Source organism: Lutra lutra, chromosome 11 (genome assembly GCF_902655055.1).
Source record: "Lutra lutra chromosome 11, mLutLut1.2, whole genome shotgun sequence".
Classification (NCBI taxonomy): Eukaryota; Metazoa; Chordata; class Mammalia; order Carnivora; family Mustelidae; genus Lutra; species Lutra lutra.
In genome coordinates, this window is record NC_062288.1 from 92,969,200 (window position 1) to 93,097,013 (window position 127,814).

Below are 127,814 nucleotides of genomic sequence, written 5' to 3' on the forward strand. Positions count from 1 at the left end.
GAAAAAAAAAAAGGTACTTTTGTAGGTAAGCGCAGTCCATGGCCTTCATCTCTTAACATCATGGGTACTCTTTTTGAGGCTAAATGAAGCCCCACTCTCTCTGAGTGGAGAAAATTAAATTAGAACGCTGAAACTGCAATGGAATCATGATGATTCTGCTTGAGTGTGTTGACCTTTATCAACCATTTCATTAGAATTTCTGGAGCACGACGCTGGGCTAGGCATTCCCTGTGACTGTCCATCTGAAGAAAAAGCCTTCTCTCCTGGCTCCAGCCCAGACCATCATTCCCAGCATCCCAAGATGGGGATAGCAGTATCAAATCGGAAGAATTCCGTAATCTAGTTAGCGCAGAGTTGTAGTAGACAGCGAACTCAGCAGTCAGGCGGCAAAAATCTCCAGAGAACGCTGTTTTTCTTCCTGGGACTGACTGAGAAAACAATTCCATGTCTCCATCTTCCTCCAATGGAGGCTTGGATTTCAGTCCTACATATCAGACAAATTGCCGTTGGAGGCCCTTCTGTCAGCTAGATAATCAGAAAAGAATGGTTAGGCGCACACAGACGAAAGCCACGCTCCTCCGAAAAGCAAAATGCTTTCAAAACCAGATGAGCAGGATTTGAAAGACGGGACAACGTGTTACTAATTAAGAAAAAATATTTTTATTCGCAAGAAATGGAAATACAAAAGCGTAACAATTTTTCAGTTCATCTCCCCCCCCCCCAAACTAAGTATAAGTATCCTACAAAGCTTTTTTTAATACTTGGTATTTACTTAGCTATGATAAAGACTAAAAAGCCATTAAAAAAAAAAAACAGCACAATAAGACAGATAATAGACCCACAATCTGTTTAGACTTAAACACTGCTGGTCTACAGAACTATTACAAGAGAGAGTAGAAAGTTCAGCCTGTCAGCATGGCCATTAAAGCTCACGGGAGAGGACAGTCTAGGGTCTGCTTAGCATTGTTTCAGTAGGGTCCCTCGCGATTCGTCAAGGTGCTGGTGTTTTCCATAGACTCATAAAGCATTTTCTCTGCAAGGGCGAGGCTCTAAGCAGGGCAGGCCTTTGGTCCGTGGTGCAAAAATTTTATGTTCTCACTTAGCTGGTGAGCAAAGGACAGGAGCAGAGGAATGGAGCGAAAATCCCTGGTTTTTCTTTCCCAGGATGCAAAGCCTGTCAGCTGGAATTCACAGACGACCAGATGAACAAGACAGGACATGAGCGTCGGGTGGGTACCTCCAGCAGGAAGCAAAGAACTGAATGCTACACGGTGGCCCCAGCACAGGGACCGGACAACCTTACAGGTTCCCAGGAAGGAATCTGCCCAACCAAATCCACAAACTGTACTTTCCACATCTCTTAGTGGTCTACCTGTCTCCTGGTAAAGAGTTGCTCTGTTTTCTCTATAAAATGGAAAACCTCAATGTATTAAGCACTGTACCCAGTACTTAAAAGGTGCTCAAGAAATAGTATTTCTCTTCCTTCTGCAAACCAAGACAAAAATAAAGCATTCCTGAATTACGATGCCCAAAGTGAAAACTTGAAACAACACCTAGATTTTTCCTGTGCTAAGCGTGGGCTCTTTGGCCACAGAGAGGCGGAACATTAATCCTCGAATGGGCCAGGTTCCTTGGCCCTGAGAAAATGTTCTGCTGTGAGGATTGATGATAACTTTAATCCAGGCTGGCTGGTTTTTGATGTGACTGCAGCTCTACAAAATGGGATTTTCCTAATGGACAAAACTGCGTCTCTTTTCTCCTGATGTGCAAATCTGATCGTGGTTCATTTTTAGGAAACCACTTTTGAGCCTCTGGAAGAAGGCTCCTTCCTCACACTCGCTTCAGCCTAATACCACGAGCCTATCTGTAACATCCCCCAGGGACCAAGGAGTCTTCAGTCATCCCGGTGGATGTATATAAGGCACATTTAAGGCAGATGAGTGCTGGAGACAAGGGGGACATTTGTGCATGTGTCAGAAAGGAGAGAGAGAGCGGCCTAGCGTTTTTGTCTTTTGAATAGCTGTTGATTAATGAAACCTCCTCAGACCCCTGACTCCCCAACAATCCCTAGGGCTCCATGCAGAACTCTGCCTCTGTAAAACTGAAAAGCCTGAGGACTGACTGATGGACTGATGGACTGATGGACTGACTGACTGGGAAACCTGAAATCCATCTCTGGCTCCCTCACAGCCTCCCACTGGCTTCTATAACTGGCCTCCCAGAGGGGCTCACACTATCACATGTCCCCTAATTGTCTCAACATTCCATTGAAATGGCTCTCACTAGAGCGCTACCTGCTAATGGTTTCACAGGTCCTGTCAGCACTTCAAGCAGGAGAGCCGGGGTCTTTAATAAAGGTTTTGCAAAGGTTACATTCGACGGAACCCAAGTTGTGACTCATGCAGACCAGGGGAGGCCAAAAGCCTCCTTCATCTCCAGTCTCCCCCACGTGAGCAAGACCAGCACAGAGGGTCCATTTCCTCTGCCTAGAGTGGGATGTCTCCATTTGGTGAGTCAGGCTCGAGGATGTGCCCCATAGGATGAGTGCTCGAGAGCTGGCCCCAAGATGCCCCTGATGCTCGCTTTGTGGTTTTGCTTGGTCTGAGGCCGTGCAAGAAAGAGGCCATGAAATGTTGAAAAATTTTAATGACACACATGTGACCAAAATTCTGGACAGGGTCTCACTGCTGTCATGAAGCTGAATCACTTCAACACTCCCCCTTTCTATGGGCATGTGACATTCACCGCCCTCTTTTGGCATTCAGGCTAAACGGAGAGATTGAGAGGAAGGAAAAAAACATGGGAATGATAGTTGGTTTGTAAATAAGTTGAGCTAAAAGCTGCTCTCACAACCCACAGATTAGTTCTCCAAATCAAAATCATTTTTATTAACGAAAAGGTGATCTCATTTTGCCTAAGCTGATGTCAAATCTCTCCCTACCCCACCAAAAGAAGCAACCTAGTTCAGCAGTCAGATTTTTACATAACACTCTCTTTATGTGACCAAGGCTCCAGAGTCCAAACACTTCACAGGAAATCTTTCTTAAATGGGCACCGAGGCCTTTCATCTCCAGTATCCTTTTCTAAGCACAGAGTTAAGAGCTGTGGAAAGGGCCAAGCTAGGGGGTCACTCGGGGTCACTCGGGGCTCAGCCAGTGAGAAAGCGCTTGTTCTCGGAATGTTTGCAAAACATCTCCTACACCCAGGTAATCAAGGAGAAGGAAGAGGAAATGCGGTTTACCTGATGAAAAACAGAATTAATGTACTTATGAGTAGCCTATTTATTATTTATGGTTTATGGGGACGCTACAGTCTCACAGTTTTCAAAACTCAAGTTCGGAAGCCAACGTCTGCCTCTCTTTGAAATCTTCAGGGTTAACCAGGCATTACCGACAGGGGTATGGGACTGCTCTCCGGAGGGAGCAAAACCATGGATACCGGGGCTTAACCCCAGAACAGCAAAGGAGCACACATCCCTTCATCACTTGGCATTATCCGACTCTTTTGTGTCTTCTCGACCCCCTGGCATCCTCCTAAAGGGATAAGTGTTTCATTCCCTTGACGTGTCCAAGTAGGGAGCGGAGGGCAAAGGCTGTGCTCAAAACAGTGGCAAGGTTGGTTCTTGGAACCCCCTTTCACGTGGCCATTGGAGCTCCCAGGCCGATGTCTCCTGTTTCCAGATACAGCTTCAGTTCTGGAAGAACAGCTTCCCAGAGAAAACAGACTGCTGTTTGGAGGTCTGGAGAGGGGGATGACAAGCAAGGGTAGCTAGGGAGAAAAAAAAATCCTTAAGGTACTAAGGGGAGGTACCAGACATTTGCTGGCCTGTCCCTTTTCCTGCCTCACTCAGGAGAGCGGGTTTCCCCCCTGGCTAATTCAGAAGGCTTCAAAACCTGATCTGGTTCCACTGCAACAGGTCACTTAGCTGACCCATGCTCACTTCTGCCCCAAATATAAGACCTTTCCTTTCTCGTTGATCGAATACTACTTGAGTTCCTTCTTTTTACCTTTTTAGGCCCCCAGGGGTGCCCTTGCCTGATAATTACAAGGCATTTTAAAGAGAGGGATGGGTCAGCAGTGGCCCATGACTACCTGATGCCAGCCAGGCCCAGGAAGATCTAGAGCCGGAAGGGAAGGAGGGAATGGAGAGCAGAGAAGCAAGGGGACGGGGCACATTAGTAAGCCCTCTTCCATAGCTCATGCAGCCTCTGCTCTCCCTCCCCAATGCAGGGGACCCTGAGACTGTGGACAGCAGCCCCAATCCAGCTTTACACATGGCTGAGAAGACACCCTTGACATCTCCTGGTCCGGAACTTTCCACCACAGCAGAGAGAGAGAGAGAGAGAGAGGAATCACTCACAGGGAGCCCCAGATGTACGTAGGCAGACAAAGCCGGGATCTGCTTATGAGGTACGATGGAAAAATGCTAATGACGCCAAATCCTGCATCCAATATGGAATGGAAGGCCCAGGTATGGGCTTAATCCCTTGTAAGTGCAGGTTTCAATTGATAGTGTAGACCACAAAGAGAGAGAGACAGAGACAGACAGAGAGGAGTTAAAGCTAAAGGTCCTTCAGCTACTACTAAAAATAAAATACAAAACGCAAGCAGATTTCTTAAACAAAATCTCTCCCAAGCTAGGGAAAAACACTTAAAGGGGATCTTCTACATTATACAATAAAAAGGCAATTTCCATTTCTTATTTGTATGAAAGAGGAAAGAATTTTTTAAACTACAAAAGTTACTTTTAATCATTAAACAAACAGACAAAAAAAAAAAAGTAGGTCGGGGGGGTTTAGGTTGTATCTCTTTGGGTAAGCTGCAAAGTAGCCAAACCTGACTATAAAAGGTAAGACTATGGATACAAAAATGTCACCTACTCCGACCCCAGGCCTCAGGCCCACCCCCTGTGTTGAGGCAGAAGAGGAGGGTAAAGCAGAAGTGGGTGGTGGGGGTTGGGCGGGGGGGGGCGCTAGGAACAGGCGTGGAGAGGCAAGCCAGCAAGGTTGTCTGAAACGCCTGTTGTCAGGGACAAGGACTCCCTTCTCTTATGGGAACAGGACAGAAAAAGCCTCTGACCACAGAGCCACAGACCTGATTAAGGCATTACTCCATCTTTCCCTCCAACTTCATTCTGCAGGAGGACACAAGCTTAAGGGGATTTCCCGATTATAATTAGAGGCCTCCAGTGGAAGAAGGAGGAAGAGGAAGAAGAAGCAGAAGAACACGGGAAAAAGCAAAAAACAAAAAACGCCATCTGGAGGATTGGGGAATCCCAGAGCTCGGGTGCCCTCCTAGCCAGCTCCAAAGACCAGTTTGGAGGGAGACAGTGGATCTTTTCAGTGTGGTTGCTAGCAGGGAAGCCTCAGCGAGCTAATAAATACTATTTACAAATGGGGAGGAGAAGCCGGGGAGGCAGGCCTAGGGGTATGCGGGGACGCCAGTTGTGAGGATGCCCTACAAGCAACAGGACGGGGCAGGTTCGCCTGGAGTAGAAAAGCCTGATTCTTTCAGGCATTGCACTTGCGGCCTGAGAATGGGGACGGGAGAGCCCTCGCTCCAGTGCGGGAGGACGATCTGCGAGGGCTCTGATGGGGCAGAGTGGCTGGGGTGCTCACTGAAGGCGCTGGAACTTCCGGGGCTGTCGGGGTGCAGACACACCAGAGACCAAGGCTGAGGAAGGCAGGACGTCAGTCAGAGCTTTGCCAGATCCCAACGGGCATCCTGGAATTTTCAAGGCTAGAGTCTGGGGTCTCACGTGAACAAGAGTCATCTCTTCTCCAAAGAGATGGTCACAGCCCATAGTGAAAAGCAGGCAGTATCTTTTTGGCACTATTGGTAGAAACGGGCCTGTTTGTTCCAGCCTCAACCCTAAAACAATTTCCTATGGCAGTAAATAGGAGGGAGGGAGGGATGCCGGGCTCCCTCCTTCGCGGGGGCATGGCATGGAGGGAAGGTGGTTTCTCACCACAGATGGAAATCCCAGGCTGTCCTCCCATCCAAAGCCATGATCGCTCGCCCATGTCTTCGTCCAGATCAAAGGCAAAAAAGGAAAAGCTTATGACAAAGGTGGTTTGGGGACAGGAAAGCAGAGTGAAGAGAAAGAGGGAGGTGGACAGCCTCTTTAGAAAGTGGCGTTCACTCTTCTGTCGAGTTCTACAACTTTTAGTGTCTCGTTCCCCTCCAGTTTGGCGTTGACCCTGGAAAGATACCAAAAGGGAAGAGTCTTAGCTGACTGACAACTACAATTCTTGTGCTTGGGAGTATGATATAATCATCCCATGACTGCAACTTCGTCAACTTTGAGGGCAGGCCCAAACGGGTTCTCATTCTTTGCCCACCTACTAGAAATCCTCTGTTCCCAAAGTCTCCAGCTGCCAGCCCATCGGCTCGTTCACATTCCTTCCTTTATCCCTGCCCAAGAGGAGATATCCCAACCCAGAGAATAAGCATGGTTTGATGCTGATTTGTTATAAATTGCTTTAAGCAAATGTATCATCAGAGGATGCGTAACCCTATGCTACACTCTGGAAAGAAGAGAATAAAAGGAAAAAGTCTGATCCCTGGTTTAGAATACTAATCATTCAGATAAATTTTAAAAAATTAAGTTGAAATAACACTAAACATATAATAGAAAATAAACATGTTATTAAATTATATAACAGTCTAGAAAGTCTCTAGGCTCTCAGAGGAGGGCGGAGGGCTTTGGTGTCAGGGAGACATCCTAGAACAAGTGAGAGTTTCAATGGGGCCCTGAATAGTGGAGCCAAGAGGGGAGAGGACTTGGGGCAGAGCCAGGTAACCAAGCAGTGGAGTGTCCCATAGCTCCCAGTGGCACCTCTACAAGTTTCTCTATAATGGAAATCATAACACCTAGCCTCTTAAAGTATTCAAAGGATTTATAGATCACATTTGCATAGTACTTACGGGAGTAGGTGCAGTAACATTCAATATGCATGTATCATGTAAATATATACAAGTACATGTAATTGTGAACCTTTCCCACAGCTTTAGGGGGGAAAAGCTGCAGAATTTGCAGTTGAATCTTCAAGTGGGAGCCCTTGCATTGGAAGAGCATCATTTCTGGGAAGCACAGGGGTTAGTTCAGCTAGATCACCAACCACACCATGCATAACCAGGAGTGCACACGCAGACCCTCCTTCTTGTGCTATCTGGCATTTTCAGGAACCTCCCGCAGCACAATAACACTATCTGACCATTCTTTATGCCTTTAAGTTTCCCAAAAGACTTTCCCCCCTAATGTCCTAAAAGAAACAAAATACGGAGAATTGGAGCCCAGTTTATTTTCCATATGGAAACCCATCTGGGCAAAGTGCCTTTCAAATGATGTCCCTCAATATAAATCTATAACTAAAATTAATACACATTTATTTGTATATAAATCATAAAACTCTATGCTGACATCTAGTAGAACATACACACATCTCTAGTGGGGGGAAGGAAGGGAATGGGTCCTGAGGCTGCGTCTGCTTGGTAAGCGCGCTGCTTCGGCTGGGCTGTATTTTTTCTGTATGAGGTTCTGAGGGGAGGAAGGAGGGAGTCAAACCACCATGGCCAGCTCCCCAGTGACAAAGCAGACACAGAGGCAGCTCATTCTAGGTCCTCCACCACCACGCTCCCCCGACAACCCCATCTCTGCTAAGGGCAGCTATTGGCAAGTAGTAGCCACTCCAGAGTCCCAGGTCCCAGAGAGACGTCCTGAAAGAGCAGAAGACCTGGACTGGGCCCATGGGAAAGTCGACACCCCACATTCCAGGTTGCTGACCCACAACCCATCATGCGCGCCTCAGGGGAGCCGGATCTACGTGTACTTGACTCACAAGTGTTGCTGTAGCTCCAACAGCATGGATTTCTCCAGGCTGGTCTCATTGGAGATAATGAAATGGGGAAGATCCACATCAGGCCTGGCCTCCAGGCCTGATGCCCTGAGCAGAGAGGATCCTCGGTCCCAGTGCCCAAGCTCCCCAGCCGAGGCTGGGCTGGACGGCTCTTCCAGCGGGGAATGTTCCTCGTAGATCAGCAGATTCCTGGATCTCACTGAGGACAGAGCAAAGGAATAGGTGTTAGGGAAAGACCACAGGGTTTATCCTATCCCCTCATTCAAATGCCCAGGGCCAGAAACAGATGACAACTTGTGGGTTCTTTTGCCCAGAATGGAGGGTGCCCGCTGGCACTGGCTTTCCATAAAGGCTTCAGGGTTTCAGAGTTTTGTGCAGTGAAACATTATACCAATTATCCAGTGCTGGAAGAACAACAGAAAAGCAAATAGACATGAAGCAAACAGCCATCCCCACCGCTTTGAAAACAAAACTCCCCTCCTTGCCCACCCATAACCATCTGAGGGAAACAAGTCATGAAGAATGGGAGTCAAATACTTGGAAATGTCCAGACCAGCTAAAATAAGAAACATTTCCAATGAGCTGATCTTGCATGGAGAGAAGGCACAAGGGCAGAAAACTGCATTTTCATCTGGAAACCAGAGAGAAGCCCCAAAGCCGAAGCTATAAATCAAACGACAGAGACAGTTTCTTTGTTTTATAGGACAGTTACAGAGCTGGATGGCTCTGTAGCAATTTTCTACAACATAGAAACTCTTTTCTCATTGGCTTCCATTAAAATTTACAGATACATTCCCTTGGGGGGGGGGGAGAATTTCCCAAGAGATCACTGAAATTATGTGGTTGAAATGCTAGCATTTCTGTCATAAACCTGGCAGAGATATAACCACCCGGTGAAGATCAGAGATGTTTCAGAACAGCAAGACTGTGCCTGCTGCCAATCTAGCACCCAATTCCACACTTGTTCTTATTAGTGTGTGCTGGTATCTGTGTATATGTTGTGATCCCCACAGGACACTTCATTATTTCCTACATACTTAAAAGGGATCACTGAGCTAGGTGAAGTTATCACACTTCTAACACCTGAGTCTCTAAATTCTCTAAATCTTGGTCATAATGTGTTGTAAGACAGACCGATTCATTTCACAAACTCTTACTATGGCAACATACAATTCCAATGAGTAGAAGTAGAAACACAGGGAAGTCCTTTAAAATGTCAGGGGAAGCTTAATGTCCCCCCTCCACCTACTACTCCCCCCCGCCAAATCTATTTCCCTCCTCCTTACCAGGGCTCAAAAAGGAGACCTCAGAATTTGCCTAGAGCAAGAATTTGCAAACTGTACTCTGCCATACTCTGCTCTAGAGAATTCCCAGTTGAGCCTCAGGCCGGGGGAGGAGGGGTACAAGAAGGGAGCCAGTTGCCTGGGCGCCAGACCCGCCGCGTCCCTCTTCCATCCCTTCAAGAGAGAAGCTATGCTTCTACCAGTTTTTAAAGATAAGACTTTCTCATAAGACTTCCCTCAGAAAGTTGAGCTTTCAGAAAGCTCCAGACAAATGAAACAAGACACTTTATAAGTTGCCTAGTGCCATCTTACCGACAGAGGCTGTATACGGCTCCTGCAGAGAATGCTGGCTGGGCAGAGCCATCTTGGTGGCAGAAGGATAGGGCCCGTAGCCCTGAAGGAAGCTGCCGAATGCGACAGCAAAGCATAGCACGACCACCTGCAGGGGGAAGAGAGAGCACGGGGAGCTGTCAGTAACCGATCCCAGAGCAAACCTCAAGCCTGGCAACAGCTGGGAAAGTGTAGGGACTCGGACTCCCCTTTCCCAGGCCGGACTGGGCCAACAGGTCAACACTGGGAATATCAGAGAGAGCCACACAGCTCCTCCAACCCCACGTGGATGTGGATGTGGCAAGTTGGGGATAGATGGTGACTGGGGTGGGGGGTGGGCAGGGCACTTGTGGCACTGTCCCTTTGGGAAACTCACCATGAGGCACGTGCCCGTCTGTGTGCCCGCCAACTTGCAGGTGCGCGAAACCTTGCCCATCACCAAAGTCTGAAGTTTTTGTAGTTGCTGCAGGAGAGTTCTGCAAACACAGCAAACCAAAGCATGAAGAGTCTAAGACAGAGGAGAGTGTTTTCCGGTGACCTCTGTCCCCAGGCTCCGGGGAAGCTGCCAGAGCTTCGCATCTGAATTTGAATGCAGTGCCTAGGGAAAGTCTCATTTGGAGGGAGATACAGACACCAGTGCCTTTGAGCACCCGTGCGGCAAGACTCCCCAGAGTTTGGAACGAGCCCCTCACTTTGGCAGCCTGTCCAGTTCTTGTGCTGTTTTGTGTAAGAGCTGAATGTCCCAAGTTATCCCCTACAATGCTGGGACTTGTCTATCAGCCCCTGAGACAAAACAAAAAAACAAAAAGAACAATTCGATGGGTGGGTGATGGTGGTACAAGTGGATCTCATTTACCTACGAGAAGGGAAACGCTGAAGAGGACATAAGAAAGGAGAAACACAGAGACCTGAAGGAGTGGCCAGAGGTTGTGGCTGTCACTGGAAATGGCGGCAGGATCCGTCAGCCACGGTCACTCAGATGGCAAACTTGAGGAGGAAGAGAGGAAAACCAGGAATGACAGGGAGGCAAACAGCCTGGGACACCTCATACCTATGATCCTTGCAGGCTCACGGCATCTCTACGGTCAGAAACAAAGCCAAACTATGACAGAGCAAAGAAGTCTGCCCGACTGGACGCATGCTCAGAGCCAGGGCTCTTGGGAACCATCCCCCCCATACAGACTCTGCTCCTTCTCCAGGAAGAAACAGGGAGCAGAAGCAAAAAAGAGTTGTTCTCTCCCTAAAATTGGACAACTGTGCATACCCTTAAAAGGGAAAGTTTGGGATGAGAATCCTATATTCTGGTCTGTGTGACATCAGGTCACAGAGAGAGCAGATGGTGACATTCTTTGCAAATTCTGAACACTGCAAGCCACAGAAAAGGATCTCACAACACAGCCTCCTGAATCAGAGCCTCTGGGATAAACCCGTGTGAGCAGCCGAGAGCTGAAGCTCCTCTTTGCTTCACTCCTTCCCCAAACCCCGTGCACATGGCAAAGTGGAACCATTTTATAAGCAGATGCTTTTTCTCGAGTCTCAGAAATTTTCAACAAATTCATGCTGTGATGTCACATCAGAAAGCCAGACAAGCTCATTTGGAAACATCAGCAAATCACTCGTTTGCAGAATTCTGGGCTCTCCCGGGGAACCTGCCTCTAGACACAATCTACCTCCTGAAGAGCCTTCAAGTACTGGAAGGACAGGCTAGTCTTCTCAGAGTTTGCAACCTCCACCCTGACAAGCGCCAATGACATGAGTTTCTCCCAGGGTTAAGCCAATCAGGGACAGGGTGGCCACAGGATGACACTGCTGTCAAAAGCTAGCTGGCTAAGATCTGGGGCAGAACTGGGGCAGTGCACAGCACACACACACACACACACAAACCCCAAAAACCAAAACAATAACAACAACAACAAAAAAACAATGCTGTGTGGTCCTGATGAATTTAATTTAAGCAAAACAAAATCATTCATTCCATGAATCAGTACCATTAATTTAAATTTTATTAACATGGACGTCTTTTTAGTACCTTGTGGTACATTTTGTTGTTGTTGTTCATTGTTACCTAGAAGTATAATCAAACCATTCGGACCTGGTTTCTGTATATTCAGGCAACATTTTCTTTAAAAGTGTTCTGTTCCTCAAAAAGTTGAAAACAGCTATCCTATGACCCAGCAATTGCACTACTGGGTATTTACCCTAAAGATACAAACATAGTGGGCACCTGGGTGGCTCAGTGGGTTAAGCCGCTGCCTTCGGCTCAGGTCATGATCTCAGGGTCCTGGGATCGAGTCCTGCATCGGGCTCTCTGCTCTTCAGGGAGCCTGCTTCCCTTCCTCTCTCTCTGCCTGCCTCTCTGCCTACTTGTGATCTCTCTCTGTCAAATAAATAAATAAAATCTTTAAAAACAAACAAACAAACAAACATAGTGATCCAAAGGGGCACATGCACAGGAATGTTTATAGCAGCAATGTCCACAATAGCCAAACCATGGAAAGAACCTAGATGTCCTTCAACAGATGAATGGATAAGGAAGATGTATACATATACAATGGAATACTATGCAGCCATGAAAAGAAATGAAATCTTGTCATTTGCAATGACAATGATGGAACTAGAGGGTATTATGCTGAGCAAAATAAGTCAATCAGAGAAAGACAATTATCATACGATCTCACTGATATGAGGAATTTGACAGGCAGGGCAGGGGGTTGTGGGGGGAAGGAGGGAAAAAAATGAAACAAGATGGGATCGGGGAGGGAGGCAAACCATAAGAGACTCTTAAATCTTACAAAACAAACTGAGGGTTGCTGGGGGGAGGGGGTTAAGGGAGGGTGGTTGGGTCATGGACATTGGGGAGGGTATGTGCTATGGTGAGTGCTGTGAATTGTGTAAGCCTGACAATTCATAGACCTGTACCCCTGGGACTAATAATACATTATATGTTAATAAAATATAAATTAAATAAATAAATAGCTAGATAGCTGGACAGAGAGATAAAAAGTGTCTGTATGTTACTCAAGGCTGAGAAATACTGATAGTATGATTATATCAAATTCCTCCTACAGAGAGCCTGTCATTTGTGACAATATGGATGATGAACCTGGAGGGCATTACACTAAGTGAAATAAGCCAAAGAGAGAAAGAAAAACACCGTATGGTGTCACTTATATATGGAACCTTTAAAGAAAAATCTTTTTTTTTTTTAAGTTGAACTCAGAAGCAGAGTAGAAAAGCAGTTGCCAAGGGGTGGGGGTTGGGAGGCATAGGGAGAGGTTGGTAAAAGCCATAAGAGGATCTAACATACAAAAGAATAACCATACTCTGTCGCGCTGCATTGGATGACCAAAATTTGCAAAGAGAGTGAAATTAAAATGTACTCACTAGAAAATTCAAAACAAAAAACGGTAAACATGTGAGGTGAAGGATGCGTTAATTAACTCGATGTCAGGAATACTTTCACAAAGTATGCGTATTTCAAATCATGTCTACTTTGAATATCTAATAATTTTGTCAATTATACCTCTAGAAAGCTGAGGAAAAAGGGAAAAATAGAGCTTGCAATGAAATGATCAGATAATGCAGCAAGTTTTTCTCCTCACGCATTTTTCCTCTTCTCCCAGCACTCTGGACAAGCACCCTGTTCTTAGCCGCTGGCATAGCTGCCTTTCCCAAACAGGGTGCTAAGTGACCTAATGCACACCCACTTCCTGGGGGAGCTTTCGTTCTCCCAGCGCTAGGATGTGGCAGGCAGTAGCTTCCATTTTCTTGACCACCTCAGTGGCGCTGGCCCCAAAACCTTCCCTGGGTTCTTCCTGCTGTATTTTGGAATTCTAAGACCTGCATTTGGCCATAGGGCACAACGCTTCTCTCTCATATTCTGGCCTCCTTCTGTGGTACTGAGTCATGTGTTTGTTGCCCGCTAGACTCTGGAGAGGGGTATCACGGTTTCCTCACTTGCTTCTGAGGAGCCATCTTGAAGCAATGGCTACCTTGGTGGGGGGGGGGGCACCTCAACTCCCACGGGGCACCTCTGTTGCCTGAGCTGGCAGCCTGAGGTACTCAAGTTCAGCTGTGCTCTGTGCAGCTTTCCAGATGTTTCCAAAGACATTGCCTTTTGCTCCAAAGTCTTAAGGTGATTTTAAAGTGAAACCAATTCCCTATTTTACCAACCAAACTTATTCGCCCACAATCATCCCACACTTCTTTCCTGCCTGTCCCCAGCTCCGTGCCCCATCTTCAGAGTGTGAAACACCAAGAAAACCAAATCCATCAATTACTCGGAATCACTCCTCCCTTCAAATTTCTGGTTGTGCTCACTACCCCCTGCCCTAGACTGAAGAGTCTCCCAGGAGGCTCCACTGTGGCCCCTGAAAGCAGACCCTTCACAGATCTGCCTAAGCATATCTACCAGTAGAAGGATGTCCTTGCCTCAAGCTGGGACCCCTAAGGACAGAGGCAAAGCGCTACAAGTGTGGAAGAAGGACCATCTAAGTCTGGCTGGGTGGGCAGGGAAGGCTTGATGTTTTCCAGTTGGGTGGAAGTTTACTTGGCATTCAGCAGCGCATCTCCTCCAAACTCAAGATAATTATATTCTGAATCCACTGCAAACGAAAATAGTTGTTTAATGGTCCCTGATTTCTAACAGTCTATAATCCTTCTCTTTGAGATGAGCAAACATGTAGTTTTAAAGCAGATTTTTTTTTTTTTAAAGCTTGAGATGGTGGTGGAAAGCAACGGCGATCGATCATGTACTATTTCCTGCTGCTGCTTCTCCTGCTCGGATCAGTGGAGGTGAACTGAGCTGATGGTGGAAATGATGACATTCTGAAGCCCATCAGTCAGCAACTCAGAGTGATTTCACCCAAGGAAAGTGATGGAGGTCATCCATCCCCAAATCTAAACAGATTCCAGTGATCCAATCAAGTCTGAGAAACTCATATATATTCATTCCTACAACAGAAACACTCATCTTTGTCATAAGGAAAGGAAACTAACAGGAAGCACCCACTGATTGAGTTCTAGGAACCCCATATACTGAGAGATACCAAACAACTGTCTCAAAGACATGTAACTCCTAAGTTGAAGCCCTCATATGTAAAAGCTGATTCTGTAGTTCATGGACTTTCCAATGTGCTATGACACATACCCTTGTTGATAACCTAATAAAATCAAGAACCAAAATACCTCTCAGTTAGGTAGATTTTTCTTAAACCCAGTGACATTAACGTCATATCAACAATAGCCCAATGAAGAGATACGTCCATCCTTAGATAAGACAAGGTTACTGTAAGGGCACCTGGGTGGCTCAGTCAGTTAAGAGTCTGATTCTTGACTTCAACTCAGGTCATGATCTCAGGGACATGAGATTGAGCCCATTAGACTCCATGCTGAGTATGGAGCCTGCTTAAGATTTTCTCTCTCTGCCTCTCCCTCTGCCCTTCTCCCCCAACACTCACTCTCAAGCTCGCTCTCTAAAAGAAAAAAAAAAAGAAAAGGTTACTGTCAACAGGGGTCAAGCCACAGATGGCAGAGCCACAGTAAAAATCAGAGATCCATACTAACAAGGTTTCTATGACAACAACACAAATAAAAACAATGACATGACATTGTTTGTCATGTGGCACATCTCAGGCTATACCAAAGATAAAATGCCAAGTGAGAGGTTAAAGATCAAGGGTGCTCCTTGACCTACGTCAGGTGTCTGGAAGTCAAACCTGGGCCCTGATTAGGAAAATGGAAACTACAAGATGTGTCCCTTCATGAGACACTGCAAGAATGGACAGGATGGCTTTAGAATTGGAGCATCTGCACTGGAACAGAGGATTGGCTGAGTTTAGATCTTGGTACCACTGCTGTGTAGCTTTAATCAAGTTATCTCAGTCCCGAGTTTAGGTAGCCAGTCAAAGTGAATCCCTTTGACCTCCTCAGCTAACAAAAGGAGGAGAGAATTCCCCTTCCTGGAGTACTCTTGGTTTCTTGAAGCAAAGATACCCTTCCAGAGTGCCTGCTACCCCTTTCCATGGGTGACAGATGAAGCCAGCCCTTTATAGGGAAGCTTGGGGCCTCCTAACTGAAGCACAGATCTGAGATGATGTGGGATTCTTCCTGATGCCCCTGAGACAGATGCCATGGCCTGTGACATCGGGAGTGTGGATGACAGCCATCACCCTGCTTGCATGAAGGGCTGGCTGAAGGAAAGGCAGCCATCAGGGGAAATGGAAGATTTATTTTAAACCTAAAGCTATAAAAACCCAACCATAGGACAGACCCAATAGTGCATGCACAGCCCAGAATAAACTTTACCTTTATTAATGTATTTTAAATCATCAGTGACCATGGCTAATTATGGCTTAATGAATTCTTGGGCTTCCGGGAGCAAGGTCTCAATTTAGAGAAAGGAGTACTCGTAGCAAACATTTATCTGGGCCAAGAGATTTTTTCACAACTTGTTAAATTGGAGTATCCAACTCTTGATTGAAAATGCAGATTTTGTCCTGTGATGAGATGTAAAAATAAACTTAGTGACTGTCCTCACGCAGCTCCTTGCAAAAGAGCAGTCCAAGGCAGCAGCAGCCAGCCTCACCCAAAATATATCATCACTTTGTATCTTGGGAGAGGATGAAGGGAAATTGGACAAAGCGTTCAGAAGTCGCCAGGAGGGCGAGACATACTCTTATCACAACTGGGAATACATCAACAGCCTCGTGGTTTTCTTTGTCTTTCATTTAATTTAGTATTCTACTGTTTCCTTTATTTATGAGACACAGAGAGGAAGAGAGAGAGAGAGAAAGAGGAAATGGTCATATAGTTATTACTGCCTTTTGTACTTGGAACATTCAGCTACCTGATTGCCCACCAGAGTAACAAACCAGAACCAGGGAAAAAGAATAAACTGGGGGTTTCCGATAACTTGCTGTGCCAGGAACTCGGGATAGATGTACTTTCCAACACATCTTCTAACACACCCGTGAGTGTAGGCACACGAACCACTCTCTGGATAAGTCAGCCTCCTACAAAGATGCGGGAACTTTTTTCCCCTCCTTCAAGAACTATCAGAACAGTGTTGTTCTCCAAATTCCCCATCATGAACCATTAGTGGGTTGTGGAAACACTCGGGTTGTCAGTGGTGAATTTTTTTTTTTAAAGATCTTATTTATTTCTTTGATGGAAAGAGAGAGATCACAAGTAGGCAGAGCAGCAGGCAGAGAGAGAGGGGGAAGCAGGCTCCCCGCTGAGCAGAGAGCCTGATGCAGAGCTTGATCCCAGGACTCTGGGATCATGACCTGAGCCGAAGGCAGAGGCTTTAACCCACTGAGCCACCCAGGCCCCCCAAATTGTGAATTTTTTAATGAAACAATCAGCTGGAACACACGGGATTGGGGGCTATCATGCATAGTAAATAAGCATCCATTTGTGAAGCCCTCCTACTAGTTATGCGTGTGGGGTAGACATTCCCATGGGATGCCTGGGTCACTACATAAAATGCAAAAGGATCACAACTGAAACGTCTAAGTGCCACTCAGCTGGCGCACCCAAGCACAATGATTATATATGGCTGCATATCAGGTTGCTTTATGACAGAAGAGCCAAGCGTCTGTGTCCTTCTGGAAAAAAAAAAAAAAAAAATCCCACCTGAATCCTTCCCCAACCCCATGCCCACCCTGGTCTTTTAGAGTTATTGGCTCAGAATTTCTGAGGGTTAGGAGGAGGGTGTTCAAAAGCTAAACCATCTACTTCCAAGTCCTGGGGTGGAGAAGGCTAGGACCTGGAGTACAGTGGACCATGATTTAAAGTTCCACACACTGCATAACGAGATGTAAGGAGACTCATGAACCATCTCCAAGACTTCTAAATACTGAAGTGTGACATATGCAAATAAATAACAGTCACAGGGTGCTAAAACCCTAACCTTTGCATAATATTTACGTATGATCTTTTACTTAAGCTTTGAGGGCTGTTCGTGGGGTTTTGGCCTCAATAGGAAAAAAAAAAGGATGCATTTTTTCCTTCCTCTTTCTGTGTAATCGCTGTATCAGGGGTTTGCTGTGCCGGGACCAGAGGACACTTATGAGATATTCCATTACCTACTTGTGCAGGACCAGGAACAAGAGAGCTCTAGAATGTTCTCTGGGGCTGTGGAATGGCTGACTTCACCACAAAATTATACTGACATGTCCTTCCAGTCTCTCCAGGGAACTCGGATTGGTACCCAAAGGGAGGTTTGAAATATTAGAAAGCTTATACTCTTCCCACAACCAGAAGTCATAAATACCAGAGAAATGAAAGTGAATTAAAGCAAGGTGAAGGTCTGTAGAGTGGTAAGTCGCATCATTCATCACTCCAGTGGCCTCCCCGAGTAGGACAGCAGGGGGGACTGGCAGTGACGGTCAATCTACAGAGAACAGGGGAGCCTGGGGAAGAGGGTAACAGTGTGTCATGCAAATGGGCACAGGCATAGGGGCCAAGCAGACAAATGAGGAGAGGTGGAACACGGCGAAAGCCCTGTGCACATAGCTGGAAAGAGCTGTATCAGGAACCACAGCAAGACAAGTGGAGGTAGACAGAGAGGGTTATAGCTGAGAGGACATGATACACCATGCAGGACTCCAGGCACACAGCAGCCAGGGTTCAAACTCCTGACGCACCAGCTTCGGGGGTGGCCCCCTGGTGGCTTGGTCTACCCTTCGGAGAAGAGACTTGGGGTAGGGATCCACGCAGGCCCCGGAGATAACCCAAGGCCCCTGGGGCAGGGAATTCCAGAATCCCAGGTTACCAGGGTGAGGACTGAGGGGGTAGAGTAAGAACTCCACATGCAAACATCGCCTTGGGCCTGCTGACTATCTTCCCAGGGACAGACGTGTGGCTAGAGGTGAGCCAGAGCAGGGTCCCCAAAGACACAAGTCCAAAGCAAGGCCCTCTTATTCAGGTTTAAGTTAGCCCTGTGCTGGGCGAAGGCAGTGGTCCTTGAAAGAGAAAGGGGGACAGCAGAAGAAAAATGAAGATATGCATCAAAAAACTTGAGTGGCTGAGGTCTACCGTTCTACCTTTAGACATTTGGATGACCTGACCCTCACGGTGCCTCAGTTTCCCCTTCTACAAAATGAAGTGAGTAGAAGTCAAATTAGGTAGTCTGTGCTAACATGGAATCCAGGCCTAAGCTCCCATGCATGGCTCCACACATCGGGGTGGAAGGAGAGGGCCTGTGGCTCATAGCCTGACAGAGGCAAGGGGCAAAATATGAAACCAGAGGGCCAACAGAACCACCAACACCTGAAACTGCTGGGCTGAGCGGTGTGGGTCACCTGCACAGGATTCCTCTGGAATGGGACAAGGGTAGGGCTGTCCAGAGGACCTGCAGCTTAGAGGGGTGAGGGATGAGCATGGGAAAGCCAGCATGATCGTCCAGCAGCCACACACACACACACACACACACACACACACACACACACGCCTCACCCGGACCTTGTAAGTGAAAATGTATTTCCTGATTGAGCGCAGGAAGACAGGCCCCCTGGGAAGCTGTCTCTCTCTCATCTCACACATCTCCTGATGGCATGCAATTAGGGGCTCGCCTCAGCAGAGCAAGTGTGAAGGTGCTTTCGCACGGCTTGGCTCTGCTCCAAGAGACTCCGGGTAAGGCTGCAGAAGTGTTAAGAGCATTTCTTCATTTTCTCTCCCATCCTCACCCCCTTCCAGCTTCCTGAGCTCAGATAAAAGGGTCTTTACACCTAGAAACCAACAATGCGCTCTACTAGGTGGCCATTGCTAAGTCCAGCATTAATCAAAAGATTCAGGATTGACTCTGAATTGGAGTGCTCACTTTTATCCAGAGAGATGGAAAAGTCCCTCTTGGGGTGTAACACAGAAGTAGGAAAATGAAAAAATCATCTTCCTTTAATGTGGTCAACAAGGAAATAGCCACTCACTTTCCCCACCATGCCAGGTCCCATGACATCATGGCGCCCACGATCTCCCAGCCCACACCAGAGATGTAGGATCCGGTTCAAGCCCAGCTCTTCTATGTCTATCCAGCTACCTCCAAAGGATGATAATCCAAGAAACACGGCCAGGAACACAAACACAGGTGTGTGTTCATTAGGCCCAGCCCTGTACTTAGTTCAAACACCGTGTCACCGACGCAATGTTGTGTGAGCAAAGGGACCAAAAGTCTCCCTTGCCAAATGCCCAAACCACCACCTCCTCATGACAGATGGATGGCAGGAGACTGTCAAGGTTACATCAGAGTCACTGTGGTTGGTGCTATGTCCTCAGAGCAAGGCGAGGCCCTTGAGGAGGGGAAGACGCCAAAGGGATGCAGACCCACTTTCCTTGTCTCAATAAGAATAGCCCTGCTTTAATTTCTTGACCTCTCAGGCTAACACATTAAAAATTACTTAGAAATTATAACCCCAGGAGTCCCCTGATAAGATTATCTATGGGAAGACTACAGGTCAGCCAACTGTCAGACACAAAAAAAGGGTTGTCTGCCCGCAAGGTGAGTTTTGAAGGCAGAGAACAGATACAGGGCCGCCAAGAGACAGAGCAGGCCTGGGGCACGTTGTTTTTTCAGTGGGGGTTCCAATAGGCTAAATGCTGGGAAGAATTTCCACACAGTCCATGAAGAAGAAAAGACGAAACTCATCATTGACTCCCAGGGAAGAACATGAGATAGGCTGACCCCACGCTCAAATACACCATATGTTCCCATAACTCCTGTTCTAGAATAACTAATATTATTGAAATCGCCATGGCCATTATTTAAAAAGATAAAAGTAATTGGCAAAACACAGATTGTGTTACACAGAATCAGATGTACTTTATGTCAGTGTTCCTCACACGATAGCTCTTTATCAGCTTCTGACAGAAATAAGGACTCTGAGAAAATACACTAATACGAAAATATGTCCACTGCATTCTGTTAAATGGAAAAGCTCTTAATGAAAGAGGATGTGTATATGTATAAATACGTATGTATAAAATATTACAAAATATAAATATCTCTGGGTGAAAAGATTGCAATTTTTTCTTTTTTAACTATAGTTTCTGATTTTTTTCTGTGATGAGGAATATATTACATGTGTAAGTTTGTTTTTTTTTTTTTTTGAGACAGAGAGAGAGAGAGAGAGCGAGCGAGCACAAGTGAGGGGGTGGCGCAGAGGGAGAAGCAGAGTCCCATAGGGAGCCCTATGCAGCGTTTGATCCCAGAACCTGGGGAGCATGACCCAAGCCTAAAGGCAGACATTCAACCCAATAAGCCACCCAGGCACCCGGGTTGTTTTTTTAAGTTTAAAAAATATGGGGGCGTCTGGGTAGCTCAGTCATTTAAGCCTCTGCCTTTGGCTCAGGTGGTGATCTCAGGGTCCTGGGATCCAGCCCCACGTATGGCTCCCTTCTCAGCGGGGAATCAGCTTCTCCCACTCCCTCCCTCCCTGCTCGTGCACACACTCTCTCTCTCAAATAAATAAATAAAATCTTTTTTAAAAAATATGATACAGCACGGTCAGCCGGGAGAGGGGAGGAGAGGCCTTTCGCAGGAGAAGCTGGGCAACAGAGCACTTCTAATCACAAGCACCCCGCTCCCCAAAGCTGAGCCCGTACTGCACCTCTGCTGCCCCCGTGTGGCTGCGAGAAGACCTGGCACCTGGAGCCCTTCGACAAGGACGAACCCGGATCCAACTCCAGGATTATCTTGGATACATTCTTCTTTCTCTTTCACCAGTTCATAATGTGGATTTGTCCCACTCGTGAACATGGAGCATTATAAGTGCTAGGACGGGCGTTCAGGACACTAACAAGTGGACACAGACTCTGGTAGGGGTTCAGGACCCAGAGATCTACTACGGCAGGAGTGAAGTTGGAGGTAAGAAGGGGCAAAGCCTCAGGAGACTACTTGACCACAGGGAACCATGAAAACAGAACCCTAAAGCGGTACTGGAAACTGTCTCCTTTGCTGAGAGCACCTGGAGCAGGGGGTGTTTATTTACTTCTGCCATCATCTGTGGAGCACCTGAGGTGACTGCCCTTGACCTGCTGTTTGAGGACATACGTTCCCAGAAACGCAGAGGGAAGTCCAGTGGGTTACAATGTCCGATGTTCCCACTGATGGCAGTTTAAACTTAGGAGTAGAAAAGCCTGCTGCCTAAGCATCACACCATGAAGATGGGAGCCAAATTGAGTGTTATCAAATGACAGGCAAATAGATTTAACCTGATCCCTTAATGATTGCAAAATCATTATTAGACATTAATGCTAAGCCTTGAAATGATTAAGTAATATTCTTCTTACCTAAAATGCTATTTTTCTTGGCTTACATTGTCAGATCTGTAACAACTAAGGGCAACAGGATCCCCTAACGAATATTTTAATTTTTAAAGTGTAGTAGGCACTGCGTACACATACACACATTCTAGATAAACTCCCCAACTCTTAACCGTATACCTTTTTCTTAATCCTATACCTCAACCTCTTTCTCTTGCATATGACCCAGGATAACACTCAATACACTTCTCCTACATTTAGGCTCCAGAACCAGATTGCCTGCATTCAAATGCAGCTCTATCATTTATTGTGTGACTTTGGGCATATCACCTACCCGTTTGAGTCTCAGTGATCTCCTCTATATAATGGGGATATGAATAGAACCACCTCATAGGGCTGCTGGAAGGTTAAGGAGTTGACATCTGTGAAGTGCTAAAAACAACACCTGACAAGAAAGGGCTAGAAGAGCCCGTTAACTCACTCTGTCCTACAGATATTTTTTTAAATGGGTTTGAAATGTCATTAATTTTTATAAACTGTAACTTAAAAAACAAACCTGGTGTCCTCTTTTCTTTTCACGAATAAACACCTTCTGTTACTAAGATTGGGTGATGATGAAAAGGCCAGTCCCTCCCATCCACCTCTAAAGCTGAATGTCTTTTTCAGGAGAAACCAACTTACCATCTTTATTCTCCTCCAAGCTTCCTGCCATGTATTTTAGGAAAAGTAAAGAGTGTGTGTGTGTGTGTGTGTGTGTGTGTGTGTGTGTGCAAGTGTACATGTGTGGAATATGGCCATCCTGAGTGCCTTCACACCTTCCTCCTATTCTGGTCCTGGACCTGCCCTCCCCCCCTTCCCCCACTTTCCATTAGGCAGTTTCAACAGCTCTTCACTCCAGCGACACTCACCTATTGGTGTTCTCTAGAACCTCTACCTTCTTCCGAAGCTCCAAGTTCTCAGTTGAACAAGACTCCACCCTACAGAGGAGCAAAAGAGAAGACAATTAGTTGTTTATCAGTTGAGCAAATGCAGGTGGGGTTTGGAGAAGGAGGACTGGGCATCAGCTACTCTAGGGAAGTGAGGGAGAGAGCCTAGCCAACCTCAATTGGGAAGAAAGGTAAGAAGACAAAAGAAAAAGAGAGAGAGAGGTGAGTAATACGTGCCTCAGAACAAGAAAATGAATAAGGGGGGGCCTGGGTGGCTTAGTGGGTTAAGCCTCTGCCTTTGGCTCAGGTCATGATCTCAGGGTCCTGGGATCAAGCCCCGCATGGGGCTCTCTGCTCAGCAGGGAGCCTGCTTCCCCCTCTCTCTCTGCCTGCCCCTCTGCCTACTTGTGATCTCTCTCTATGTCAAATAAAAAAAAAAAAAAAGAAAAGAAAATGAATAAGGATGGTACAAACTGTAAAGTCCTAAAGTGTTCCAACCTCGATTTCTTTTATTTCATCCCTATTGCTCTCAATGTCCATCATTCATCTCCCTCATCTACAGGAGCCTGGATGTTGCTGGCTGTAGTCTTGGCCAGAAGGGCTGATAGGGAGCCAAAGGGCTCAGGATAGACAAGAGGGGAGGACAAATATGCAGCGCCTCAAGACAAGGAATCCAGCTGCAGGAATATGCCTCCCAGAGGCACTAAAGACCATCTTGACCCTGAAGCCTACAGAAAATAATGGAACGGCATGGGACTACTTCATGCTCAATTACCAACACCTAACCTAGGAATGTAGACACACTAACTTTCAGTAGGAAGGTCAAGAATTGGCCAGGATCTGCTCTTCTCCCCAGACACACAGGAAGATTCACTTCCGGGTCAGGGGCCTCATTTCCGGGTCAGGGGCCTCATTTCCATCTTAAACGATATTTGTTGGTCAAGTGGAGAACTGTATTTCTAAGGCTAATACAAAATTGCATCTCATTCGTGTTTTTCTACAGCCCTCCTGATATTTTGGACCACTCAGAAGAACAAAGGGTATCTTCGAGTGTTTTTGTGGGTAGTAGCTAGCTAGAAGCATGAATTACAGTGGACGGAAAGTAATGAACGCCGGCCGCACTCGCTGCACTGCCCACGCGCCTTCTCTAGGGCGTGAGGGATGAATTAGCACTGTTCCTTTCGGCGGGAACAGTGCCTCTCCTCTGAGGAGAGTTCCAGGATCGGGAATGAGTGTTAATATTTGCACTTGTTTGAAAGGAAGCCTTCGAGGACTTACTCTGGTTAGAAATGCTGTGGTACCAACCCCTGCTAAGATTGAGTGCATTTTTTAACTTAAGGCCGTCCTTGTAAAGCCTCCCCCCTCTCAAATCCACTAGGTGGCAGGCAAGACCTAGGGGATGGACCAACGGGCTTTGATGGCGGCCAGAATGAACTTTATCCACTTTCCCTGAAAACAGAAGCTTGGCACACTCCCATTTTCCCTCGCAGATCACCCAGTAACACACCCAGTTTCGGCAGGAGGCTTACTTTTTCTCCAAGCTGTCCATGTATTCTTTCTTCTTTCTCCTACTTTCCTGGGCAGAAATCTGACACAGAAGGGGAGAAGAAAGGATTAACTTCCTGCCGGCTCTGGAAGTCAGTTGTGTGTAAATGGAAGAGAGGAGTCTGTTCTCACAGAAATCCCCAGAGTCCTGCTCATTTCTGTGGCCGTTCTTCATTGAGATACCCTGCTGGCTCATCTGTGAGTCATCTCTTCTGACCTCCCTGGTTTCAACCAGCCTGTGTGGTCACTAGTTCCCACCAAAGTGGGCCCCTCGTGGGAAGCCTGGCAGGCCTGAGTCAGAACAGAACATGTGGGTCACAAACCATCTGGGTCATCTTCAATAAATGATTTCAACTCCATGGGCCTCAGTTGGCTCAACTAGAACATGTACACCGAGACAGTTGGGCTTGGTCAGACATAACCCCCTTCCTGGTTCTGCACAGGGACGAAGAGTGGTAACTGAACTCTTTTTCTTTCTTTCTCTGTCTTTTGCCATCTGGCCTGTCTGTACCCTAGCCATGCCCCCTGACCTCACCAGTCCTGATTTGCCCTGTAGGGACCTAGGGCTAGGAGACTACTAAATCCAGGCATAGAACAGCAGACTACAGGATTTTTTTTTTAATAAAAAACCTAGTAAAGAAAAAAATTAAACACAATTTATATGAATTTATTTATAAATTATATACATGCCCACGAGAAGGAAATGTTGTGTACATTATAAAACAGAAACTTAAAAGTCTGATGTAAAAAATATTAATGGGAGTTCTAATGTTTTCCTCTTAGCCTCGAATGGATCCCCATGGGCACCAAGGAGTAGGCACACCCAATTTGGGATCCACTGACCCAGAGGATGGGTGGAGGGACTGGAGGAACACAGGGGTCAGTGGGGACTGTGTTCCTGCTCCCCACTGAGGGAAAGGGCAAGACTGAGCCTTGTCCCTCTTGTCGTCCCTCCACGAGATGGGCCAGTGTTGGCCACTGGGAAGAGGGGGAGTGTGGGTACCCAGGCTTAATTCTTGTCATGGTCTCTGATCATAGAAGCACCTCGATTTAAAGGGCTCACCTTGTTCTTGATTTTCCTCCGAATCTTCTTCAAAGCTTTCTCCTCTGATTTTGTTAGAGGCAATTTGGTGGGGATGGGATAGCCCTCGGCGATCAGGGTCCTCTTCTCCTCTTCTGTCAGGACCAGTGGACCTGACCCTTGCAGTTTCTGTGCAGATTAAGGGGCAGAAAAAGGGTCAAAGCAGAACAACTGGGCAACACGCAAGAAACTTGCAAAATTCAGGGGCACTTGGGTGGCTCAGTGGGTTAATAAGCCTCTGCCTTTGGCTTAGGTCATGATCCCAGGGTCCTGGGATCGGGCTCTCTGCTCAGCAGGGAGCCTGCTTCCTCCTCTCTCTCTGCCTGCCTCTCTGCCTACTTGTGATCTCTCTCTCTCATGTCAAATAAATAAATAAAATCGTTAAAAAAAAAAAAGAAACTTAACAAAATTCTGAGAGAAAAGGATGCTCATATGCTTCAGGTGAGAGATGAGTAGTCTGAAGTGGAAGCAAAGATGGAGAACACAACCAAGGATTATCACTCAAGGGAAAGGGTGAAGAAACCTCCACCCATCAATTTCCGGAAGGTACCCCAATGGGTAAAACATCAAAAGAAACATTACAGGATTCATTTCCCACATCTCGAGATTTCATGGCCTTGGAGTGATGGGGGATTCACTTGGAGCTCTTGGTGAAAGAGTGTCCTTATTCTCCTGAAAACACAATTTTGCAAGATGCTCTCCACATACCAGGGGTCACTTCTTGTCCCCCACTAAGAGCTAAGGGGCCAGGGCTCCCAAAAATACACCTGCAGGTACATCTCATGGAAGTCTCTGGCTTTGGACAGTCCCAGATTGTTCATCAGCAGTGAAGACAAGGACTATAGTTCATCTCATGTGGCCCATCATAGAATGATGAAGCTGAGCGCCAACAACGTCTGAGCCCCACATTCAGTGTCATGGAACAGTCCAAAGAAAAGGCATCTCTCAAGTCATAGCTTGTGATCAAGACTGAGACTGAATTAAACACATGGAAGGCTGAGGGAAGTAAATGCTATGCTGTAATACAACTCAAGGTGCATTCCGAATCTGGGGAGAGAGACACATGAGTGTGTGTGATAAGGAAAGGCTTAAGGGTAGGTGGGAAGACTGACATTGGGTTAAAAGGAAGGGGATGATTTACATAGAGAGAGAAGGGCATTCCAAGCAAAAGGCAGTATTCCAAAAAGCACTTGAAGATGCTATCCTGTCTAGAATGGATAGGAAGTTTTTGAAACAGCAAAGGGTCAAGGTGCCCAGTATAAAGTAGAAGTACTGGGGTTTGATACCAAGAGCTAATTGAAAAGCACAAACAAGACACTGTAGGGGTGTGACACCGGGAGGACTTCCTAACACGGCCACAGATCCAGAACTCTGTGGGGCATGCTGACTGAGAGATGATTCTTACAAAATTTTTAAATATCTCATCTCATTCAAATGTTCTGTATATATGACATAAATTCAATAAGGTTAACAATAATTTTATCATTTTTCAGATTTCATAGAAATCAATGAATTCTTCAGAATAGTAAAATGTTAATTCTCAAAAAAAAAAAATGTTAATTCTCTGTCTCCATTTTTATCTGGGACAAGGTGCCCTTATACACATTAGGGATGAATGATGACTTGTGCTTTCCAACACGAGTCTCTGGGTTGGGAGTCATACCATAGGCAAGAAAGGGTTAAACTATACTTTTGAGCGTTCAGCAACAAAACATTTCATCTCGGACAAAGTTTTAGGTTCATCAAAGACTGTTTATTTGAAAAACAAGTTATTTCCTATCGTAGGCCACAGGATTACCGAAAGTGATAGTAAGTATTTGGGACGTGATTTTGAGGAGGAAGGCAACACAACAGTGTGACCCCTTCTGCTCTGGCTGTGTCCAATGAAACAAACAAGCAGTAAGGGGCATGTGCACAGGGAAAGGGAGAGGATGGTGTTAGCATGGCGAGATCAATAGGCAGGTCTTTAAAAGTGTTCTTCAAGGTGGCTATCACCCCACTTTAGCAACTAAACCTAAGACTTCCTTACAAGAACAAAAGTCAAGTGGCCTTGAAGGACACCGGCTCCCAGCGAAGCTCCAAGGGACCAAAGGGTAAGGGCTGCGGGCGAAATACTCACGTGAGGGGCCGTGAGGAGAGGGGAGCTGGACAGGGCCGAAGGGGCCCGCGCCACGGCTCTGGCAGGGCTGTGGGTCTGTGGCAGGCCGAAGGGGTGCAGGCAGGGGTTGGGGCTCAGGCTGCCCTCTGAGTCGCTGCTGTGGCTGCTGGGAGGGGTGGGGGGTAAGTGCAGGTGTTCCACGGAGGCTGAGGGAAAGAAAGCGGGTTTCATCCATCAGACAGCAACGAAACAGGACTCGGAGGCGGTCAATCAGCTGCACTTCCACACAGCTGAATGCGGGTCAGCCGAACAAAGGGATGGAGATTCTACATGTGGGGATAGGGAAAGATCTCCAGTGTATTTTGTTAGGGGGGAGGGGGTAACATCAAGGTGCAGAATGGTATATCAAGGAGCCCTCCTTTTGTATGAAAGAGGAGAGCAGGTGAATACAGACTCCTATTTGTTCGTCTCTGCATAAAGAAACATAGGAAAAACATACGAAATTAATAAAATTATGACCTCTTGGGGGCTGGGGGAAATTAGGGTAAGCCGTGGCAGGGCGCATAACTTCTCACTGTATTCGCTTCTTATCATTTATATCGTTTGACTTGTGAACCATGTTAATGGATCAGGTGCTTAAAAAAAAAAATTAACAAAACCTGGAGCCTGAGAGCATTCAAAAAGGCTGTTTTGAGAAAAGTTCATTTGTTTCTGAAGGAATGTGCATGGCAGGGCCCCCAGGCAAGACGCCTGACATTCTTCCTTCAGAAAATCCTAAATCCATCTTGTAGCTAGGTAGGTAGGCATTGGAAAAAGGGTGTGTGTGTGTGTGCGCGCGCGTGCGCGCCTGTGCGCGTGCATGTGTGTGCTGGGGGGGCCTTGCTGCTCCACAGTCCCTTGGCCTCCCCTTAGGGAGTCACAGACAGGCTGTTTGCTGGAACGTGTGAGCCACAGTCGGTGTCATCAATCACACATCTCCAGGGCAGCGGGGATGGGCTCCAGAAGGCAGAATCCACTCTGAGTTCAAACTTATGGACAAAAGAGCTCTCCTTTTTCTGGTCTCCTTTCTATTCCAGCTAAGCCGAAGTGCCTTGAGAGGCAGCCACTGTTTCTGAGCCAAGGGGCACAAACTTGGATAAGCCTTTCACCCCACACTGCTTCGGGGTCCCCAAGACAACCGAGCCCTTTAGTACCAAAGGTGCAGCTTGGCCGGAGGAGAGCTTGGGGTCACGTAAAGGCTTCAGCCTCCTCTTCTCTCCTGTAACCAGAGACCGCCTGAGGTGGGAAGGGCCTTCTGAGACACAACTGACCCACCAGATCCCACCCAGAGCCAGTCATGTGCCTCCCAGACATCCCTCCTGCTGCCCTCCCTGCTATTCACAGTGCACAGCTCTTTCTCTGCGTCTTCCTCTCTTTGTCTTTTTCTAACATAGTACCTTCACTAGATCCTTCCCCTTTTCTCTGACAAAGTCTTGCCAAAGAGCCCCCTGGGCTTTGTAGAGTCTGCGGGCACTTTGAAAGCTAAGGAATATTCTAAAATAATCCTAATGCCAACATCCCTGCCAACGGTTCCAGGGGCCTTAAATATGCTTCCCCCTCTCCCATCCCTGCCCAGAAGAGTCCAGAGAGTGTCAACCAAGGTGTCCAATGGCTTCCACAAAGAGGCCATTGGACCGAGGTGTCTTTCAAGCCATGGTCTATGTGAGCAAACCAAGATCGATGCCTGTAGACACATCAAGGTTACCAAATTGAAACCCAAGGACAACCAGTCACAGAGAACCAACTAGGCTTTAAACAACAGCCACTCAAGAATCTCCTGACTTTGCTTCCGCAAAGTATCGAAGTCTCTCCTGAGCGCCCAATGGTGGAAGGCTCCCAACACCTTCTGGTTTGGCGCTGCCAATTTGAATACACTTTTTCTCCAATAAACTCCTAAAAATTTTAATATGCCTCAGTTTATCTTTTAACAATGGTGGGAAAAACCACCACCACCACAACAACAACCAAACCCAAGAGCAAAACCTATCAGGGGCTCCTGCTGCCTGCCACACCATGCTGTTACATTCAGGAAAACTAGCCAACTGCACCTAGAGCTTACTTGCCCCTCTCCCTTAGCACAGTCTAAATTATTCTAACATTTTTTTTCTTTTCCAGGCAGAAGGTGCTCTACAAAAAAACAGAAATGGCGTATCAGGAAAAGTGAGAGAAACTCAAATTTCCTTGTTCCTGCTTATTAAGAGCTTCTGACCTGGCTCTAGGTGCCTCGGTATCAGATTTCTAAATATCACTTGAAATACCAGTCTCAGATTACTTGAAAGGTCTGGGGACAGCAAGCTACTTTGCCTAGAAGCTCCACTGCTTCTAAGATATTGAATTTCCTCCTCTCTGTTTATCTAGGATAATGAGGAAGGACAGCCCGCCACTTACTTTACTTTCAAAATGTTTCTTCTCTAGTGATCCCTGAGTCTGAAGCCTGAACCATCATTGTTACAGTTAGGACACTTTCTGAAGCATATGGCAACATAAACTAAAAGAGCAAGATGTATTGGATAGTCTTCATGAAAAAGAAAGGAATTACTTTAGAACAGTAAGTAAGCGGAAAGCACTAATGGATAACACTCCGTGGAAAGATATATTGTTTCTAAATGGATTCTAGTCGATACTGTTAATTTCAAAAATGTAATCGTTTCTTACTGATAACAAAGGCGAACACAGCCCTGATTAAACTGTCACAGATAAAATCCCGAGTTCCTAGCGGAATGAAGGACGTTATGCTTTCATGAGAACTGCTCATTTGTCACACCCACACATTTTCTATGACAAACACATACATGACTTTCTTATTTGTTGACCACACTAACGAACTGTCCTAACCTCGTCCAGAAGACATCAATAAAAAGATGACAGTAGGTCTGAAGGCACAAAATTTAAAGCATAGGGCCCAAGCAGGGGTATCTCCATTTTTAAAAAGGCCAAAAAAAGCCTCCTTAGACTTTATGACACTTGTTGCGGGGGCGGGGGGAGGGAGGCGGTGGTCAGTGTTCAGGATTCCCCAGTATGGGCTTCGTCTGAGAACGAGAGGGAGAAGTCAGAAAGAAACTGACGCAAAGAAAGAAAAAGTGAAAAGCATGACAGCTTAGAATACGACATTGGGATGCATGAACTAATTTGTAACTAGGAAAGAGGCTCCTTGCAACTACTGTCCTCCAAAGTCAGCATCTAAGCACAGTGAATGATCAAATCATGGATTCACTTGACAAAGGGTTTAAACTGAGTTGTTTTAAACAGGCCAGGTGCCTTCGTGGCTATGCGTCTAGTGGCCTCCACTGCGCACGCCCTCAGAACAGAGAACGGGGCGTGATTCACACATTCACACCCAGAAAGCTAACTTACTTTGTTCACCAACGCTCAAGTCACAGCTGACCATAAAAGTTCGGGGAAAAAACGCCTCTGCTAGGAGTAAAAGTAAAATACAAGGCTTAGCATAAAAGCCTTAAGCATATACACATATTTAGATAAACGATTTAAGCATGTAACGCAGAGGGGAAATTAAAATTTAGCTTTCAACATTTGTACTTAGAACCAAGGTTTTCGAGAGCAGAGCTATTTCAGAGAGCAGGCGATGCCTGCGCTACACATTAACGCCAGCACTCTCTCCCACACCCCCTTTCTCCACACACCGACATCCGGGGCCCCAAAGAAGCCAGGGAGAGCAGACGGACCTTCTTTCGGAGAGAAGTTGAGGAACTGATCCACTTCATGGGGCTCCAGCTTGATTTTAGGTATAATGGTCTGGCACGAGGAATCAACCTAGAGGAGGAATTTCAAACAGTTTTTAAAAACCAGGAACAAACCTAGAGGGACACCAGGGGAGCGACTTGTCATTCAACTATGTGTCTCCCTCTCTGGGCAGCCCCGCTTCTCCGGGCTGAGCGCAAGCAGGTTCTTTCTCTGACAGGCAGGAGGCTTCCTTTACTTAGACTTTCTTTCACCGCCTAACCTGGCACTTCAGCTGACCAAGCCCTCGGGATTCCAAAGTTAAAAAACCAAGCCTCCTCTTTCTATTGTTTTTATCATAACATAAACACCATAAAATAGTTTGGCAACTTTGAAAAGGGTCACAGGCCTCCAATAGTTTGTCCTACAGCAGGAGCTGCCTGAACCAAGGGGCCTGTGATCCCCTCCAGGCTCCCTCGGGACTGACAGTGTCAAACCATGAACACGCGGTACAGAAAGAAGAAAAGGTCTCTGGCCTATGCATGGAGCGAGGCCAAGACCCTGTCCTTGCTTAGTTACACACTAAAAAATCAACCGAATTGACATCTCATGGTTTGAGAAGACTGAGAGACGTTCTAGAAGCCCAATGTAATGAACAGACACAGGCCGCCCATGAGAAAGGAATTCTAGAGCGCAGCTGTAGTGGGGCTCTGTCCACAGTCTCCCACTTTTCCCAGAGGGGTTGTAGAGAGCGCTAAGAACAAGTGTGCACCAAAGCTTTCTACTGCTTCTGTGTGACCTCTTCCTAAAAAGGCATAGGTAGATAGGACGCCTTGCTCAGAGAAGTTCTGACTTAACATCAGTGGAGCGATTGTTTATAAACCTTTGGTTTTGAACTTTAGGAAACTCAGGACTGTCTTTCAACATCTGGAAGAAGATATCCACGTATGATTCTGGTCCACCACTGCACACTGGAAATGCCTGGAGAGAAGGTGGGGTAGGCATGTAGGCATGGAATCGAACAAGAAAGAAATGCCCAATTTAGTATGTTTTCCATGTGTAATACATTAAAAGTTGGCAGGTGGGAGATCCCCAAATTGGGTTGGAGCAACTCCACATTGCACAAAGAGAGGAAAACATAACACAGGAAACAACACTTCCCTCAGCGCCGGCATACAAGCCAAGGATTGCATCATCATTTAGCCCCTCTTTCCACTGGCCTAAAAATCAATCCCATGAGGAGTTTGGTTTTTTGTTTTTTCTTTTTTTTTAAACCATGGATATCGGTCTATTTATCTTAATTTTGTAACAGCAGTCATCGGAAAAATGAAATCAGACTTGCTACCAGTTTTCTGAACAATGCCTTCAAAGGAAGTGGCATAATCAATGCTGATCCCAAATCAACACAGCCTTGATATATACATACACACATACGCAATTACGTACCCTGAAACATCTAGAACCCTTAACTCCAAAAATGGTTAAATGCCTTATTGGAGAATGAGGATCCATGTCTTTTGATCCAATGTGTGTGTAGGGAAGAAAAGTGAGCATACCCCAGTATTCATTTCCAGCGGAGGTTCCTCCTTCTCAAAAGGGGTGGAGATGGCTGTGATGGTCAGAGTGACGGAGGGAACAAGTCCTGGGGGCGGCTCCTCTGTAATCGGCTCTGTCTTGATGGTGGTTGATGGAAAGTCCGTAGACAGGTACCATTTCTCACTTTCCACTTCATCTGTGGGGAAAAGACAAGCACATGTACGAATCTGGTCGGGGGTATCAGACGTAAGTAAAACAAGTGACCACTGACCCTGCTCCTCAGAAAAGAGTTCCAACCATAGGTTACTGAGAGTAGAATAAGAGGAAATAAAGTGAGGATGTGAGAGAGGAGATAAATGGACAACGAAATGAATGGTGGAAGTAAGAATCTATACTTGCATTCGTTTGAGTGTAAGTACGCCTAAAGGAACCTCAAGGATCCACGTCAAAGAAACCTGCCTTCCTGGCCAGGGCAGGAAGGAGGCTGGGTGGACGGGAAGCAGGACAGGAGGGAGAATCTCCATGTGTGATGTTGTATACCTTTTGGTTTTCAAATTGAGTGACTATGTTATCTATTTAAAAGTAAATAAGCACATTTTAAAAAGATTTATTTAGGGACGCCTGGGTGGCTCAGTTGGTTAAGCAGCTGCCTTCGGCTCAGGTCATGATCCCGGCGTCCTGGGATGGAGTCCCACATCGGGCTCCTTGCTCATCAGGGAGCCTGCTTCTCCCTCTGCCTCTGCCTGCCATTCTGTCTGCCTGTGCTTGCTCTCTCTCCCTCTCTCTCTCTGACAAATAAATAAATAAAATCTTAAAAAAAAAAAAAAGATTTATTTATTTGCGTGGTGAGGGGAGGGGCAGAGGGAGGAGAGAGACTCTCAAGCAGATTCCCCGCTGAACACAGAGCCCGACAGGGGGCTCGATCTCAGGACCCTGACACCAGGACCCAAGCTGAAATCATGAGTTGGATACTTAACCAACTGAGCCATGCAGGTGCCCCAATAAGTACACTTAAAATTAAGAAACAAATGGTGTATAACCAGAGTCTCAGGAGAGAGGTCTGGGGACCACGGTGAGGTGGGCTCTGTTCTTCTCCCAGTGGACAGTTACTTGTTTTCTTTTCTTATTATTTTTTTTTTTTTCTTCTCACCCCCTATTGTTGTCCTCTGGTTTCCCTACAATCCCAGTTATGCCTTAAGCCTGACCTAGACCTCTGGAACTTTACTTAGCCCTCTGTGAAACTTCAGAGTTTGTAACAAACTTCTGCCTTTACTGAAATGGACCAAATATCTAGAGAAAAGAGCTGGATCTTGACAAGCGTGGATCTTGGCTTGCTACTGGCTTTCATGATGATGACAGGCCTAGAGATCAGGACAAAGGAATAAGAACAGACAGAAGCACCTCTACAGTAAACATGCATTCTTTTAGGAGCTCACGTTCACCTGTTTCTTACCAAATTACTTCTGAGCCACTAGCCAAGCACAGCCCTGGAAAAGGAGGGAGACGGGCAGAAAAGACAAGACAAGGGGATTGCAAACAGGTGCAGAACAAGAAAAAACAAGTCAGAAATTCCCAAAGTCAGCATTCCTCACCTGAAACCATGTTTACTAAAATGAGGCTAAAATAAAGCAAAGATACATTCCTTGCTTCATGAAAATGTTTAAACACACACACATAGTTAGTGAATGATTACGATACAGAAGAGCAAAGTTGTTCCCATTAGGAAATAATTCTACACTCAAGAATTGGACTCAGTGGGAAATCAAGCTTTCTTAAGGAAAGGTATGTGAAGATCGTTTAAGAACTGCTAGACCTGGGAAAAGAGTGGGCACAGAAGCAAAAAACGAAAAGTTCACAATTATTAAAATTGCGCTTCCTAAGCAACTTCCTTGAAACTCAAGAAAACATTAGATTCACATGTACAAAGGAGAATGATGTGCCCCCCTAAATCGAATTTGTATCTGACTTGATTAATTATCCCAGCCCTGTATTTCCTGAGGCAAAGTAAAGATGGGCAAGACTTCTGTGGGTAGAAGATATTTTCCTTTTGGAACTGGTTCTAAAAAGCTGCTGATTGCTATGGTGTGATGGGAGAATTTCCATCATTTGCAGGGGGCTCACCACGTCCTGGCCGAGGGGGAGGGGGAAGGAAACAAAGGGCCTTTTGATGGCAGCCAGAGGAGAGAGACCACGTTGGACTTGACACAAAATTCTGCTGGCCACATGGACTCCCTGAACAACTTAGAGAAGCAACTGGATGAAGAGCCAAAAGAAGATTCTAATGCCTCTTCCAAAATGAGCTTAAGAACTAGAAAATTCTGTCACCAGCAAGGAAGACACACTCAGGACAGACAGATCTGGGGAAGGGCTGGAGAGACAGAGGACACAGATTCCACTTGCTCTACTTGGCAATGACATATGGATGCCTCTTCCTTTGTGAAGTCAACACTTACAGCCTGTCCGCACGAGCAGCATTTATCCCTGCCAGAGACTGGGAGGGAGATAGCAAGATGCAATACGGCCTCAGAGTATATTAAAATTAACAGTAAGGAGCCATCGCTGAGAAAAGGTCCCACCAGGAAATTGTGAGATAAGGCCAGATCCTCAGGCTGTGCACTTATGACTACTATAATGAAGCTTAATTCACGGGGGTGGGGGGAGAAAAGGCAAAAATAAAAACAAAAGGCAATATAGAACTATAAGACAAAATAAAGACAGGTAAATGCAATCAGTTCTTCCCGTGTAGCTAAGTCATCCTCAAACATGGGACAAGATGGTTGATATTCCTAATGCTCAATGTCCTGCGAGCCTATTTTAAAATTATATATAATTTAATTTTAAACACACACACACACAGTTAGTGAATGATTACTATATTCTATTATATATACTATATACTATATTCTATATGATTATTTTAAATTTTAAAATAATCATTATATATTATATTATATATAATATTTATACATATAATTTATATACATATATAAATATATGTATATTTGTATATATGTATAAAATTATTGCTATATCAGCAATGGAGACTGAAGGACAAACAATGATACTTGAACTACGAAGCAAAACCTCTCTCAAAGACACTGAACTCTTCCAAGTGAGAAGCCCAGGGAAGTGGCCTCTCTTCCCATGAGCTTTGTTGAGGACAAAACACTGGTGTTGCCTTTGTGCTTCCACTTCAATAAAGTAATTTATTACTCTAACTTGAAGATGGTGTTTGAATTAGAAAGGAGTTTAGGCCATCGAGCTCAAATACATCATTTTCTAATGAGGAAGTGGACACATAGATCCAGATTGCATGGTAAAATAGTGACCGTCCCAGATCCCTGCATTTCCAACCAGTAGTCCTTCCATCCAAGAAACAACTAAAAATGTAAATAAAGATTTGTGCACAGATATGCTTACTGTAACATTATTTTAATCACAAAACAATGAAAAGAACCAAAACAGTAAAGAGCAAGGGCAAGGTGAACAAATTATGATGCACCCATACATGAAACATTTATGTGGATAATAATATTACACATGCCAAGTCTTTTTAATAACAAGGCAAAGAAAGATTTATTATAGAATATTAAGAAAAAATCTAGATATACATTTATATATTATTAATGAAAAACTGAAAGGAAGCATATCAAAATGGTAAAAATATCTCTAAAGAATAATCCAGAACATGAATGACCTTTTTTCCCCCCCCTTTAGATTTTATATGATTTCTAGATTTTCTGTAGCAGGATATACTGTTCCTGGATAATCATACATGGACATGGCCTGCTTTCTCTGCCTGCTCTATTTTATGACGCCTTATGATGGTAATTATTAGATAGAGGCCCCAGTGGCTCAAGGGGGGCCCACTCAGAGTCCCTTGACTCAACAAGAGTCAATGAGTACTTTCATGTTTGTTATAAATTGCATAATTGGCTTCAGGTCTATACTCACCTCTCTATCCATGTCCACTGCCATGCAGTTTTGCAGTGCCTTCCCACTGTGGACTAATCCCCACCTCGGACTGGCCACGTGACTTGCTTTGGCCAAAGGGATGTTAGCTTCCTAACACAAGTAAGTCTTAAAATGCACTTGCACAACAGGACTTACATACTTGTGCTTTTGACATCCTAATGAAAAGGATGTGCCAGGACAATCTACTGACCCCAGGAGAAGGAGGACAGACACGTAAAACAGAATTTGGCCCACAAAGGAGCCTGATCAAGATCAGCCAATTCCCAGCCTTCCACAGGTGAGTGAATCTGGTTGAACCTAGGAAAATCACTCAACTGTCTTCTAGCTAAAGCAGCTGACCTCCAGCCAAGGCACAGATATATGAGCTATAATAACAAATGATTGTGGCTGAAGCTAGAGTCTTGGGGTGGTTTGTTACACAGTGACCTAGCTGGCTTATACAATCTAGCTGAATGTGTATACAAGAAATTAAATCCATTACATCAGAACCCATTGCAACAAAAGAGCTGCACTTACTTGCCATAATTCTTCTAAACCATCATTTGTGAACCATACCAATAAATTTGTAGAGTGACTGATTAGATCTACCTACCAGTCCCATCATAAAATAAATGTCTGCATATAGAACAAAGTCAGCCAGTATGAAGTTTGGTGAGAACAGCATTTCATTGGCAGTTGACATTAGAGAGAAGAGTGTTCATCCTAAACTACAAAGTGTTGGCTTGTTCTCTGTTTCTCCCTAAAAATAAATATCAAATCAGAGAAAACAAAATGACAAATGTAACCTATGAGGCAGGGTGTTAACAAAGGGCAGAGTGAAAGGAAGTGAGCAGAACACATATTACAATTTTCCACATGACCTTATTCTTGTAGTTTGATTTTATGGGCAAAAAGATCAGTAGTGCCACCATGGCTTAGAACTGGAATTATCCTTAGATGTTCGAGTTATTGGCTAAACTACAAAAACAAGAGTCAATACACTCTACACCCCCTAATTTCTAAAACCTGAAGCTCAGATATTGAGTGGAAAAAAATTTTTTTTCCCCTAAATTGTGTTTACATTGCTTTAAAGTTTCACTTTGGAAGGAAAACATTACCCAATAACTAAGGTCAGTAGCGCATACTGCGGGAAAGAAGAACAACCCCCATATCATCCGACTTTATTTATAAACAGCTTCCTGTCAAAGGTCAAGCTCAACTGGCATGTTTCCTCAGCATCACAACTTAGCTATCAGCAAGGAAATAAAAACAAGCCACTGTCTCCTGGTGGTGAGCAAGTCCTTCCCGTCCAAGGACAAAATGGCACCTCTGTGAGAAATGGCGCTAGGCTCTGAGACTATTCCCACAGCAGGGTGCCTGGAGGGGCTAGAAAAGACAAGGAGGGAAACCTGTGTGGAGGCAACACCCTATTGCCCATCCTCAATCATTTCCATATGTACTGTATAAATAACCGTATTGAACAGACCCTCATTCCTCAGGAAGAGGGGGAAGAAAAAAGATCAAACTCTAAATTAGGAGTAGGCAGTATCTTTACAAATATGTTACCTATTTTATGTCTATATACATATACACACATGTGTATATACAGTGTGTGTGTATGTGTGTGTGTGTGTGTGTGTGTGTGTGTATTCTTAAAAAAGCGAAATCCTATGGGGCCAATACCCCTTATAGGATATATACGGCTAGATATCCACTGGCTATTTATAGAACAGGGCTAATGTGAAAAGGAAATTTTGTCAAGCCTGCCTCATCTAAATCCCTCAGCGTTTGATAACCGTGTTTGCTCTTTGACATTTTCAAAGGAGTTGGGAAATCTTGACGGATTTTTGATGCAGAAAGCTCTTAAAGGAAGAAATGCTAAGGCTGGGTTCTGGAGTTTGGGAGAAGGGCAAGCATTGAGTTGAATGTGTCGGAATCCTATTAAACAGCAGCCCGCCACATGTTGGAATGAAAGTTAGAGGCCTGGCTGTCCATGGTCCTCTCCCTGAGAGCCTTGACCCTGAAACAACTTTCAGTCATGAGTGATCGGATGAAGTAGTGAAAACAGTAAAAACAGCAAACACTCCTCTGTGAGTGTTTACTATGTGTGTAAGTATTGGTCTAAGAGCTTTACATATTTTAATGTAATTCTAAGAGCAGCCAGGTAAGGCAGGCGCTTCTAATTACACATACTTGCTAGACACGGAACCGAAGAGATTAAGTGACTCACCCCAAGTCACCTAGTTGGTATGGGGCAGACCTGGGATTCTCATCCTCTTCTCTTTGCCCCTCTAGTATATTGCTAATCAGTGATTTTAATCTCTAGCAAAAGTGAGTGTAGTCAATTAATGTGTTTGGAGCCCATAATTAGCCACTACAAAAAATGCAATATTGGTTCTTGCTATCTTCTCACCTTGGTTTGTATAGAATTCGAATCCCAGTGTTCCTGAGGTAGATTCCCAGGCTAAGACCAATGTTTTCAGTGTTCACTATGTGCCAGGCACTGTTCTCAGTGTTTTCGTGTATTAGACGGACCTCTGTGATCAGCACGATTTCTCTCGAGCACTTCCCTAACTCCATGTCCTTTCTGCGCCTAAGGATGGAGAACCCCTTTCCCTTACTGCAGTCATTCCTACAGCAGCCAGCTGGCACGGTATATATTTAATCATGCAGTCACCTGCTTAAAGGTAATAATATTTATTTGGTGGTTACTAACTGCCAGGCCCTGTTGTAAATATTTAATACACGTTAATTCATGCAAGCCCCACCACAGCAGTATGAGGCATGTACTAGTATCATTATTTTCATTTTACAGATCAGGAAAGTGACATGAGACTTGAGCAACGAGCCTAAGCTCACCCCACTAGTAAGTGGCAGGGTCCAAGTTCAAAATTAGACAGTTTGACTCTAGAGATTAGCAGGCGTTCTGCGTTGAGCAGCTCTGGTCCTCCTCTCAGCTACCATGTTTAGAGTATGATATAAATACATACCCGTGGAAGGCATGGTTGACTTCAAAATATTTGAGACACAAGACAACCTCTCCTGTGCACTTCTTTTCCCTAAGCAAAGTTATGACTCTCATGTGTGAATATCGAAAGTCATCTCAATTGCTAGATGGATGTACACATTGTTTTCTGTCGCTATTCTAGCATTGCAGGGATTAGGCAAAGAAGTCACGCATTCATTCATTCTTTCTTTTCTTTTTAAAGGGGAAGCCTCATTATTCTTCCTGCCTATTAGGAAAAGAAAGCATCACCAAGATACAAGATCACCATCACCAAGAAGGCTGATAAATAGCAAAAGAGCTTCTGTCATAAGCCCAGGTGCTGGACTCCAAGAGGACAAAGGCTCCTCTGCTTGTCCAACCCTACCTGAGTCTCAGCCCACCCATGTCAGAGGACTCAGTTGCCCTCTGTGGGGAGATGAGCAACACAACTTCTTTTCTTACCCCTGAATCCACACGTGCTACGATGGCTCTGATTGACTGAGGCTCTCGTCAGTAGCTCGAACAAAATGTAATGAAGATAGAGCTTGTTTGGTGTCTTTCTGGGACTTTCTTTGAGGTCCCACCTCCTTGGAACATTGCAACATCAAGATGTCTTCAACATTGCATGCTGCAAACCCCAGTCACTTATGACTCATCTCTCCCCTTTATCCCGAATACAAGATCCTGTGCTAATCCTGCCATGGGTTTCAGCCCAGTTAGTCCAAAACCCATTACTTCTCTGCCATCCATGTTACACACCTTCCCTTTCCTCCCTGTATTACGGACCCATGTCCAGGCACACCTTCCGTGCTGTGGCCTCATCAGCCATGCGACATCATTTTCTTCTACTCTTCCCCAAAACACCATCCTGCTTTCCTAAAAATCTGTTTTCCCCAAAACCCCAAGTCTCGGCTTCCACCAGGCTTCACATTTACCAGCAGCACTGCTCCTCTTTAGCTCACACACTAGAATTTTCATTCCCACCTGTGAAAACAGCTCCATAAATTCAGGGTCTCCACTCTAAGCCTCCCTACTCAGCCATCCTTGCCATTGCTAGTGCGAAAAGCCCAACTGGTTTAATGAGAAGGAAGATAATTATCATGTCCCTGGTCCCACCCTCTCTAGAACCTGGAACAGCCACAGTTACAGTTCCTTATTCCACCCCAAATAAAGTCCCCTTGGCTTGTGTGTGGTAGAAATATTGTATTCCATCACTTTGGTGCATGTATATTTTTTTTTTTTGCTGAGTCTGTTGGTATTTTATGTACATTCTAATTTTGTTCTAATGTCATCTGGGAGGCTAGTGGCCATATCTAGCTCTCTCTAAACAGACTTCCTCCAGCTCTACTAAGTTTTTTCTTTAGGAAGAAGACTGAAATTGAAGAACAAAGCAAATGAGTACCTAGCATCCCAACTTAATTACAAAGGAAGATGACTAAAATAGAATAACCCATGAAGATGCCTTCCACATGGTAAGGCACAAGACTTGGTCATTCAAATATAAGCTTTTTTTCCCCTTTCAATCAGAGTATAAAAATATCCACAGACATTTTACTTGGATGTTTAACCTTCTCTCTCTGTTTTTGTAGAACAGAAAACCCTGCCTGGCATGTGGTTAACAGCCTTAATCATGGAGAGAAATGAATGAGCTCAATGCAGGATGTCTTTCTGGTGGTTTTGAAGGCTGAGCCCACATTCTAAGGGCTGGCAATTGCGGTTGGCAAGCCCACATGAAGTTCTTTAGCTCTAGTCTATCGTCAAATTCGGTCCTGAGGATAGATGATTCCTATGTAATCTTAGATCAGTGTTTCTCAACCTCTTGGCGGGGAGGGGGGTCACAGACTCTTTTGAGGATCTAAAAAAAGGTATAAATGCTCTCAGCAGAAAAAATGACAAAAGTAGATAGAGCCCCAAATGTTGTATACCATTTTAGGGATCTACAGTTAACAAGAAGAATAGCACTCACTACATATGCCCCATGTAACTGGCCTGGGGTTCAAGGAGGGAGGGATGGGGGAGAAGAGAGAATAAGCAGGAAGAAAACAAGGAAGGACAAAGAAGAAGGAAGAAGTGGGAGACAGAAGAAGAGAGGGTAAAGGGGAGAAAGAGGGAGAAAAATCCTAATAAACTAGGACAGGGCACTCAAACTGTGTGTCACTTTCTTTTAGGTTTAGAGGCTACTATAGAAGAATTCCAGTTCATCTAAGGAAAACTGAAGAAGGAGCTCTGAATCACTGGCTTTCCCAGGTACAACGAAGTAACGGCCTCACTATCCGTCACTAGAAATAAGGACTCCTAGTTCTGCTTATCCTGTTTTCCCAATGCAAGAGAAAAAGAGTATTAAATTTAATGTGAACAGCAATTTTTTAAAGGCTGCCTCGTGATTCACTGCCTTAAACAGCTACCGCCCTTCTCCAATAGGGAGAAGGACAGAACACATGGTACAAGGTGTGTGTGTGGGGCGGGGGGTCCTTGGGATTGCTCCTCCCTCGAGGCAGATGCAAACTGGGGTTCAAATGAATAAAACAATGCTGTTCCCAAACATTTGCCCCTTCACATAAAACTCAGAAAAATACTGGAAGCTAAGACCTAGACAAAGCTTTCCTGGGCAAGTTCCCCGTCTACTCAAGTACGGTGTTTAACTGTGATTTCGCAGTCCAAATAGTTACTCTCCTTGTTCACTATTCCCTACTGATACAAGGGCTTTTGCCGGCTGAGAAAGGTGGCTTTAACTCAGAGAAATATCAATATTTGAACATGAACTGTGGGTCAGAAACCCTTTGCAAAATATATTTGACTCACTATTAACTGTTCTCAGCAAATTACTAGCACAGGTCTACTGCAGCTCAGGATCTATACATAGAACAAGGCAGGAGGTGAGGGCACTGAAAGGTGTGTGCTTTGGCCTAATGATAAGAAAGGCTTCCTGGAAAAGACTCCCTGAATCTTTTTCCCCAATATGATTGGCATAGATGGCACTCCTACGCGGAGTTCCCCTACGTTGCATTTCTATCAATCACAATTAAAATACAAAGAAATCGTTTCATCATAGAAGAGAAGGAAACCTGCTTACTTGCAGTCATTTCGCTAGAGATCTTGCTTCAGAAGAATCAATGTCCTAGCCCTCAGGCCTCCCTCCGTTTCCCTCCAGTCACTCGCACTGTTTCAACTCTCCTCAACACATCCAGGCCCCCGGAAGCTCTGTCTCATTCATGCATCCTTTCCTATGACATTCCGTGCGCGCGTGCTCCCTCTGCCCTGAACTCCTCCAGTTTCATTTCCCCTTGGGACGTTGCTTATATTCTGTCTGGTAAAGTACAGGGGGTACGTGGCATTTTCACTAGACCCTGAGTTACTTAGCGGTAGGATCTAAATTTCACTGCCGTGTCCTTTAAGTCTGTAGGACGGTGTCTGACACACAGCAGGTGTTCAGCAAACATCTGCGGAACTGAGGGGAAAGTCAGTCTGCTTCGATCATTGAGAGGCCTTCTCTAGCCTGCGTATTCTAGAACAGCGAAGCCACAGAGGGGCTGACAACCCCACAGACACTAATGGTCTCACTCTAAGTGTGGCTTTGTGGTTAGGACTCAAGTCACACGGCCTCTGCCCTCTGTTCTTGCTGTTTCCTCTGCCTGGAAGCCTCTTCCTGACACATCTAGTTCTTTCTCTCATCTCCTGCTGATCTTTGCTCGGACCTTACCTTCCAAGAAGGCTCTGTTTCTCCTATTTAAGATTTCAGTTCCCCCTCACCTGTTATGGTGTGAATGTTTGTGCTCCCCGCAGATGCTTCTGTTGAAACCCTAATGTCCCGTGTGATGGTATCAGGTGGAGGGCCTTTTGAAAGTGCTTAAGTCATGGTGGAGCCCACACAAATGGAAACCATGCCCTTATTAAAGAGACCCCAGTGAGCTCCCTTGTCCCTTTCACCATGCAAGAAAAGCACAGGAAATCAGCGACCAGAGAGGGCTCTCCCCCAAACCTGCTGGCACCCTAATCTGGGACGTCCAGCCTCTAGAACTGTAAGGAAGGAATTTCTGTTGTTTATAAGCTATCTAGTCTTTGGGATTTTTGTTAAAGCTGACTGAATGGACTAAGACACCTGCCCACCTCCTCCAGCAATGCCCTACCCCTCTTCCTGGTTTATTTTTCTGTATATCGCTCATCATCATCTAATAAACCATATATTTTACTTCGTTCCTTTTCTCATTTTCTACTCCACCCTTATCTCCTAGAGCGTAAACTCTACAAGGGCAGAGATCTTTGTTCACTGTGTTTACTCTTTTACCCTCAATGCTTTGGACAGTCCCTGGCAGGTGAAGTACAAAGTAGTTACTCGACAGATCGCTATGACGTGAGTTTGAAGAGTGAATCATAAAGCATCTATAAAATATCTACTTTTTCTTCCAATGTTTGCTTCTACACAAGACAGCTGCTAGAAGCCAAGAAATACCACCTGATCAAATGCACCCAGCCTAGTGTACCAGCATCATTAGAGACCTAGCAATGCCTGGAAGAGGAGAGCAGGTGTCTTCCCTGACGCCATCACCAGAGATGAGGAATGTGCTTCGTTTTCCACACCTTCTCCCTTAACAACTGACTGCACAATTCATTCAATGAAGTAACTGCTCATCGGATACCTTCCGAGTACCAAGCAAGTACCAGGAACACATAATCACACTTGCTCACAGCCAGCTCCAAGTAGAGAACAGAAAAATAAATAATGGCTGAAATATAAGGGCAAGTGTGACAGTCTCTATAAAAATGGCAAAAAATGAAATAAACAAACAAACAAAAACGGTGCTATGAAAACATAAAGGCTGACAACGTCCAGGGGGGAGAGTCTGGATGACACTGGGTTGCGTCTTGAGGGATCAGTGGGAATGTGACCAGTGGGGTTGACAAGAGGGTGAGAGAAGGCAATGGAAACTCCGAGTAGGGAAGGCAGTGTCAGGCGTGGCGTGGAGAAGTCACTGCCAGAGCCACACAGACAGGGAGCAATGGGACAAGGTGGAGGAGGGAGGGAGGATGAGCCCAGCCCACAAAGGACCTCAAAAGCCACACTCAAAGGCTGGTTTCATTCTACAGAACAATGAGGGACTGTTTGAGATTTTGTAATAGGGAATGAATCTGAACAGAAGTGAATATTCTTCTTGAATCTTTTAATACCTTCATCCCATCTAACTCCTTGGAGTCCTGACTTTATGAGTACCCTAATTACCCTCCAGAGAAATACTTCCACTCATTAGTCCCAGAAACCAGCTGCATTAGATTTGTAGTTTGTCCCTGCACTCTTAAAGATTATAATCTCAAGCACATTTGCTGAGTGTAACAGACGTATGAAGAATAAACGAACAAAAAGAAAATAATCCCCCAGTAAGTTCGACGGGTAGGAACCCACTATCATACGTCATAGGAGCACACAGCCTAGGAAGTTGAGAAATCCTCCCCCAAAACTTCCTGATCACTTAAGGTCCTGCCAGCCTCTTACAGCTCCTGGTTTGGAATCATAGAATTGCAACAGCAGCTAAGAACAATATCTTACTATGAGTCAGGTCCCGGGTTAGGCGCTGGTGCAGAGTCTCATGTTTAATCTTCACAACAAGACATGGAGTCAACGCTGACTTGTCCTACTTTTACGCACAAGGAACCTAGGGTTTGACCACATTAAGTAGCCTGCCTCTAACTGGTCCCTGACATAGATCTTAAAGTGAGGTCTGACTGCAGAATACATCACCTTCACCCCACCCTTAGCATATGTTCAACAATTTTATTGTCGGTTGTATACATTTCTCATGTTCCCCAGAGGTTAGGTTCTAGGAGAGCAAGGTGTACATTTTTTTTTAAACTTTTTAAAAAATATTTTATTTATTTGACAGACAGAGATCACAAGTAGGCAGAGAGGCAGGCAGAGAGAGTGAGGAGGAAGCAGGCTCCCTGCGGAGCAGACAGCCCGATGCGGGATTCGATCCCAGAACCCTGAGATCATGACCTGAGCCGAAGGCAGAGGCTTAACCCACTGAGCCACCCAGGCACCCTACATTTTTTTTTTCTATTTCCTTCATTGCCTCACCTGTGAACTCAAGAACCACTAGGTGAATGAATGGCTACACTTTCAGGCACTGATCATATGTGATATAGGAGTTGAGCCACGGAAGACAGTCACTCTCCAGACAAATGGGCAAACAGCTTAAGACTCTAAAGCCAAGAAAACTAGATCTTGAACAAATATCACACAGATGGCATTGGCGATCGGCAAGAAAGGGTCACCCAGAAGGCTCAGTGCCCTGGGAACGCTCACCAAAATCTCATATGCATGTGGTCAAGGGACTGGACTGAATGTGGGTTGACAGGGTGCCCAAGAAGGATCTGAGGAGAAGAGCGGTCAGAAAAATTCTTCCTCAGAAAAAAAAAATGACATGACCTCTTAAAACAACGGGTTTCCTGGAATTATCAACCAGAGAAGCCCACCTGATTTGCAAAAAGATGCCCTGCTGCCCCATCCACAGGGTCAAAGAAAGCAACGACTACCACTCAGTGACAGCAAGTTCCCAGACCACCTGGCCAGGGGTAAAGAAATGTGCCCCCCGCCCCTTTGCATTTCCCCACAGCCCCAGCCCCAGGCTTTACGTGGAGCATGTATGGGACTAAAGTGGGGGCCGACAAGAGTGTGACACACACTCCGCACCCCCAAGGAGCCCAGAGCCATGGTCCCCGGTGCCGCTCTTGCTCTGGATTTACCGTCATTGACGCTGTCACCGGAGGTAACGTGGGTGAATGGTGACTGGGCCCGAGGCTCCTCACACAGGGAGTAGCTGTGCTCAGCCTGGATGAGAGGCGCGGGGGATGTCGGGCACGGCTCCACCTCCATTGACACGCTCTTCTCTGAGAGGAAAGGGTCATTCAGGAGCTGACCCAGCACGTTCTGGGAAAACTCATCCAGGAGTTCTGAGAAGTGCTACGAGACACAAAAGAGGAAGAAGTCTTAACCATGACCTGAGAGTTACCCAACATCCTCGGGCAGATCCGTCATCTGTTGCTTCCGATGAAGTCACTTACATACAACGTCCAGTCACCTGTGGCTGGGGAGCAAACTACCCCAAAGTTTAGAGGCTTCGAATAACTACAATTTATTATTCTGCACTACCCTGTGGATTGGCTAGGCACACAAGCTCATCTCATGTGAGCTCCTTGAGCTGGAAGGTTGGCTGGGAGCTACGTGGGGCCGGGCCAGCCGAACACCTGGATCCTTCCTTCGGAGACTGCGGCAGGCTGACATTCTTCCCAGGATGCCAGAAAGACGCTAACAGGGAGGAAAACCAAAGCTGAATGGCCTCAGAAGTCGCACATCAACACTCCCTCCCATTCTTTTGGTCAAGGCAAGTGACAAGGCCAGCCCAGAGGCATGGGCTGGAAAAATGGACTCTACCTCCTGACGAGAGGAATGGCAAAATCACAGCAGACAAATGTGGGTGGAGGTCAGTGCAGATCACTAGAGGCCATCACTGGAACTATCTACCACATTTTTCATCGGGAATATTTTTAAACACACTATCCTGTATTTCTACAGCATGAGGGTACTATTTATAGCAAGGTGCCAAGTTCAAAGGCATCAGAGGCCGCTTCCCTCTGCTCTCCCCACCACTTAGACTGTTCCTCTTCAGTTTTCCCTTAATCTCTTCTCATCCTCCATCTCCACTGAGTCTCCACTGAGTCCAACACCACTGAGTCTCTAGCCCACACCATGCAGTGAACATGATACAAGAATGGTCTACACACACATTCACAGGGACTCCTGGATCCCCTGTTCCACGGTCCCACAGGTACAGCCCCAACCTCTCTCCTTCACGGATAGGGGGATGTTCATGGTATGAGGGTATGTAGAACAGGGTTTTTTCAATCTCGGCACTATGGACATTTGGGACCAGATAATTCTTTGTTATGCGGGGGAGGGGGGCAGTTTCCTGTGTTTTAAAGGATGTTTAGTGCCTACTCAATGCTAGTAGCACTTCCCTAGTTTTGGAAACTGGAAATGTCTCTAGATTGCCAAATGTCCCTGGGTTGGGGGAATGGAGGAGGGAATCATCCTTGGTTTAGAACTACCACTACCGACTACATTAAAAAATAATAACAACAATGTGATATGGTGAGTGCTGTGAAGTGTGTAAGCCTCCCGATTCACAGAACTATTACCCTGGGGCTAATAATACATTATATGTTAATAAAAATAATTAATACAAAATAATAACAACAAAATTAAATTAAATATGAAAGTCCCCTTTGGCACCAGCTGCTAGAACCATTTCATCTTTCTTAAGCTTCCTGAGTCACAGACTAATAGTGTCATCTTTATTGATTAAATTTTAGGGACACTTCTGGTATAGAAAGAAAGTTACAAAAGCAGATAAAACAACTGGAGAATTGATTGCAAAAGGTGATGCCTAGGGTAGGCAAAGAAAACTCTTGAGATCCACAAGCATACTAAGCCCTGCGACTGTAGGTCAGGGAAGGTGTTCTGAAAATGAACACACCTTGGGGATGGGAAGGAAGGAGGTTAGAGCTCTAAGATTATGGAAGTTCTAGGATACAACTTCCCCTTTAATAAAGGAGAGACAACACGGAAGAGGTCCTTGTAGGCGAGGTCCTCAGAGTCGACATGCCAACATCACCAACATACGTGGCTGCATCTCATTGGGACAGAATACAGGAAAGCCACAGGCTTGAGCACAGCCTGACAGATATCAGCCATGTACAAGAATAAGAGAGGCACTTGGGGACGAATTCTCTGCACACAAACACATTTAGAACTGAAAAGCCCCTAGAAACATCTAAGGCAAGAATTCCCAAGAGTCACCTGCCTGCATCACAATCCCCAGGAGACTTTGTTTTAGTCATTTTATAATGAAATATTTAAGACATTCAGAAAAATTATAGAAAACAGTACCACAAATAATTATGTATCCATTCCTTTGGGGAAAATCTTATTTTTCCATGTTTCCTGCTGCAATGTTTTTTTTTTTTCTTTACTCTTTCTTTTTTAAAGAAATAAAACATGAAGGGACTATTAAAGCTCCCACCCATTTCCCTTCCTCCCTCCCAAAGTTAACCAACACCCTGAACTTAGTTATCATCCCCATTCAGGTCTTTACATACTTCCTACATATGCATATTTCCACTACATACATAAGAATACTTTAAACTTTAAATAAATAGTACCATCCCTCACACATCCTTCTGCACCTTTATTCTCTCCAAAAACATTTTTTACATTGATTCATGTTTATACATGCAGCTCTATTTCATTCATCTGAACTTCTGACTTGTATTCCATTGTATTTACCTATTTCTTCTTTCTTTAAAGATATTATTTATTGGGGTGCCTGAGTGGCGCAGTCCTTAAGCATCTGCCTTCAGCTCAGGTCATGATTCCAGGGTCCTGGGATCGAGCCCTACATGAGGCTCCCTGCTCTGGGGGAAGCCTGCTTCTCCCTCTCCCACTCCCCCTGCTTGTGTTCCCTCTCTCATTGTGTCTCTCTCTGCCAAATAAAGAGATAAAATCTAAAAAAAAGATTTTATTTCTTTATTTGACACAGAGAGAGAGTACAAGCAGAAGGAGCAGCAGGCTCCCGGCTGAGCAAGGACCACACCCGGCAACTCAGGACGTGATCCCAGGATCCTGGGATCATGACCTGAGCTGAAGGCAGATGCTTAACTGACTGAGCCACCCAGACACCCCTTTATCTGTTTCTTCTTGAGAGATATCTCAATATCTCATTATTATATGTGATACTATAATAAACATTCTTGGAAATGGTGGGAAATTAAAAAAAAAATACAAATCCTCTGACCCACCTTTGGAGGTTTTGAGTTGTTCAAAAGCATCCGTATGAAAACCACCCCCACCACCTGTGGTTCTAATGTTCACTTCAATTTTTCAACCTCCGAAGGGTGGCCCCAACCCTACTCAAAACCCCCACCCCCACACACCCCACTTTACAATTAGTTCCCTAGAAACTTACAATGTCCCTAGAGCCTGAGCTATGAGCAAGTCAGAGGAAGACTCATGGCTTATTGAGCGACCATATGTTAAACCTGAACTAGGTATTGGGGACGCAAAATAATAAGGAAGACAACAGAAAAGCCGTGCCTTTCCTGGGCTTGCCATTTAGGCCAGTGCTCCTCACACTCTGATGTTCCCATGAATCCCCTTAAGACACAGATGGTGACTCGAAAGTCCAGTGGACCTGGGGGTCTGCATTTCTAACCAACTCCCAGTTAATGCTGCTGGTCCACAGACCACACTCTGCAGAGCAAGGAGCAGAACACCTGCAAGGCTAAGGTTAAGAGCCAGGTTTCCAGACTATAAGATCACTCGAAGTCAGGGTCCAACTCCCTCAGCAGGTCCCCAAAGACAAATTTCGTGGTTGCCTGATGGTGAATATTCTGCAAGTATCTGACAGAGTTCCTTTCGAGGCCAACGTTCAGGGAGCAGAAAGAGAAATAAGTAACACGACATTAAAATGCAAACTCAAGAGCCGAACTCATAGTCCCTGTATTTCCCAGCCACAATTCGGTCCCCTAAGCGACAATGTCCACTCTGGCCAGCCGTGCTGACCCTGCTATACCTCTGGAATCCCGTTCTACCCTGAGCCAAGGCTCTCTTTGACTGCCCTGCTTTCCCACGGAAGCCGCCAGGTTGGGCTACTCAGCGGACACCATTTTCCTTTTCCTGAGCAGGAGTAATGAATGTTTTCGTGAACATCCCCCAGATAACCAATAATAAACCTTCTCTAACGCTGCTAACCGTCCCTGAACTCCCTCTACTTTGGGTTTTGTAGTAATTACCACGTTGCCGAACAATGTAGCCCTAAATGATAGACAGTCCTGAAGAACTTGCAGTCAATCCTGAAGGCAATATGCTAACCTCCCCTCTGGGAAAAGAACCCCCTTGGGAGAAGGACCAGCCAAACCTGACTGCCACCCACACCTAGGAACTTGGCAAGGTGATGAGCACTAAGTAGGTCCCAGGGGGATATCTGTGATTGAAAAGATATCGTCCCAACTTGTCCCAGCCGGGTGCTGTGACTCAGCCCAGCTGATCAGCTCCTGCTGGGCCTCCATGGCAGCTGGGGGCTCAGGGGCTCAGCAGACAGGCCACCATCCCCTCGCTGGTGCAGGGACGAGGCCAGAACTGGCCCATCATTCCTGGTAGCCGCTGAGAGGGGGCATATGGTCTTGGAGCAAAGTGAACCTCCCCAAACAGGGAGCCTTCCTGGATCCTGCAAACACTTGAGCAAAGGACCACGCACATGAATCTGAGGGTTATGAAATGTTAGTTCACATGGCATAACAGCATTTACCATTCTGCCTAAGACTCTGGTCAAGCTGTCTGAATTTACAAGGTATTTTCATAGCTCTCCCCTCAATGAGTGCCCACAAGACCTCAGTCACCTACTGCTTGAGTGAGGCCTTGAACTGAGGTCCTCTTATTTCAAACTGACCGAACTTGTCCCCAGTATTTCTTCTAGAAAGAGGTGCTGGAGCTTCATGATCCAAATGCATGGAGAAGTTCCATCGGGTATAACGCCAGGAAGCTGCCACTGATCCGTGATGAGGACGTGGATGGGACCAGGTGCCAGGCCATCTGGAGGAGAAGCGCTTCACCAATTAGACTCCCAGAAAGCGAGCGAGGTGCTCTCCTATCAGGCAGACACATGTCCATTCACCAGTGAGAAAATGGGGGTTCGGGGAAGTCAGGTGCATTGCCCAGGGTTGGGGCCACAGGTTTCAAAGTCCACGCACTTTCCACTACAGAATGTGGCCTCACTGAAGTCTGTTTCCAAAGCCGACCTGTCGCGGGGGCTTGAATTTCAAAACAATCATGTAGATTTCACAGCCCGGCCACTCGTCCACCACAAACAGTCTTCCACACTCAGTGTAGAAACATGCGGGGGAGTTGCTAGATGGGGAGGCTCCAACATCACTTCCATGGGATGCCAGCAGTAATGATAATGGACAGGCCCTTGCCCTCGGTGCACGGTTCTGCCCAAGGGTTCCTGGTCCCATCACTGAATCTCTGGGTTGGAAGAAACCGCCTGACGGGGTTGAACCCCTGCCTCATGACAGGAGTGTTCCTCGCCCACCTCAGTGAAGAAGGCCCTTGGCAACTTGCTTTAAGAACCCGTATCAATGGGGCGCCTGAGTGGCTCAGTCATTAAGCATTTGCCTTCGGCTCAGGTCATGATCCCAGGGTCCTGGGATCGAGCCCTGCATCAGGCTCCCGGCTTGGCAGGAAGCCTGATTCTTCCTCTTCCACTAGCCCTGCTTGTGATCCCTCTCTCACTGTGTCTCTCTCTATAAAATAAATAAATAAGATCTTGGGGGGAAAAAAAAAAGAACCTGTGTCAAGGTCTCATCTCCTCCTGATCTAATACCCAACATTTAATATCCTCCAGCCCGGCCGGCCTCAGCTGTCCTGTAAAGTCTTGCCTCCCTTGATTCTAAACACTGATACTTTTACTCCAATGCTACTCGTGCCCTTATGACGGTGATACAGCTCCAGAACCAGACTGCTCTGAGTTTGGATCCTGGCTCCTAGCTATATGGGCATCAGTGCAAGAGGAGCTCAGGTCTCTAAATTTCAGTCTGTTCCCCCTGTAATGTAAACAGAACAAGAGTAGCAGCTTCCCGTTGTGAGGATTGAGTTAAATAATGCATGTCATACCCCCAACACTTCACTGGCATAGCAATCAATTTTTTAAAAAACTCTTTAGGGAAAAAGAAAAAAAAGAACTATAAAAATGAAAACAATTAAATGTTGGCATCTGTACTTGCACACTGGTTTTTCAGAGTGTTCTTTCTAGAATATCCTTTCATTTTCCCATCCATTAGGAAACTACCTAAAAAAAAACAAAAAGAAGGAGAAGAAGAATCTATTTCCTTTACAAGTCATCCTAGACAGACATAGCTTGTAATAGGCCTCTTATTTCCCTGACCAGCTTCAACCCTTGGGAATATGTATCTCTTAATCAGACACATTTTTACTCTTCTTTGGTGTCCCTCTCATTGCCAAGTTACTTAAACCCTTTACCCTTGGGCCTTATAAACTCCATAACCAAGAAGTGAACATTTTCAGGCGGGTCCCTCTGAGCCCAGTACAGACCACCGATCACATGTCCTCCCCAACTATCTCTTGTCTCAATTTATTCTCATTCTACAATATCCCAGCCAAACCGTGAACAAATCTCCTTCAAAACCTAGGCCTCCCTATAATCAAGAAAGAAGCGCGAGCAAATGTTTAAAACATATATCCATGAGTACAGATCAGATCAATTAAGAGAAATGCTTAACCAGACATATATCATTTACTTTATAAAAAAAAAATTCTGAAGCACTGACATTGTGTTTGTAGGTCATTAACCAGCTGTCAAAGGAGCACACAAGAAAGAGTGGTTTACAATCTGGGTGGCCTGCTGCCGCTGACAATTGCCCCAAGAACTGAGGTCATGGGGATGAGAAAAAGGGAGGAGGAGGAACACAACAGATTCATCATTCTTGAGCTCAAACAACTGGTAGCATAGAGCTGGTGTCCTCGTACTTCTGCTCACCATGAAGTTTTGCTCCTTCCAACAAATACAGTGAGCGGCTACCCTGAGCAAGGGGCTCTACCGGCCCTATTTAGAGGGTGAATGAGGGTCATCTTATAAAGAGATCATGGTCCTGAGATGCCATACAGTTACCTGAAATGGATATCCTGGGCCCCTCTGGAGCAATGAGCTCAGAGAGCATGTTCAAAGCCATGGTGCCCTCCCGAGGTGGGCTGGACGGTATCTTCTGGGTTCAAGCTAACAGGAGCAACCAGTCCCTGCCTGGGCTTCTCTGGCCATCACACCCTCTCTTCTGGATTCAGTTTCCTTGTCTGGAAACTGAGTGTGAGTGTGTGTGTGTGTGTGTGTGTGTGTGTGTGTGTGTTTATGGGGCGGGGAGCGTGAACAACTGGACTTTGGACTTGATTTCAGTGGTTTCTCCCCTCTTCTGATCTCTGGACCCTTTTGAGACTCGAATGAAAGCTTCCTACAGAAACAGGCCCACAGATGCAGATTCCTGGTGGCTCCCTGCCCCCTCAAGCCTGTCCAAGGACAGGAGAGGAGGACTCCATGGATCTCCCGTTAAAAAACTCCCAGCAGGGACGCCTGGGTGGCTCAGTGGGTTGGGCGGCTGCCTTCGGCTCGGGTCATGATCCCAGCGTCCGGAGATCGAGTCCTGCATTGGGCTCCTTGCTCCGCAGGGAGCCGCTTCTCCCTCTGCCTCTGCTGCCACTCTGCCTGCCTGTGCTCGCTCTCTCTCTGACAAATAAATAAATAAAATCTAAAGAAAAAACCTCCCAGCAGAGGCAATAGTAACAACACACAAATAGTTAAAGGTCATGGCTATCAACACATTCAGCTCTAATACCCTATAATTTTCTAAAATGTTACAAGCAATAGAAAATGCAAAAGCTTTTCAAAACTTAGGAAAGGGAGGGAAATGCCCTCTTTCTGCTTCTTGGGCTTGTTCACCCCGTGTTACCTGGTCTAGGGCTGTGAAGCTGAGGAGGCACGGGAGGAACCCAGTGAGGCAACAGCACCTGGCAGCTCCCTCAAGAGGTGGGGGTGGGGGGTGGAGGGAGAGTGGGGGGCAAGGCCTGCCCCGTGCTCCAGTGGATGTGCTCAACAAAGATTTTATTCTCCAGGCCTCCTGCCTGGAACAGGGCTGCCTTGGCTGACCGCATCTGGCTCAAGGCTCACTCTCAGGCAGGGGAAGAAGGGTTTTTAGTGAAAAATTACAGCTAGGAGCTTGCCGGGAGCGCAGAATGCTTCAAAGACTTGGAGCCTCGGACAGACATAGGGGACATGGTAGAGGCAAGCTGACAACCCCCAAAGCCTCAAAGAAATGCCGAGAAATAATTCTGAGGGCACAGCTCAAATTCACTTTAGAAACCAAGGTTTCCCTCCAGCAAAACACACAGTTGGCCAGTACTGGACAGGAGGGAGAGAGGGAGGAGAAAGGAAGGAGGGTGCGGGCAGGAGGGAAGAGGAAGGAGGGGAGGGAGGATGGAGGGGAAAGACAGATGGCCTCCCCTTTCCACTCTCCCAGGGGCCACCTTCAAGGACAGTGTTCCTTAGACCTGTGTGGATCTTGACCTGCAAACAGGATACAGCCTGATGCCTAGTAGAAGAGAAAATTGGCTTTTCTGTAAAAAATCCCAAGAAAATAAAATACTCACAAATCAAACCCTAATACAGCGAAACTTCAAGGGTGCTCAGTTTTTTGCTGGTACCAATATTAAGGTATAATACATATTTCTCTAAGTAAAGAAATGTGGGGGTTGAGCTTTAGAATTCCTTATTACACAGGCAGTTTGAAGGTTTTTTTTTGGAGGAGGTATATTTTTTGTAAAGTGATATATGCTTCACTGAAATTTCACAAGCAGTAGCAGAAATTGTTTCTTAAAGAGACAAAACATCCAGCCGTTGGTTTGTAGTACCCAGATGTGCCTCTCTTTGTAAAAAATAAAAGATATGTGAAATAGGTCAGTCCAATTATAAAGGCAATGGGGGATGTCTACGTAAAGAACCCTACTAAAAATCCACTGGTAGGGTATGTTCTATTTTTTGTAAAAAAGAACCACCCCTAATTTATTTATTATAGAAATATGAATTTTTATGTGATATTTGTTTCTAGGGAGATGCACCAATACTAATCCCTTTTAAACGACATAATTTTTCATCATTAAGACAAGTAATGATGCATTTTCTCCAAATGCAATCCAATCTTGACGGCCTATAGCAGGTCTTCTTGCTTAACTGTTGAGGTGAAAAACTTCATTATTTTATTTTATACAAGCAAATTAGCTAATGAGAGGAAGGGAGAAACACCCCGTGGGGACTTCTAGTGGGTGGCAAAGGAGAGCTCAGAGATTCAGAATTAACTAGCCCAAAGAAATTCAATCTGCCTAGTTCTTGGTTTATTCATATATATACCTGCAAATGTCCCCAAATGTGCTTTTTAGTTCTTCTGGAACCCAAACCAGCCTTAGCCTGGTAGAAGGCTTCTCATTCTCTGGCTTCACAGTATCTAACCAGTCTCAACGGGAAGAAAAGTTATAAGAAAATATAATAATTAATAATAATAATAATACGCCATGTTGAATGCATAGTGCTTTACACAGGACAAAACACTTCCACACCATTATTGTATCTGATCTCGACAAGATCCAGAATTATCTAGAAGGCAGGGATGGGGGCTGTGGAGAATGGGGGAGTAGGTCAGGATTCCTGGCTGCCAGTTCTGTTCCCGTTTAGTTTCAGCTTTGCCTGCTGTCCCCTGAACACAAACACAACCAGAACTCAGTAACCAGATTCCTGATTGCCAAACGCTTTTGGAATTGTAATTTGGGCCCGAGACCAGGACAACTCCTCAGATTGTGGGAGGAGAGCCTCGGGATCCTTTTAGAGCAGGCGGAGCAGTTCCAGAAATAACATATAATCCATATCAGATGGAGGAGACCTCTTTGATTTAAGAAACTCAAACCATCCCCTGGAGTCCTTCTCTTCTTCTGTCACAACAGACAGCGGAATCTCCCCAAAGACAAACTCAAAATCATGATCAAGCCAACCATCCAAGGTGCAGGCAGTACAGAATCTGCCGTTTTGTTCTCTCCATCCACGGTGGAGCCTCCGAGAGCTGGGACGTGAGCGGGAGCCACCTTGACAGCCATTTCTTCCCTCACTCAGTCCCTAGGTCCGGATTCTGCCTCTGCATTGCCAGTGGGAGCACTGCTGACCCGGCGGGGCTTTCTGCCTGATCCATACCACATGCCAAAGCCAACAGGTTTACTTTTAACCTTCCCACACTTAAAAGGCCCAACATAATGCCATCTAAGTCCAAACTCCCCACAGAGTTAAAGTAGATTTAAATTTCTTATTCACCATCTCCCAAATGCTCTGAAGTTTCTTCCTAATTGATGTTTTGTCCCTTGTTGATAACCCTCCTTCTGTGCCTTACCTTCAATTTGCAGTTTTTACCCTTTTATGTTCTCATTATACAAGCCAGCTGGGAGGCTTGTTTTGGCCCGTCTCTTCCAACTGTATCTCCTGCCTCCTCCACAGACAACGCCTCCTCCTCTCAGGTGTCCTCCACTCTAAACAGAAAACACCACCATCGCTTTGCCCCACCATACACCTTCCAGTCTTCACCAAGAAACACCCAGGGCATTCCCTCAGGGCCTTCAACTTTGAGAAAGGCATAAAATATTCATTGTTTCTATTCTCTTTGGGTCCTACCCTAAATCTACTAAAATCTGGTATTTTGCCATTCCAGAAAAACTTCTGATTATGACAACAGGCTCCAGATCATAGACGGATGAAGCTTGAAGAAATACTGGAAATCATCAGGGCCTACCTGGTCATTTTAATTTGAGAAAACTGAGGTTCAGGGCAGTATGTGAAATCTTTACACTCTTGATTCTGTAACCAGAAAGATGGTGACTAACATTAAGGATGGCCAAATGACTGAAGAGTCCCACAGACTTCCTTCATGGAATTTTTTGGATAGGACACATGTTTTGCAATGGGACAATTCTGCCTCAAGTTAAGATCCAATGCCAAGGATGACAGGTGTGAAAAATTAAAGGAGCCATAACGTTTTCATGAAAAAAAAAAAAAAAAAAAAAAAAAAAAACCCCTATTTATTTCTGAGCCAGATATGTCAAATCAGATTGCCAAGATCATCTCCTCCCTAGAATGCCACAGTAGGAGAAAGGGAAAGTGCTTCAAGAGTACAAGATACTATCTGCCTTCTTGTTCAAATGCACAGGGAGTGACTCACTGCCAGGAGGTACCACTTCACCCTGATAAGAGCAACAGGAATCCCACAGGTTGCCAAACTAGGAAACCCAGGCAAGTGCTGGCTTAAAGCCATTTAGACTTTTGCTCTGTCAGATCTCACAAGCGTGCTCCACCTCCCTGCAACGCTGGCCTGTGTCAACACACTGGAGACTCTTAACCACGTGAAGGAGGGGTCCCTCCCCTGGAGCCAGGAGTCGGAACACATATATTCTAGAACAGCTCTGTAATTTTTAGTAGTCACCTTGAACTATTAACTCATGCTTTCTACTTCAGCTGAAGTGAGGAAAAATACAATCTGTCTTTCAAAATTGTCACAAAGATAAAAAAAAAAATTCATAGACAGTCTGATTCCAATATAATATGGTGCTATGGCAAATAAAAACTGGCTGAGAACCATGAATGGGTTATGAACATGAAAGCTACAGTCAGCCACATAGTTACTTCTCACCTCCTTGACTGGCCAGTTAACAACTGCAAATATGGGGAATGTTGTACCTGTTGGGTATCTGCACCTGCATGTTCCCTTCTCTTATGAAACCCAACCAGCTGAGGTAATGAATCTCCTTCTATCTCCAAATGCTATTAGAATCCAAGAGCCCAACAGCTTGGTCAGGACAGAAATCTTGGGACAATGAGGAGTAAAGAACTACCAATTAGTTAGCTCTCTGATAACTGGTGAGATTGGAGAGAGATTAGAAAGAGGAGCTCCATTATTTTTTTTTTTAAAGATCTATTTATTTATTTTGAGAGAGAGAGAGAGAGAGAGAGAGAGAGAGAGCAATGAGCAGGGGAGGAGCAGAGGGAGAAGGAGAAGCAGACTCTGAAATGAGCATGGAGTCCCATGCAGGGTTTGATCCCACGACCCTGAGATCAGGATCTGACCCAAAATCAAGAGTCAGAGCCTTAGCCAAAGGAGCCACCCAGGGGCTCTAAGCTCCATTATTTTAAATGAAGAAGCTAAAGTTAAGAGATATCAGGGCACATCCTTAGAACCAAAACTTGATGTTTATTCACTTAGAACAGTTTTTCTCTCTAATAAGAACTCAATAAATGCCGTTTCATTGTTATCATGACTATAAACTTTTTATTTCGAACTTTGAAATTGGGACAAATTATTAAGCATTTCTTTGATCTATCAGTCTATTAACACAGATTGCAAGGCTCATTTATTCCTGGTGATCTCATATTAGATTCTAGTTTGTTCTTTGACTTACTAAGGTGCTCCGTGTTCACTACATCAATTCCTAACTGATTAATCTTCTTTTTCCCCTTTTGAAAACCAGGCCCACATCTCCAGTCTTAACCCTGATATTCCTCCATAGACCACGATTATGGAGAATCATGATTGCATCCATGTTTCTTCAGTGCTTTTTCATTTCATGCCTTCAATTTTCATGGAAACTCCTCACTCAACTTTCTATGAGAGAACTGGTGACAGACAAGCTGGATTATCAAGTGTTCACTTGGTGGGGCACTGTCAAGAAAGGCCCAGAAAACTCAAAGTAAACCGATGAGAGAAGAAAGAGATCATCACTCAGGAGGCTACTGAGAAGCCATGACAGAACCAGCAGAAAGTGAGAAAAATAGGACAAGTTGGTTGTGAAAAAATGTCCTGGATGTGTTCAAAGACATCCCGCCCTGACTGTCAATAGCAGTGAACCAAAGCTTCCCCGAGATGGGTATTTTTAGGTTCTCAAGTCTTGCTCTGGAAATGGACTCCAGGTGCTCCAAAAGGTATGGGCTTTGGCACCAGGCTGATGCTCCATCGAATACCTACCATCCCGCCTCTCCTCCTCATTTGACCTCGGAAGGCTTGGAGACTGTCTAATAATGATGGTGAAAAAAAAAAGGAGCCTGAATTCTCTAAGAAAGACCATGAATGGAATGTAACGATCTCAAGGCTGTTATCAGAATAAGCAAACTGAAGATATTTTGCTGTCCCTCTGGGAAACAACGTGCGAACACATGTGAAAACCTGAACAGCTTCATTTTCCTCCCCAAAGACAATGTAGGGCAATGCTTCTAGGTTTTTTCATTATTTAACAGGGGTGGATGCTTTCTTACTGAGTCACAAATAGGGAGCATTTGCTCTCCGGTCATAAAAGGTGCTTTTCCCTTATGTCTGAAGCCAGACGGGCTCAGAGATGACAGAAGGTCTGAATGTAATAAGGGTGCGATGCTTTCGTGGGGGCAGGGAATGTTTTGGAAAGGAAGCCAGCAAAGGTTCCTTAATAAATAAAATAAGAAGTCAAAAGGGCAGCTGCTGCGGTGGTAAAAGGGAAGCTCAATTTGGAATTAAAAGGTCTGCGTTTAGACCTAGCTCTGTCACAACCTGGCTCTGTAACTTCAGGCAAAGTCATTTAACCTCTCCGGGCCTCTTTTCTTAGAATACAAAATAAAAGAGTAAAACCAGCTGGTCTCCCGGGCCTCCTGCAGCTCTGACATTCTGAGATCGGTTATGAGGTAGGCGGCCTCCACTTCCCCTCACCGAGGGGAATAAAACAGCCCGAAAACAAATCTTAGGCCTGAGTCAGTGTTCCCTGCAACTCCTTCTCTCCAGCCTTTTCTGAGGCTCTTTTGGCAAAGAATTTGTACCCTTGAGGATGACTGCGCTAACAGCTGGATGGTCCTTGGCTAATTCCTGCCTTTGAATAGCTGGCCTAGGAGACAAACAACCAGACAGGATTTTATCAGAAAAAATGACTCAACTTTGGCAGGCCAAGTATAGACGGAGAGAACTAATCGAAGCTAACGAGTGCTGGACTGCTTTTCCGTGGGCCTCCACTGCCTCCCCATGGACCAATATCCCTCCAGCCTCAGCAGTGCAGAACCACTCCGAGAAATGGGGGAGAGAGAAAGGACTAGACAATTCCTAGGAAGCCCCAGAAGAATTCACAGCTGTCCTATCATGTTTTCTGCTCCGTTCCTTTGAAGAAACCAAACACTGTGAAGCGGTTAGAAGTTCTCAACCAGATCCTGTGTTTTTTTTTTAGGTAAAAAAGATTCTCCATTGCTTGGAACTGTCCTGCATATCCCAGGGCCCCTGAACACAAAAGCTTCTCACTCCCCCTCCTGATGACAATCCAAAATCCACCACGGATTTCGAAAACCCGAAGAAGAGAACTGGTGATGTATAGACTCAGGCAGATCACGAAGGACGGCTGTGTTCCTCCGGGGTCTTGCGTGCGTCTGTTTTCATTATTCACAGGAAACGCGGCATGGGGTCAGAAAGTTCTCTTGATGGCTGTCTGGGTCACTGAATTCTTTTCCCTCTACCACTCAACCACCTACCGACATCTGAGGGTCTCTCTCCTCACGAATCCTCATACTCTCAACATTTGCAAAGCTCAGTTTTCTAGTAGGCGAAATCTCTCTTTTAAAGTCTGATCCTTGGCTCCCCTTTGTTTAAACAGATTTGTGCCACCAGCGGCCCCTCGAGAAGGGCAAGGGAAAGGAAAACAGCAGCTCACAAAGCTGCACACAGAGTCTGGGTGTGGAATGGAGGTGCCGCGGGGCACCTCGCTGACTCGTGAAGTCTGCAACGGTGCAGTAAAATTAGTAAATTGTGCCAGTGCTAATACTCCCGTCTCAACAAAGTGGTTTGTTTATTAGGGCTTCTTGCTCACAGAAGACGTATTTAAAAACTTTATGAGTAACCTTGGGGATGGACTAGGGGAAAAGTAAACATCAAGCCCAAGTTTCGCCTTTGCCAGCAGCCAGCTCTCCAGCAACGACAGGGAAGCCTGTAACACACGCAGCACTGGGTGAAAACAACACGATCACAACCTCCAAGAAGGATGTACTGATCAAAGGCAGATAACCCTGACTTGGTATTTATCATCTATCTGAAATGTCAAATAGCCCCTATGAGTTTGTTTCCAGAAATGAAGGTAAGTAAGCTATCTAAGTAAGTAGGTACTCAAAACGCTATTGCAGAAAGCGATTTGTGAATCCATTAAAAAATACATATGTGTATATATCTCAAAAAGCAAACATATTACAACTGAATTCCCTTTATTTTTCAGTTGCAGAGAATTATCTACAAATGCTATAACGTCTAGGGAGATATCTGACAAAATGTTGACAAGTTTCTGCTTAGTAACAGATGTGTAACTGGTAATATGACACAACAGATGTGGGTTGTTTGTTCCTAGTTATATTTTCTACACTGAAAATCTATGAGTTTATAATGGGGGGGGTAAGCATTTGTTTTTAAAAACAGACTCCATTTAATCAAATTAAGTGAGACCTGGATTAAATAGTCCTCAGGGAACAAAGAACAGTGAAGGGAACTGACTAAGGACAAGCATGGTCTGCCCAGAAGGCAGATTTTCTCTATTTCATTCCTGATTAAAAATAATAATAATAATAACCCATTGGTAGACCCAGGCTTACCGGATCACTGTGTAAGGACATAATATCCCAACTGGGTCCCCCCCCACCCCCCCGCTCTGGCACTTTAAATGTTAAACACACAGAAATCTCTTCAATTTTGTCTTCCATTTTGATGACAATCAGGCCCCACAACTGGGCCTTTCGCCAACGAGTATGGCTACCTACTACAAGTGAACAGGAAGAGTTTGTTTTTAAAACCAGTTTCAATGGAGAGCTCTGTATGCCACAGAATCCCAAACTCTGAAAATGAGCTCCCTTTTATTCACCATCCCCTGACCAGGGTGGACCCAGAACATCTCCCAACTATGGGAGCTTTTATCCTTAGATTGTATTTAGTAGTGATTTCTGTTCTCTCATGAATTAGGGCCACCAGTCATAAATCCTAAAAAATAATATCTTCCGTCCTTGCTCTAGCCCCACGTCCCCTTCCAAAATTAGTCTGCTAAATGGAGAGAAAAGACCTGCACTGGCCACTCACTGTCTCTCAGCTACCGTGGGAGACTGAATTCTAAGATGACCCCAAGATTCCTGCTCCCTGGTGCACACCCTCTAAGATCCCCTTCCCCTGAGTGTGGCCTGTATGACATGAGACTATGACGGCACTTCGGGGAAGGCAATTTTGCAGATATAATTAAGGTCCCAATTCAGCTGACTTTGAGGTCATCAAAGGAGCGATTATCCTGAGTGGGTCTGACCTCACCAGGCAAGCCTTTTCAGAGAAGCTCTAGAAGTCCAAAAGAGATTTTCCTACCGGCCTGGAAGAAGCAGGCCACCAAGAGTCCTACACATGTAAGAAACTGAATTCTGTCAGCAGGGGACCCAGCGAAATTGCACCCAGACTCCTGACCAAGGGAAACCATGAAGGATACATGGTGTTGTTCTGAGTAAGTAAGTGTGTGGTAATTTGTTATGTAGCAATAGAAAACTACTACACCCACTCACTGGCTATGTATCTGTCCACTCTCTCGCCCACAATCTTCTTGTCCACATCTCTGAAGATGTTTTTGTGGAGGAAACGTCAATCCCGAGGACAAATGTGGGGGCTGGAGACTCTGTTAGCACTGTAGTCAGCCTCAAACTGAAGAGGGTGGCCCTGCCCCTGACTTGTCCAAGGTGCTCCACCCGTTTCTTGAACCTGATGCTTTGCTCCACCTCCCTCTGTTCGCTCCTTCTGGGAAGTCAGGCCAAGATGGCGGCTATGACTTCATATCTGGCCTCCCAGACCACAGATCTAGGTTTGGATAAGTCTCTTTTTCCTGGCCAAGGCAAAGTTGACTTTTTTCTTTTACAGAAACTTTTACAAGAAAACCAAGAGATGGAAGGAGAAAGATTTTTTGAAATTAAAAAAAAAAGATAGACACATTTACTTAGGACCTGTTTCTTATTCTACGTTAACTAAAGGCTAGTCACAGCCTAGGTTGGCTGGTGTAGCTTCTGGAATATTCATCTCCACATCCGCTTCCCTCCCCGGCCCTATCTTTGCAGGAGGTTTACAACTGTGCCAGCTTCCCTCTGGCCTGACTTGCATTTGAGTTGGCACCTTAACTAGCTCTGGGGCCATTCCACTCTGCAGTTTGCCTCCCAGGGCCTCCTGTTCTGGTTTCTGGCTCCACGGATAACCAGGTACCACCCATCTGACTTCAACAATTGCTCTCCTGGGCCTCACACTGGGGACCTCACAAGATAACACTTTAGTGTCACTTGCGGTCTTTGCGTCTCTTTGCTCCTATGCTTACCCTTCTCTCTGACCTCTTCAGCTTTGACTCAGCTAAAATATGTTCAGAATTCACTGTTTCAGGCAACTGTGCTGAATTCTGGAGATACGGAAATGCTGTCATGCAGCTCGAGGCCTACTAGGACTACCTAAAACATTTAGTAGTCCATGATTGAGGCTGGTACCACATTATGCCAAAACTCAATCCACAGTCAAATTATTTTTCTCAGTTAGTGCCTAAGCTTCGCCTTGCTAGTAGCCAGAAAAGCAGCATAATGGCAACCAAAACTTACCCTCAGCTTCTCTATCTCCTAAAAATAGGCACTATAGAGTTGGGCGAAAACCAAAGTAATAGGATTTCAGTATCTAAGTTCCATGATAGGCTTCTCACTATTAAACTGTCTACTCATAGGTGCCCATTCTTAGTAAAAGAAGGAAACAGAATACTGACTCGCCTTGGGGCAACATGAATCAGTAGAGGTAAATACCTCTAAGAGGGTTCTCTTGACTATTCTAATGTGTGCTGGGCTCAACACAAGAATTCCTTAGTTTGAATTCCCCTATGGAATCCACAGGCATGAATATTAGTGTATTACTGAAAAATAACTTCATGAAAGCAAGCTGACCATCTACAAGCCACGTGTCTGTCTTAGACTGCAGTTCCCAGAAGGTATATCAAATGCATTTTGTTGTCTTTGTTCTGCGACCTACAAACATGATGAGGAAGTGGCCATTCACGTGCATTCTGGTGATGACAATGAAAACCAGCATGATCCTTGGAAACTGCCCATGTCAGCTTTGTTAACTCGGTCCCAGGCTTAAGCATCGCTGTGTATGAGTCATCAGAAATATAATGGGACATTCACACAAGAATGAGAAAAAAATTCTGAACAAGTTATACATGAAGGTGCCCTCTATCTAGTTGGGAAATGAGTCAATAGCTCACATCAGTGTCCAAAGATCACTGGTCCCAGGGTAATCTCAAAGGCCAAGCCAGCAAAAACAAATGTTTTCCCTTAAGGAGATACCTACTATCAAAGTTCAGGAAAAAAAATAGCCACTTAGACAGGCATTTTAACATCCAGATTGCTGACCCCATCACCCCTACCACTGTGACCTTCATGGTGACCTTATGAGAGTACTCCAGTAGTTGGGTTCCATCTTGTGCTAATGTCACACAGAAATTAAAAAAATAATGCCAAAAACATTACACCTACACTGTACAGGTGTAAACTAGACCTCAAAACATTTTATGAAGGACCTACATATTCTCACGTAATGGTAAAATTATCAGAATAAAGGGACTCTTTTTAGACTGCACCCCCCACCCTGGCCAATCCTAGTGAAGTGGAGTCAAAGGTTGAGAGCTTGGGAACACCTTCTCTAATTTGGGGATATTACTGTCAAGTCACCTCTTTATATTTCACTTTTCCTATAAACAAAACAGGTGCCTGTGCACTAACCTCTCCTCACATGACTTGCTTTACCTAGGTCTGCGACATTGGCAGGCCTTTTCTATCACTTCATTCAACAGCCAACATGACACATAAAGCTTATCAACATCCCAGGCAAGATTAGGAAAAAAAATCTAAGGAAGACTTCATTAATGGTTATTTTGAAACATTTATATTTCTTATACTAGGGGAGAGTTATGTGTTACAAAAAATTAAATAGTGACATGGGCTTAGGCACTTATTGATGTAGAAGCCAATGTACACTCTTTATTTGATAATGGTGCTGGTTGAGGGTGGTGATCTCCAGGCAGAGTTGCCAAGAAGCAAAGGTCACTGTCAAGATTACTTATTGATTTTCTCTAAGGATCTATCTCCTTGTCAACATAATTCTCATCATCAGAGACATAATGAGGAGAATGGCTAAATATATTACTTTGTTAAATCTTCACAATGAACGTGTGGATTATGTGATATCATTATCCCCATTTCACCAGTGAAAACATGCAAGCTCAGAGGCGTTCCATAACTTGGCCAAAGTTGCACAGCTGAGGAAGGGGCAGAGTCAGGAAATCAAAATCCGTTTCTCTGACTGTAAAAACTACATTCTTTCCAACATGCCCCTTGACCCTCCATCATAAACATGTGGGTGGATGGTGTCATGCATTTGTCGGCCATATGACTGCCACTGTGTTTTCCAGTGAGGATATCAAGTCTCACGAAGCAGGCAGCATTCACTGAAAGGAACCAGACTCACTCTCTGGGCCTCTGCTGAAGGCAAAATACCTGATAGTCATTTCAGAAAGACAGGTAAGGTCAGGTATGCTTACCATCAACTCATATTTGTTTTTTTTTTCTGGGTAAATGAAGGTAACAATTCCATCTCCCTCAGTGGGGCATTGTCACGATCAAATGACATAGACCACGTCAAAGAACTTCGCAAATGTGAAAGCCCTGATAAATGGAAGGTGGAATTATTTCCCTTATCCCCCACTAAGACTCAGAGGGCTAAGTCCTACTGTATGCTTCTGAGCTACTCCCCAGCAGGGCTTTTTTCAGGACTGAGTTTGTTTAGGGTGGGGAGTGGGGAAGGATTATGAAGACTCCACCAACACCAGAGACGTGTGTTGGTACCTTTCCACAGTGAGTAATTTATGGTTCAGTTAATCATGGCAAAGCCAGTGGGTACAATAGCATACACAGCCAATCCTCATTATAGGCAGATTTCCTATTTGCAGATCTGCCTACTGGCCCACATTTATTTGTAACCCCCAAATCAATACTTGTGGCACTTTCGCAGTCATTTGCATATATGCACAGAGTGGCAACAATCTGGGTTTACCCAAGTGCACATTCTCAGCTGAGCTTGAAGCTCTGTCTTTTTGTTCCAGCTCTCATTCTAGAAGCAAACATCCTTTCCATGGACTATTTAATGCCACATTTTTCACATTTTTGTTTTCTTTCTTGGTGATTTTGCTATTGAAAATGTCCCCCAAAGGCAGTGCTGATGTGTTGGCTTGTGTTTCGAAGCACAAGAATGCCATGATGTGCCCTATGTAAAAACTATGTGTTAGGTAAGCTTCGTTCAGGCATGAGTTACAGTGTTGTTGGCATGAGTTCAATGCTAATGAATTTTTAGGATCCATTAAATAAGGTGTCTTTATACAGAAACACACCTAAAACAAGGTATGTATTATTGCTTAATGAAAATATTGGGACCAGAGGCTCATAGGAACCTAACCCTACATTTCTGCTACGAGCAATGATTTAGTACTCATTGACTCAGTGTTCACAGCAGCTTTATAGAGCATAACTTCCCCCAACACAAGAACAGACTATATTTAGTCATTAGAATGTGTGAGCACAGAATATAAATTTGAGGAGGTGGGGGAAACCGCCTGCTATGCATTTAAAGAATCACATATTAACGATCTAAAATCATATATTACATAAAAAAGACTGAGAGGGAATATACAAAGTAGGTAATAGTGCCTCTAAGTTAGCAGAATTAGAGAAGATTTGTTTTTATTTCTCCGACTTCACTCATGTTATTTTCATGGCTTAAAAATAAAATTCTAAGTGCAAAATAATTCCCCCCATTAATGTCAGTGAGAAAAACACAAAAGTCCTTCTTGTCGATTCTGTGACTAATCCAATATGAGGCACCACTTCCAAACGTAATTAAAACCAACTGGGGGACTGGTGAGGTTTGATTCACTTTTCTGAGAAACTTGAAAATGATCTTCCTAACACGGATGGGACTTGGGGTCCAGCAACATCGAAGTTTCTCTTCGAGTTGTGATTTCTAACCTTACCCTATACTCAGCCGCCTGCCCTGCTTCCTCAGGGCTGATAGGACACTGTTCCAAAGCCTCAGATTCTCAGTCCCTCACCTCAAATGTCAGCCCAGAAAGGGAGTGGCCGTGCCTCCCTGACTGCAGTCACGGACCCTGTTTTATCACCTTCATGGCATTTGCCATTATCTTAAAATATCTTATTTATTCATCTGGTCCAGCTTGTATTGCCTGACCCCTGCCCCCTCCCTAGAATATAGAGCCTGTTAGGCTCATTGTCCGCAGCCACCTCACCCCCCACCCCCCACCTGGAAGGGCCAGATAGGAGGAGCTCAATAAATATTTGCTGACTTACTGACTCTTGGGTTTTCCTGATTCCTTTTTCTCCTTTGACCCCAAACCAGTGTTCATCATTTATCTACCCATTATCTTATTCCAGGAGTCTAGGAATATGCCAGTCATCTCGTAAGTCCTTTCCACGTACACTCCTCTGTGTCCCTTGACTCCATCCCGACTAATTTCCTGGGAGACAGCAGGGTTCAGAGTTAAAGATTTCATTCGAACTCAATACAGTTGATTCTAAGTGGGATTGGCCACTGGTGGTGTTTCGTTGAAGACCTGCTTATCGCTTGGCTGATTAATTGCTACTCTACATCACACATTCCTTCTTCATGACTAAATCACAGCAAAAGCCTCTAACTTCTCTGCACACACTCCAGTCTGGCTGAGCTTGAGGGGTTGTTGGAAGAATAATCACGTGTGAGAGCTGCTATTGGTTTATGTTAATGTTCTCCTACCAGAGCCAACAATCCCCAACACATGACCCCCCGAAAGGGAGGTACAAGTGGGGCTGTGGAGGAGGGGGAAATGTGGGCTGGTGGTAAGCACCTGGAAATGTGACAATGGAAAAATCATTTTATCTCTGTTGGGAAATCCTTTTTTCACTTACCTGTGTTTTAAGGCCATGAGGGGGTATATACACTGAGCTGTTGGTAACGTCACCTCTTAAATCAGAAAGCAGCTGTGGTATAGAAAAAAAATACTTTACCTAATCCTGCTTCCATGATGGTTTCTAGGCAACTGCCCAACGCTTGCTATGATCCCGGGTTTTCAAACAGCCCAGTCATATCACACAGTCCTGTCACTTCGCCAGCAAGAAAAAAAAGCAGGGGTTTGTGAGCAGCAAACATGGAAGGGTAGATGTAACTTTCTTGATGAATCATAAGGAGTAAAAATCCAGCCACTCTTAATGGAAAGAATATCAAAATCTTGAGAGGCCCCTGGCATGGGCTTCTGTCTGGGATTCAGCAGTTCCATGAGCATACTGGGAATTCTGCCCTTTGATTTGAGATACAGGTGGCATGTGTTGTCCTGATGCATGAGGGATAGCTAAAGTGACAACTAAAATTAGGAAATGACCTGTAGCATTGAACAACTTCTGGGGACAAGAGTAGAGGATTACTTAATTTGCTCCAATTGTATATTATTTTCCTCAGGGGGAGGGGGAAAGACTAGCAAGCTAATCCCAGGGACACAATCCACAGCTTACAATGACAACTGCTCTCCCGGTGGGGACAGCCAAAAGCACCCAGGAGAAACAGGAGTAGAGCTGGGTGGGAGGGCTCATCTCGGGCCCGCCCACGGGGCCTGCCGTGGCCCCCACCTGCAATCTTCATAAATGTTCAGCAAAAGGAAAAGCAATGCAAGAAAACAATCAGGACACTGTGGGTGGTGTCACCCTCTATAAAGACAGGCAATGAAACTGCAGTCCGAACTACTTCAGCGGCACCTCGATTTCAAAACACAACTGTTCTGTTTTGCCCAGCTCCCCAGCTCTATCCCCTGGAATGCTGCACAAAGGTGTTTGGGACGCTCCCTGCTTTCTGTGTGGCAGTGAGAGGAGGCAGCAGAGAGAGTCAGGCAGGGGGCCAGAGGGAGGTTGACCAGCTGCCCCAGTTTGCCCAAACGTCCCTGGTTTTAGCATTCCAAGTCCTGCATCTGGGGAAACTCCTCAGTCCCAGGCAAACCGTGACCATTGCTCAACCTACAAAGGAGTAGAAAGAAAAGTACAGACATTGCCTAAACACAGGCATACTTAGTCATTCAACACCCTGAGTCACGAGGAATCCAGACTCAGGAAACCCTGCTCTGCAGGTCCCTGCTGTAAAACGGCAGTGAGCCAGCGTCTGGGATGCTGGAGTTTCCCAACCCTGATCCCCACGCCTGGGTTCTTCTTTGACACCAAATAAACTCTAAAGGGCAGCATTCCTCTGACAGCCCGCTGACAGAGACAGCGGTCCTTCCCCTCTTTACCCTACATTTGGACGTGAATGGTAGATGGCCATGGTGAATCAGTTGTTCCCTGCTCGGAAATAAGTGGAAATGAAATAAAAAAGCAGCCATGGTAGGAAGTGCAAGAGATGTAACCAGAAGCATCCAATTTCAATATAACTGAACATTTTCAATTATAAAACAATCAGATCAAAACGGAGCTCCTTCCTGTTCTCAGAATGTCACTTCCCTCTGTAGTTTCCATCTCTGGGGCCCTGACGATCTATCCGCGTGCCATGCTGAGTAGCTCTAGAGAAGCCAAGGCCCAGAAATGCCATACGGAAACAGCACAAAATCACAGGAACGGTTATTTTAATCTGTATCTCACAATCCAGGTTCTAAATGTTATGATCAGTACGGAGAGCACACTGCCTCGCTTGAGAAGTCGAACCATTCAAAAGGTGAACGAACATTTCCCCGGGGGGCTAGCTAAACCTAGTCATCTTTTTTTCTAGGAAAAGGGATCTGTCACTGGCAGGAAAGTAGCAAAATCCAATGAACCCGGCTGTTGAAGAGCTGCTTTTAGAGGAGAACAGGTTTCCTTTTATAAAATGGAGGCCTTTCTAAAAGCAGTGTGTGTGAATTTAATCTAGTTTCTCACTGGTGTACATTCAAATTCTCAGAATGTTTGTCTTCTTTTCTTCCTGCCTGTGCACTTGCTGGGCCCCTGCTCTGGTCTAGCCAGACTTAACGACATGGATTTCCCCAAACATGCAGCGCTCATCACTCCTCCTGGCCTTTGGACACAGGGCCTGGAATCTGGAGTTCCCCCCTCCCCACCTCATAATCCAGCCTCTTCCCACTTTCCCCTGGGAGTCAGGCTGCTAAGCCCCCAAAGGGCACCCAGAGCCTAAACATATCCTCCTCCTGCTGCATTTATCACTTACTTTGTGCATTTTTTATCTATTTCCTTCTCTCTCTTCCTCTGTGCGTGCTCTCTCTCTCTCTCAGGTAAATAAATAAAATCTTAAAAAAAAAAAAAAAAAAGAACATGCCTGGAGAAAGATGACTGGGTATAAAAGGAGAATGATAAATGCAATGACCTTTACCTCTTTCCTCTGCCAAAGTAATAACTGACCCGTAAGTCAAAACATTTCAGATGAGCTCTTACTAATTTTTGCTGTAACATAGGGTGGAATAATGATCATAATACAGCATTTCCTTCCAGAAAGGGAAAGCATCATGTTTGGCACGCTCTGTAATAGGCCTGACCCACTGACGTCTTAAGGAGCTATAAACCAAACCAATCACTTGCCAATTTTCTCCTAAATCCAGGCCATCACTACGGTTAACTTCTGTGGTCGCTGAGAAGCAGGCAGCTCTCAGATCTTTCTTTTCTTCCCTGATCATGCAGTTCCCTGGGGTCAGCAGGAATATGGTTCAGTTTAATACTCATAAGCCAGAAGACAATTCCAGAAGTTTCTGTTACCTAAGGCATACAGGCCAAGGCTATGGCTAACAGACTTTATAAACTAACACAAGTTAGAAGAGCATTCATATTTTAAAAAGGGATCCCATTAAGTTTGGGACTTGTAGACAAACCACTAAGATCTCTGGTGTCTGCGGAAGATGACTGGAATTTCTATTCCCTCAAAATAATCAGAAAAGAAATCCTTAGCTACTTAAACCCAGTCACTGAGATCATCAGATGGATTAAAAAGAGTTCAAAACAACTTTATTTAAGGAACCGCCTTATCTGCCTAGCATTTGCTGCAATGCAATGTCTAAATGTTCGAAAAGATCTAGTTAATCAAGTGGGGAGTCTTTTTCCAAATGTCATACCTTCCGCATCAAGGGACAATGAATAAGTTGCTCATAAGTCAGGACCCCTTGAGCAACTCCAGCCAGGTCATCCAACTGACTGTCCCTACTCTGCCAGCCCACTGCCTAGATTTGGGTGAGTAGATCTGGTCACAGATGAAACCCAAGGAAGGTCCTAGAGGGTCAGGGTCAATCTCCAGTGCCCGCACCATACAAACTTGAGCTCTGGAGGAAATATAAGGGAAAGAATAACTTAAGTATCTCTTTTCAGTCTTGCAAGTATCAATTCATGGGGCACCTGGGTGGCTCAGTCAGTTAAGCATCTGCCTTTGGCTCAGGTCATAACCACAAGGTTCCTGGATCGAGCCTCACATTGGGCTCCCTGTTATGTGGGGAGCTGCTTCTCCCTCTGCTTCTCCCCTGGCTCATGCATGCTTTCTCTCTTTCTCTCTGTCAAATAAACAAACAAAATCTTAAAAAAAAAAAAAAAAAAAAAAAAAAAGAAAGAAAAGAAAAGATCAAATCATGAAAAAAACAAAACCAAAAAAGATGAAAATTAAAGCCTCAGAGAAAGAATCTTGACTCCAAGGAACTACAATTGACTTACTAGTGAAGATCAGAGTCCTCACCTGGGGAGGGTTGCAAAAATGGTCTCCATATTGTGCAATCCCTTACATTAAGAAGTGGTCTCTATTTCTCTCCTTGTTGGTTCCAGAATAGCTTTTTGAGTTGTTTTGGCCAACAGATTGTGGAGGAAGTGATTGTGGAGGAAGTTCTGAAGCTGGGCAGAACGTGACCTAAGAGTCTTTGACACTCCCAATCTCCCCCACGGAAATGAGCTGCCACGTGAATAAGCCTGGGCTAGCCTACTGGAGGATGAAAGACCCCAGGTCCTGTACCCCCACCATTCCCTTCCTGTTCTACTCCGGCTGATCACCAGCCACCCTCAGGAGCAACTAGCTGAGCAGCAGCTCACCACAGACTCATAAGTGAGCTCAGCTGACGTCAGCACAAGAACAACCCATGTGAGCCAAGTCCAAATGGTTGGTCCACAGAATTGTGGGCTAAATAAACGGTTGTATGCTTTGAGTCACGAATTTGTCATGCAGCAAAAAGTCAAACACCATTCCCCAAAACTTTCTGAAAGAGAAGAGATAATCATATGTCCAAATGGCATTCAATTCCTTGGAGACAGAAAACCAGACCAATAATTTCCCAAATATTCTACAAAGTAGGGCAAGTGAAATCATGATGAAAAATCAAATCCTAAAGACCAAATGAAATTATCATTTGGTAAATTTCATCCTTTACACTAAGGGAGGGAAGTGGACACAATATTTAGAAAATTTAAAGTAATTTTATTACTGAGCTTACCAGTGCAACAGAAAATAGAATGATAAAATCCTCACCCCAATAACTTTCACTTCCACTCCCTTGCCTGTCACAGAAGTCTACTTATCCACATCGCAGGGTCCTAATTTTTATAATTCCCATTACTTTGTATCCCCACTGTAGTCCTCTAGCAAAACCACAGAACAGCAGTTAACTTCCACTGACAGAAATCCTTTACTGGGTGCTTTATACGCACTATATTTTGAATTTTCACAACCACCCCATGAGTTGAGTACACTTAGACCCATTTTATAGAGCAGTAAATCGAGGCTCGGAGAGGTTAAGTAACTTGCCACAGTCACATGGTCTGAATGTGCTGGAGACAGAATTTAAACCAGCATCTGTGTGATTTTGCAGCTCACACATTTTCCATGATGCAACATAGCCTCAACAGAATAGTAAGTGCTGGGCTCATAACATAGACTTCTCATGAGAGCACAGGCTCAAAATACAGTGACTATAAATAAATGCAAAAATAAATAAATACACACACACGTACATACACGGGTGGAGAGAGAAAAAGATGCAGCTGTGCCAACTGCAACTCTGCCCCAAAAGTTGGAACTTTATTGACTTTGGCCAAACCCTTTCCGAGACTGAGGGAAAGAGAGAGAAAGCAGCAAAAATATAAGATGGTTAGGATTAAATGCTTGCTATCTAATTATCTAAGAAAAGACATCGCTGAAGCAGCGGTCTCTGAACCCAAAACAGACACCTGTGAAGGCATCAGGAGGGGAACTTTCTGAAATTCACAGAAATGCAACCAGCTAATTGCCCATATTTGTGAAAAGTCTCCCATAACACTACCACTACTAAAGTCAAACACGGGTTTTATTTACACGAACAAAAAAATATAATCTTATTCATCAATTATTTTAAATTTAATAGTAAACTATTGTTTGACTTGTATTTAAAAAAGAAATGTAGCCTTAAAAAGTATGCCGACTGTTTTTGTAAGAAACTTATATTTTCAAATTAAATCTTCATGCTCTTCCTGAAATTCATTTCCTTCTTCCAAATTATTTATAAACCAGAAGAGAGAGATGAGAATTTAAAAATTTCAACTGCTCTCAATTGTTTCAATTTAAATTAATTCCTCTGGTGGCCCTGAGATCTGGCCAACATATAAACAGGCAACGGTTTGGGGGAAAGAGCGTTCAGTCACCTGAATCAAAACCGGGGAAAGAACACCACCATTTTTTGACAAAGCGAAGCAGAGTCTGATACTCTCTGGTTGGGTCAGCTGTCACTTTCTCCACCCAAGGGTCCCAGAGCTGGCGGGGTGGGGGGGCGAGGGGGGAGGAGTCCTCTCAGCCCTTTCCTACTGTGCCTTCATCCTTCACTGTTTCCCCCAACTGCTTACCAGCCAACACATCTGCCAGGCCTCTGTTTCTTGATCTTAGGAGGACACCCTCCTCAGACTCCCCAGTGCCAGCCTCCCATCCCCCAAGGCCAGACTCCCTCACTTTTCTGGGTGCTTTCCTCCAGACTCAGATGGCTTCTCCATGGATCCAGCCCTCCTTGCTCCTCCCCATTACCCCCTTCCCCATGTGCCATCCCACCAAAAATCCAGGCCAAAGTCAGGAGACTCTTTCTCCCTAAGGGGGAAGAACCAAAATGTTCACATGGAAAGGGATGTTGGAGGTTTTTAAAATTTAAACCCGTCTCAATGCAGGGTCACTGCCTACAGCATTTCTGAAGATCAAGACCACACAGACCACCGCTGAGCAGCTAAGCGGTCACGCCCTCAACTAAAAGCTGCCTCCTTTACCACGTTCACTGGATGGCTGTGGTCTGGACCTTGGAACTTACTTGAAGCCTGTCAGCATGGACTCTGAGCTTTTAATTCTCAGGTCTCGTCACTCACCTGGATGAACCACTGGCTCCCAGGCTCTCCTCTGTGGGCCTTCACCCCCCATCTTCTTCAGCATCATTTCCCCTCATCCCCTGGCTCACTCTGCTCTGGGCACAGGGGGCCTCCGCAGGCCTCCCCCAGGCCCAGCACACTCCTTCTGGAACCACCTTCCCCACCTTCCCTGGGTTGAGTGCTGCCTATAGGCTCAAATGCCACAATATCAGAGAGGCCTTCCCTGACTACCCCAGGTCAACGAGCCACCCCAACTGTTCTGTTCCCCATAACATTATCACCTCCTGAGAAATTACAGATGTGTTTGCTTTCTCCCTCCCTCACCAGCACAACACTCCAGGAAGGCTTGGACCCTTGTCTGCTTGATTCCCTGCTGCACCCCCAGCACTCAGAATATAGTAGCTGGCACCAAGTAAGTGCTCCATAAATATTTCATCAATTAATGAATCCCCACTCCTTCCATGCTCACCATCCCCATCACTCTTGTGTTTCCTTGCTCTCACACTGGCCTGTGTGCCCTACTCCCAGGGTGATTCTGAATATGGATTCTAACCGATGAGCAGTCCCTTCCCGCTTTGCGTCCCTTGGGTCTTCAGGCCTCTATCCCCTCCTTGACACCAGACCCCTCTTTCCCTTCCCTTCCCACTCCAGAACCTCCTACCCCAACAAAAGCCTGGAGAAGCACACGGCCTAAGTCATCTTCTAATTTGCTGATAAGAAAGATGAACAGAGATAACCAAAGACTCCTCTCTTCTTCGATATTAAGCTAGAACCTACATTCTCTTGATTACCTCTTAGCCGTCCCACCCTACCACAAGGCCAACACTGCTCTCTTCCTATTCACAAAAAAGCAGCTATAGATGCTTTCCAGACATTAGCGTCAAGATTTTCCTTTTCAAAAATCTATACTGTACTCACTCCTCTCTAGTTTTCTTATAATATATGCTTCATTTTAAAATCCTTATACTGTTTTTTTTAAAGATTTTATTTATTATTTGAGAGAGAGAGGAGTAGAGGGAGAGGGACAAGCAGACCCTATATGGAGCACAGAGCCCTACGTGCGGCCCCATCCCATGACTCCGAGATCACAACTTGAGCCAAAACCAAGAGTTGGATGCTCAACCGACTGAGCCATCCAGGTGCCCCCTTATACTGCAACAGTCTATGCAACTTTTATATTTGTCCTCCAATGGTCACCAATGCTTCTATATTCTGGATACATTCTTTAGCATTATTGTTCCTGTTGTTTTATAGGTTGGATTTAATCTTTCTTCCAACTTCATTAACTATATTTACAGTAGACTCCTCGTCATCGAGCCTATCTAATTTTTTTCCCTGGATCCTTTGAAATCCTCCTCCCTAAATTTCTGATCCAGGGATAATTGTGTTCAGGTGTTTAACTAGATTTGTTTTGAAAAACCTTAAAATAGAAATGGTCATTCCCCTCTTAGTTTTGGTAGGGTTTTGTTTTAAGCCTATTTTTGCTGCATGTGGCTTATCTGTTGAAGAACAAAAGAAAAAATAAATATGGAGGAATGATAGCAACACCAAGGAAGAACTTACCACAATCTGCTTTCAGCAGAAACAGATCTCTAGAAAGTCTAAACGTCCCCTTATCCCCTTTAAATTTACCACGTTAAAGAAACCCTTACTTAGCCTACCAGCAAGTCTGTATACCTGGGCTCTGAAAGTACTCATCACAACCAAAGCCATCAATGTTTGTCGACAGGGGACTGTTTTCCTCAGATGTTTATTCTTTCCACCACTCCACACAAACACTAGAGCACCTGAGGCTACGACTCAACAAATACAGGAATTCTAAGCCATCCAGAAAAACCAGATCACTGCTGTAGAGGAAAGGAGGGGACAGCCATGATATGCAAAGGAGTTGGACACCGAATTATCTGGACAACCTGCTTCCCAATTCTTCCAAGGCTACCCCTTCTTTCCAATGACAGAGACTCACAAACCAGGAGTGAGTAAAATCCAGCTCCACCACAGAGATTATCCACTAGTGGAAAAGAGAGCGATAGGGGAACGGCCTTTGTGAAGACACTGGAAAAGCAATGGCCTCCAAAACCAGAGGCGGGCCAGGGGACGCTGCGGTGCCAGTGCCCCACAACAGCTCAGACCATGGCTGACTCCACCAAGCACATTCTCTTCAGATAACTCACAGTTTTCCTATAAATAGGAGCTTTGAAGGGCACCTGGGTGGTTCAGTTGATTAAGCATCTGCCTTCGGCTTTGGTCATGAACCCTGAGTCCTGGAATTGAGCCCCATGTTGGGCTCCCTGCTCTGCAGGGAGCTGCTTCTCCTTCTCCCTCTGGCCCTCTCCCCTGCTGTGCTATCGCCTACTCTAGCTCTCTCAAATGGATACATTAAAAATCTTCAAAAAAAAAAAGAAGAATCTCCATACTCTTCCCTCTCTCCCAACACACGTCGTATATACACACAGCACACAAATACATTTATATTCTTGACAGGAGAACCAAAGCCATAAAAGACAGAAATATGTGGAATTGTGCTGGTGTAAGCAATTGGGGTTTCTCTTCTAGAATAATTAAACTAAATCAATGAAGAAAGCTACTTGATTCTGAGACTTTGGAGTCTGCACATGAAATATTAGAATATTATTAATTTTAAAATATTAAGAGAACCCACAAGTGACTAGGCCATTTTGAGTAGTTCTTCTGGAATATTTCCTTGGAACACCTTAGGAAGAATCATGTCCTCAGAAAGCGTTGATTAAACAGTCTTTAGAGAAGAAGTGCAGCCCACATCAGGAGCAAGGAGCCCAGAAGAGGAAGCCCTGGGTTCCCATCTGAACGATGCATTCTCTGCAGAGCTTTAAGCCCAGGCCTAGAGCTCTCTTCCACGGTCAAGTGAAGTGACCAGGATGACCTCTAAAGTCTCACTCCCCCTAACCCCGTCAGGTTCTACATCTGAGGAAGAGCAAACTAAAATGCTGTTACTTATGCCAAAATCAGCAATTGGGAGATAGGTCCACTGACTCTGGTCGCCTAGCCCAGGACAGAAATTCTGCACTTAGTCCCTTCAGGTCACTATGCCAGAATACGGCTGACCGACTGGCTTAACCAATGACAGAAACTTATTTTCCAGAGGCTGAGAAGTCCAAGATCAAGGTTTGGGCAGATTCAGTGAGTGGTGAGAGCCCCGTTGGTCACAGACTGTAACTTCCTACTGCATCCTTACACAGCAGAAGGGGCCAGAGATCTCTCTGGGGTCTCTTTTATATGCTATATCTTTTTTTAAGATTTATTTATCCACTTTAAAGAGAGCACAAAGCAGAAGGGGCAGAGGGAAAGGGAGAGAGAATCTCAAGCAGACTCCAGGCAGAGCATGGAGCTGGACGCCTAGTCAACCTCATGACCCTGAGCTCATGACAGGAGCAGAAACTATGGGTCAGATGCTCAACCGACTATGCCACCCAGAAGCCTCCTACACGGGTGCTAGATCTTATTCACCTCGGGAAGGCTCTACCTCCAAATGCCATTACATTGGGGGTTAGAACTTTCACATATGAAATTCGGGCAGACATGAATATTCAGTCCACTGCAAACTTGTATCACTGGAGGGTCTCGTTAGACCCTCCATCACCTGGAGGATCTATTAAGACCCAGATGCCTGGGGCTCACTGCTGGAGTTTCTAATTCAGTAGGTCTGGGATGTGGCCAAGAAATATGCATTTCTAACCAGTTGTCAGATGCTGCTGCGGTCCACGGAGCAGATGTTGAGAACCGCTGGTCTTCAGGGAAGGCACATGACATTCACTGATGGGATTGGGGACTTTGGGAGCTGAGGCTGGGAGAGGAGCCAGCCAACCAAGGCAAAGGAGCCAAAGAGGACACAGACCAGAGAAAGGGACAGCCATGAAATTATTCCAGAAAGTGAAAACACAGGGCTAACTGCATCTTCTTAAATTATATCCTAATGTACATTACCTTATAATTTGCAAAATATGTGTTATTTTCATCATCTATCTTATTTCAATACTTAAAATATTTTCAATACTTTTAAAAAAATGCCCTAATAGGTTGTAATCTGATGCTCTTTCAGAAAGCAGGTAAAAACAAAAGCAAATTTAGTCAACGAAGAAAACTGGAAATTCATTGATAACTCAGTGCTCAAGAGAGAGGGGGGGTGTGTCCTTGGTGTTGAATGTGAATATTTAAGAGGCACATGTTAATTCTAGTCCTGGTGCTCAGATAGAGAGGGGAAAGCTAATGTTTTGGAAAGAAGAGGGAGAACATCTCACTTCTAACTACAGGAAGTTCAACGTGGAGATTTCACAAAGAATCAGCAGTAACATACTGTGCCTCAGCTTCGTGCCTCTGGAGTCAAAAATAATAAAAATCAGCAAGTTATAAAAAGAAAAATTGGAGGCAAAAGGGAAGCACCTTTGCAATCTGCGAGTTAGTAAGAGCTCCCCTGAAAACGGTTTTACTGACAAGCTACAAGAACTGTGCCTCAGGAGCATTGTCCTGCTTCCCGAGGCTACGTGTGAGCAGCACCCTCCTCCAGGTGACACCTCTCCCTACATACAGACTCTGAAGCATCGGAGAATGGGAGCATGGAAGGAGGTTATCATGGACTGAATATCTATATCCCCCTAAAATTCATATGTGGAAGCCCCAGCCTCAAAGTGATGGTATCTATCGGAGGTGGGGCCTTTGGCAAGTGATCAGGTTAAGAGGTCAGGAGGGTGTGATCCTCCCGTTGAGATTAGGGCCCTGATAAGAAGAGACCAGGGAGCACACACTGGTGCTTGCTTCCTGCTTGCATTCTCTCTCTCTTCCCCCCACTAGATCTCTCTTACTCTCCCCTTTCTCTCTCCCTCCCTCTGCATCTATCTCCCTCTCTCTTTTCCTCCCTCCCTTCCTCTTGATTTCTTGCTCCCTCCCTCTCTCCCTCCTTCTCACTCTCTCCTCTCCCCATCCCTTTCCTTCTCCCCCACTCCCTCTCTCCCTCTCTCTTTGTCCCCCCACCCTCCCCATCTCCCCCCATCCAATTGGGAGAAATGAGTTTCTGTCGTTTAAGCCATCCAGTCTATGTATTTTGTTACAGAAACTCAAGCTAAGTCAGAAGGGGAGTGAATGTAGGTCAACCCAGCAGTTCGGGGCTCTGAACTCATAATCAAGGTATCATCACCTACCTAGTGACAATTAATCTAACTTCAGGCCAAGTGTCCAGGAAGGATACTTTTTAATATAATAATGTTATCTCACTAATAGCAGATCTAAAACAGAATAAATGCCAGACTTGGTTTGAGTCCCAGCTCCCCTCCCAGAGTGGCTCCACTCCCTACCCCTGGTTCTGACCCAATGCTAATCTCAAACAAGAGTGGCTCTCTGCTTGGCTCTGCAGCAGGGCACCCTTGCTATTCACTTGAACCTGATGGGATAGTTTGGTTCTGGCACTTGGATTTTCTTCCAGATCCCAAACGCCATGGCTTCTAACTGGAGTTTGGCTTCTGATCAGTGTTTGCTGCCTGCAAGTTCCCAGTAACAGGAGGCCTGCCTGAACTCCACTCCAAAGAACCTTCTTCTCCTGACAGCTCAGCCTCACACTGGCCACCTGCACACGCTGACCGCCCTCACCCACCCGTGATTCCTTGCACTGTAGTACCCCATCCATTGGGTGCAATACCATGTGAATTCCTAATGGCTACTGTTGGCTGATCACCAACTGTATTGAAATGAAGGATTTTTGCTTTAACATGTGTTATGCCTCAACACAACGCTGCAGGTAGATACTACTCTTCCCATTTGGAGGTGAAGAACATGAGACTTAAAAAGTTAAATAATTCTTATAACTATACTCAAATAAAAATAAATTAATACATTAATACATAAAACGAAAACCAAACAAACCAAAGTTAAATAATCTTATCAAAATCATACAGCCAGTCAGTAAAGACTTGCTATTTTAACCTGCCTGCTTGATTTCAAAGTCCTCGTCTTCCTACTACGCCCTAGTGCCATTTCCACCCCATCTTGGTAAACCCCATCCTTTCCCCACAGCTGATGCTTCCTTGGACCAGAGCTGGCCACCCTTATAGCCACCCTCTTAGCCTCACACAGTGTCATCCCAGCCTCCTCCAATAAGGTCCACAGCTAAGTCCGTACCCCTCCCCCATTTCCATATACCCCCTTAATCTCATTGCCTGATCTCTGTCCCAACCCATAAGTGAATCCAGTTTGGCAACTCCCACCTGCCTCACCATCAATTTCCAAGTTGAAGCACAAAATCATCAGGATGCATAAGAACAAGTCTTGTATATATCATATGGGGTGGGGAGAAAGGAGGGACAAAGGAGATGACGGGAAAAGACAAAGGAAGGAGAAGAGAGAAAAAAAAAAAAAAGCACTGAAGAGAGAGAAGGAAGAAAGCAGAAAGCCGACCACATGCTGCCCAGTTAAACAACACATGTCAAATAAGGACATTCTTGAGGCTGCTTAGTCAGGAGGGACAGGAAAGTCTGGACCTGCAGCACAACCTCTGGTCTTCCCAGTCCAGCCAAAGCAAACTGTTCCCAGTCTGAGAAGAGAATGTGCCTGATATCAAGAATTACAAATCGTAAAAGCAATGTTTGATCTTTCATCAGACCCTAGATAAGAAAAGAAACCAGCTATAAAAAACATTTGGGGGACAACTGGGGCAACCTGAACACAGATATATGAGAAAACAGTAGGGCATCCATGTTCAATTGTTTTGAGTGATAGGAAGTTGTTCCGGAGCACGTCTTTGTTCTTCAAAGAACATCTGCTAAAGTACTTAAAGATGAAATGTCATCACGTCTCACTTTTAAAGGGTGAGCAATAAAACAACACACATACACAAACACGGAAATAAGCTAATATGGTAAAATGTTAACAACTGGTAAATTTAGTTGGAGGATATATGTCTTCACTGCACTATTTTTACAACTTTTCACAGGTCTAAAATTTTTCGAAATAAAAAGTTTAAGGGGAAAAAAAAATACCAATTAGCCCCAACCTGAGAAAAGAAACTTGCATTAGTTTCAGGACATTTCCATTGACCCAATAAGTTCCTGCCACTGACGTGAAGGTGCTACTATGCGGGGATGTGGGGGTTGGGGGAGCATGGAGCTCTGGCTGTGGGCTGCCTATGGGGAGACACCATGGGTAAGCAGAACAAGCTCCCTAACCTCCTCAAACCCCAGTCTCCTCACCTGTAAAATGGGGCCAAATATAATACCTAACTCAAGGAGTTAAAGACTTAAATGAGACAATTTATAATAATTATGAAAGATAATTCATCATCATCATCATATTATTATTATGGATATGAGAAAGGACCAAAAAAACACTATCCTCACTTAAACTGCCAAATAGAATCCTGAAGGCTAGACCAACTAACTACTTTTAGATTTTTTTTTCCTCTCTTCCTCCTATGTAAAACACAGAGAAGCAATTTCAGAGAGATGGCATGTGCCAAAAACCGCAGATACTGGAATGGGTCCATCTACCAGGGCTGTAAAGGGGAGAACAGGATGACACCTCTCTACCAAACAAAGCTTCCTATAAATGCCCTTGAACTTGACGTTCAGGGTAAAGCACTTGCAGTGAAGAAACAGAAACTGTAAGAAAGAAAACAGCCTCCTGCCGCTAAGCGGGGCCGTTCATGGAGCAGAGGTAGAGGCTGGTGGGAAGCCGAAAGTCAAAGCCTATTCCTTCTTTTGGCCAGAAAAGCTCCTGCTGGCCAGGGACCCTGAGGGCTGGCTTCTCCCCTCCCCACAGTAACTGCCCTTGATGGCTGGGAGTGCAGCCCAGACAGAGTGCATTCCTCAGGGCTGGAGAGTGGGCGTGGGGCCAGCAGCCGTTAAACACCACTTTTGTATCCTCCAGCAAGAATGTCTGGAACCAACAGCATGTGCCTTGTTCTAAGAACAGATTTCTCCTCGAGCAATTTCTCCAGCATACAGAAGATCTGTTATACGGTATACATGGACCTATATCTGTGCTTACTTTAAAACTGTGTGCTTCAGCGGGAGATACTCCAGAACATCCCTATTTTGTACAAGCCTAGACTAGGACACGCTTCCAACAGCAGTAGGAATGGAGTCCCCGGATTCAGTTAGCAGCACCACGGAAACACCCAAATTTAAAAGAAAACAATGAAGTCTACACAGAGGCCCACAACTGCCCATGTATTCCTGGAATTTGAGTTATATATCTAAAAAAAAAAGAGTTTTAGAAGACAGAGCAGTTTTTACACAGGACATGAAGGGGACCTGCAGACACTGTAGCACCCCGAACCGCTCCCTCGGGGACAAGGCTCTGATGTGTGGGAGCACACATAACATAAAGCCTTCCGCTGTGCATTCAAAACACCAGGGGCCTCCCTGCCCACTACAAAGCCCCTGACCTCATGTTCTTCTGACCTTAACCATGGACTTCTCTGGAGAGTCACAAAAACCCATGGGCTGTTTATAATGTGTACTCCGGCTCTTTTCACCTTTCTAATATTATTAATTAAAAATGAAGCAAACCTTTTTTTTTTTTTTTTTAGACATTTTGCTTGTTTTTTTTTTGTTTTTTTCTTTTCTTTTTTTTTTTTTTTATATGAGAGAGAGAGACAGTGAGAGAGAACATGAGCGAGGAGAAGGTCAGAGGGAGAAGCAGACTCCCCGTGGAGCTGGGAGCCCGATGTGGGACTCGATCCCGGGACTCCAGGATCATGACCTGAGCTGAAGGCAGTCGCTTAACCAACTGAGCCACCCAGGCGCCCCAAGCAAACCTTTCTAAAAGAGAAAAAAGAAGCGGCGACACCAAAATTCCAACACTGGAATAGTAGTTAAGAAACACAAGAGAGGGGCACCTGGGTGGCTCAGTGGGTTAAGCCTCTGCTTTGGGCTCAGGTCATGATCGAGCCCTGCGCCCTGCATTGGGCTTTTGCTCAGCAGGGAGCCTGCTTCCCCCTCTCTCTCTGCCTGCCTCTCTGCCTACTTGTCATCTCCATCTGTCAAATAAATAAATAAAATCTTAAAAAAAAAATACAAGAGAGACACACAATGAAGACGACATAACCATTAAAAAGTGACAGGTAAGAAATAAAGAAAACAAACGGGTGGTCACCAGAAGCGGTGGGGGTGGGGTGTGGGGGGGTGAGACTATGGGTGAAACAGCTGAAGGGGATTAAGACTGCATTTATCATGATGAGCACTGAGTAATGGATAGAATTGCTGAATTACTATATTGTACACCTGAGCTTAATATGACACTGTACGTTAATTATGCTGGATTTTTTTTTACAAGAAGTAATAGGTAAATATTAAAATAAGAAAAATATCTATCACTGGATGTTAAAAAATATGACACAAAAGTTATGAGGAATATTAATTATAGCTATATAAAAAAAAGACTCATAGAAAATGTCTGAATGCTAATGCAACAGAAATTTACAGCCATTTTAGGGGGTTATAATGAGTTTTTGAGAGATGTCTCTTTTTCCATTTCTGTAATGGGGTAACATTCTTTTTGTAATAACAGTAACAGTTATTCTTGATTTTAAATAAGGAAAATAATGAATAAGGGCAGATTTCTGATTATGAACCTACAGTTATCTAAGGAAATTAAACATCGTAGCATTTAATACATTCAATCAATACGTTGTGCATCAACCAACACAGGGAGTGTTTTCCACTAGCAAATCCCCACATTCACACTCTGGCAACAAAGTTCTATTTGCTTTGGGGAGTGTCCCCAGTTGCCAACACAGGGATAGAGACTTTGGCGTCTCTGCAAAAATATTTATGTATGAGAATACATGACCACACACACACACACACACACCCCAGAAAGTTAAAGAAATAACCTATACGAAAGACTAAAATGATTTGAAATTCTGTAGCTAACAGTGGACTTAGTCACAGGGAGCCCTATTCCCATTTCTTGCCTTGTGTGAAAGACTTAGGTCCTCAGGGGTAGAGATCCTGGGAGTTTTCTGAATCCACAAGCTCATAGTGAGTGTGTGCTCAAAGTTGATAAGCTTTCACCAAATCAGCTTAGTACTAGAATGAGGAACAGACAACACAGTTTTCTAGACAATGACCCAAAGGTGCCCATTCTCTTTGAACACAGTGGAGATCCACGTGTCCCTTGGAAGCCAGAAGAATGCACGATGAGAGCAAGTTATTCTCCCGTGGTCCTCAGAGGGAGTAAACAGCCAAAGGTAACAGGAGATGCTTAGGGCCAAGAAAGTAGGAGCATAGGGCCCATCGGCACCAGGTACATTATTATGCCCAGAGACTCAGTATGGTATATCCGGGACATCGTAAGAGACAGGTTATTTTTCATAATGCCATGCAGGTGAAAAGGGACAATGGCAAGAGGGGTCTCAGTCAGCCGTGGCTTTACAATTCAGTCTCAAAATGCTCCTCTTAGAAACCCACTTCCATTAGGTAATGATCCATATGGAGCTTCTAATTAATGACTCTCTTATCCATATTCACAGTTTAGTTCTCCACCAGTTAATCATGCAAGTTTTCACAAGATTACTAGCGATCTAAAAACATTTTTTGAGTTGACATTATAGGTTCTGAAGAGCATTTCCAGACCAACGATTGCCCATCATTGACTCTGCCGCAGCAAAGGCAGAATCCGCTAGGAATGAGACATGAGAGGGAAGGAACTGATGAGAGGCAGAAATACCCATATTATAAAATTAGAAATAAAAGTGAAGAAATAATAGAAATAGAAATAATTGGAGAGAAAAGTAAAATGCCAAGTATCAACCTTAAAAGAAAATCCTCTTGTATTAAAAAAAGAAAAAGTCAATAAAAAGACCGGTCCTATCTACCCCATTGGATTCATCCACTGAACAAATATTTCTGCATGTTGGGTACTGAGGTATAGTGGTGATAAGAAGCAAACAGATCCTCGCTCTACTGGAACTTACACTAATGGATGAGAAAATGTCCATCACTCAAAATAAGGAACAGAAAATATAAAAATGTTATAATCCCTCTGAAATAAAGGCAACCAGATCGCCAAGAGCAGGGAGAGTTTCCATAAGACTCAGGCTCAGTATAACAGATAAACAGCAGTTAACTGAGCAAAGGGAGAGGGGAAGAGTGTTCCAGACAGCGGGAACAGTATGCGTAAAGGCCCTGTTGCCGGAAGAAAAAGATGTTAAACACTTAAAAAGGGAACGGAATTCTTTGGGCTGGAGCACAGATTGCCAGGGAAAAGTTGTACAGAAGTCAAGCCCCAAGGGAGATGCAGGCCTTATTAGGATTTTTTTTTTTTAATCGTAACAATATAAAGCCATTGAGGGGCTTAAGAAATGACAGTGATCTGGGCAGATCTGCATTTTGAAGATATTTCTCCTAGACCCGGGGATGATGGGAAGGAGAAGCCAAAATAGATGCGAGGAGAATGGGTGATAGGTTATACAGCAGGTCCTGGTAAAAGATGGGGGCAGCTTTGTCCTAATGAGGCAGCCAAGGAGACGGAAAGAAGTGACAGAGTCAAGGCATTTAGGAGGAAAGGTCTGCAGGAGGCTGCGTGACAGACTGAATACAGGGGTTTCAGGAAAGGACGACAAGGATGGCTTGGAGGAACCTCGCCTGCCTGAGTGATGAGGGCCGTATCCATCCCTGAGATGGGCAACAGGTTTTAGGCACAGCCTGGGGGAGAGAAGCATCTCAAGTTCAGTGTGTGACATATTTCACTGAGAAATCTTCGAGATAGCCTGGGGGAGAGGTAAGCTGGCAACCGGACAATCAGGTCTTCGAGAGAGATCCAGGCTCAAGATCTAAATTATAGGCCTATCATAACGTAGATAGGGTAACTGAAGCAACAGAAGTTGCTCGAGCAAAGGTTACAGAGTGAGAAGAGACATTTAGGCATCAAGCCTTGAGATACGCAAACCCTTTTAGAAGATTCTCCGACTCAAAGGAGATAAGGGAGAATAATGTATTTTATAAACTGAGAAGCATTTATATTTTTATTTATATTTATATTTTATAAACTGAGGAGGGCTGAGAGACTAATATTTCTCTGTATTTTATAGGTGTAGAAATTGAAAGAGAAGTTACGGATGAGGCTCGACCAGGCCATTGGTTGTGTAGACAGACAGGGCAGGAGTTTAATCCCTATCAAAGCTTCAAAAAGTCCAGGAGAACAGACTGAGTTCTCTGTGAGCCCCAGAGGCTCTGGGAAGGGGGCTGAGAGGGACTCATAATCGGCAGGGTATTTCTTTTTGGGAACCCACAAACGAGTCCCACACTCTGACCTCTGCAACATGCTGGCTGCCGCTCCCAGGGGGCCGCTGACACACTGTAGGCTCACATCTGCAGGACTCCTGCCCCATCTCCCGTCCCTTAAAGGGTCTTTGTTGTTTGTTCCCCAACCCCACAGGCAGGACAGAGGGCCTTTGCTTCTGTTACTCCTTAAAGGCAGCACGAAGTTTGGGGAGCAGGGAAGTGAGAAAGAGACTTCATTCTGCACATTTCAGGGAGGACCAGGACCCAGGACTCAGTGGGAAGTAAAACCCGGGCAGCACACTCTCCTTGAGCCACGACTCTCCTCCCGGGGCCTCAACACCAAGTTATAAAATAGCAGAAGAGAGAGGCAGTCAAGCCTTGCACAAAACAGCTTTTATTTTTCTCGGAGGAAAGCTGTTTTAAACTATATCCATGTGCTAGAATTAAAAGTGATTTCACCCTCAAAACAGGGACCTTGGGATCACTCTGCCCAGCTGCACAAATCAAATGCAATTCAGCTCAGGCCATTGAGAAAGACACAGAGTGGGAGGCACGACCAGATGACCCTCAACGGCTTCTCAGCTCCAAGATGATTCGGCTCCCACATGGGAGAACCAGATGTTCCTTCAAAAGAATCAGCATCTTTCAAAAACATCTCTTTTCTCCCCCCCCCCCGCCCCGCTAATATGTGAGTTAAAGGCACTCCGAATTTCAATTAACCGGACTTGGGTTCAACATGGAAATTTTATCAGCCAGGAGTTTGCTCTCTCATCTACTTTCTCTCTGGGGCTTTCCTGGGGTACCTTTCCTAAAATTACAAGGGCCAGCCAGCTACCAGGCCTGTGCTCAGACCTGGTGACCCAATACTCTTTTGCACAGAGCAGAGGCAATCTCTCCCTGCCCATCTCAAACATTAGGCCTTGGGTGGCACTGACCCCAAATCAGTCATCTGAAGTGTGGGAGGTGTTTTTTTTTTTCCTCCAATATTTTAATTTGAAAAATGTCCATCAGAACAAAGTTGAAAAAATTCTATAATGAATACTATATGCCCACCTCCTAGATTTGACCATTAACATTTTATTGTTCTTGCCTTATCACAAATCTATCCACCACTCTATCATGCATCACCCCATTTTATTTTTTATGTGTTATGTAACAAACTGCAGACTTCTATATAAATACAGATCTGATCTGAGAACTATTTTTAAAATTTAAAAAATTTAAAATTTAAAAAATCTAATCCAATGCTCTATCTTCAAAATATTTGACTCAGTTAGTCTTAAAGTGGGGCTCAGGCATCAGTATTTTTAAAAAATCTCCTCAGATAATTCAAATATGTAGGCAAAAGGATAGGCAAGAATGCCTCTACTTGCCATGAGCCCTGATCAGTGGGAGTGAGACAAAAGAATTCCAGAAGCTATGCAGCTTGCAGTGCTCAGCCTTCCTATATGCGCACACCAACACACACAACAAACACAAAGGGCAAAAGATATGGAGGTAGGGGTTGGAAAGATTTGCTTTTATTCTCTCAGAACCAAGGCCTCAGCAAGGTGTTGGGGGGCGTTGCAGGGAGAATTTGGGTCTAAAGACACTCCCTGAATTTGCTTATACACTGGTACATCACCTCTGCCCAGCTGCCTTCCTTCATCCTTGCCAGTTTCCTTCTCCTCCTTACAAGGAGGCAACAGGATGCTTCCTATCCACAGCAGAAGGCTGCACAGAAAGGGGCTACAGGTCTTCTCGAAATCTAACAAAAAGAAGAAGAGGATTAGCAATAAACCCTGTCTAGGTTTCTCAGTCCAGACAATCCAGAAGGAGAATGCTATGGTGACAGCAGCTGCTGTAGGAGCAACATCTCCCTTTTTGCTCAGAGACCCAGAGCACACATATGAGGTAGCGATGCAACAATTTCAAGATAAAACTATAGGGACAGATAATACCTACAGGAGTTCAGAAAAAGGAATGACAAGTAGTGATTAGGAGAAGAATCTTGGTATAGCCCACTGGGTATCTAACCAGATAATTAGTAGCAATATCAGAAAAGTTTGGATGTTAATTTCATGTTGAAGACAACAAACAGATCAATCATATGCAACAACACCAATAAACCTTGTAGTGTTTTGTTTAAGAAATATCGAAGCAGGGGCGCCTGGGTGGCTCAGTGGGCTAAAGCCTCTGCCTTCGGCTCAGGTCATGATCTCAGGGTCTTGGGATTGAACCCCGCATCGGGCTCTCTGCTCAGCAGGGAGCCTGCTTCCCCCTCTCTCTCTGCCTCCCTCTGCCTACTTGTGATCTCTCTCTCTCTCTCTATCAAATAAATAAATAAAATCTTAAAAAAGAAAGAAATGTTGAAGCAGTATCCTGCAGTGCCTTTTAATTTGAACTTAATACTCCCGAATCAGGGAGCACACTTAACATTTTCTAAAGTGACTCCACATTAAAAAAAAAAAAACTCATTTAATCCTCATACCAACCCTGTGAAGTCAATGGGTATTATCACTTCATTCACAAATGAGGCAAATGAGTCCAAGATGAATAAAATTAAATCAGAGACTATTGAGCTCCACAAACCCAGAAGGTAATTATCTGACTTCTAGCCACATTTTTGTAATCTGAAAGCACTTTACAGAAAAACTGAAATCAAGGTCAGATAGAATAATCTCTCTTAAAACAGACTGAGCAATGGAAAAGATGAGCTTGAAAAGCAGTCAGGTCACAGCAAATAAAATGTCCTGATACCATTTCTGGTTCTAATTCCAGCAACATTTCAGATGGGTGCAGAAACAGTACCCTTTTTATGAAATGCAGATAAGCCAGGACGCTGGAGAGCCGTGCCTTGATCTGGACAATCTCAGCACAGTCGATGTGCCTGGGGCACTCGTTAGATTTCTGTGGATTTGGGGAGAGTCCACAATTTATCTCTGAATGGCCTTTAAAGACATCTGCTTTGGGAGGATCTCTCTATTTGCTAGATGGAATGTTGCCCAATTCACGAATCACTTAATAAAGCCAATAAAATCTTAAAAAAAAAAAAAGATACCTACTTTGTGTTTCTTGTTTTAATTTATTGGCAGAACATAGGGGAGCAATTTTTTAAAAGCAAGAGATTCACACACAAGTCTGTATTTCTAGCTTCTTTTAAAGTCAGGTACCTGCCAACTCTGGGTCTAAATTCTTGTCTGTCAGCCTGGTGGGGCTGAGTGGCTGCTGCTTTCTGCGAATAGGTCCCACGTTCTCCCAGTCTCTGCAGTCCTTCCTGCTCCCCGTGACCCGCCCCCCACACTAGTTTCACTCCCTGACAGCTTCACTCTCCACCTGCCTGAGCCCTGAGCTCAAGTCAACATGAAGGCTGATGGTCCAGAAAGGTGTGAATGGTCAGCCCAGATGCTGTATGAAGGTTAGTAAGTCAGGTCACGTTGTTTTCCAATTGCAGGGAATAGGCAATGAATGTAGGACACTGGTCAGGCCTTGACATTGGGGAACAGGAAATCAAAATGACCCAATCCACTGCTATTCCCACCAAATGATGAGGAATGACAGGAATGAGGCTGTTTGAGGAGGGCAGCAAGGGTGATGCAGCTGAGGTAAGGGCTGGGTCCCCACGAGTCTGTGCTTCCCCAAATCCCAGCTCCTTGCAGTACTGGGCCCAGAGTGCTGCTCAAGAAAGACGTGTGGAATGGAGACATGGATGACAATCTCAGAGACACGAGCGTTTGGTTGACCAGTTGTCTGTGAGGGCCTAGAAAGAGCAGCAAAATGAGGGTGGAAATGCTGGTGGCGTCTCAGAGGTTCTGGAGAACTCAGAAGTTGTATAATGAAACAGAAGAGTCACGATACAAGTAGCAACCGATGCTACTGTGGGAAAAAGGAAATTCAGAATAGTTGCACCTTACGCGCACAATCCGAGGAAGTGGGAATATCGGCCTCGAATGCCTTTTGAGAAGGGCTAGGGTCAAGTGTGAGCTGCAAAGGGAGAACCGCAGGGTTCAAGAGCAGGTGTCCACCGCAGGACAGCAGGGGGAAGAATGCCTTGGCTGCCGTACACCCATCCTCTCTGGTCCAGTCATCCCAGCTCTAGCGTGTTTTAATCATTATCTTCGAACTTTAGTTCTTAGTTTTATTCTCCTAGTTCCACCCCAGGGTTAGGGCAGGGCAAGCTCCGCCAGGGAGGCTAGGCAAAGTGCCGCAAGGTCAAGCCAAGAGGCCAAGAGATCCCACAGCACAGGCTGAAGCTAGTCCCACTGGACCTTAATTTCAGAATAGGATTGCCGCCCAGACTCATGCACCCAGATGTGGAACTGACCCCAAAGGGGCTCATAGGAGGCCAAGTCTTCGGCTCTGTCTGGCTTGACCTGGCATTAGCACTTGGTGCAGTGTGGCAGGGCTAGGATCCAATCAGCCTCACAGGAAGGGCAGCAGGATACCTTGCCAGTGGTTCTCAAACTGTAAGGTGCAGGGATCACCTGAGAAGCTGTAGATCTTCAGTTTCTCACCCGGAAAGTCTAAAGTAGGGGCTGGGATAATGGGTCAGTGACAAAGTCCCAGCAGATGCTGATAAGGCTGGTCCATGGACCACACTTTGAGTAGCAAAGCTCTAAGCCAGAAGTTCTCAACCTTCATTTCATTTTGGAATCACTAGGAAAGCTGTTAAAATTTCCTGCTGCCCAAACCTCACCCCAGAACGAATCAGATCTGAATCTCTTGGGCTGGGACCCACGCATCAATATTTTAAGCTGTCAGGTAATTATAACATGTACCCAAGATCAAAAACCAGGCAGAGGAATGGTCAAAGGTGGAAGCTTGTAGTTCCAGAGTATTCATCTGGCCTGAAGCCTACTCGAGGGTGGGGTCAGCCACAGAAGTGACCAGAGGCCTAGTTAAGGTCTCAGCCTAGAGGGCCACACCCTGAGGCCTGGAGAAATACAACCAGAGAAATGGGAAGGAGGGGTTGCTGGTGCCCAGGGCTTCCCCCTAGCATTATAGATACATGTAAATAGAAAACCTAGATCCAAATTTCCCAAACAAGGGAGCAGGCTCCTAAAATACATTAACTGGCTCACTCATGTTTGGTCCAGAACTGGGAGAGCCACAGGCTGGAGGTTCTCAGTACTTCAGCGGGGAGGGGTGGAGTATTGTGCGGGGAGGAGAAAAGAAAGGCAAAATAGGGCAGAAGTTTTCCACTGTTCCCAGGAACAACTGCTCAGTGACATGTAAGAGTGACCAGCTCTTCTCTTGGCTACTCCTCTTTATTTATACACTGGCTCAGTTACTCCACAATGTAATCCCTCCTGGCTCCCTAACTGCCCCATACACGTGGAAAGTCAACTCTGCAGTTTCCAATCCCCGCTTCCCAAAAGACCCTTCACAACGCACGGGACTCCTGTGACCACCTCCAGAGCCCACAAGTCCTTGCAAGGAGGCAGGAGAATCTAAGACGAGATTCCAAACCCTGAGTTCGGGTCCACTTGCTGTCAGGACCGAGCAAAGCTCCAGAAACAGCGGCAGAGTCAGAGCACAGTCAGAGAAGAAAGGAAGGGCCTAGAGGAGAGAAAGAAAGGAGGAGAGCAAAGGACACAGGAATGGGACAAGAGAGATGGGGGACAGGAAGAAGAGGCCCAGGTGGGGAAAAGGAGGAGACGCCTCCGCGCCCCCACGGTGCCCAGGTCAGGAGTGAGCCAGCCCTCCGCTAAACCCAGATTCTAGGAAGGTCTCTGCTCCTAAAATGTTTTCATGTTTACCATGTTTCAAAAATGATTTCAATGGCTTAAAGGAAACCTACAATATTAGGTCAAATACAATTCAAAATGGATGTAGAGAAGAATTTGTGATGCGGGAGGATGAGAAGTGGAGGAGAACAAAGGAAGAGGGAGCTAGCGTTAACACTGGGTGTCATGAACGAGTATGTGGGCCAGAGCCCTCCATTTATGGTCAGAAAAGACAGCTTCAACCTTTGCCCGCTTTGAGTCAGTATCTTGAGAATACTACAAAATGTCTGTAGTAAGATTTTTTTTTCTTTTTTTGGCATATGATGTAAACCACTCATTTTTTATGCATTCTCCAAAAAAGCATCGGGCGGTGGAGGGAGGAGTTTGTTCCCTAGAAAGACAAAGATTTGACAAAGCGTTAGGTTTAAGGGACGAACAGTGCTGCTTGCAGTGAAGCTGTCTTTAGTGCCTGGGTGGTAAGCTCACCTATCCGTGGTCAGGGTCTAATGAGTGCACAGCAGCAAGTGGGAGCCGGGCTTCCCTGGAACATTCTGGGGGATGGACAGCAGCACAGCAATGATTCTCAGCCATGCACACAGGATGCTGGCAGTGGGCACCCTGAGCACAGACCACCATATGTTGATGTCCTAAGCTCTAATGTGATCGTATCTGGGGGTGGTCATAAGGGTGGGACCCCCATGATGGGATTAATGTTCTCTGGAAAAGAAACCACAGATCTCTCTCTCTCCACTGGGTGAGGACACAGTGTAAAGAAAGCCAGAGGAAGGATTTGCTAATCCCTTGATCCTGGACTTTCCAGCCTCCAAACTGTGAAAAATAAACGTCCATTGTTTCAGTCACCCACTCTAAGATATTCTGTGACAGCAGCCCAAGCTAAGACACCTAGAGACTCTCAATGCCAGACACTGGCCACCTGCTCTACCGTGGGGCAGGAGAGCCCGAAATATTGGTCCCCTCATTTTCGCCTCCTCGGCCACATGGCCCTGAGGCAAGGATGGAGAATGCCCTCCAAGCACTAGTGGGCCCACAGTTCTAGCACTGAGGAGACAGGCTGGGTCCCCCCAAAGAAGTGAGCTTCTTCCCAGCCCACTCACATTCCAGGTAAAGGAGAAGTCAGGGCAGAAATGAAATGTCAGGGATCCCAGGAAGTCCCAGCAGATGGGGGAAGGGAGGAAGCAGACACCGAAAAAAAATCAAGGGGAAAGCTGCTACAGAGCTGGTGGGCTTTCCCACACGTTCCAATTAATCTGGCTAACTTCATCCTCCCTCTGTGAAGAATCCATAAACAGGGTCGCCTTCAGGCCGCTCTTCTAAAGAAAACACACTGGGCTTCACACAGCCATTAGCCAATGGCCCCAGCCAGGCAAATGTTGCTGACTCCCAAACCCCTGTTTTTAGATACCACTGCTCTCCACCAAATAACAGGCCTTTACACATCCCTGCTCACAGCCAGTTCCTCCAAACCGCCTTCTGGGCCTGGCTACTCCGTCTGTCCCGGATTATCTTGTTAGCCTGTGTCTCTGCTTGGTCTTCCACAAACTGATTGTTCTGGAGGCCTTGCTAGGCTTCACTCCTCAAGGGCAAGGCTGAGCTTCTATTTTTTTGTAATCATTCCAGGAGGCTAGATTCCAGGTTCCGTACTGAGAGGCTCCCAGTAATTTCTGTTGGCCAGCTGCTTTTCCTGAGAAAGCATAATCAGACCTTTTGATTCCCATATACAAACCGCCTGTGTCCCTGCCTCTCTCCTCCCTGGTGAAAGGGACTTCACAGCCCACTCACATTCTGGGCACAGTTTATACATCTGGGATGAGCCGCTCGGTCCAGGAGTGCCAGAAAGCACACTTGGGGGTTTAGAGCACATTGAGCAGAGAAGTAGAAAGGAAATAAAGCAGTTCCCTTATCTGGGACATGAAGGGGTTGTGCTCAGCCATATTGAAGGTCCCTATGAGATCTATGATCCTGGAAGTTTGGGAAAGCATTATTTTGTAGTGAGGCAGACTCTGCTGCTTGCCCACTTAATATTCATCCTGTCCTCCCACCTCACCACCAGGCATGCCCATGTTGTTCAGAGTAGCAAGGTGCCCGGCTAAACCACTCATGTTCCTGGACACTCTGTGACAGTGAAGGATAGCCAGCAAAACCCTGCTGGACCTCATAGCAAGCCTTGGCTTTTCTAACACAGGTACTACCCCCTTCTGCTTTGCCATCCCACTTTCTTTCTGCCAGGGAAGCTGATGTAATGCTGGAGGTGATGCAGTCATCTTGTAGTCATGAGGCAATGCCCAGGAGGACAAAGGTCTACCTGCTAAAGAAGGCAGAATGAAAACGTGAGACAACCCTGGGACTCACTGGCACTGTTCACCCACCACACTGGTCCTGGAAAGCCTCGCTCAAGATTTCTTGGTTCATAAAGCTAAACTAATGTCTAACTTAGTGTATTCTGAAACTAAGGGACATATACAGTTCCAACTCTGAAACTCTGGGTCTTGTTCTTTTTTTTTTTTTTCTTTCTTTCTTTCGAGAAGCAAATTTGGCACAGGTAACAGTTTCTCAAAAGGGCAAGGAGGAAAAACAAATCTACCAGGATATTTTTCTTTTGGTTGGCAAATCCCAAAGGACAAACTCGTCATGAAAGTCAGCTGCATCTCATAAAAAAAACCAATGGAGGGATCACCAGTCCCCAATCAGCCAGCTGCTTTGCAGGAATGCAGCTCCACGGAGTAGAACCATCCAGTAACTCATTCAAATTTGTTGGCCTCTATAGCTAAGGATTTTCTCCCATTGGCATTCAGCCCCATTACCAGATATTTGGGGGTGTTGTTGTTGTTATTGTTGTTGTTTAAAATAAAGACATATGACATCCAGAAAGGGTAGAGACTAGGGCACAGGTTTCTAGCAGGTCCCTCCCAAAGCCCTACTGAAATTGCCAAAATAATAACAAGGTATTACTGGAGTGGGTCCATTCCCATGCCAGAATCTCTATGGAACCTCTATTGGATAGGATGCTGGTTAGTCCAGATAAAAAGTCAGGCAGAGAAGATTGACTTGGAACCTGCTTCCCAAGAAGGTGGGCTCGGTGTGGGTTCTCTGGCTCCACTGTCCTTATATCAATACTTTGGAAGGTCAAAGGCCGTATGCAGTCAGGCCAGGGGTCAGAAAGAGAGCCTGTGGTTTCTATGCCAGTTGCTGCAGCTTAGCAACAGCATTTGGGGGCTTGCGGGGGGGAAAGCAGGGAGCCCTTCAGGCTTCTCCCCAGTTCTACAGCTGGGCCACATGGGGCTGCTCCCCCAGGCTCACGGTTCCCTTCCCACTCTCATGCTGATCGATCCTCAGCATCTCACAATTAGCCCCAGAAACGTTATCGTACAAGAAAAACACTGCAAATGATCTTAATATCCACTCAGAAATAGTTGCTTCAGGGGATGCTGGGGGGCAGGCGGATGGTCCAGACCCCTCTTGCCTTCCCTCTCTTGTTCTGAAAAATGTTAACACCTGCCACCAACCCGCGCCCCCCCCCACCCCGCAAAACCTCCACAAACAATTTCAGTTCTGCAGAAGCAGGTGCTTGAAAAATCCAAGTGTGAATTTAGTCATGCAAATCAATACCAGGCCTTCAGCTTAAAAAGATTCAGGCAGGAACATAAAAAAAAAAAAAAAAAGTTAAGGTTTTTTTCCCCCCAAATGTCAGTCCCTATCAATCAGGCCACACTAGGGTGAAGAGGGTTGAAGGTACAAACTTACAGTTGTAAGACAAAGGTTCTGGGGATGTGACGTACAAGATGATGACTATAGTTAATAAGGCTGTGTTATATATTTGAAAGTGACTAAGAGATTAGATTTTAAAAGCTCTCATCTCAAGAAAAAGAATTTGTAATGATGTGAGGTGACAGATGTCAATGAAACTTAAAGTGGTGATCACTTTGAATATAGACACACATCACATCATTACGTTGCCCACCTTAAACTTATAATACAATGTCAGAGGTCAACTGCATCTCAGTAAAACTGGAGGAAGTAAATAAATAATAAATACATGCATACATACAATTAGGTCACATTAGAGAGGCTTTATTTTGTTTTGGCGTTTTTCTCCTCTGAAGTTTAGATAGAACTCAGCAAGGGTTTTCTTCCTCCGCATCCCTGAAGTTACTGAAGAAAAAAAAAAATGGAGCACAGGGGAACTACTTTCTCCTAAGCAGTGGCCACACGCCAGGCACGGGCACAGACGCATTATTCATATCGTGTCACTCATCCTTGCTCATGGCCTTGTGAACCAGCCTCAGAAGGGTACCCGGAGGAGGGAGCGCCTGCACCAGACAAAGCCTGGAGTCACGGATTCCACTCAAGCAGCAAATATTTTACGGAGTACCTGTGTATGCTCAGCCCTGTTCTGGTAGCTTCCTAACCAGTGTGCCTAAGGAGTGCCCCAAGCAGAGGCTGCTGCTGACAGAGCCCGTGGGCCGTGAGCACTCTTCCCCTATGGCTTCGGTGCCCCCGCAGAAAACATCACTGTCCACAAGTGCCTGTCCAACGAGTTTCGGAAGCACTGAGTAAATGATTGCTTGCCGGTGAGCAGGCCTATGAACCTCGTGCTGGCTCCAAATCCCTGCATTGTCTACCGACCCCTGGTCCCCAGGTGGTGGAGCCGTCAGCAGACACTGGGACCTGCAGAATCCCACAGCAGAAAGCGGAAGGGTAGCAATAAACATTCATCCCGGGAGCTCCGTTACTCAACCATCCCACCTCTCAGCCAGGCCAGCCTTCATTTCGGTTTCTCCTCTAAGTGTGTATTTAAATCAGAAGGAAACACTGGGTTTGGACCCACCTCATGTTCCGAATATGTAAACACAGCTGAAACACCAAATGGTTTACTGGCTGCTCTTTTTCTGCTTTCCGTTCGCATCACACAAGAAAGTGCCCACGTTCAAGGCCGCTAGGGCGGTGGGCGCCTTCAGTTAGAACGCGGTGCCCTGGAGCCCAAGGGCAGCAGGTTTGTGCCCACCTGGGTCCGGTCCCCCTTCTCTGCCTCCTCGGACCAGAGCGCCAGGCCTTCCAGCTGCTCCCAGATGGGGGGTCATGGGCCGCCAAGAGCCCTGGAAAGAAAACTTGCAAATCCAGAGCAGAACCAGAAAAACAACTCCTGGCCAGGCCTCAGAAATGAATACCATCTCAGGGTAGAAAGCTTAAACTCACAGCTACAGAGATGGGCCTTGGGCACCCTGGTTACAAAAAAAATATGGTATTTCTCCCACTCGACCCCACCCTCCTTTTCAAGGAACAGCGTCCAGTGCCTACACCATTTGTAAATGGAAAGCTGGGGGTGGGAGAAATACTGCATTTTAACTTTTTCATTGTATTCTACTGAAACCCATAGGTCTGCTGCTAAATTGTTTGGAGTAAGTTTTTATTAAAACAAAACAAAAAAACCACACACACACACACACACACACATCCATTTAAGGCCCTTGTGGGCCAATGTTGTCTCTTGCTGGACTACAAAAGGAACCTTGTCTGTGACTAATTTTAATTTTTTTATTTAAATTCAATTAGCCAACACATTTTCAAAAAAAATTTTCAAAAAAAAAAAAAAAAACCCACAAAGTTAAAATCCAAAGCTGCCACAGGTCACCCCAGCTTATGAATCCATAAGTGTTTGGGAATTCACTGTACATTCTGCTCAATTTTACTATGAACCTAAAGCCAGTCTAAAAAAATTAAATCTATTTTTTTTTTTTTAATTTGTACACATAGGTGCTTCCAGGGCATAAGACATTTTGTTACTGAAATAGTGGATTAAAAAAATCATCCAGTTCCCTGTCAGCCAAGAGACCATTCAACCCACCCCGCAGCTGAATTTTCGGGGCGGTTCCCAAACTTCGTGTATCCTCACAGGTGTCTGCTCTGCTGCCAGCTGAGAAGGACGGCCGGCCGGCTTCCTCTCTGGGCAGCGAGGGAAGCAGAATTCTCCTTCCCTCCCACCCCCTCTTCCTTTGGCCCTCAGTCCTGGCTGCAGAGTTCCCCCTCCCATGCCTGTTTCTCCTCTCCCACGGAGGGCTGGGGGCCCTAGCAGGTCAGCAGAGACCAAAGGAGGAGCCGGCCCCAGCATTCAGGGGACACGCTGGAGGCCAGGGGAGGGCCGCCTTTGCAGGTCCTTTGCAGGTCCTAAAACCCAGGGATTCCTTGTAGCTGCCCATTTTCTTTGAAACTGCGTCATTTATTTTAATGGTTCCTTCCACTGGAAAACCCTCAGGCTCCCACTCTTACGACAACACCATTTGTCCTCACCTACCCCTATTATATCATATAAAATGGAGCCAATTCAATTAGCTTTTTTTTTCCCCCTATTGAATATTGTTGATGTATCTGTGATCAAATCCATCTTTGGCCACCAATGGGTCTACATAGTACTTTCTCCGTGCGAAGAGTCAGAAGAAATAAAGGGAAATGTTCAAACTTTACAGGTATTTGGCAAACCCCAACACTCTCATACAGGTGTCGGAGGCCAGAGACCAACCTTCTGCATGCCCCAAGGCCAGAAATGGCACGTGCATGAAGGGACACATGCACAGACTCTTGGTCGCCAACCAGAAGGATGTCCAGGGACAGATGGACTCGGCCAGGAGAGAAGAATGAAGGAAGTACCCTCATGAAAGGGCATGGGCACCCTGACAGTCTCCAAGGCCAATATTAAGGATTGCTGTCAGGTTTGTACAAAAACAAAGGGAAGAAAGAGGCAGTGTTGTCTCTCTTACCCACCATGCCTCTTTACTCCTGGTTCTGGTCTGTCTGCCTTCTGCTCCTGCCTGGAAGCTAGGCCTGCCACGGAGAGTGTCACAGGCTCAGACCACAGGGAGGCCACTGTGGCCCCGAGACCCAGGTACTGTGCTGAGACGACACGCACACAGTCCTGGAAACCAGGTGAAATGCACTCTCATCCTTCATTATCTCAACCAGTCTGTAGCAACGCTCTCTTCTCTTGGATCCCGTGATGGGATTTTCCTGGATTTTCTCCACATTTTCCTGCCGGTTCTTTCTGAGTCCCATCTGCAGATTCCTCTTCCCCGGCCAACACTTCTAGGGCCCCAAGGGCTCTGTCCTTGGCCTTCCCCTCACACTTCACTCTCACCTAACCCCCCTGGACCAGCTTCTGTGGACTAGGGGCTTCACCAATCCCCTCCAAACTTGCAACATCCCCAGTCTACACCTCCAGACCAGACCTTTCTCCAAACTCCAAACCCAAGTTCCCAAATCCCTTTGAAGTAGAGTGACTGGATGTCCCATGAAACGTCAGACTCACTGTGTCTGAAAGTGAACTCATTATTTTACACACCAAACTCATTCCTCCTCTAATTTCCCCTTTCAGGTCACTGGAAGCACGGCCAACTTAGTCTGCCACTTCAGAAACAGGAGGTCTCCCATGTCCCCTCCCATCCCCCAAGGCCACCAAGTCTCCCGGTCTAGCTCCTAGCCCTTCCTTGATGGATGTGCTCCTCTCTGGCAGGTTCAAGGCCCTCACAGTGTCTTGTACAACCTCATGGGTGAAAAAGCCAGCCACAGATCGTCTTGCCACCATTAATTTTACCCTACAATCCATCCGTCATAACCACCAGAGTTTCCTTTCTAAAACATATTTTTGCTCCTGTGCCTCTCTTGTTAAAATCTCTAACAGCCTCCCACTCCACTGCCCACAAAAGAACATCTAAATGGGGCACCTGGGTGGCTAAGGTTAAGTGTCTGCCTTCTGCTCAAGTCATGATTCCAGGGTCCTGGGATCGAGTCCTACATCGGGCTCCCTGCTCAGCAGAGCCTGCTTCTCCCTCTCCCTCTGCTGCTCCCCCTGCTTGTGTTCTCTCTGTGTCTGTCTCTCTCTTTCTGTCAAATAAATAAAAAATAAAATGCTAAATGAAAGGACATCCAAATGGTTAACAAGTTATGCAGACCTTTCATGATCTTGTCATATCTCCCAACACTCCCCCACAGAGTACTCTCAAGATATATAGAACTATTTGGGATTTCTAGAATAAACCAAAACATTTTGCACATTCCTACCTTGTACTTGCTGGTCCCACTGTCTAGAGAACTCCTATTTATACGTCAGGACCCACTGTAAATATCACCTGCTCTGTGGCATGTTCCCAACCTCTATCTCGTTTGGAATTATGATTCCTCTGTGCTCCAGAAATACTTTGAATACAGCTCTAATGCAAAATGTTCACCACGTATTTAATGACTTGTTTATATAGCTTCCCTCCCACTCAGCTAGGAGAGCCACAAAGTCAAGAATGTATATCCTCCTGCCTAGAACATACGCAGGTTTAGAAAAGCAGTTCATTAAGTTTCTCAAATTGGAGGAAGAACTGGCTATGAAAGACGTTTCCCCAGGATGCATGGGCAGGAAGCCACGGGAAGGAAGGAGTTAAACAGTTCAACCTTTACAATGCTATGATTGGTAACCTTGGATTTGAATTTCTGTTTAACGCAATTGGCCAGTGAGAAAGCACTTCCATCACAAATCCTGATTTCCTCCAAGTTTTCTAAAAACATCACCCTATCAGTTTGAATCCTGCAGGCTCCTTCTCAGCCAAAAGGAATTTCCCTTTAAACAAAAACTATTCAGACATTTCCAAGATATGAAATGTTAAAAACCAGGATTTTCCACTCAGACAACTAGGAAACTGTTTGTGGATTTTTTTTTTTCCCAGACTCCTCTTATTTGCCAAGAAGTCTGAAGAGAATTTTTTTTCTGATGTTAAAAAAATGTTCCCTACCTCTGTGCCTCTCTGTTTTTCCATTCTTTATTTTGTCTGGGTTTTACCGAAGCAAGATCTTAAGTCGGGAAGGAGACAACACGACATCTGCCAACTGGGTTGACCCGATGATACAGGAACCAACTAAATCTCCTTGTTGGGTGTTTGAAATCATTTTTCAAAGCTGAGAGCCTTTCAAAAGTAGGAGCATGATACCCAGAACAGAACGATGGGGCTAAAAAAACCTTTGGGGCCGTGTGATAAAAATGCAGTGTTTTACAGCTGGATAAAGGGAGACCCCGAATGTCAAGTAACTTGCAACACAACGAGTTCCCACAACAAAATGACTTATGCTCCAACAACAAACTCTCTTCCAAGAGCCGCCATTGAAACTTCTAACAAGAACCAGGCATAGGAATGTGGGTGGCTCAGAGTCACCCATCTCGATTCTTAAAAAAACCCTCAAAGCTCTTTAGTAACATCAGCACAGGTTAAGGTAAATAAATTACTCCTGAATAGAGCAATTTGGATGCAGGCAGTTCAACATGAGGCAATCGCAAGGGAGCTTGACAGAGCGGTACACAACTGAGGAATATATGGTGCTTCTAAGAAGGTATGTCTGATTTTTGATTGACCTTCCATACAGTCCTAGAAAAAATGAGACACCACCCTGGAACAGCACAGAATGTTTCTCAAACCCGAAGAATAAGCACAAGCCCAGGAAAAACACAGCTTGCATCTGATGGGTGACGCTGACTCTAGAAGCGTCCCAGTAAATGACCTGCTTCTCATGGGTCTACACTGCAGGAGAGCTGAGCCAGTAAACATTCCCTGAGATGTAAGAGGTGCAGTGAAAAGGAGGTTCAAAGTGTCCCCTGCTCTTCTTAGAGTGATGCATCATGAAGATTCAAGGATTACCCAGTCAGAGCTCTTCCAGAGCAAATGAGGGCCCAGGAGAATCTGGGGTTATACCCAAGAGCTCCCAGTTTCTGTCAAGAGACAAATAACAGATAAAAGATCTGAGAACCAGCTGTATTGAAGGTAACAGAGGAGCCCAGGGGACCATACAGAAAGAACAGAAGGCCAAGTATCAAACACTCATATTTAATTGGTGACAATGAAGCCCAGGGAAGAGGGAAAAGCTAAGCCCACCAGACCATCATGGAAGCCAAAGCAAGAATGAGTTATGAAATGACCTTGTAGTCGATGCTGCGAAATTACTTCCACGAGGCCTAGTAGGTAAGGACAGAAAAAAGACTGGATGTAGGGGTTAGAGAGAAGTCAGAGGACCTTCTAGCAACAGAGGGAATCAGAACTGACAGGGTGCAGAAGTAAGTAGAAAGGAAGGAAATGCAGGCAGTAGGTACTGACTACTTGTTTGAGAAAACCTGGCAGTAAGCAAGAGAGAAAAAAAAATGAGCAAGAAGGGGCAACAGCATCTGGCAAACATGTGTTCAAGGCAGAGACCTGTGTTTACAGCAGACGGTAGAAGCTGGGGAGGGCAGGAAATGAGGATGTGTGAGACTAATAACAGGCCCCCATGCTTCCTGAGTGATGTCAGACTCCTGAGGTCGGGGCATCTCCTCCTCAGAGAGAAGACGGTTAACTTAGTAGAGATGGGGGTTCGGGCTGGGGCGGGGAAGAGTATCTATTATGGGCCAGGCAGTGACATGTGAGGTAACTTGCCCAAGGTCACTAGAGAACTAGTGACGTTGACACAGAATCTGCCTAACCCTGAAGACCACCCTTTCCACCACGCTGGCCTGCATTCCCGTGAAGACTGGGGCTGTTCAACAATCACCCACATTTCCACCTTGTTCTCTATAAACAAGAAAAGATATTGACACTGAATTACCCATGTCGCTTTCACACTAAATTTTCAGATTTCCAGAAGCATTTATGAGATTTCAGAGTTTAAAAAAATATAATAACAAAAGAGGTCAAGGCTACCAAGCTCATCCATTCTCCAAGGTTGCCTCACTCCACTCCACTTAATTAGGCATCGAGCATTACTGTGCTTCTCTGAGCATTTTGCACTTGGCTAAGCACCATGGGACCACAGAAAAGCCAAAGTCATGTCCCCTCTCCTCAAGGAGCTTGTGTTTCAGCAGAGCAAATCTCTTTATTGCTCTAGGCCTCAGATTCTTAGTAGATGAAACAGGCCAATGCCTCCTCTGTGCCTATAGGATTTGGTTACAGGAAAAATCAAGGTCACTTAGAACTTCATTTGAAAGAGAGGGAGAACATGTGGTGAGCAGGGAGGAAGGAGATAGGTTCAAGGTTGACCCAAAGATCGTGGGTCTCGTCATTTTCTTTCAATCCCGACTCTGCACCAACAGGGAATATGAACACTTCCCTCTTTCATAAAATTACTTACTTGGACAGTTCAGATGTCCTACAGCTGTAGGCCCAAAACCCTACTAAATGCCCCACCACGGCCTAGGGCCATTTGCCCTAAGACAGCAGACAGGTCAGAGCTATGCCAGTCTGAGGCAGGCAGCTCAAGATGCCAACAGGCACACATGGGCTTATTAATACTTGAATGGCCACAAGCAACAGAAAGAAACAGCTTCTTTGAAAACTGACATTCAGCTTTCCACCTGCTGATATGAGGTTGTGTGGACCTCGAACGAAACAAGTCATTCTTGTCTTGCATGATAAGCATGATTGCAGGCTTAGTTAGTTACCTCCGGCCCCAATATTTGACCTTGATACAGATAGGTCAGATAATAGAGTGAATTCTACATTTCCTCGTTAGTGGGTTGGGACACTGCAGCACACCCTCTCTGCTAGCTGTTGTGTGCATTTCAGAGGTCAGTTCTGTCTCTCTAATCTTCCTTCGCTGGGTGTTATTGGCATGGCTAAATAATACTCTAAGAGCTTTGCAAGTGGCACCGGACTTGGTTTGATCTTTTGTTTCCAAGGCTAATTATTGTGGATTTTAAAACATTTTCCATCAGCTAGCCCATCTCTGTGAGGGAAACAGCCATTGGTCCAACAAACACACTAAAGAAAGGACTGCCAACTTGGACTATTTTTCTAATGATCATGACAACTGCACTGGCTGACCCGACAAGAGCTCCTCAACCCCTGCTTGACTAATCTGAGCCAACTGTGTAAATCCCTTTCCAGCCCTTGGTTTTAAAATGGTCAAGTGACCCAATCCTTGCTGATGAAGCTCAAAGAGAAATCAGCTAGTGAGCTTCTGCAAAAGGTTTCTTCCTTCCTAAAAAGGGTTACAGGAAGAATCAAGCTCTCTTTTTCCTCTGGATGTCTTTTTGAATCCAACACCTGGAACTCATGTGGGAATGAGCTGTTTTCTGATTGCATCCAACCCAAAAATGAAATCTGCACATAGATGGATGGCATTTAGAGGAGTTACTGAGGGGCACCTGGGTGGCTCATTCAGTTAAGCGTCTGTCGTTGGCTCAGGTCATGTTCCCAGGGTCCTGGGATCGAGCCCCGCATCAGGCTCCCTGCTCCATGGAGAGTCTGTTTCTCCCTCTCCTGCTCCCCCTGCTTGTGCTCTCTCACTCTCTGTCAACTAAAATCTTAAAAAAAAAAAAAAAAACAACAAAAAACAGAGGACTTGTCAAATCAGCCAAACAAGGAGTTATACCTCTAGGCCTCTTATGACATGACATAATTTACTTATTGTACAAGCAGTCTGAATCCATTTCACTTACTTATAGCTGCAAACATTATAATTTAATTCAATTATTAATCTAGAGGCAATGCCTCGTTTCCTGCAAGAGCAACTTCACATCAGACCACCCTGCTTCCACAGAACGTTTACCTGGGGGTCTTTCAAGAAAGAGGGCAAGTATAAAACTCAGTACTACCCTCTCACCTTTCAGAACTGTGCCTGAGTCTACCTGCCCCCAACCTGTGTTATCACCATGAGAACAAGTTTAGAGACAAAAATATAATGGGTCAAAGAAATTTCACCAAGCCACTGAAAATCCTTTAGATCATAGATAAATTAGCAACATAGGTAACTGGCTACCTTATGAATAAGGGCCCCCTATCTAGAATAGAAGAATAGTGGGCACTCCCTCCACTCCCCAAATATTCCTTCCCTACAACCTAGGGATTGCCTTAAATTCTCCATTTAGAGATCCACCCGTTTGAGCTGATATAATTACCATTAAATCTAAATGCCCATTTAGGGGGTCATACGTTAAGCCTCACTAATAATTAAATATTCAGTATAAGCTCATCAGATTTTTTCATGACAGCAAAATTTAAGAGGGGGAGTTAGAAAGAGAATACCATTACAGCCAGTACTTGGGGTCCAAGAAGGGAGAAAAACATGAAAACAAAGGTCAAGAAAGGTGAAGTGAGGGCTTTGGAGACAAAGTCTATCTGCTTTGCAATTCTTCCATGAGAACCCATCACTCATCCTTCAGTTCATGGAGATCAGGTGACAAGTAATGATCTTCTCAAGCCAGGAGGACCCCAGGTTCCCCCTAAGAACCTGGCAGGGCCAACAACAGTTGTCTCCAAGGTGAACATTAACCCAAAAGCCTCAGTATCCCTCTGGAGCTACATGAGTCACTGGGCCAGCCAGGAGGAAGGGGAGACCAGCAGCCTGTGAGATTAGCCAGCTCCATCCCAGCACTCAGTGATAGAGGTGGAAGTCAGATGACCTTTACATCCAGATACCAGGCAGGTCGAACATACCCTTAACTCTCTACCTCCCACTGTCTGGAACCGGTCATTTTACTTTGAACACCAACTAGATATAAAATTATAGCGCAGAGCCACCAAATAACCTTACACGGTACTGGATTTATATGAATAGCACAACAATAGACAAGCAGAATGTCTGTCATTATCTTTGCAAAGACTTCAGAGTTTTTTACGAAGATTAAAACCATTGCAAAAATTGAAAAAAAAAATCCCTATTTTCCAGATTGTTAAACTGAGATATAAGAAAGTTGCCACGGTCATAAAGTTTACCAGAACCAAACTCACGGTTAACTCTCTATCCTTAGAGACGCTTTCCACCCAGAGCTGCCGCTTCCTCCTCTGTTCCCCCAAGGCCTCCACCGACTTGGGAAGTGTTGAGTTTTAATGGAGCATCAGATCCTCTCTTCTTCCCCTAGAGAGACTCAGGCTAAGATTACCTCCAGTCCAGTGTTACATGGCACCTTTAAGTTTTAATTTTACATTTTTTTAATACATTCAGGAGGTAAAAGTCAGAACAGCATACAAGGGATAGCTCGTAAATAACTCCCTCACCCCTGCTCCCTCTCTTGACCTCCAATCCCCAGGTCCCCTTTCGAGAAACAATTATCCATATCTCGAGCATCCTTCTGAATATGAACAGTGTATATATAAGTAGATAAAACGCATAGCCTGTTTTGCTCTTTAAATTACAAAACCCCACAACAAATTCCCAGAAATGTGATTTGCGCAGAATCTTAGAGGAACACGACATATGTGTTAGAAACGCCTAACATCCAGGTAGGCTTGGGGGAAGGAACCAGGTTTCTCACAAGCATTTCAAACCAGAAAAGAGACACCACACACTCATCTTTAGATCTGCCATCTTTTCTAAACCCATGTTTAGCCCGTACATACTCCAGAAACAACAGTGTTCGTAGAAGTACTACTCACTGATTTAAAATAATATATTGTCATCTGTATGGAAACTATTTTTTAAGCCTCGAAAGGAAGCCCAAAGCTCTCATAACCCAGGATCTAATGAGCAAATGCATATTCATTCTATCCACACACTTCATTATTTTGTAGACTTCTATCCTATCCACCACCACCCCACCAAACCTTTGCCCTTCTGAACCAAGAAGACTTCTTCACAACTAACCAAATGAGAAAAACACTGCTCCTGATGGTTCACAGAAGTTGCCAGAGATGGTATGTCCCAGCTTCAGGCAACTTGAACCTTCTCTGTTTTTAAAATCAAGCAGGTGACAGGTTTTGCTAAAACAGAGCATGAGCAACCATGCATGCAGTAACTAAATCCCTATTTCGACCTGGAGGTCAGGCTATTCCACATTTTGGACTAATAGCAATAATAACCAGCTCTGCAACTGGATACTCAACAGAGTTCAAGAAACAGATGGGAAAGTTATCTATGTTCAAATCTCTGGCAAACTCCCCTTAGTTTAGAGGGAATATAATCCAGTCATCTGTACGACTAAATCCAATACCTCTTTCAACACTAATTCATATACACAGTGTGTTGGCAATGACTTGTAGCAATGATGAGTGACATTTTACAAGAGTGAGCTGCCCAGAGGAGAGACACATCCCTAAGTGGCAGACGTAAAAGTCATTAAAAAAAAAAAAAGTAGAAGAAAAATAATCACACATCACTGCTTCATCACAGTAACATTGAAAAACTGAGCTCTTTTTTTTTTTTTTTTTTAGATTTTATTTATTTATTTGACAGAGAGAAATCACAAGTAAGCAGAGAGGCAGGCAGAGAGAGAGGAGGAAGCAGGCTCCCCACTGAGCAGAAAGCCCGATGTGGGGCTCGAACCCAGGACCTGGGATCATGACCTCAGCCGAAGGCAGCGGCTTAACCCACTGAGCCACCCAGGCGCCCCAAAAACTGAGCTCTTAATACCAAAAGGAATGTAACGGTGCACAAAGATCTTAACTAGAGCCAGTACAGATGGTTCCGTCTGGACTTAAAGGTCATAGTCACAGGTAGCAGGATCTCAAATCCTAGTCCGTGATCACACAAGTGCAAGTCACAGGCTGAAAGGAAACCTGTATGGCTGCGCATAATTCATGCCACCAGCGGAAAGATAGGCCCAAAGTTATGGCATGACAGCTGCTGGGTGAGACATTTTCACAGTATGTTTAAGTACAAAAGAGAAGAGCCCCCCCCCAACACAAAGCCCATGTCAGTAGAAACACCTGGAGCACCCAATCACCAGAAGACATTTGAGGACTAAGGTGCTCTAATCTCTGTGCTGACAACAGGAAGCACATCTGGGCCCTCAATGCAAATGCAGCCCATGTGGTCTCCTCAGGGAAAGCCTCAGTGAGCAAAACCCAGATCACAGTACACATCTGGCTTTCGCCCCAGCATGAACTACCACTCCCTCTCCACCCGGCACAAGCCATTCTCAGCCATCGCAAGTGCCTTGGTGCGAATCCCAGGGAGGCCCTCATCCCTTTTCCCAAAATAACGTCAACCAGAGGCAAAGGCCAAGGAGGGAGGTGGAGCCTACAGGCCATTTTGCAAAAGTTTCAAATATCCTGGCCCTGACCCCCTTAGAAAAATCATGAAGGGGACACAGCCAAGCTTCTCGTTTTCTCATTAGTGATCTCTCTCTCTGTCTCTCACTCTCTCTCTCCTCACTACAAACTTTTGCATTTATAAGAAACAAAAAACAAATAGATCTCACATAAAATCATATTAACATTGCTGGCTGTTGGAAACAATTTCATTTCGCAAATGTAATACCAATGATTTGAAATTGAAACTTTTAAAACAAATGGGCAGAATTCCTGTGACACGTCAATCCCCAAAGGGGTCCCTGAGGCATAAGACTGAACAAAGAACTGGTGAGCCGTCCCACCTTCTCCAAAGCTTTTCTGCAATATGCAGCTGCCTCAGATTTTCCATACTCTGTGATCTTTCCCCTGAAGAGAGAGGAAGCAGACTGCTTGGCTGTACAGTTAAAGAGCCCAAATAAAGCAGTCTCTCTCCTCATATCAAACGGGCTTTTCCAAACACACACACACGCACACACACGTGTACTTCCTGAAATATAAACAAAAAGTAAAGAGAAAGAGTCTGACAGCGAAAGAAAGAAAATGCCACTTTGTTTAGCTTTTGAAAAACCTTCCCACCAAGTCAGTAGCAAGCTCAACAGTGGCGCATTATTCTCCACCACGACCCCCTTCGGCTTTACAGTACTGACAGCAAGAGCAAATGATACTGCGATGTGAAAAAGACTCGGGAAAAGACTATAAATTGCCAAAGAAATACAAACTGTCAATATTGTTAACGAAACTTGAAAAGGGCCAGGGGCCCGCAGTTATCTCTTCGGATTGTAAAACCACACCTCTCCCTAGATCTCCTCTGGGCATGCCTGCCTCTTCCCAAAGACTTCCCTCCCACGTCCCTGCCCCCAAGCAGTTCCCATATCGACAGTACTTCTCCCTCGCAAGCTGCCCGGTCCCCGTCCCGCGAGTCCTCACCGTAGGGTACATCAGAGCCTCGGTTTCCCCGGGCTCTGACAGCTCGCTCAGCTTGCGGTCCCACTGCAGGACGCTCTGCTCCCCGCTCTCCAGCACCTCCATGCTGGTCCGAGGGACGCTGGGCCGAGGATGCTGAGGGCAGGAGGGGAGCGGGCAGAGCCGCCTCGGAGGGTAAGGTCCGGCTCCGCGGGGTGTGTGCGCGTGTGTGGGTGTGTGCGCGTGTGCGTGAAGCTTATGCACTTAGGAAGAAACGTTCTCTGCTCTGCCCGAGGGAGAAGTGCTAAGGGCTCCGGTCCGGGGTCCTCGGAAGTCTGAGAAGTGCAGGGGAGACAGGCTGTCCAGGGATCCGGCTGAAGGCTGCAGGGGTTAAAGCAGGGCGCGCATCCAAAATGAAGGCAGGAGAGCAGCTCTCATCCCAAGAAAATCCCTTCGCAATAAGCCCACTCTCCGCTACTGCTCCAGACACAAACTTTGAGGCTCCCCAGGGCTCCTCAGTTCGGCTCCAGGACCCAGCTATGACCCACCTCCCTCTAGGGAAGCGACCAATCGGATACTCACCTCGCCCGCCCTATCCAATCAGAAGTCTGGCTTTCCTCCCCGTTCCGCTCCGAAAGGCTGGGCAGAGGGAAGTCTCTGCCCAGGCTTTGGAATGTGGGCGGGGAGAGCCTTTGACGTCACCGGGGAACTCCTTCTGCCTGAGCGCAACCAGCCACCGCTCTCTGAAGCAGCGGACCAATGGAGTGCTTGGGTCTGGGAGTGATGGACTGAGAGCTTGGCCAGTGATAAAGGGGCGCCTGGGAGGAACAGCCAACCAAATAGCGACAAGAATACATTCCATAAAGGAGGGCGGGTGAACTCCGTACCTTCGGTTAGAATTCATAAAAGTTCTCCGCGCTTGTGGAGGGGAAGAGAGCCGCTGTGTGGGCAGATTTATATACTGTCTTAAATATTATATATGTTTATATAGGGTCTTAAATATTTTCTTAATGTATATTAGCTCATTTGAGTTTAGAAATTTTTTTAAAAATTAGTTACGTATTCACAAATATAAATATTACGCATTGTGCGTGAATTTGTATTAGCACATTTCTAGCAAATAGTCATTGTTCCTCACATTTTTCTCCCTAGTTCTGTTATGCTCTTCTCCTGACACGTTTTTTTGTGGGCTTCATGTTTTCCTCTTTCAGTTCACTCTACAGACATTATTGATAAAAGTCAATGGCTTGCTTCATCAGGTCCTCAAGAGCTGTGAGTTATGACTTTGAATTCGGGGACACCAGGTGGCTCAGTAAGTTCATCGTCTGCCTTTGGCTTTGGTGCCAGGATCCTGGGATCCAGTCCTGCACCCTGGGATATTGCCCTGCATTGGGCTCCTTGCTCAGTGGGGTGTGTGCTTCTCCAACTGCCCCTTCCCCTCGTTCTCTCCCTCAAATAAATAAATAATTAATAAGACCTTGAACTCACAGAACTTAGATCTCCGTGGAGGAGTCAGGCAATAAACAAAGGGAAAAAGGCATAATGTAAACTTTTTTTTTTAAGATTTTATTTATTTATTTGAGAGAGAGAGAGAGCACACATGGGGGAAGAGCAGAGGGAAAAGGACAACCAGACCCATGCTGAGCCCAGAGCCCCACTAGGGGCTCCATCCCATGATCCCAAGATCATGACCTGAGCTGAAATCAAAAGTCAATGAATAGTGGCATGATGTACTTTCAGAAAGGGGTAACTGGTATAAAGAAAATAAAAAAGCAAGGTAAGGGTATGAGGCAGTTCTGTGCTATTTTAGATAGCACTCAGGGAAGCTCCTTCTTGGAAAATGACATTTGAGCAGGGACCTGGATGAAATGAGATTTGGGGAGGAGCTGGTGTTTTGCTGACTGACAGGGAGGCCCATATGGTTGCAGCAAGACTTGCCAGGTAGTGAGTGATGGGAGAGGAGGCCTGAGAGATGGGCAGGGACCAGATCACCAGCCTGCCTAGATTAGGGAAGAGAGAGCCTATTCTAAAAGTCTTCCCCCAACACTGTGATTTTTCTTTCTTTCTGGACTCCTCCCTTAAGGGAAACAAAGTTGTTAGAAATATAACTTGCTCATTTTGTTTTTAGCATTTTTTATTAGTTTGCTCATTTTAAATATAAAGGAGTCTGCCAATTGTCTCAAGTTTCTTACAATGGCACATTCAGATATTATGTATTACTTCCTCTCCTTTGCAAGTGTTTCCCAGTGAGTGGGGTCAGTCAAAGGTCTTGGAACTCTGTGGTCTTTAAACAGTGGATTATCATGTGAACTATTCCATTTATCTGGTCCTATCTCCTGGGACTTTTGAGAATACTTTAAAACTTGAGTAGAAATTCCAGTTTATGGACAGGTACCATCTTTGTGTAATAGGTTTCTCACTCTTCTCTTGGTCCTTGGTTTTCATTTTTTAATCTGCTGCCCCCTTCACCACATCCTTTTAGCATAACTCTCAACATAAGTAAGTTAGAAACATGTACATTCTCCTTAATGTTGGAATACAAACCTTTATCTATCAAACATTTCTGATTTTCACAAAATCAGCCCCTAGTTATGACCCATGTGGTAGGCAGCTTCAAAGATAGCTCCAAATATTCTTCTTCTTGGTGTTTATACCCTCGTGTAACTCCCTAACCTTCAGTGTGGGCTCGACTTCCTTCAAACACATAGAATATGGCAAAAGTAATGGGCTTTCAAGAAAGATTCTGGCTCCTCACTTGCTTGACCTCTCTTCCTTGCTTGCTTGCTTGCTCCAAGGAAAACCAGCTGCCATGCTGTGAGCTGCCCACATAGCAAGGAACTGAGAAAAATGTCCAGCCAATAGCCAGCAAAGAACTGAATCCCTCAGTCCAACAACACTTGAGCAGCCGCATCCTGCTAATAACCATGTGAGTGACCCTGGGAACAGATTCCTACCCCCAACCCCAAGTTGAACCTGAAGATAACTGTAACGTTATCAGAGACCCTGAACCAGGGGACTCAGCTAAGCTGCACCCAGATTCCCAGCCTACATATACTAATACATATAATACATATAATACATGTATGTTGTTTTAAGCCACTAATTTTTTTCTTCCTAGGTAATATAATAGTTGGTACTCTAAATGTTTGATGAAATATACCTGTACTCCAAAAATACTGTCACAATCCCTAATGGTGAGTTTTTTCATCCTCCTTTGTTTCATGTTTCCTTCTTCCATTCAGTGTACACAAGACTTCACACCAGCTCATTTCTTGTTCTACACTTGAGTCTAGCATCTGTCCCTTTCCATCTCATTCTTAGGACTGAGCAAGTGTGATGACTTTTCTCCCCCCTCAGCTCTCTGCCATCCTTAAAAAGCAGCAGCACTTACTTCCCTGTCTTTTTTCTTTTCTTTTCTTTTCTTTTCTTTTTTGAGATATAATTGACATATAACATTAATTTCAGATGTACAACATAATGACTCAATATTTGTATATATTGCAAAAAGATGACCATAATGTTTGGCTGTAGTCAACATGATGTATGCTACATTCCCAGGACTTAATTATTTTATAACTAAGGGGTTGATACCTTTTGACCGATTTCACCCATTCTGCCTACCCTCTCCTGCCTGTGGTAGCCACCAATCTGAACACTTTGTATCTATACATTCAGTTTTTTGTTTTTATTTTTATATCCCATATATAAATGAGATCAGATGGTATTTGTCTTTCTGACTTATTTCACTTAACATAACACCCTCAAAGTCCATCTATGTTGTTGCAAATGGCAAGATTTCCTCTTTTATGGATAAATAATATTCCATTGTGTATATATACCACATTTTCTTTATTCATTCATCCACTGATGGACACTTGGGTTACTTCCATGTCTTGGCTATTATAAATAATGCTGCAATGAACATGGGGCTGCAGATAGCTTTTCTAGTTAGTGGTTTTCTTTCCTTCAGGTGAATACCCAGAAGTGGAATTGCTGGGCCATATGATAGTTCTATTTTTAGTTTTTTGAGGAACGTCCATACTGTTTTCCATAGTGCCTGCACCAGTTTACATTCCCACCAACGGTACACAAGGATTCCCTTTTCTGCACATCCTCACCAACATTTGCTGTCTGTTGTCTTTTTGATAATAGCCACTCTCACGGGTTTAAGATGGTATCTCATTGTGGTTTGCATTTGCCTTTCCCTGATAGTGATGTTGAACATCTTTTTATGTATGTATGTATGTATGTATGTATGTATAATTTAGACAGAGAATGCGTAAGTGCAGGGATCAGAGGGAGAGGGAGAGGGAGAGAATCTTAAGCAGGCTTCACACTTAGCACAGAGCCTGATGCACGGCTCCATCTCATGACCCTGAGATCATGACCTGACCCGAAATTAAGAGTTGGAGGCTTAACTGACTAAACCACCCAGGCACCCCTGTTCTTGATATATTTTGGATATTAACCCCATATCAGGTATGTGATTTGCAAATATCTAATGCCATTTGGTAGGTTGTCTTTTTGGTTTAATGTAGCCCCATTTGTTTACTGTTGCTTTCATTGCCTTTGGTTTTGGTGTCAAATCCAAAAAATCATTGCCAATAACAATGTCAAGGAGATTACAACCTATTTTTTTTAAAGATTTTATTTATTTATTTGACAGAGAGAGATCACAAGCAGGCAGAGAGGCAGGCAGAGAGAAAGGAGGAAGCAGGCTCCCTGCTGAGCAGAGAGCCCGATGCGGGGCTCAATCCCAGGACCCTGAGATCATGACCTGAGCTGAAGGCAGCAGCTTACCCCACTGAGCCACCCAGGCGCCCTGTCAACCTATGTTTTTTTCTAGGATTTTTTGGGTTTCATGTCTTACATTCAAGGTTTTATTCCCTTTTGAGTTAATTTTTGTGTATAGTTTAAGACAGTGGTTTTTTTTTTTTATTCAGACATGTGGCTGTCCAGTTTTTACATCACCATTTATTAAAGAGACTGTCCTTTCCCCATTGTATATTCTCAGCTCCTTTTTTATAAATTAATTGACCTTATATGATTGGTTTCTTTCTGGGTCTCTATTCTGTTCCACTGATCTGTCTGTTTTTATGCCAATACTATGCCTTTATAATACAGTTTAAAATCAAGAAGCATGATGTCGGGGCACCTGGGCAGCTCAGTGGGTTAAAGCCTCTGCCTTTGGCTTGGGTCATGATCTCGGGGTCCTGGGATCGAGCCCCGCACCGGGCTCTCTGCTCGGCAGGGAGCCTGCTTCCTCCTCTCTCTCTCTGCCTGCTCCTCTGCCTACTTGTGATCTCTGTCAAATAAATAAATAAAATCTTTAAAAAAAAAAAAGAAGAAGAAGCATGATGCCTCGAGCTTTGTTTTACTTTCTCAAAATTGCTTTCCCTGTTTTGGGATTGTTTGTTCTATGTCTGTGAAAAATGTCATTTGAATTTTGATAGGGATTACATTGAATCTGTAGACCACTTTGAGTAATGTGGATATTTTAACAATATTAATTCTTCCAATTCATGAAGCAAGAAATACCTTCCCATTTATTTGAATTTTCTTTAATTTCTTTCATCAATGTCTTAGTTTTCATTTACAGGCCTTTCACCTCCTTGGTTAAATTTATTCCTAGGTATTGCATTCTGTTGGGTGCAATTGTAAATGGAATTGTTTTCTTAATTTCTCGTTCTGATAGTTCATTATTAGGGTATAAAAATCCAACAGATTTTGCGTGTGGGTTTTTGTGTCCTGCAACTATATTGAGTTTATTAGTTCTAACAGTTCTTTGGTGGAGTATTTAGGATTTTCCAAATAAAATATTGTGTCATCTACAAATGGAGATGGCTTTACTTCTTCCTTTCTTATCTTGATGCCTTTTATTTCTTTTTCTTGCCTAATTGCTTGGGCTAAAACTTCCAGTACTATTTTGAATAAAAATGTTTAGAATGGTCATCCTTGTCTTGTTCCTGATCTTTTCCCACTGAGTATGATGTTGGCTGTGGGCTTGTCATATATGGGCTTTATTATGTTGAGAGATATTCCCTTTATAGCTACTTTGTGGAGAGTTTTTCTTATAAATGGATGTTGAATTTTGTCAAATGCTTTTTCTGCACTTATTGAGATGATCATATGAGTCTTATCTTTCATTTTGTTAACATGCTATATCACATTAATTTATGAATGTTGAACCTTCCTTGCATCCTTGGAATAAATCCCACCTGATTATGGTGTATCATTCTTTTAATATATTGTTGGATTTGGTTTGCTAATATTTTATTGAAAATTTTTGCACCTTTATTTATCAGGGATATTGGTCTGCCACTTTTTTTTTTAAGATTTTATTTATTTATTTGACAGAGAGAGATCACAAGTAGGCAGAGAGGCAGGCAGAGAGAGAGAGAGGAGGAAGCAGGCTCCCTGCCGAGCAGAGAGCCCGATGCAGGACTCGATCCCAGGACCCTGAGATCATGACCTGAGCCAAAGGCAGAGGCTTAACCCACTGAGCCACCCAGGCACCCTTTGTGTGTGACTGTGTGTGTGTGTGTGTGTGTGTGTGGTGTCCTTGTCTGGTTTTGGAATCAGGGTAATGCTGGCTTCATAAAATGAGTTGGGAAGTGTTCCCTCCTCTTCCATTTTTTGGAAAAGTTTGAGAAGGCTTGGTATTAATTTTTCTTTAAATGCTTGGTAGAATTCAGCAATGAAGCTATCTGGTCCTGGACTTTTGCTTGTTTGGAGGTTTTTGATAACCAATTAAATTTCTTTACTAATAATTTGTTCAGATTTTTTTCTTTCTTCATAATTCATTCTTGGTAGGTGGTATGTTTCCAAGAATTTATCCATTTCTTCTAGGTTGTCCAATTTGTTGGCATATAATTGTTCATAGCAGTCTCTTATGATTCTTTGTATTCTTGTGGTATTTGTTGTAACATTTCCTCTTTAATTTCTGATTGTATTTATTTGAGTCTTCTCTATTTTTCTTGGGGAGTCTAGGTAAAGGCTTGTCAATTTTTTTTTTATCTTAAAAAGACTCTTAGTTTCATTTTTCCCATCATCTTTTAAGTCTATGTCATTTACTTCCACTGTGATCTTTATTACTTCCTTTCTTATCCTAACTTGAGCTTCATTTGTTCTTTTTCTAATTCCTTGAGGTAAAAAGTTGGATTGTTTAGTTGAGATTTTCCTTGTTTTTTAATGTAACCATTTACTGCTGTACTGCCCATTTTGATGTAGGTCTTTTTCTTATTGGCCCAATGTATAGGAGTCGCTCAGCTGTTTTGGGGATTTCTTTCAGAAGAAATTATTCTGTGTTTAGCTTCAGTGGGCCATGGCAGAATGTAAGTTCAGGATTCTCCTACACTGCCATCTTGAATCAGAGCCTCCTGTCTGTTCTTGGTAAATAAATGGCATCTGAATGATTGGAGGTCATGTTTTCCCAAAACCAAAATAAAGTACAAAGCCAACAAGATTTTTCCTCATTTTTTGTGATATTATTTCCTATATTTCCATGTCCCAGTCTATTTACAGTTTTGCTCTAATGTTATCTATGCCTTCATCCTAAACATTAAGATAAATGGTGTCCAGAATTGGGCACTTGACAGATTTCCACATCACGAAAATAAAACCCTCCTTACAGGATGGCATGGCCCAGTGCATCCACATGCTTTCAATCTGAGTATTCAATAAATATTAGTCTCTTGATTTTCTCTCCTTTTATGTCCTATAATTTCTTCAGTTGATCCACAAGAATTTGTTAAGTACATTTTGAATTCCAGACATTATATGTATATATTTTCCAGGCATAAAATTTTCTCAAAAAAAGAAATGGAATCTCACCATTCACCCTTTTCCTAGACTAATGGTTGGGAGAAGAAAAGGCCATGTTTGGTCAAGTATGAAGAGGTAACCCAATGGCAGATGCATTCCAGTCTGGTGTTTTCAGGCTTTTCTGGAGATCAACTTTTACCTCAAGGCTTAGCCAGTAGATGAATATCACAGCACCTAAGGAAATTTAAGTTGGTGATAGAAAGATATGGTTGTTTGGTTCTCTGTCCTAAACTGTCAACTTTCCTCCATTTCCCACAAATCAGAGAAAGAGTTCAGTGACAAGCCTGTTGCCTTTCTTGGTGAGAGGAAAAATTTCCCCAAGCCGACAAGAAAAAGCTATGCAGAATAATAAGCAAAAACATCCCTAGAGCCATATTCTGATGGTGATACATGACACAAGCCTTAAAGAGTTGGTCCTCCCAAATGAAATTGTATGTCAGAAAATATGTGTGAGACTGGATAGCAGTTGGCTTAAAAAGGTCTTCCTCATCAATGGTGAAGAAGAGGAGCAGGCAAGAAAGCATGCCATCACAAAAAGTTGCCAAACTCTGTTAGTCTCCTACAGTTGCCATAATAAAGTACCACAAACTAGGAGGCTTAAAGCAACAGAAATTATCTCACCGTTCTAGAAACCAGAGGTCTTAAATCAAGGTATCGGCAGAGCCATGCTCCTTCTGAGACTCTAGATATAATCCTTCTTTGCCTCCTCTTGGCCTCAGGTTGTGGCTCTCCAACCTTGGTATTCCTTGGCTTGCAACTGTGTCATTATGACCCTTGCTGCCAATGTCACATGGCATCCTCCTCCGTGTGTCTGTATCTTCACGTGGCATTCTCCTCCCTATGTCTCTCTAATTGCTCTTCTTTTAAGAATACCAATCATATTGAATTAGGACCCACACCACTGTAGTGTGACCTTATTTCAACTAGTTGGATCTGCAATGATTGTGTTTCCAAATAGGGTCTTATTCTAAATTATTGGGAACTTCAACATATATTTTGGGGAACACATTTCAATTGATAATGCCTGTCAAGCCATCATCAACATTACCCATGGGTTCCTAGTGCAAGCACATTCCTTTCTTGATCATTTTAATGCCCCTAAACGTGTCTTTGATTCTTTGGTAAAGCCATCATAGCCCGCCCCCCGCCCCCGAAGCAGACTTCATTACATTTAGAATTTAGCATCCCTATTGTTATTCTGCAAGATGTATGCTATGCCCTTATACTCCTCTTCTGTCTTCTTTTCATACCTGTCCATTCAAGAGCTCACCCTAGTACTCTCCCAGCAAACACCGAGTCAACCAAGTACAGCCTCTTTGCCTTTTGTATTGAACCAAGTGTGATTATATAATCAGATTTGGATTTTTGAGAACTTCTCATTCCTCAATTTCTAAGAAAGAGGACTATGAAAGCCTAGACAGCAGGCTAATAAAACCATATTGAAAATATAATAAAGGTGCTCGAGTGGCTCAGTCAGTTAAGTGTCTGCCTTCAGCTAAGATCATGATCCCAGTGTCCTGGGATGGAGTCCCGCATGGGGATCTGCGCTCACTTGGGAGTGTACTTCTCCCTCTCCCTCTGCCCTTCACCCTTCCCCTCTCCCCCTTGCTCTTGCTCTCTCTTTCTCCCTTACATAAATAAATAAAATATTTTTAAAAAGAAAATCTAATAAAAAATCTGTAACCTCTTCCCATCTTACTAAGATCAGAGATGGCAGGAGCCATCATGAACAATAGCGGTTGCACAGGTATGAGGAGCTATAGCTACATGTCCTTGGCCTTGCTCTACCATTGCTGTCCCCAGAGATCTTGATCCCCATCCTTTCAGTGCCACAAGGCAGCTTCACAATCATGTTCTGAATGCACACTCACACTGCTTTGCCACTGAGACAGCCTGCCAACAATACACTACAGCTCCTTTTAGAATGTTAGAGAAAATTTTCTGAGTCAACTGGCTGTTTGAAAAAAAAATTTTATTCAATCCCTACCTTACAACTTATATGGAAATAAATTTCAGATGGACTAAGGACAAAAGTATAAAATAAAACAAAGCTATCTAGAGGAAATAGCGATAAAATACTTATATAATTTTAGTGTGAGAAAGGACGACATAATATAAAAGGCAGAAAAAATATAGGAAAAGCTAGATTTACTTATACATAGATAGATGTGTGTGTATACACACACACACACACATACACACATATATATATGAATATGTGTGTGTGTGTCCACACAGAATATGTAATTTGAGTAAATGAAATTAAAATATTATCCATGCTCTTGTTAACCTGAGTTTTTTTTTGGTGAAGGTCTTTTTAATTTATATTTCCTGGTACTCCCATCTCATCCCAAGTATATGGTGTTAACAGCCTGGTATGTACCTTTCCACACTTTTATGTCTGTATAGTTCTATACAAATACACATACAGAGGAGCTTAATCACTGATGTGTTATGCACACTTCCCTGCATTTTGCTTTTCTCACTTTACAATAGAGCTTGGAAATCTCCCAAGTCCTCTGATATATATCTAGTGCATTCTTTTTAATGACTGACTGATAAAGCACCAATAAAAGATAAACTAAGACATATTAAACATTTTAAGAATTTATTTGAGCAAAAACTGATTGAGTCAGGCAACATTCAATCTAGCAAATACAAAGGAACTCCAAGGAGCTGTACAAAATGAAAAACTTTCATAGGCAGAAGGGAGCAGGAGCAAGCAAGTTGTAAGAAGCCAAAAAGCAGGTTAGTTATGCAAGGTTACTATCCTTTGGGAGATGGCAGGGTCTATCAGGTGGTTCTTGATCGATTCCATTTCTGGAAGCACTGAAACTTTAAGTTAAAACTTGGTTTGGTGATGTGGGGCTTAGCATAAGCACTCCATTTTGTGCCTGTTGTCCTGATTTTAACAAAATAAAGCACTTTTTATTCCCCAGTTGACAAACATTTATTCCATTTCCAAATTTTACTTCTGGAAACATCAATCAGATGGCATGGGATAATATGCTTTTATCTTTTGAATTTCCCTGTAAGTGACCTTCGCCCAGAAATGGAAGATCAGGCTCAGATTGTTGAATTTCACAGCCTCCAAGCCCCAAGTGCCCAAGGATTGGAGATGGGGTTCCAGGAGTGGAGCAGTAAGGGGTAGGGGGCTGAAGTGGCCTGAAGGGCCAGGGAAGGGACATGGGCTACAAGGATATTCTTTGCCATGCCACAATTTTGCCTCTAACCAATGTAGGTCCTCACTCTAGGAAACTGTTCACACTGAGTCACAAGAGAGACCATAGATTACTAAAAGGAGAATGGAAGACAACTTGAAACTAAAGATCTGAACTAGAGAGAACAGGAACTCAAGTTTCAGTGAGAAATTTGGTCATTTCTACAACACTGCCACCATGTGGCTGTGGAACATTGCATCTAGCAAACCTCAAGTTTGGGTTGGAAGAGTAATTACTAAATAGAATCAGTTCTCATGTTCTATCTTAATTTGTACCTCCCAGGTCAAGGAATAAACATGTCCACCAACCCAAAGAGTGTCCTTATGCTATTTCCAGTCAGTACTTCCCCATCATCATTTTCCCAGCTTCCATTAGATCTGCTATTCTTGAGCATTCTATAAATGGAATCCTATAGTACATACCCTTTTCTGTGTGGCTCACAGTGTCTTTAAATTTCACCCATGTTGTTGCATGTAGTCAATTCCTGGTTATTCCCAATAATGGGACTAAATTCTCCACAAACATTGAATTAGTGAATACTGGGTCATTGCTTCTAGGGGAAATTGGTTCTAGAGGAAATACAGCAGCAGGTTCCTGTGGGTCTCAGTCTTAACTCACCTCATCAATACATATAAACGAATATACCAATATATACAAATGTATGTCAACTTAATACACATAAAAAAGCAAAATCAAAACAAATACTTTGTTTATCTGTGTTTCTGTCTAAAGATGCCTTATTCGGGGCGCCTGGGTGGCTCAGTGGGTTAAGCCTCTGCCTTCGGCTCAGGTCATGGTCTCGGGGTCCTGGGATCGAGCCCCACATCGGGCTCTCTGCTCAGCAGAGAGCCTGCTTCCCTTCCTCTCTCTCTCTGCCTGCCTCTCTGCCTACTTGTGATCTCTGTCTGTCAAATAACTAAATAAAATATTTAAAAAAAAATAAAGATGCCTTATTCAATGTATATCGTTGGTTCATTAGCTTTGAACTCACTGCCAACAGCACTATAGGAGCTATGTTTCTGAAAGAAGCTTATCCAACACGTATATTTTCTTTGTAAGGCAAGGCACAGCCTTCTTGCGCTACACTTGGGTCATTTTGAATGGTGAAATCACCATCAAAAAGCATAAAAATATGAATAGCATAGAACTAAATGGACCACACAAAGAATGCATATTTACAGTATGAGGGCTGAAACAAAAAGACAGAGCATGGCTTTATTCATCCCCACTGGAAACCTGCCCACCAAGCAATTAAAAGTTTTTGCTACTCTGTGCATGTTATGAATGGCCATGAATGCCACAGTGATTTCAGGCTTACACATACATTTTAGCAAATAGGAAAATTCTCAAACATAGAATCCATAGATAATGGGGATCAGTTATATCAATATTTTGTTCTTTTTTATTGCTGAGTAATATTCCATTATCTGTATAAAGCACTATCTGTTTATCCATTCGCATAGATGGAATTTTGGGTTGTTTCCTATTTAGGGCTATGATGAAGTAAGGTTCTATAAACATTCTTATAAAAGCTATTTTGTGAAACTGCACACGTTTCTTTTGGAGGTGTGAAATTACAGTGCATGTTCAGTATTATTAGAAATTTTCAAATGGTTTTCCAGAGTGATTTACTATTTCATACTCTTATCAGCAATATGAGAGTTTAAGGCATTCCACGTCTTCACACCTGCCACTGACAGTCTTTGTAATCGTATTTGTTCTTGTGGGTATACCCTGTGGTTTTCATTTGTATTTCCCCAATGATTAGTGATGTTGCACACATTTTTATACATTTATTAATCATCTGGATATATTTATGATGTTCCTTCTCAAATTGTTGTTCATTTTGAATTGGGATGTTTATCTTTCCTATAACTGATATTATGGAGTCCATCTTATATTCTGCATATAAATCCTTTGTCAAATACAGGCATTGTAGGGAGTGGGGGAATGGGATAACTGGGTGATGGACATTAAGGAGGGCACTGGGAATTATATAAGGTTGTTGGATCACTGACCTTTACCTCTGAAACTAATAATATATGTTAATTAATTTAATTTAAATTAAAAAATATATATTTTTAAAAATACATGTATTATAACAAGTAATGTAATAATGTGACTATTTTCTCCCAGTGTGTAGTTTCCCTTTTAAGGTACTTAATGGTGGAACTTTTACATTTCAATTAAGTCCTTTTAAAAAAATTTAAGTGCATTTAAAAAAAGTAGAACTTTTACGTTTCAATTAAGTCCATTAAAAAATTTTTTTTTATTTAAGGCTAGTGCTTTTCATGTCCTAAGAAATCTTAACTTACTCCTAGGTAATGAAGTCATTCTCTTATTATTCCTAAAAGCTTTATAATTTTACCTTCTACATTAAGGTCTATAATCCATCTCAAAATAGATTTTCTCTATGATGTGAGGTAGAGATCAAGGTTGATTTTTCTTCATATAGACTTCCAATGGCTCTAGTACTGAAAAACCTTCCTTCTTGAAAAGAAACTTGCATCATTAATTTGAGAGCTTTCTTCTTTTTAAAAGTGTATTACAGCTATACATTCCCCTCTTAATACTGCTTTAAGTGCATCTCATATATTTTGAAATGTTTTATAGTTACTGTTTAGTTCAAATACCATCCAAGATCTATTGTAAACTTTCCTTTTACCCACGGGTTACTTAGAAGTGTTTCTTCATTTCCAAATATGTTGGAATTTTCTGAGTATCTCTTAGTTATTGATTTTTAGTTTAATTCCATTGTGGTCAGAGAACATATTGTGTAGTTTCTCAGTCTTCTGAGATTTTTTGAGACTTGGTTTATTTTGGTGAATACTCCATGTACACATGAATATGTCTCTCTCCCACCCCATCTACCCTTCACCAACTTGTGCTCTCTCTCTCTCTCTCTTATCTCTAAAATACATAAATAAAATCTTTTTTTAAAAAATGGTAGTTCCTAGATCACACTGATATAAAGGTATGTTTTTCTCCAGGGTGATTTTTTGGCACAGTGTAAATTATCTCATTGCCCAATATACTTGGAAGTAGAGCCAATCACTGTGATATTTACCTAAATCAGTTATTTAATGGGAGTTGCAAAATGGTGATATTCTAATTCTTTCATGAATAACCTGCCTCCTTCAGTCAAGAAGCATTATCTCTCAAGTGGAGATGAACTGTTGTTCCTTGCCAAAGGCAGAATGAAAGTTTAATTATTTTTCTTTGTCTGCAATGATCATCTGTAAATCTTTTCTGCTCTTCTTTTCTAATAACTTTGGACTTGTGAAGTTGTATTTGTTTACTGTTTTTATAATCACTAATATTTTTGATAATCAAATTGCCCCAAATTTTACCAATGGCAGCTTGAACAAACTGACTTCTGTCATCTTGATGTCACCCCAGTAGTCTCTGATGCTTCCTTCTCTTTGGCACACCCAGAAGTGACAAGCCCACCTTATCCTTTCCCAGCCCCAGTCCTCAACCATATCTCTGAAGAGTCTTAATTCCCTAGAGTGGAGAAAAGTGTGTAAATACCTAAATCTGAGCTCCAGCAAGGCTCACTCCTAGAATGTCATTGTTTTTAGACCCTTTCAGTATGCAGAATATATGTATGTATTTTTAGCTTGAATTTATCCTGGTATATCCAACTCAGATTTAACATGACATGGCATGATTTTATATTTATAGCTCTCTGACACTGAAAATCTTGGTTCCTAATAATTTTAAGATATTTATTTACTTGCTTTATTATAGATATAATATACTTTCAAAATTACAGTACCAGTATTACTATTAAAAATAAAACTGTTGACAGAGGAATACAGTTTATTTGTAGTTCCCTCACTCTCAAATTCCTTCTTTTTTTTTTCTTTTATCCTTAATCTATATCTCACTAAAGATGTACAAAGTTCTGTGTTGAAAAGTCACTTGGAATAATTGTTTTTTCTCTGAGATTCTATTTTCAAGTGGATATCTAGCTAGGTTCATTTGTTTCCTTTTTTAAGGCTTCCTTTTTCCCTTTTATGATCTAATTTTTAATATGAAAAATACATGCTTTCAAGGTTAAAATTATATTAAAAAACTATACTCACGGATTTGCTTTTATTCCAAAGCCTTTCACCAGGACTCCAAACTACCACCATCTCCACTAGAGGGAACTATTTTTACTTATTTCTTGTTTGTCATTCCAGTGTTTCTTTATTAAAACTTTTTCCTCAGCTTGCATCTTATAATCAATGAAATGTAGACTATCTGTGCCAAGCAATATACATTTTAGTTCTGATGGCTTTTGAACTTCACAGAAAAGATATCTTACTATTTGTTGTTTTCTAGGACTTTTGGTCACTCAATATTCTATTATGAAATTTGTACATGTTGCTCTGTGTAGCTGTTGTTTGCTCATTTTCATTTGAGTTGTATTATTCCATTGTGGAATACACCACAAGTCATCTGTCCTTCTGTCAATGGCATTTGGTTATTTCTGGGTTTTCTTCCTATTATGCTTGGGCATAATAGGAATAGGGTATACTCTTGCTAATATTCTATTTCAGACAAAGTGGACTTCAGAGCAAAGAGGCATTTCATAATTATAGAAGGGGCAATTCTCCAAGAAAACTTACTTCCTGTTATGTGTGTACTTAACAAAGTAAGAATAACATTTTTAACAAAAAAGCCATAAAACACACGATGCAAAAGCTGATAGAACTAAGAAGAGAAAGGGAAGAGAAATAGATTAACCCACTATTATATTTGGAGACTTCAACACCCCTCTATCAGAAATGAAGAGATCAAGAAGGGAAAATCAATAAGGATATAACTGAGCTGAACAGCACCATCAAACACCTGGATCTAATTAATAGTATGTTAATAATAATAAACATAGTCTATAGACTATGTCATCCAAAAATAGGAGAGTGCATATAATTTTCAAGCTCACACAGAATATTCACCAAGAGAAGTCACAGTTTTTGGGTGCCTGGGTGGCTCAGTTGGTTAAGCATTTGACTCAGGTCATAATCCCAGGGTTCTAGGATTAAGCTACATGTCAGGTTCCCTGCTTGGTGGGGAGTCTGCTTTTCCTTCTCCCTTTGCCCCCTTTTCTGCTCATGCTCTCTCTCTCTCTCTAATAAATAAAATTAAAAAAAAGAAAGAAAGAAAGAAATCACATACTGGGCCATAAAACACATCAACACATCTTAACAATCTTTTTTTTTTTTAATTCAATTAACCAGCACATAGTACATCACATAGTACATCAATAGTTTCAGATGTAATATTTAACAATTCATTGCTTGTGTATAACACCCAGTACTCATGACATCACATGCCCTCCTCAATAACCATTCTTAAATGAACGGAAATTACACAAAATATGCTTTTAGACTACAATGGAATTAAACTAGAAACTGATAACAGAAAGCTGTTGACTTCTTGACTACTTGGAGATTAAACAATACCTTTCTAAATAGCTGATGGATCAAAAAGATATCTTGAGAAATTTTTAGATATTTTGAAATAAATGAAAATGAAAATATGGTTTATCAAAATTTGTGGGATGTAACAAGAGCAGTATTTTGAGGAAAATTTATAGCATTGAACACATGTGTTAGAAAAGAAGAAAGATCTAAAAATCAATAAAATCAATAATTTAAGTTTCTACCTTAGGAAACTAGAGAATAAAGAGCAAATTAGATTCAGGGTGACTGGCTGGCTCATTTGGTTGAGAGTGCAACTCTTGATCTTGGAGTCATGGGTTTGAGCCCCATGTTGGGGGAGAGGGGTGGGAGATTACATTAAAAATAACAAGAGGAGGCAAGATGGCAGAGAAGTAGGAGACCCCATTTCAACTGGTCCCCTGAATTTAGCTGGATATCTAACAAACCATTTTGAACACCCACAAAATCAGTCTGAGGTGTAAGAATATATATTTGGATCTCTACAAGCAGAAAAGCAACAGCTTTTTGCAACGTAGGACATGTGAAGTTGTGAATCTGTGGGGAGATATCCAAAGATAAGTGGGAGAAGGAGGGAGCCTCCATTAGCTGGCTCCTGGAAAGTGACATAACACCAGAGTGCAAAATCAGAACCCTTGGAAATCTGCTCTAGTGAGATGCATCCCTCTCTGAAAGGGGCTCTGAAAATGAAAAGACGGAATTCTATGTGGGGGATTGTGGTCTTGGGATCCAAGGAGTCACAGCAAATGGGGTGCCTGAACTGGTAGAGTGCCCAAGCAGTGAAGTTGGGAAGCAGGTCATGGTCAGCAAGCCCAGGAGGGGATTCTCAGCTTGGGTTACCATTAACTGAGAGTTGGGCCAGTCAGTAATTGCTCTTTTCCTGATTAGCCTGAAATGAACTGGAACCTGGGGGCTATTTGCCATCCCCTGGGTGGGGTGAGACAGCTGTACCCACAACTGGACAAAAGCTCACAGGGTGATAGCAACCGGGAAAGGGTGGCACCCAGACATGATGTGCATGTAAGGCTGTGGCTGCTTGTGACTTTAGAGTCACAAAGGGCAGTGGCATTCCTGGGCCCGTGGGACTACCCCTGAAATAGTTGCAGTGGGAATGCGCCATGGGATGTTGCAGATTTTGGCGCATACAGAAGCAGAGACTGTTTGCTCAGGAGGGCTTATCAAAGAGAGCAGACTGCAATCTTTCTGCTCTGGGCCAGAGGTTTGGGTATGGCATAAGTGAAAATATAGAATCTCTAAAGGCAGAAATGAAATCTAATTAGGCCAAACTTAAAAATGCTATGAGTGAGATGCTGTCTAAACTGAATACTTTAACAGCTAGAGTCAATGAGGCAGAAGAGAGAATAAGTGATCTAAAGGATAGGCTGATGGAAAGGAAGGAAATTGAGCAAAACCATGATAGACAACTAACATCCCATGAAAAAAGGCTTGAAGAGATTAATAATGCCATGAAACATTCCAGTGTCAGAATTATTGGGATCCCCAAGGGGGTGGAGTGAGAGAGAGGGCTAGAAGGTATATTTGAGCAAATCATAGCTGAGAAATTCCCTAATCTGGGGAAGGAAACAGCATTCATGTCCAAGAGGCAGAGAGGACCTCTCCCAAGATCAATAAAAATAGACCCTGACATATAATAGTGAAGCTTGCAAATCTTGCAAACAAAGAAACTATCCTGAGAGCAGCTAGGGAGAGGCAGTTCCTTACATATGAAAGGAGGAACATCAGAATAACATTAGACCTATGCACAGAAA

At 44.4% G+C, this 127,814-nt stretch overlaps 1 protein-coding gene across 1 annotated transcript; it reads right to left on the reverse strand.

The window, feature by feature from the left end:
• Window positions 1-716: 716 nt before the first annotated feature.
• Window positions 717-110,089, reverse strand: CREB3L2 (cAMP responsive element binding protein 3 like 2). The gene is made up of 12 exons (XM_047694696.1): window positions 109,575-110,089; window positions 46,315-46,531; window positions 32,657-32,832; window positions 31,106-31,193; window positions 27,405-27,589; window positions 25,268-25,414; window positions 24,189-24,247; window positions 22,642-22,710; window positions 9,849-9,948; window positions 9,455-9,581; window positions 7,842-8,058; window positions 717-6,200 (listed from the first exon to the last, which is right to left on the reverse strand). Exons 1-12 carry the CDS (start codon window positions 109,674-109,676, stop codon window positions 6,125-6,127), a joined length of 1,563 nt encoding a protein of 520 aa, XP_047550652.1. The 5' UTR covers window positions 109,677-110,089; the 3' UTR covers window positions 717-6,124.
• Window positions 110,090-127,814: the final 17,725 nt, after the last annotated feature.

What these genes read in the sequence shown, in the direction of transcription:
- CREB3L2 (XM_047694696.1), bottom strand. Translation starts at nt 109,676, where the DNA reads ATGGAGGTGCTGGAGAGCGGGGAGCAGAGCGTCCTGCAGTGGGACCGC. An exon ending in CGGTGACAGCGTCAATGACG is followed by an intron (nt 32,833 to 46,314) that starts GTAAATCCAGAG and finishes TTTTCCCCACAG; the next exon opens with ATGAAGTGGAAAGTGAGAAA. An exon ending in GCCGTATACAGCCTCTGTCG is followed by an intron (nt 8,059 to 9,454) that starts GTAAGATGGCAC and finishes CTCTGTCCTCAG; the next exon opens with TGAGATCCAGGAATCTGCTG.